This window comes from Zootoca vivipara, chromosome 3 (genome assembly GCF_965207765.1).
Source record: "Zootoca vivipara chromosome 3, rZooViv2.hap1.1, whole genome shotgun sequence".
Lineage (NCBI taxonomy): Eukaryota > Metazoa > Chordata > Lepidosauria > Squamata > Lacertidae > Zootoca > Zootoca vivipara.
Genome location: NC_142586.1, coordinates 78,227,288 through 78,371,466, shown reverse-complemented (window position 1 = coordinate 78,371,466; position 144,179 = coordinate 78,227,288). Strand labels below are relative to the sequence as shown.

General features: G+C 41.7%; 5 protein-coding genes and 1 long non-coding RNA gene across 8 annotated transcripts; 3 read left to right on the top strand and 3 right to left on the bottom strand.

Moving 5' to 3' along the window:
- Positions 1 to 46,001: 46,001 nt before the first annotated feature.
- Positions 46,002 to 52,993, bottom strand: SULT6B1 (sulfotransferase family 6B member 1). Its single transcript, XM_035110641.2, has 7 exons — positions 52,798 to 52,993; positions 50,935 to 51,047; positions 50,113 to 50,202; positions 49,457 to 49,583; positions 48,660 to 48,754; positions 47,285 to 47,441; positions 46,002 to 46,412 (listed from the first exon to the last, which is right to left on the bottom strand). The coding sequence occupies exons 1-7, from the start codon at positions 52,991 to 52,993 to the stop codon at positions 46,282 to 46,284; spliced, it is 909 nt and encodes a 302-aa protein (XP_034966532.1). The 3' UTR covers positions 46,002 to 46,281.
- A 1,643-nt stretch (positions 52,994 to 54,636) lies between these two features.
- Positions 54,637 to 58,963, top strand: CEBPZOS (CEBPZ opposite strand). The gene is made up of 5 exons (XM_035108301.3): positions 54,637 to 54,751; positions 56,682 to 56,807; positions 58,261 to 58,305; positions 58,496 to 58,580; positions 58,667 to 58,963. The coding sequence occupies exons 2-4, from the start codon at positions 56,702 to 56,704 to the stop codon at positions 58,576 to 58,578; spliced, it is 234 nt and encodes a 77-aa protein (XP_034964192.1). The 5' UTR covers positions 54,637 to 54,751; positions 56,682 to 56,701; the 3' UTR covers positions 58,579 to 58,580; positions 58,667 to 58,963.
- On the bottom strand, positions 58,428 to 76,045 carry CEBPZ (CCAAT enhancer binding protein zeta). The gene is made up of 16 exons (XM_035110521.3): positions 75,902 to 76,045; positions 73,597 to 75,134; positions 72,412 to 72,643; positions 72,063 to 72,228; positions 71,197 to 71,285; positions 69,870 to 69,923; positions 69,245 to 69,347; positions 69,083 to 69,151; positions 66,781 to 66,847; positions 65,291 to 65,391; positions 64,839 to 64,899; positions 62,861 to 63,048; positions 62,029 to 62,112; positions 60,969 to 61,030; positions 60,803 to 60,884; positions 58,428 to 58,767 (listed from the first exon to the last, which is right to left on the bottom strand). The coding sequence occupies exons 1-16, from the start codon at positions 76,016 to 76,018 to the stop codon at positions 58,628 to 58,630; spliced, it is 3,153 nt and encodes a 1,050-aa protein (XP_034966412.3). The 5' UTR covers positions 76,019 to 76,045; the 3' UTR covers positions 58,428 to 58,627.
- Positions 76,046 to 76,324: 279 nt separating this feature from the next.
- Positions 76,325 to 87,866, top strand: NDUFAF7 (NADH:ubiquinone oxidoreductase complex assembly factor 7). 2 transcript variants are annotated; one of them, XM_035108304.3, is made up of 10 exons: positions 76,325 to 76,419; positions 77,921 to 78,084; positions 79,666 to 79,746; positions 82,035 to 82,145; positions 83,263 to 83,470; positions 83,843 to 83,901; positions 85,232 to 85,345; positions 86,004 to 86,147; positions 86,532 to 86,705; positions 86,997 to 87,866. In XM_035108304.3, exons 1-10 carry the CDS (start codon positions 76,338 to 76,340, stop codon positions 87,210 to 87,212), a joined length of 1,353 nt encoding a protein of 450 aa, XP_034964195.2. In that variant the 5' UTR covers positions 76,325 to 76,337; the 3' UTR covers positions 87,213 to 87,866. The 2 variants fall into 2 exon arrangements, with proteins under 2 accessions (XP_034964195.2, XP_060128879.1); XM_060272896.2 differs by lacking the exon at positions 86,532 to 86,705.
- Positions 87,867 to 91,381: 3,515 nt separating this feature from the next.
- On the bottom strand, positions 91,382 to 141,024 carry PRKD3 (protein kinase D3). Of its 2 annotated transcripts, XM_088666509.1 has the most exons (19): positions 140,886 to 141,024; positions 140,531 to 140,785; positions 118,315 to 118,453; positions 117,677 to 117,808; positions 116,538 to 116,695; positions 114,937 to 115,126; positions 113,556 to 113,633; positions 110,523 to 110,706; positions 108,530 to 108,653; positions 104,738 to 104,815; positions 103,670 to 103,946; positions 102,002 to 102,054; positions 99,910 to 99,982; positions 98,250 to 98,356; positions 97,698 to 97,859; positions 96,319 to 96,417; positions 95,632 to 95,899; positions 93,650 to 93,735; positions 91,382 to 92,681 (listed from the first exon to the last, which is right to left on the bottom strand). In XM_088666509.1, exons 3-19 carry the CDS (start codon positions 118,427 to 118,429, stop codon positions 92,508 to 92,510), a joined length of 2,358 nt encoding a protein of 785 aa, XP_088522635.1. In that variant the 5' UTR covers positions 118,430 to 118,453; positions 140,531 to 140,785; positions 140,886 to 141,024; the 3' UTR covers positions 91,382 to 92,507. The 2 variants fall into 2 exon arrangements, with proteins under 2 accessions (XP_088522635.1, XP_034964194.1); XM_035108303.3 differs by having other exon boundaries at positions 140,531 to 140,976.
- LOC148686312 (uncharacterized) lies at positions 128,236 to 141,112 on the top strand. The gene is made up of 5 exons (XR_015949086.1): positions 128,236 to 128,343; positions 129,575 to 129,663; positions 130,853 to 131,000; positions 133,855 to 133,941; positions 140,976 to 141,112. It is a non-coding gene; the product is annotated as an uncharacterized LOC148686312 (long non-coding RNA).
- Positions 141,113 to 144,179: the final 3,067 nt, after the last annotated feature.

The following is a 144,179-nucleotide window of genomic DNA, read 5'->3' as shown; positions in this document are numbered from 1 at the left end:
TGGCTCTGGTCATCTCAGCATCTGGAGTAGTCAAATTTTGCCCACATCTCAATATCCATTCATCATTGTAACTTTTTGGACCTGACTTGAGCAGAATACATTAAAGCACTGCACTCTGGAAAGTGGTGGGACGATCACAACCCATCTCCTATAGGTGACAACAATGACCCCTGTGTGGGGCTTATTTGTTTGCTTTGATTTTCTTCAAGACTGCTCTGCTCTTGCATTTTGCATTGCCCTGCTTTTCAGGACAATGATTAATGGAGAAAGTAGAATTGTAGCACTTCTTGATTGATTATGCCTTTTCTCCCAATTCACTGTCCTCATCTATTACATGTGACATTTGTAAAAACAAACACAATGTTGGATTCATTGGTTTGCTACTTTAAAAAAAGCCCAGTGATGAGAAATCCATTCACCCTCTCCAAAAGATTTCTGTTCCTTGAGTTCCATCATCACAAAGGTGAATGAATATTTCCCAAAAAAACCCATTTCCTGCCGGAAAGGAGCATAGCAGCCATGCTAAATGATAGTTGCTAGGCACTATTGTTAAATATGGTTAAGGATTTCTCGCACCACTTATCTTTTTTCCCCCTCTGGGTCCATTCAATGCTATAATGAGGGTTTCACATGGTTTCATTTACTCATCTATACTGAAAACGTTTTGCCTATGGTCCCACCAGCCACCAATATGTAGTCCTTGGAAGGTTGAGCAGGAGGGAATGCAGCCTTCGGGCTGAAAAGGTTCCCCACCCCTGGCTTAAAGCAAACTTTGTATCACGGCTGATCATCCACATGCTTTATTTTAATGCAAGTTCTTCACTGAGTTTCTTAAGCCAACGTACCAGATTGATTTCGCTTCCTGCCAATTTCTTGGGCATGAACATAATTGGCTCTATCTTTTACTCTGAGAATTTGATTTATTTTTTATTTTTACACCCATTTTGTGTTGTTGTTGGATAGCACTCCCTTTTTCCATGATTTAAGTTCCTTCAGGCTAAAGTGGCACCTGCTGCTCTGCCTGCAACAGAGAGCGCAGATGTGACTTGTTACAGAAACCTGCCAATATCTGGCTGTGAACACGAGTCCCTAGTGGCAGTATTTAGTAGATCCATGAGTAATTTTAGGAGATGAGAACTTGAGTATTTGGCTGTTGTGAAAGATGCTGTAATGAATGTGTCTCCATGGAACCTCCCAAAATAACTGCATAGCACTATCTGGATGAAGAGATAGGGTGATCATGAGCCATTTATTGATCTCTGTGACCATAGCTATGGGAGGGCTGAGTTCAATGCTTAGCATATTCTTCATTTGCAGAAGGGTCCAAGTTTTTAGGTGGCTGGCGGAAAGTTCCCTTCCTGGGATATTGCAGAGCTTCTGCCAGTTCTTGGGTGTCAACAGCACTCTATCTGTCAGAGCAGGGTGATAATTTAGGATAAGGCCTAGCTTTGCATGTTCATATGACAGGAGAAGCTAATAAACAATGCTCAAGCCTGAAGCTGCTCCACAAATGTTGTCCAAGTCTTATTTTTCACATGTTAGGGCTTTTTTAAAATCCAGAATGGAACAGCAGAAGGAGGGCTTCCAAGCTCAAGATAAACAAGTGCATGGGCCTAAGCCAGCTTTTCCCAACCCACGAAAAACCTTAAAAGCCTGAGGAAACACCAACAACTTCACTTGGTGCTAAAATGGTGATGCCATTGGTCAGTGCTTAAGGAGAGGGCATGACACATGTGGGGGTGTCACCAGGGAGAAGGATATAGCGGTGTTGGCTTGATTTATCGATGCAAGTCGCATCTACGCTTTTGCTCAGGTGAAGGAAAGAAGGCTTTCCGATGCCTTGCATGTGTGCATGTGTTGAACGGATTGCCAAAATATGGAATGCCAGATCTATAGTGACTAGCAGGGGTTGAGATGAAAGGGCGTGGAGGACAAAGAAGCTTCCTCCCATCTTCTTAGTAGCTTCTCTTTGACTTTGGAAGCTTCAGCTGCTTAAAAGCTGAGTCACAGGGTGAGGTCAAGCAGTTCTGCTGAAACGCCTCACTCCTGCAGTTAACACACAGACCAGAGAGCAGCAGTCCGCTCTTGAGTTCAGTTGGGGCACACAGGTATCTTTCGCAATGGCACTTTGTTCAAAGGACATTAAAAGCACCTTTTGTACCAAGCAACATTTCCAGTCCATCCTTCAATTTCTCTTACATGAAAAACAAAAAAGTTCAAAAAGGAAAGGAAAATAATGAAAGACACCATCTTACAGGCACCACAGAATTTATCCACATTCTTTTTCACAATGTTTTCTGAGGCTGCTGTTTCTAAAGGTAAAGGGACCCCATACCGTTTGGTCCAGTCGCGAACGACTCTGGGGTTGTGGCACTCATCTCGCTTTACTGGCTGAGGGAGCTGGCGTACAGCTTCCAGGTCATGTGGCAAGCATGACTAAGCCGCTTCTGGCGAACCAGAGCAGTGCACGGAAACGCCGTTTACCTTCCCGCTGGAGCAGTACCTATTTATCTACTTGCACTTTGACATGCTTTCGAACTGCTGGGTGGGCAGGAGCTGGGACCGACAATGGGAGCTCACCCCGTCGCGGGGATTCGAACCACCAACCTTCTGACTGGCAAGCCCTAGGCTCTGTGGCTTAGACCACAGCGCCACCCACGTCCCTGCTGCTGTTTCTAAGGCTATCCCAAATGTATGTCTGTGTAACTGTAAGAATCCTTCCTTCCTTCCTTCCTTCCCTCACTCCGTTTCCTTCCCCTTCCTCTGTTGTTCCCCCCGTGTCACATTTAGAGTGAAAGCTTCCTGGAAGCAAAGATTGTCAACAAATACTGATATCGTCATTAAGATTCTAAAACAGTAAATTGTAGCTAATGCTAGATATGCCCACGGAAATTAATAGGCCTGACTAATTTAGGTACATGAATTTCAATGGATCTGCTCTGAGTTGAACTTAATTGGATACAACCCATTGCTATTGAGAATTCAGATAAACCTGGCAAAAGCTGCATCTGAGATAGGAGCAAAGCCCACTGGAAGACCTTAAGCTTTCTGAAGACCTGTTCAAACAAGACTGGCTGAATCTGAGGTGCTAGAGCAGACATCCCCAAACTTTGGCCCTCCAGATGTTTTGGACTACAATTCCCATCTCCCCCGACCACTGGTCCTGTTAGCTAGGGATCATGGGAGTTGTAGGCCAAAACATCTGGAGGGCCGCAGTTTGGGGATGCCTGTGTTAGAGTAAAGCAAAGTTCCTTTCAAAACCCCAATCTCTTTGCTCAGCAGTTTCATGCAGCTAAATCTGCCGGACAAAAGCAGGGTGCATGTCGGGTTGGACCATTGCTGGACTACAATGCCCATCAGCCCTGATCATTGGCCATGGTAGCTGGATCTGATGGGAGTTGGAGTAAAACAACTTCTGGAGGCCCACACATTCCCCACTCCTGATTTATATGGAAGCATGCTGGTTTCCATGTTGTCAAATTCAGTCCATTACAATGAGGTCATGACAAACTGGTGGAGACTTTGAAGTATTCTTGCTATTCTTGCATCAGGCATGAGAGGAGCTCTTAAGAAGTAAAGCACAGGTCGCCTTCCTTTTGAAGTAACAAGCTTCTTTTCCTCTCCACAGGAGAGTAGACAATTCTTCCCAAATCATACTTCCTGCTGTTGACTGGAAGGAAACCTACAGCCCTAATTGCTAGAGGCTGGTACACAAGTAGATATTATAATATTATCCATGATATTGAACCACGTCAGTTTTTAGTGCCTGTTGACTGTCTGCTTTTTACAGCTCTCAGTGACACTCACTGGTGATAGTTTAATTCCACAAACTTGAATTTAATAAGATTTCTTTATTTAAAATATTTAAATTAGAAAATGTCAAAGTGGTTTGCAACAATATTAAGATACATCAAGATACCTCCTTCAATCAGTAAGTACAGCAGCAATATTTCAGAGCCAACAATAGGTCTCCAGAGATCTCCTATAATCTGCTCTCTGGACTTTTTAACGGGTGATGTCAGAAATTGAACCCAGGAACGCATGCACACAACACATGTGCTTTACAATTAAGCTTACAGTGGTCTCTCCTCTGGTATCACGCTATTCGCAAGGCAAATAATGAAGAGCAAGGTCCTAGGGTTGTATAGCACTAAGCAAATAATTCCATCAATGTGAGGATTTCTCCTTATGCAAGAGAACATTTCCCCCCTCACGTGTGCCCCCTAAATTTGTTCTGAGGGTTCCCTCAACCCTCTGGAGCAGATCTGGGAATGGTGTGGGTTATGCAGGGGAAGAGGAGATGGGGGAGTCTTGTTGTGCTAACACTAATCCTGGCATTAGCCCCATTAATTAGTTGAATGATCCCTCCTTGCATTGATACCAGAGTTAGAAGAATAGAGTTGGAAGAATAGAGTTGGAAGATACCACAAGGGCCATCCAGTCCAACCCCCTGCCAAGCAGGAAACACCATCAAAGCATTCCTGGCATATGCCTGTCAGGCCTCTGCTTAAAGACCTCCAAAGAAGGAGACTCCACCACACTCCTTGGTAGCAAATTCCACTGCCGAACAGCTCTTACTGTCAGGAAGTTCTTCCAAATGTTTAGGTGGAATCTTCTTTCTTGTAGTGTGAATCCATTGCTCCGTGACCGCTTCTCTGGAGCAGCAGGAAACAATCTTTATCCCTCCTCTATATGACATCCTTTTATATATTTGAACATGGCTATCATATCACCCCTTAACCTTCTCTTCTCCAGGCTAAACATACCCAGCTCCCTAAGCCGTTCCTCATAAGGCATCGTTTCCAGGCCTTTGACCATTTTGTTTTCCCTCTTCTGGACACATTCCAGCTTTTCAGTATCCTTCTTGAACTGTGGTGCCCAGAACTGGACACAGTACTCCAGGTGAGGTCTGACCAGAGCAGAATACAATGGTACTATTACTTCCCTAGATCTAGATGCTATACTCCTATTGATGCAGCCCAGGATTGCATTGGCCTTTTTAGCTGCTGCATCACACTGTTGACTCATGTCAAGTTTGTGGTCTACCAAGACTCCTAGATGCTTTTCACATGTACTGCTCTTAAGCCAGGTGTCTCCCATCCTGTATTTGTGCCTCTCATATATATATTTTTGCCCAAGTGTAATACTTTACATTTCTCCTTGTTAAAATTCATCTTGTTTGCTTTGGCCCAGTTGTCTAATCTGTTAAGGTCATTTTGAAGTGTGATCCTGTCCTCTGGGGTATTAGCCACCCCTCCCAATTTGGTGTCATCTGCAAACTTGCTCAGGATGCCCTCAAGCCCATCATCCAAGTCATTGATAAATATATTGAATAACACTGGGCCCAAGACAGAACCCTGTGGCACCCCACTAGTCACTACTCTCCAGGATGAGGAGCAGCCTTTGGGTTCGGTAAGTCAGCCAGTTACAAATCCACTGAATGGTAGCATTGTCTAGCCCGCATTTTACCAGCTTCTTTACAAGAATATCATGGGGCACCTTGTCAAAGGCCTTGCTGAAATCAAGATAGGCTACATCCACAGCATTCCCTTCATCTACCAGGCTTGTAATTCTGTCCTGAAGAGGGACAGAATTACATCCCTGTCCTGAAGAGGGCTCTGCAGTCTAGACATGCACAATTCAGGGTAGCTCATAAGATTCATGCCCTAGCAGGAGTGCCAACTTGAATAAAATATTGTGGGTGCCCAGGTAAGCCCCGCCCCGCATAATCAAAAACATGATGGCCATCAACTTTGTGGGGACCCGGCCCCCTCAAATATTTTACTGTGGGGGCTGAAGCTCCCATGGCCCCTAGGAGTTGACTCCTGTGAGCCCTAGCCTCTGATTCAAGCCCTGGAGTCCTTGACCCCCAAATTGCAAACATTCAAAGTAGCTGATAAAGGGCTAAGAATGAAATCAGGAATAGTGAATAGATCAGCCTGCAGCTATTATTGCCAGTCATTCAACATTAATCACTCCCAGACTGAAGGATGTGACCTTGAAGCGCAGGATGCAGTTTGTGTCACAAGAAGAGAATAAGCAAAGAGGTTCTTCTTAACAGTATTTTGCAGGCAACTGCATTTTCTTTCTCTAGATTTGGACAAATTAGCCACTCCGAACATCTGCTTCAACATGTTTATTAAGGTGTGAAGGTGACTGCCAATTGTCTAGGAACAAAATACGTTGATCGCCCTTAATACTCTTAGTAAAACCAGCAACTTCCTGGATCAAAGTGAAGCAACTACTGCCTCGCTTTTATTCTGGCAGCATCCCTAGTAAACCACCCATGACCAAAATAAGAAAAAGTAATTTGCTATTACCATATAGATGCCTGGTCCAAAGATAGGATACACACAGTCTTTCAGAACCGTTCATTTACTTGGAGAATTAACACTCCAAAGCTTTTAGAATTATGCCAATCTATCCCACAACACCTACAAATAAAAATGTGCTACATTACAGAGGGTATGGGTGTGGGTGAGAGAGAGAGGCAGTATGTATATATGTAATGATCGTTTTGTAAAGCCTTAAAGTATTCAAACCTGCTCTTGAACTTTTCTTGGCAAAACCTTAATGTTTGATTTCATAATGGAGGCACCTTGTCGCTGGACAGATGTAGACTAATTTGCAGCAAATGTGCCCCCATTGGGGTCTGTCATCAGTGTGGTGTTCAAGGAACCATTATAGTTAATGAGTTGCTTCTAATTGCACCTCATTTCCCAAGTATCATATTGAAAATAGATCCCAGGGAGACAGAGTGCACGTCTTGGTCATTCATACACCACTTGGACTCTCGGGGAAACTAATAGGCTGCTGGGAGAATCAAGTACAAAGGATGTGATGTGACTATCAACGACAAAAGAGGAAAGAAGAGCACCTACCTCAAGCAAGAGCCTGTGGATTCCTACAGCTCAACTTGCTAAATGTTCTTGTGAGCAAAGAAGCATTTCGCTGCAGGAATTGTCTCCACATTTCCTTCAAAGTCTTCCTTGTGTATTTAGATTGAGGTCTCAGCCGCACCGTTTAAGGCACTTTTAATACCACTTTAACAGCCAAGGTTTCCCTCAAATGTGTGAGGGACTGGCAGAGCCAGGAGGGGGATGAGCCAGGAGGAAGTGCAGAATGGGAACAGGAAGGGCCAGTGGGTTGTGGACAGAGAGCAGCGGTAGGGACAGGGAGAGGCAGGTACGCCTTCATTCCCTGCCTATGCCCTCATTCCAGCAAGCTTATCCAGTCACAGAAAATGTGCAAGGAAATGAGAGGCTGAACAGGGGTTGAATGATGCCTCATAGGGGGAAGGACAACTCCTGGAGACACAACCCCCATCTCCTAGGTCTAGAAGGAGTGAGGAATGCAGGCAACAGAGGGGACAACAGCTGGTAAGGTGAAGTGAATGCCTAAGAGCACTACCCTTGTCTGGCCCCTTCAGTATTTAAGGCTGGGAAAGGGGATGTGCTGGGCCAGTTCAATTTTCCTAGAGTCAGGTGAGTAAAAGATAGGATTAGCAAAGCCAATAATAATTATATTTCAATAAAAGTGACACTAGTCACAGCTCAATTCCATAAAGGATTCTGTTCTTCGGAAGGTTTAAGGTCAATCCTTAGCTCTTTTGTAATTTTGTGTGTGTGTCTATCAAAACTTGTATTGAGAAAAATAGAACTTTTTTATTTAAAAAAAGTTAAACCCAACTGATGCCAGTGGGAGAGTTGAGCACATGCTTATCCCTCTTGCATTGAAATCAAAGGGTCCTTAAAGTGCTGACATCTGGCTAGATTGTGCCCAATTTTATTGTTGGATTTCCCCAGGAAAATTACTTACACTGCAAAACAAATATTAAATTTAAGCCATCTTTCAGATTTTGAGGAAATACAGCTACCGGTAACTATGCAACAGTCCTGTTTTTTAAGATCCTTTCTTCCTTTTTAAGGAACATTAAGAAAAACCACTTTTTCCGGAAGGTAGGTGGTCTAGAATAATTCTGAGTCATGAATCAGAAGAAAAATACACATGATACCAAGTTTTGTGGTATACCTGTAAGCATTAGATACAATTAAAAAGGCACCAAGCACAGCAGCTTGCCAAACATATTTTGGCATCCCCACTGTGCTAAATGCAATACACAAATTGATGAAAGACTCTTTTTCTTTTTCCTCAGTCCACCTCTCTTTGAAGAGAAATTGTCAGGGTGATTAAAGTGATGACACTCATCAATTTTTCAGATTGTCTCCTTGTGAGTTTATCGCAAAAAAAACCTCAATTGCACTATAATAGCCCCCTTAGCCTCTAGCTAAAAGCTAGTGAAAACAACTCTGAAACTGTACCCAAAGGCAAAATTGATACTAAATTGTGAGCTCTTATAGCTAAACTCTTGCCAGGGGCCTGTCCGTCTTCCATGATCAAGGAGGGGTACCTCGTGCTTACTGTGTGGGTAACTGGGAGAGAGCATGGCATGACAACTCTTTTTCCTGAGGCTGATTTCTTCGACAGTGTCAAAAGGAAACAAAGCAATCCTCCCTAGAGAGCCTCTCATTAGAAGCAAATCGGGTATTCCTGTCACACCGTTTTAAAACTACAGGGCTCCCCACCACCCAAGGAAAGGAGAACTGCACATTATTATTGAAGAGCAATTTCCACCAGCAAATTTGTGTATAAGTAATATGCCAACATGTATGATTCCAGTATGATTCTCGGGGCCAAACTATCACATGGTTTGGCTTTGGGGGACTGATATAAGAAACAGCTCACATGGGAGGGAGCTGGGTTGGGGACTAGAGCAAGGGAAGGCAGTTCTGTCCTGATAGGAATCCCCACCACAAAAGGAGGAAAAGTCCCATTGCTGCCACTATCTATCTGTTAAAGAAAAGCCAGTCATGTGACAAATGCCTCCTCTACTTTGGAACTTAGCATATGTAATGAGCTGTTTGGGAGATCGGGTCCTCCCTCAAAGAGGGCACGTGTTGCGGAGACCTGGAGACCGACCACCTGTGTTGTGGGTGGGTAAGATTGGTCACCCTCAACACCCAATTGGTAGGTCCCTCGTTGGGGTTCAATCTGGCCAATGGGACGGAGTCCAAACGGATCGGGGACCTATATATTCGCATGCACGTGACCCAGAGCTTCCTCTTTCGGAACACCCACCCACTTCTCCCTACTTTTAGGGCTTGTTGCGCTTGACCTTGCTATGCCGTCGTGTGTCGTCTGTCGTTGGGTCAGGGGCACGGCAGGAATTTTCCCCACTTGGCTGATTGGCTGGTGCCACTTCGGTTTCGTCTGCTGTGTAGCAAATCGTCACAACCTGTAAGGTTGAGGTTAGGCCAGGCATCCCCAAACTTTGGCCCTCCAGATGTTTTGAACTACAATTCCCATCATCCCTGACCACTGGTCCTGTTAGCTAGGGATCATGGGAGTTGTAGGCCAAAACATCTGGAGGGCCGCAGTTTGGGGATGCCTGGGTTAGGCTCTGGTTCAGTTGATAGGGATGGGGGAACGTTCTTGCCATCCCTATGTGAAGGGTATTCTGTTAAAGGAATCCAGGGACTCAATGGTTTGGTCAACCCTGAGAGGGGGTTGTGCCCGTGCCAGAGTCCAGGGGGACATCTGGGTGGTGGACGTAGCCTGTTCCCGGCTTTCCACCTATCCAGGTGTTCACCCTAGACTGACCTATGCTGGTGCCCTGGGTCAGCGCTACCTGTAAGGGTGCAGGGAGATAGGCAAACCAGAGCCAATGCAACCACTCACTTTCTGTAATCAATAAAGTTGTGGCCTAAATTCTGCCAAAAACCAAACCAAAATTTGAGCCAAGTTTGAATTTATTTAGGGGGGAGGTCTCTGGGTCTGAACACACAACAAGGGATGTACAAAGGCATTGATTTGCATCCCAACCTGTGCTTGTCTCTTGCAGCACCATTTCTGTTCCACTGCATTCCATAAAACCAGCGTTATTCATCTCACTGTCTGCTGTGGCAGAATTTTGCATTGTTCTGTATTGCTCATGTCAGTGCAAAGGAAATGTAATGCAAATGGAGAGAAAAACATCATAAATTAGGTATTGTTTGTGGACTAAAAACAACAACAACAACAACAACAACAATAACAGTGAATACCAGTTGTATTGAGTTCCATTCTGGACATGGGATGAATAAGTGAACATAGACAATTCCCACTCCCATTTCTGACAGAATTTTCTAGCATTCCTACTGGGAACAATACAAAATGCTTCGAGCACTTCGGAAATTGTTTGCTGTCGGTGTCTTAGACTGAGTTACTTAGGCAGCGGCACTTTCATTATCTCCCTTCACCTACCCATATTTTGGCCCTAGTTTTTTTTTAGGTTAGGTTGGCAATTTATTTACAGCTGTGTTATTTTCAGTGCCTTTGCCTTTTTGTCATTAAGTCCCGTGAGTAAAGTGAACACAGTCAAGGCACAAGCAGCATCCATACAGAGTGATATTACATATATCAGTGCAATAGTGTCTTTTAAAAAGCAACTAGAAAAATCACTTATTTTACTAATTTATGTATTTTATCCTTTCCTTTATCCTTCCTTCCCTTGCTCTCTACACAACATTGTTATATAGACAAATCTGATTGGCCACATAGTTTAGTGATCTGATTCACTGTTTTGTCCCTAATTGGCAAGGATCACCATTTGCAATTGATCCAGGAAGCATACGCCCTCAGTCTCATTTGACCATGTTTGTCCTCACTAAAGTCACCACAAAGAATCTGACTGGCTATGTGGGGTTGTGATGCCATGCATATGTATAATCCAGGAAGAAAAAAGTAGCAGGAAGCAGAAATAAAAAATGGGTCTGAAACACCAGCAGGCAGAGGTGAAACAATGATACCGAAAGCTATTGGGGGAAATTTCTACTCCTGCAACAGCTATTTGCTGCCTGAAAATTGCCATGGGAGAATATTTGGTGCAGCCCTCATTCTAATCTCAGTTTATGGCATTGTGCCTGGCAACAAGGGGGAGGCAAACTATATTGTTATAGGATTGAGGGTTAGTTGAGAGAATGCCCATGGATCCCAACTAAGCCTATGGTTGTAGTTAAGGGAACCTGCTGATCCTGCAATGACCATGAACTTCCAGGGGAGCTTCTGCACTAGACATTTAGTATGGAATTGCCATGCCTGGTTCATTTTTTACAAGGAATTCACCTTGTATCTAACCATTCTCTCCCTGTATTTTCTCCAGGCTTCTTCCATCTTTTCATCCATTGCATAAACTTTTTTTCGAAGTATGGAAGAGTTGGGGAAACTCTAGAAGTATAGGTGCCTTAAGCACCACTACTCTGTCTATTTAAAAGGATGAGAGTTTGTCATTGGCAGTGACCCATCGGGACAGTGAGCCTACAACAGCTCAGCACAGTCTTGTGGTGTGTGTGCATCATTTTATGAACCTCCTTATTTCCTTCAATCAATCTTTTAATTAGCACTAAAATGCGTTCCAAATATTTTTTTTCTTTTAATGAAGGGAATAGTGCTATAACACATTAATGCTGCAATGTTATTTTTTAAATCTTTATTGTACCACTATAATCAACATTGCAGTATTATGGTGCTATAGTGCTATGTGTCGGGCTACAGGGAATCCGATCCCTCCCACAATGGCAGCCAAGAAGCAGATAAACAATAAAAGTTCTTACCAAGTAATTTATTCAATATTCACATAGAGAGAGAAAGAAATGCAGTCTCCCCTAGATAATGCTGTTGCTCCAAGTAAAGTCCCACTCCATCTCTCCTATTCCACATCACCCCTGCATCAGCTAATCTGAACTTCTGCCTCTGAGCTTTCTGTTCTACTACTCTCAATGCTCGCCTGGTCCTCAGAGATGGGAGGTCAGGAATGCTTTTAAGAGACACTGTGTCACGGTCCGGTCGGCGGGCGTCAGGACCAGAGGCAAGATGGTGGTGTAGAAGCAGGAACAGGTGCAGGGCTGAGGGTCCAGCAGCAGGCAGTCGCAGGGTCAAGGAGCAAGGCAGAGGCGAAGGTCTGGGAGTCAAGGAGCAAGGCGTCGGCAAGGCGAAGGTTCAAGGAGCAAGGCGAAGGCTCAAGGAACAAGAAGCACGGCGAAGGTTCAAGGAACAAGAAGCAAGGCGAAGGTTCAATGAACAAGAAGCAAGGCGAAGGTTCAAGGAACAAAAAGCAAGGCGAAGGTACAAGGGTCGAGGATCAAGGCGTCGGCAAGGCAAGGGTCCACAGAGCAAGGATCAAGACGACGGCAAGGCAAGGGTCCACGGAGCAAGGATCAAGACGTCGGCAAGGCAAGGGTCCACGGAGCAAGGATCAAGACGTCGGCAAGGCAAGGGTCCGCGGAGCAAGGATAAAGACATCGGCAAGGCAACGGTCCACGGATCAAGACGTCAGCAAGGCAAGGGTCCAAGGAGCAAGAGGCCAGAGGCAACCAGGCAGCGATAGCGTTGCTGTGGCAAAGAGCTGAAGGGAAAAGCTGAGCTTTTAACCCTCCCAGCTCCTGCCACCAGGTGCAGTGAGATCTCAAGTGGCCTCACCTGGGTGACTACTCCTTGCCTCTCCAGCACAAGCTGAGGATTTCACCTGTGTGGCCACGCCTTGCTTCTCCAGCACAAGCTGAGGCAGGCCCCAGTCCTGCAAAGCACTACAGGCCCCAGAGCCTGACTCCTGCCCATACTCCTGACACACTGAGTCTGTTAGCTATCTCTCCCCTGGTGCTTCTTCTTCCTGCTGTTACTCTCACAATATTTCCTAGCTTCTCCCCTCTGCAGCCTCTGAACTATGACCTTCTGCAAACCAATGTTCTAAATCTATACTGTTCTCCTGCTCTCAGGTTCAGGAGAAGGGGGGCGGACCCCACCATTCCTCCTCAGTCCAGCCCCTGACACTATGCCTCTCTTTCCAATAGATAGATAGATAGATAGATGATAGATAGTGTCAGCTGTGTCCCATTGCTGAGGGGGAGAGCTTGGAGAGACAGGAGGAGGAAATTAGGCAGGAATGAGGAACAAGGGAGGAGCGGCCTAGTTGCAGTAGAAGCCTGAGCTCCGAGAACATGGAGAAGGAAGGGAGGAGTTCAAGGGGGAAGACACAGCCTGACAGTTTAAGCTCAGACTCGGAGGGAGGGCCACCGGAAATAGCCCGTCCCTTGACACGCAGACGAGCAAGAATTAGTGAGAGGCGTGAACAGGAAAGGAAGCGAAGGGGGCTTTAAATGTGGGAATAGGAAGGGGCAGAACTCAGACTCGGCAACAGCTAATTTGGAAGCAGATGCTGAGTGACTGAGCTCCAGAGTGATTTGTGTGTTTTGAGCAATAAATCTGAGTTAATTGCTGCCGGAGTTGTCTCGCTTCTGTGCGAGAGACCCAACCATTGCAGATAGATAGATAGATCGATCTGGAAAAGCATTTCAACAGTAATTAAATTATCATTTGGGGGGAACAGTAATAAAATGGTGTCCACTATATGTGCACTGAGGTTCAAAGCATCCCAATCAAAACAGGTGGTGTGGAAGGAGCATCATGTGGTGTACAGAAAGGAAAAGGGCAAAGCTGGAGGTTTGGAGAGTCAATTGTAATTCTAGTTATAGGTTACAGTAGAAGAGCAATGATTGAGTAGCACTTGGAGCCACCCACTTGGAAGCAACCCATGTTTGCTTCTGGAGACATTTACTTGGGTGAGTGTTGGTGAGAGAATAATTTACTGGCTAACACTCAGCTGGAGTTTGGTCTGATACAGCAGAGCAGTTCTTATGTTCTTGAACAGCTTGAGGAGTCTCTTAGCAGATCAAAATCATTGCGCATTGAAAAAGACAACATATTTGGGCTGGTAACTTTTATCTTTAAAAAGGTTCTGAGAGCAAATCTTTCAAATGGAGCTATGCAGAAGCTGGTAGATCTGACACATCAGATGTTCAGCATCTCTGCAAAACACAAAACTGTCTTCTATGGACTCTGTGGGACCCCTGGCTTATTAAGCAATGCATTCTGTTAGTCAGCATGCAGAGTTGCTATTAATAACAGGTAAGAGATGAAACTGAACAAATACACTGTGTAACAACATCATCATCTTGCCTTTATAATTAATGAACTATAATTAAAAAATACCCTGAAAAGAATGGAGCATAGCAAACCATTAAACAAAGTACTTAATCTGAATTAAGTGCTGGGTGGCTGCTTTGCTTAACAATATATTCGTTGCAAATTGTATGTCTTGTATTAATTTAAGTTTATTGTTTTAAAATAAAATAATGAACATACAGTTAGGGAGCAAGTACATTAAAAGGGCTCCAAAATGGGTTCTACTTTATACTGACCAGTTTCATGAGCCTACCTGACAAATCTGTAGAACATGCAATATTGTTATAAGATTGGGGGGGTTGGATGATACCTAGGGCTTCCTTCCAGGTCTGTGGTTCTGTATCTGTGATGTTAGAATCTACAAGAGGAGTGATATGCAATTGTTCAAACCATTCTGCTTGTACAGTAATAGAAGAATAAGCAGAATTCTGGGATCTGGAGCTAGATCAAAGGGCAGGCTAGCCAGGAAGCAGCCTAAATAACATGCTTCAAGCATGGAATTGGGAGAGGAATCTAAGGGCACCAAATATTGGATAAACTTTGTCCAAAATAAGTCATCCTTGATCTCCCTGGGTCTTGCAGAACTGGCACAGGAGGTAATTCCAATACAAGAAGAGTAATGTACTGTACATAGGTTTCCTAGAAGGATGAGCCTTGTGCTAGAGTTGCTGCAAACAGAATCCCTGATCTGGACCTGGTAATAGAGTAGAAAAGAATTTTATCTCCACCACAAGAATGAGTTTCAAAGCTGTACTGGAAACAGTCTTAAAATAGATACAAATAAACATTACAAAATACAAAATGAAACGTTGCTCTTAAACAAGAAAGCAACGTGGTCATCTCTTCTTTAACCCACTAAAACAGTTCAGTAACTTTCCTCTCTCTGGTCCCAGAGAGAGATCCTATGCAGGCATCTTGCCTGATCATCATGAAGCTTAGCCTGTCCTTTGACATGCTGGTAGCTGCTTCTCCCAGCAGGCTGAACTGGATTTCTTTCCTGCCTGCTCACCCTGAGGACACAGAGATGATGTGTTATCAGGTTTCATCTTCCTGCTGACAGAGAGACCGCTTGGGTTTCCAGCAATGGGTCATCATTTAGCCCAGGCATCCCCAAACTGCGGCCCTCCAGATGTTTTGGCCTACAATTCCCATGATCCTTAGCTAACAGGACCAGTGGTCGGGGAAGATGGGAATTGTAGTCCAAAACATCTGGAGGGCCGAAGTTTGGGGATGCCAGATTTAGCCTAAGCCCTCACACAGAAACATCCAACCTTTTCGTACTATATTTGCTATACAGTAGTTAAACCTCCTGCCGAGTGTAAACTTCCCTTTATAGCATCTCAAATACAATGCATTCAGACATTACATTTTATGCATATTAAACTTACATCTTAAACACCTAAGTCAGCACCATCTTTTCTAAAAAGAGAATGCAGTTAGGAAAGAATAGTCCAAATTAGTGTCAGAAAAGCAAACAGCCAAAATAATGCCTTTAAGGCTTCCCTAATGGCAATGGGTGATTTCCAGTGTTGCGGGGACAGATTTCCCCTTACTTTCCTCCTCCCTGCAAACACACACACACCGTCATGTGCGACTCCAATCAGCTCTAGAGGCTCCTCCAACCTTGAGAAGCAGATTTAGTGAGTGTGCAGGAGATTGTGAAGTAAGGAAGGGTTAGTCGATTCCTCTAACAGACAGGCACAGTTGCATATCACTCCTTTTATTCTTTGTTTTCATTGTGATGAAATAAACAGAGGTTGAGCTAACTTTTAATAGAAAGGGTTTTGTTTTGGTTTTTTTTAAAAAATGCTTTGATCTATGTTAAATTGAACATTTCCTGGGAGGATAGCTCGGTATTGCATTAGACTCTTAATCTCAGGGTTATGGGTTTGAGCCCTACATTGGGTAAGATTGCAAGGAGTTGGACTAGATCAGGGGTCAACAAACTAAGGCCCGCGTGCCAGTTAAGGCCCGAGGGGCTCTTTAATCCGGCCCAAGGACCCTGACCAAGAACCCTGCTGCCCGCCCAGTCAGTCCCCGTGCTAAACAGGTGCGGCGCGGCGACTGACTTCCACGACGGGCATGCAAGCAGCTTCGGATTGGCTCCAGGAAGCTCCCAAAGCCAATCCGAAGCCGCAGATGCCTCTGGGTGGGCGGCAACGCTGGCCAATCCAAAGCCGCACCGGGTTTCCTCAACACGTGGGCGGCGAGGCTTCGGATTGGCCAGCTTCAAGGCCATGGATGGAGAGGCTGGCAGGCTCATTGCAGGGCTTTGGCCGGAGCTTGGCACGCCTGCTGGCCCCACACCTGGCACCCGGGAAAGCTCTCCCAGAAACGAGAGGTGCCGCCAACCACCGCCGGAGGAAATAGGAAAGCAGGGGGAGGGGAGGGGCTGGGGAGAGAGAGATGCCCCCCTCTGTGCTGTGTGTGTGCACGCGTGCATGCATGTGTGCGCATGTGCCTGTGTGGTCCAGCTCACCAGAAGATTTGAGGGACAGTGAGCGGGCCCTGGTAGAAAAGTTTGCTTACCCCTGGACTAGATTACTCCCGTGGTCCCTTCCAACTCTATAATATAATACTATGATTCTCCGCACGTATACACTTGCACACACACAAAGTGTTCTAGGAGAACTTGCACAATACACAGTCCCAGCACCATGTTTGGGGCCTTTTCGCACTTCTGCTGCAGTGAATGTGCATAAGCCGCAGAGTGGCCACTTTAGCTTTTTCATCTCAGATGGTCACGATCCAAATGCAATCACTATGTTTTCCTCTTTTTTTGTTTCAAAACTTATGCAACATAGTAAACAACTACAAAAAGAACCTATGTCCACAAAAGGGTAATTTCGACGAGCCTCAATCACTATTGTAAAATCTTTTAATATCCAAAAATGGAGCTACACGAAATGATTTTTTTGCAGCCTGTACATTATTTATTTTGCCACAGGCGGGTTGTTGTTTTTTAAGTTCATTCAATTTAACAACAACAAAAAACATCTCAGCAGGAAGGTTATATTTTTGTTCTGCTGTTTGTTTCATCATAATGGAAAACCAAGAACACAAGGTCATCATGAAGCTTAGTAGACATCACTTGAGCTGTTTACTTCTTTTAACTGAAAAAAAAATGGTTTTGATATTAGGATATTCACAATAGATAACACCATGCTATTTACCTTCATGCTGAACATAATCAGTTGCTGATAATAATGTACTGATAATAATGTAAGGTATGATATTTCTATATACCTTTCTAAGGCCGCAGAATTTGCTTGAGTTTCATTCATTTCTTGCTTATTGTGCTGTATATATACAACAAATCATCAAAGAGACAGGCTACTGAGCTTCCTGATAAATGTTGCAACTGGAAATACCTGGCTTTTAAATTAGTTGCCAGTCCAGAACCATCCTGCATAAAGGACTCTCCTCTGAGCCGGTGGCTGTGCAAATAGATTTTATTTGGACAGACATCTTGTACGTCAAATGTCTACTTTTCTAAATAAACCTTACACTGTGCAACAGAATGGAGAGGTCTGCATTGTTTCGTGATGTAAATGGATGGAAATCAAATGAAGTCAGGTAAGATCACCACCAGGGCTAAATTTACCCCCATAGCCTACCATTCAGGGTAGAAATTGAATCATTCAGCTATTCAAGACTCTTCCTAGGGCCATCAGTCAGTATACAACAGATCTTGAAGAAACACAGGGGAAAGGAACAGATCAATACAAAAGTGCTTATCTCCTTTTTGGCTGCTCCTACACAAAGGGTGTAGGACAAAGGCATAGCTGTCAAGTTTTCCCTTTTCTCGCGAGGAAGCCTATTCAGCATAAGGGAATTTCCCTTTTAAAAAAGGGAGAACTTGACAGCTATGGACAAAGGGGACCTGGGTGGCACTGTGGTCTAAACCATAAAGCCTAGGGCTTGCCGATCAGAAGGTCGGCGGTTTGAATCCCCGCAACGGGGTGAGCTCCCAGTGTTTGGTCCCAGCTCCTGCTAACCTAGCTGTTTGAAAGGACATCAAAGTGCAAGTAGATAATCAGGTACCGCTCTGGCGGGAAGGTAAGCGGCATTTCCGTGGGCTGCTCTGGTTCACCAGAAGCGGCTTAGTCATGCTGGCCACATGACCTGGAAGCTGTACCCCGGCTCCCTCGGCCAGTAAAGCAAGATGAGCACCACAACCCCAGAGTTGTCCGTGACTGGACAGGGGGTCCCTTTACCTTTACACAAAGGGTGCAATGCAGCCTTTATGTTGCTGGCTAGCCCATATATCCAAATTATGGGCTATAGTAAGCCTAACCTTTGTAAGATCTGGCTAGGGTAACCCAGTCAGATGGGTGGTTTTTATTATTATTAGGTATGCAGTCTAAACCACTGAGCCTCTTGGGCTTGCCGATCAGAAGGTTGTTGTTGTTGTTGTTTAGTCGTTTAGTCGTGTCCGACTCTTCGTGACCCCATGGACCATAGCACGCCAGGCACTCCTGTCTTGCACTGCCTCCCGCAGTTTGGTCAAACTCATGTTCGTAGCTTCGAGAACACTGTCCAACCATCTTGTCCTCTGTCGTCCCCTTCTCCTAGTGCCCTCAATCTTTCCCAACATCAGGGTCTTTTCCAAGGATTCTTCTCTTCTCATGAGGTGGCCAAAGTATTGGAGCCTTAGCTTCACGATCTGTCCTTCCAGGACAGGGAAGGACTGGAAGGATCAGAAGGTTAGAGGTCTTAATCCCCGTGATGGGGTGAGCTTCCATTGCTCTATCCCAGCTCCTGCCAACTCAGCAGTTCAAAAGCACACCAGTGCAAGTAGATAAATAGATACTGCTGTGGCGGGAAGGTAAACGGTGTCTCTGTGCACTCTGGTTTCTGTCACGTTGTTCTGGTGCTCCAGAAGCGATTTAGTCATGCTGGCCACATGATGCAGAAAGCTATCTGTGGACAAATACCAGATCCCTTGGCCTGAAAGCGAGATGAGCGCCACAACCCCATAGTTGCCTTTGACTGGATTTAACCATCCAAGGGGCCTTTACCTTTTTTACCTATTATTATTATTATTATTATTATTATTATTATTATTATTATTTATTATTATTATTATTATTATTATTATTATTATTATTATTGGTTCCCTTCTATTATGAAATCTAGGCACTCAACTGCAAAAGGGAGTAGGCACACATTTAACCCTCTCTTGCAAAAATTAAAATGCAACTAAAAATTGGGGGGGGGGAAGCAGTTGAAATATTATTTAAGAGGTAGATCCTGCAAAATGTTATGTGGCAAGACTTGTTTCCAGTCATGGTGATGTCAGAAGCACTAGCCAATAGGTTCCCACAACCCTGTTTATTTAATAAAAGTGTAATCATTCTGTGTTGTGCTTTAAAAGTCCAAGCAGACAGGTCCTAATCTCAACACAGGGGGCAGAATGTAGGGAGCCGGCAGGCGCCTAAAGAAGCTGAATGGTGGGAGGGTAGAAGATAAAAGGAAGAACGTTTTCCTTCATGGAGTGTATAATTAAACTGTGGGATTCGGTATTACGTGATGGCAACCACTTAGAGGGGCTTAAAGGGTAAGGTTATCAATAGCTACTAGGCATGCAACTATGAATATCTATATGGTGCCTCCAGTATTGGTGTCAGTGTCTTGTGGGGGACGGGGAGAGACTATGGAGATTACATACTGCTTGGTGTACCATAGGCATAGGCCTGGTTGGCCACTTGGAGACAGAATACTGATCTAGTTGGGCTCCTTGTGAGTTCTTATGTGTTTACCAGAAAACACCCGATAGTGGTGGTGTGAATAAAGGCAAAGTGTAATTTCTCTACAGCAGCACTGCTTCCTGGACACTATCAACCCCACAGGGTAATGATGGCAGCAGCCCTGATGTGGAGGAAAGGAAACCTGTGGCCCAGGGGAGATTTGGACAATTATGCCGTCCTAATCATGACATCCCTTTTGACCATAGTACTGGTTGCCATTAGTCAGTAATGGGGAGAAAAATTGTCTGCTCATTCTAGGGGAAAGTCCCTTCATTCTTAGCATTATTACTAAGGGTCAAATGGTGGAGCAGATATCATTAAAATAAACAAGTAGTGCAGGGCCATAGCTGCCAAGTTTTCCCTTTTCTCGCGAGGAAGCCTATTCAGCATAAGGGAAAATCCCTTTAAAAAAGGGATAACTTGGCAGCTATGTTCAGGGCTGCGCCCTAGCATTCAGTATTAGTGGTAGAAATATATAATAAATAAATAAATTATTCTGAAGCTGAGGCTCCAATACTTTGGCCACCTCATGAGAAGAGAAGACTCCCTGGAAAAGACCATGATGTTGGAGGGCACAAGGAGAAGGGGACGACAGAGGACGAGATGGTTGGACAGTGTTCTCAAAGCTACCAACACGAGTCTGACCAAACTGCAGGAGGCAGTGGGAGACAGGAGTGCCTGGCGTGCTATGGTCCATGGGGTCACAAAGAGTCGGACACGACTAAACGACTAAACAACAACAACAACAACAACAACAACAAAGCACCTTAGAGACCAACTAAGTTTGTAAGTGTGCATGCACACAAAAAGCATATACCAAGAACAAACTTAGTTGGTCTCTAAGGTGCTACTGAACAATTTATTATTATTTTTATATATTTCGACTGCGTCAGACCAACACGGCTACCTACCTGAAGCTAGTATTAGTGGTAGTTATTGTGTTGGGCGAACTACCTTATGAATTCATGAAAAGTATTATATCAGTAAAATGGAAAATAACATAACATAAAAATGGTTTGGAGACTGTATGCATCCTCACACTAAGCCTTCCATGCTATTACCCTAGAGCAGATCATAGCTGAAATCCATGCGCTAGCCACAGGCATATGGGAAAGTCTACATTTAAAAAGAGAATTTCAAGGCAAGCTGTTTTACCGTAGGCACCTGATCCACTGCTGGATTATACTGCCACAGCTCACTGGGTCTTGGTCTTATGTTGCTTTCCATAATTTATATTTTTTAAAAAAAGAAAGAAAGAAGGCAAGACATTCCAGCCTTCTAAGCTATCTCCCCAACCACAGACGATCACCTCTGAGAATTGTTTGCATAGACAATGCTGCATGAATATATGTCTGTAAAAAGTTTGGGAGTTGTTGTTTTTTTAAGCGTGTAAGTAAACAATAAGAAGCAGACAGTATTAAGACTAAAAAGAGATAAAATGGGGAGGAAAGGGGAGACTGACACAGAATGAGAATCAGCTACTTGACTATGCTTCTGGAGAAAAACTGTCCTAGTAAACATAACCACTTGCTGTTACCTATTTGTATCTTATCACATCCATGTCAGGATTGCTTAATTTATTATATACACGAATGGCCATATTTGTATTAGACTGTGCTCTGCGCTATCAACTTTGTCGGTGAAATGCAGGCTATAGCGTTTCCCCATACATCAGCACCACCAAGAGCCATTAGACAGGAAATTTATATGTGGGGGAGGGGGGGAAATATACACACACATATTCAACAGTTTTGAAAACCAGAGCTAATAAATTATAGAGCAGAACAAAGACAGCTTGAGTTCATTTTTATTGGATTACCAGACGGAACAATGAACCTGTTTTTGTTTTTCCTAGGGGCATGATGGCAGGAATAATGCCACTGGGAGAATATGAATGGGGTACCAGAAGATGCTAGATTTATCAACACGTGCCGCTTGAGAGAGGGGGTCATGTGCATAAGTCACAAGGGGGGGGGAGGATGTGTTTCATTTCACACAGAATGATATACGAGCCAATCCTGCCATTCTAATGTATGTATAAGTGAAATCAATAGCTATCTGAGATGCCCTGAGGAAACAGGGTCGAGCCAAGTCCAACACCACTGAGGAAATGGCTTCATTAATGGAAGCTCAAGTATTTTTGCTCTTCATGCTGAATAGATCTCCCCTTGCCTCTGGTATCTCAACTGCTATTCTGGCTTCAAAACATAACTCAGATTACTCATTAAATTAACCATTGTGTAATAATGGGGAAGACTGTGGGGAGGTCTTTTTTGTGTTTGTTTTGCTCTGGTATTTTATAGCGACAAACTAACGCCTCTCACTAGACACAGAATTTTAACCATTCCGAAAAACTCCAGGGCATGGTTTGAGGACACATCCTGCAGCAGCCTTGCTGAAGCTTAGCAGGCCTGGATCCAGAAGTGGCTCAGAGTGGAGCCACTTCTTGGCAGGTGGGTTGCTGTTGTTTACTGGCGGGGGGGGGGGTGGGAAGAGGGCAGCAGCGAGGTTGGCATGATACAAATGCATTGACAAAGCCTATCTGGATCAGACCAATCTAGTCCCTCACCCTGTCTTCACAGTGGCCAACCAGATGCCCGTGGGAAGCTCACAAACAGAATCTGAGCACAGCAGCGTTCTTCCCACCTGCAATTGCCAGCAGCTGCTATTCAAAGGCATCCTGCCTCTAGCAGTGGAGGCAGACACCACCATTGTGATTGGTAGTCATCCGCACTGGGCTGAACTCCCTGTTGCCTTGCTCCTCTTGTTCCCTTCGCTCCCAGTAAGCAGCAGTGACCCATCGGCCAGGTAGCTAACATATCAGCTCCAGCCTCCGCCCTGCAAGGTGAGCAACTTTTGCCTGGATCTGGTCAGAGACCACATATACCTCCTTACGTTCTTTAGAGAGAGAGAAAAGGGATGTAATATAAATATATAAATATAAAAATGCAGATGCAGGTGTTACTATATAGGCATGTGATGCTTTACATGGGAGAATAACTTGTAAACAATTTTTACTTAAACAGCTACATAATATTTAAATTTCAGTGGCTATGAATTTTCCACACATCATCAACTTGCTTTACCTTGGCCTCTGACACCTGAGACGTGTGTGTTTTAGAACCTACCCTATTCTTACGATTGCAATTTGTTTTAACTGTTTCCAACACCACAGACATTGATCCATACATTTCTGTAGATCTCGCTAATGTGAACACTTTCGCGATCCCCATCTTGTGTGCTATGGCCCTTCCCTTTACTAAGGAATTGTTAGGTCAGAGTGAAAAAACGTAAACCAAATTATTTGGAAACATTAGCAAGCAGGATATTCCACTCCTGCCGGCTGCTACCTTTGGACCTTTTCTTCAGAATCCATGTGGATATTATAACTGGTATTCCTCGGTGACCCTCAAGCTTCCATGCTTCCATGCACATTGTGAAAAATGTGCTTCTTCCTTGCTGCTGTCTCATAACTTGGATGAAAATCTGCAATTTGACATAAATCTCTCAGTGAAATGCAAGCAGTCCCTGTGGACAGATAACCTTTACTTTTATTTACATCTGCCTAGTTTGACTTATGACAGAATTATGCCCCCCAAATAACATTTTAATAAGTGTTTACATGCTACCACTCCCCAAAGACTAAGCTGATAAAATTCTTCCTCGGAACTAATTATGCTTCAAGACAAGGTTACCCACTGTGGATTTTGCACAGAAAGCTTTGCTGCAGAAGTGGACTTTCCGACAAAGAAAGGGCTCCTCCATGTGGATAACATGACAGGTTTGCATAGGTGAAAAGGAACGTAGGTCAGGCTCCATTCATGGCCTTGAATCCTATAATGTGCTGGTGACATTGGGATGTCCTGGGGAGAAACCACATTTTGTTCCTTTATATCTTAAGGGGCACCTGTACACCATCATAACAAAAACATCCCTTTCGTGTGTGTGTGTTTTTCCTGTTCAGCTTCCTTTTCTTTTCTACTAAAGATCAGAAAATCCCACTCTGTTTTCCCTCAATGCACATTGTCTCCCAGGTGTAGATGGTTTATTGCACTGTTATACTGGCTTATTTGATTATTCTAGTTGTTTTCTAGATTGTGCTGTAGCTACTTCCTTCTGTATGGCCTGTTTCACCTTTCTAGGAATCAAATCTGTCGCTTTAACTCTTCCCTTTCCAAATATCATTGCCTTTTTCTTTTCCCCTTCTTTTCTGCAACCAGAGGCTATCATCCTTGGGAGTGCTCAGGGCTTTTTTTTTTACGGGGGAACTCACCAGAACTCAATTTCGGCACCTCTCAGGTGGGTTCTGGAACTTCTCAGGTGGGTGCCGTTGCTATTGTAGGAGAAAGAGGGGGGCATTCATAGTGAGTTCTGGCAACTCTTTTTCTAGACAAATAGCACTGGGAGTGCTACTGGTGTTGGAGGATATTTAACCCTTTCCCACACACAATGGTCCCTATGAGAATTGCCCCCCTCCACTCTTTGGAGCTTATTTGGCTACATAATGTTAGAGGCTTGAAAGCAGCAGCAGTGATTGCATGCTGCTAAATCAGAGCTACTCATAGTGGTGGTCCACAGACAAGTGCTGGTTTGAGAGTCATCAGCTGCCAGCCTGCAGCAACACCACCACAGCCCAAGTTGGGTGGGATGTTTCAGGGACCAGATATGGTACCAGTTCCTGGCACATTGGGCAGGGCGAAGATAGTTTGAGAAACACTGTGTGCTAAATTGTCCATGTCTGGAAGCACCTATGGGCTCAAATTGAGCATTATATTGTGCTTTGCTAACCTCTGCTCATTTTTTTCATTTCAAAAGTTGTCGCTGGGAAAGATATGGGGAATCTCTGGGGCCCATATCTTCCCCACTTCCCCACCACAAGTGAAACAGCAGCAAGGGGGGAGGGGGTGTTCAAGCTGGAAAAGTAGCCAGTGAGCTCCATTCAACATGTTTCCCACTACATGGCAACTGTAAATGTCACACATTGGGGAGGGGGTGTCCACAAAAGGAAGTACATATATGGCAAAGAATCAACATGTCACTCAACTTCCCCAGGAACCACTCTTTCCACCTTGCCCCAGTTTTGCACCTTTTCCTGTGCATATTGGGACTGTGCCGCCCTGCTGCTCTTTCCCACCATAACAAAATCTCTACATTAAGATTCTGGACTCGATCCTGGAAAAACACAGGACGGTGTTGCCTCGACACCCCCAGTCCAGCCCCATTAAATGACAGTAAACAAACCATGGTGACTGCACAATAAACACCTCATCTAGAGACAGCCGCTTTCCAAACAGACTTCCCTCGCTCCAAATCCAAAAGGCACAGAAAACCTAATTTGTTATTTGAGTCACAACTTTGGCTTGCAGTTATTTTTTATCCCATGTGGGAGACAAATTGGGGAGCAAAAGCAGGCTGAAGAGGATTGAATGTGACTTACCACTGGGAGGAACAGAAAACTGAGTAGGAGATGGAATGGAATGGAGGATCCTGGAGAGGGCATGGAACTAGAATTCTCCACAGAGTGATCTTTTGTTTCTCAGCCTATTTGTTTGTCCCAGTGTCAGAATTGGGTTTTGTGTGTGGGTCCCCTATCCTTCACCTATACTGATCCTACTCCCTCTTGGGGCTCATAGGGAGCCCAGCAGAACGGATTGCAATGTGTGTTTGGTCTTGATGTGTGCGCAGTGCCTACAACAACTTCTTCTGTCTCCAAATTTTCCCACAGGCCCAGAGGAGGCTGGCGATCCCTGCACTGTGATCACCTCAAAGGTGAGGGGCATTTCCCACCCCAGAATTGGTTGGTCCAGGTCAGTGAGTTGCAAAAATGTATACTGCCATCCAAATGCAGTGATTAATGTCAGGAGATGCTTTGAGACTCCCTTCAAAGGCGCTCTCTTTCCCCCCTTCTTTTTTTGCCTGTGCTTTAAAACCGTTCGGAATGACTAGCAGGGGCTTTCTACTTGGTTACCTTTATATCTGCGCTGCTCTACCTCAGGTAAGAAAGCAAACCATACTGTGGCACCACGGGGACAAACTGATTTATTGCGGTATGAGCTCTCATAGAAACAATCCACTTTATCAGATGCATGACAGCTCACTTTGTTATGCAGCTGGCGACTTGGGACGTTGCCTACAAAGGCTTGTACTGCAATAAACCGCTTAGTCTCTAAGGCGCCACAACGTGCCACGTCATTTTCACTGCCACAAACACCAGCTTATCCAGACAATATGCTCCTGGCATAACAAATGGCAAAGCAAACTCAGGGGTTGTGAGGCCAGGATCCAGGCACGGTTCCTCAAGGGTAGGGCATATGTGGTCACATGATATCATGCTCTGCCCCTCCAGCACCCAAACACCCAAAATGCAATGCGTTGCTACTGACAAAGTACAATTTTGCTCCCCAACTAGCTTATCGGTCCTGCTAGTGCTTGTACTGTGCAACACAACTTCCTTTCCCCCACACTCACACTACCACACACAACAAGGCTGTTTTTGTGAACCTTTGTCCTCCTTTAAGACTCTAGAAGCTGAGGGCCAAACCAGGCAGGGCATCGTCTACATAATTGTCCCCGGCCTGTAAGTTTTCATTCCCAAAATTAATTGCAGGGAGCTGAGAGCTGAGCTGGACAGGAAACCATAGCATAAGGCAGGGAGCTTCAACCCTTCAACGATCCCATTCAGAATTGGACCTTCCCCTCTGCTTGGTTCTCATAATGTGGGGAAAGCTCCCATTGGTACCAATGGGAGCTTTCTTCCCATTACAAATACCAAGCAAAGGGTGAGGGGTTTGATTCCAATCAGGCCCAAGGTGGGGTCAAGGAGCTGAAGCGAAAAGCAAAGGGTCTCCTCCTCCTCCTCTACACAGGCTATTTTTATTTTAAAATATCTTACACGCCAGAGCTAAAAGAATTTGGGACTAACATAACATCTAACCCAGCCCTGTGATTCCTGTGTTTTACCACTCAGTCAAGGGAGCTCTTGGCAAGCTTAATAAAACAAGCAAAGAAAACCTAACCAATGTGATGATGTGATGCCCTGCCACTTTATGAAGCAGGATCATGTACACACTACACTTATAAAGCACATGGCTTTGCCCAAAGGATCCTGGGAGCTGTAGTTTACCACCTTACAGAGCTATGATTCCCAACAGCCTTAACAAACCACAATTCCCAGGATTCTTTTGTAAAAGCCGTGTGTTTTAAGTATATGATGTGGATGTGGCCCGGAGTTGTTTTTCTCCCTAGGTTAAAAAAAACTTTTGAAAGAATGTGCATTCACGCCTTCCACTGCTGAAATCTCCGCTTTAAAAGTGTGTATGCATCCACTTCTCTTACATGCACACTCACATATGCATACACAAACACACACACCATTTGTTATGTGTGGATCGGATCATATTGCAAAAGTGTTTTTACTTCCAGACTTATCCTTTATTCCACAAAGGACAAAATGCAATTTGGAAATACTTTGACTGTTTTCATATTTGTGGAACCTTTGATCTTCTCTTGCGCTATTTTATGCTAAAGTCTTGTCATATAGCTTATGCAGAAGACAAAGCGGAGAGAGATGTGCAGTGCAAATGAGTCTTCAGGCCAACTCTAGTTTACCAGTCCCACTGTGACTTGATTGAATCAAGAGCTGCCTTAAGCCTCATGTGGGAAAACACCCATTGACATCATCTCAATAATGCCTAACACAGCCACCCGCCTGGAATTTTAACGAAGCAGAAACAATTTATGACGTCATTCCAGAAATAGGTATATTATTGAGATCAGCCTGAGACACAGTGGTGCCCAAGGGGAAAAATCCAAATATCAACTGTTGTATTCTCAGTTATAAATTGTTATTAACCAGCTTGCAATCTGATGCCCAAAATATGCTGCTTGAGCCAGCTCAATTTGCCTCATAGTAGGGATAACTCTGTGCATTATTTCTTCTTAAAAAAAAAAATAGCATATTCCTAATCCAGAAATACCATACATCTCCAACCAAATGGAGTCCAGTAAATTGGGAGTAAAAAGGTTGTGGAACATTGCCATCTAATGGAGATATGAATTTATTACATGTTAAAATACCACCTCCACCCAACGCAACTCAAAGCCTTTGCAGTTTAATCCCAAGATTGCTGTCTGGCTTTCTCCTTAACAGTAGTGTTTGCAAAGAGATTGTTGTCTGTTCTTTTATCAAGTGCTTTTGGTTGTTTCAATATTGTTTTCTGTGGCAGGGTTGGGTTGAGCTAAATTCTTATACAAGTGAGACCTCCAACAAAATGTTGCAGTGCGGGATGTTGTTGAGAATCCCAGGCACTCCATGACATTCCCCTGCCCCTAGTTTCTTTCTGCACACCTTGGGAGTCAGCCTTCCATAATCACAGAGCATGTCAGGCCTCATTAGAGTGGGTTTCTTTAGGAGGGAGGTCCCCCTTTTCGTTTGTTTTTTCCCTATTAATTTTTGTGCTTTTGCAAACCTTGAGGCTCCTCTGAGCCTGCAGATAACTCCCCTTTGTGAATTGGCACTCTTTGGGGTACATAAGCAAAGGCCCTTTGGGGTACATAGGCAATGGCCAGAACACTGGAAATAGAGAAAAATAGTTTTAATTTATGTTTTTGCTATGTGGGCTTTAGAATTCTCAAAAAAGCAGTGCCCCACTCTCTCGGTGTCCATACACCACTCAATTTTCCCATTAAAAATAAGTAACCACCATGCTGAAAACTTGCCAGAGATAGGTTTCCTCTTTTGAGCAGAGAGAGAAAGAGACACAGCTGGATTTCTGCCTTGCATCAGACATGACTGCTTCCAGCCTGGTATTTCAGCAGCCCACTCTTAAATATCTATCGTTTTGTGAAAAGGACAAGATCTTGTTGTGGAAGAAAGATGGGCAGCCAAATGGCATGGAAGTGCTGGGGCAACGGAAGCATATACGTGGAGCATCTCCTTGCTTCAGAGTAGAAATGCTGCTTTGTGTAACATCTTGTGTGAAGAAAAGCCCTAGAGAACTCAAAAGCTGGTCACAAGTTTGTGACATTTTGGTTGTCTTGAATAAAATCGGTGCTGTTTTTCTAGAAAAAGAGGTGCTGGAACTCACCATGAACACCTCCCTTGTTCTCTAAGAATGTCAATGGTGCCCACCTGAGAGGTGCCAGAACTGAGTTCCAGTTCTGGTTGAAAAAAGGCCTTGAATAAAAGTATTATCCAACCGTGGATTTTGACATATTTAACCTCTTGCAAAATAACCTGTACTTCTTATAGAAAGATACCTCACACTGTGTCCACCATTAGTTGTGCTCTCTCTAGTGATAGATCACAAAACAAACAAATACTAAGCAAAAGGAGCAAATCTGGCCAAAGTAGTAGACACTCCCTATTGGCTGGCTCTGAGATGTAGCCTTCAAGGAAACAGCTCTGAGCATGTGCCAAACAGATTACCGGGCTAACTGGTCTACCATTGCAACAGCCCTACTAATATTATATGCTACAGCTGGATTGACATCATGATAACAAGATGAGGAGGTGAACCTGCATAACTAGGGCTAGAGAGTCTGCTTATCCCATTTTGTTGGGATGAGAGGGACCTTCTGGCCATAGCATTTCTTTTGGATTGGGATTGCCTGAGTGGTGCAGGAGACACTCTTAAATAAAGGACAGGAAAGAGTATGGGCTATAAGATTTGTGGAGGTTCTGCTTCAAAAATTGCTTGACATTCCACTTTGTCTACTGAGTCACTGCCCTACTAAGTGGACTAGCCTCCATTGAAGATTTTGGTCTTGACCATTGTAGTAGTAGATTTTCTACTTGACCATTGACCTCAAAAACATGAGGGTAATTTGAGAAGAAAAATTAGATGTGAAGGAAAAGAAGACTATGACGAAAGAAAGAAAGAAAGAAAGAAAGAAAGAAAGAAAGAAAGAAAGAAAGAAAGAAAGAAAGAAAGAAAGAAAGAAATTGCCAAAGGGAGGAAAAATAGGGGTCTGCATTTGTGCCCAACTCCATACCTGCCTGCTGATTTCAGCGTTTGGCAGGCAGTGTGTGTGTGTGTGTGTGTGTGTGTGTGTGTGTGTGTGTGTGTTGGAAGACACTTTAGCTAAGAATCCTTGCCAAATCCAATCCAAATAATCAGGCTTTCCCAACAGCACTCCGATGAATCAAATGTCTTTAAAATATTTACAATGAAACAGCATGAAGGAGGAACAGAAGGCTAGGAGGGGAAATTGCACAAGGAGAGTCAGATAGAAACGAACCTCTTTCTTTGTGGAATGAGACTGAGTAATTGCCAACTGACAGTCTATGTCCTCGTAGGCTTTTTCCTACAACTTAATTATACCTGCAGTGTAAAAGCAGGAGTAGCAGGCATGTTGATAATTTTCACTGTGCTACCTATGGAATGATTGGGCAGCATGAGTTGCCCTCCCAGGTGGTAAGTGGAATCTTTTCAAGACACAGCTGATCGAAAAAGCGGGTAGGCTGTCATTTTTCCCCCTGTGCTTGGCTTTCAAAAAATGTTTTCATCCTACAAACAATTTGCCCTGTACTCCTATATCAAGGAACCACCAAAATCAAGGGTGAGGAAAGTGAGAGTCCCCATTCATCATTGGGCTGTGACTCTTCTCAGACCCAGCCAGAATAGCCAATGGTCAGGAAGGATTGCAGCACCTGTTTGAGCGAACAGTGAGCAAGTGCCAGGTGGAGTTGGGGGGGCAGCAGTAGCAAGCCGCCGGAGAATAGAGTTTTATTTTATTATTATTATTACTTAACATATTTTTATCCCGCCTTTCTCCCAAATTGGGATTTAAGACATCAATTATCAAATGCCGAATAATAAATCAGGTCCTCCCTCAAAGTGTTGCGGTGAGACCTGGAAACTGACACCCAAGCAGTCAAGTTAATCAGGAGTTTTGGGAAAGGTGCACTGGGCCTTGTGTACTAAAACAGGTTTTACGGGTGTGACCCATTACCTTGATGACTTTTTATTAATTTCTGCAGCCAATTCGGATGAATGCTTGCTATTAATGCAGGCTTTTACCGACCTAACTGAAGAGTTAGGTGTTCCCTTGATGGCTGATAAAACCGAAGGCCCAGTCATGAGGTTATCTTACCGTGGAATTCAGTTGGATCCTATGGTGCAGACTTCTGCTTTGCCTGAGATAACATTGGTGGCTTTGCGTGAATTTATTATGCAATTTTTTGCCACGGGAAAAGGTTACTTTGAGGCAGATTCAGTCCCTCTTAGGTAATTTGAATTTCGCCTGCAGGTTGGTAGCCCCTGGTTGCCCCTTTTGTGCACACTTGGCCAGGCTTACCGCAGGCCTGCGTTCACCCCATCATCGGGTGCGGTTGCCCCCTTTTAAGCTTTTAGAGCACAGCTTTTGACTAGCGATAGTTCAGAGTCGCCATCCACGCATCAGGTGTTGCAGTATCTGGCTCACCTGTGTTTTTTGGGTTGTGCTGTGAAGCCCATCCGAATTCAGTCTTCTGCCATTTCATTTTTTTTCTGTAAGTCCCTTTATTCCAGAGACCCTTGTGCAAAGTTTGTGGTGCGCAAGGCTCTTGAGGGCTGGGCCAGATTGCAGCCATCTAAGGCACCAGGTAGGAGGCCGATCACATTTGATATTTTATGTGCTATTTGACGATTGTGGTATGTGATATGATATTCTGTTGATGTATCTACTTTGTAAAAGTTTGTCATTTATGTGTTTTATTTGTATGGGCCTATGGCCGTAAATAAACATCTGAATCTGCGCTATGCACAGCAAGCTGCGGCTAATTTGCTGGTTTACTTATGAGGCGAGACTCTTTTCGGCAGCCTTTTCAATAGCATTTTTGGGTGCACTGCATGTGGGTGGAGTGGTGCTGGAGTCAGCAGGAGGAAGGGCTCCCAGGGGCTTGTTTTAGCAGGATGTTCAGCTGTCTGATGCTGAGCCCCTTAAGTCAGAGGTTGCCAACATGGTGGCTGTGGGCACCAGTACAACCACCAGTACCTGCTATGGCATCCATGAAATGTCTTGGTGTAGATCCCCTCAAAAATCTACTGTGCATCAGAGACAGGTCTACTCTGCTCGTTCAGTTCCTGTTTGCAATGACTTTGTCTTTCCTACACTGGACATGCTACCTCAGATGTCCACATTTCACTGGATAACAGGATTAAACAGCCACCTTCCCTTCTGTTCTGAACAGGAGATGTGCAAAGAGCTTCCCCTTTGTGAGAGAGCATGGTGGTGGCTGATATAGTTGCCTGCCCACAACTTTTAGTGCTTTTCTCTCTCTTCCTGCTCTTTTAGATGTGGCAGCCATTTTTGTTATGCTGCACAGGCCACTTTATCTGTTTTGTGTTATGCCACACACCGCATGGCAGCCATTTTGTGACTGGTGCCCACAACACTTGCCCACATTCTCCAAAAGGTTGCTGACCCCTGCCCTAAGCTAGCCTGCTCTCTCAGATGAAGTGGAAGACAATGTGTGCCCCAGCACCAGTGCTGACAAAGTATTCAACTGCTATTTGTGGCATAGCTGCCAAGTTATCCCTTTTTTTAAGGGAAATTCCATTATGCTGAATAGGCTTCCTCGCGAGAAAAGGGAAAACTTGGCAGCTATGATTTGTGGTTGTATACAAAAAAAGGAGCAAGGGCTCCATCTTCTCCTTTGCCTGGGGCAGGAAAATGTTTTGGTGCTAGCCCTGTATTGGCATGTTCACACACATTAAAAAGTTGGAATGTTACAGAGCTAGTGAGCGGTTTTCCACAGAGTTCTGCTGAAATGCTGTTGCTTCAGCTGTCCAATGTCTGCACTGTCCTTTTCACTCAGTGTTTCCCAGGCCCTACTCTCCCTATGGATATAACAGGATCTAATTTAAATCTGCATATCGCAGAAATTAAACCTCTAATTAGACCAGGCGTGCCTCTGATTGCTTAAGCAGAAAAGCCAGATAATTCACCATTTTTGGAATTAAAAGAAAATTAATGAGTAGCAGACATGGTAAATAAGTACAAAGCAGCATGAGGAAGATTAAAAATGCTCTGGAGTGTCTCACGGCAAATGGGTAAAAAATGCCTGCTGTGTTAACAATATCATCTCTCCATTAAAGGCTAGAACCCAAATAATTGCATGCAAAGAAAAGATACTGAATAACTTCAGAAAGGTTTGGTTCGAGCTATGACCCAGCAGGCCCCCATAATCATATTAATAAGACTTCTACAGCATGAGGAAACAGGTAACAAGCCAGAAATAGCTGTGACTCACCTAGCCAAGTTATATAAACTTCCTGAAGTCTTTATAAGGAGCATAAACAATGCTTTCAGAGGGGTAAATCACTCTTCCTAGTTTTACTTGGAGGAGATGCCTTGTTAAATTTTTGTTGCTGTGAATTGTTAGATTTACTATTCTTCAGGGGTTTAGGAATTTGTTTTCTCACCCAGCTCTATGCAAGTTAAGTCTCTGAGTTGGGATGGGCAGGATGAGAGAAAGTGTGGCTTTAACTCACATAAATGCCAGTGTATAGATTTGAACATGATGGTGATGATTACAGTGGGTGGTGCTGTGGTCTAAACGACTGTATCTCTTGGTCTTGCTGATCTTTCTTTTTCCCCCTGAGCTTTCTCCACAAAAACCCACTCTTTAGTGCTCAGTCGGCACAAACATCAGTTTGGGTTTTTGTCGGATTGCCATTTAGTCCAATTGAGCTTTAAAGAGTGGGATTTTGTGGGCAACGCTCTACAGTAAAAAGGGGGGGGGTGCTTGGACCTGGAGCTTTAAAGTATGGACCGTGCCTGGAAAGAACAGAGTGTATAAGGTCAGTGTGTATAAGCCCACAGTCAGATATGCAGGAGTCCCAGTCAAACAGCTTCAGAATTAAACATCCATGTTTAAGGAAGTTTTTAATGACTGGTGTTTTAATGTATTTTTAGTCTTTTGTTGGAAGCCACCCAGAGTGGCTGGAGAAACCCAGCCAAATGGGCGAGGTAGAAATAAAAAGTTGTTGTTGTTGTTGTTGTTGTTGTTGTTGTTGTTGTTGTGTGAACCTTAGTAACAACAATGCAGCACTTTTCCTAAGAGCTCAAAGTGGTTCCTTTCCATTTGTAAAAGGCCTTTTGATCCAGTGAAGGCTTCTGCTAATAGAAGGGGTTTCCGTGCTACTCAAAAAATCTGCACTAGTGGCTTAGACAATCTTCCAGAACAGGGTGGGAGGTACACAAGTGGACTGCAGGGGTGGAGAGGGGAAGTGGGAGGAAAATCAACCCTCTTTCATTACTGGAAGTCTCCACTAGATTCAAGACCCTTCTACAAATGGATAGAATCCCATTAGTGAAAGGGCACCGCTCGATGAAACCTATACAGATGAGAGCTGTCATCCCATGGTTTATTTTTTTATGTATTTCATAAAATTTATATAATGCTTGATTGTAGGGGGGAAAACCTCAAAGCAGTTTACAGAAAAGATAAAATTCTAGCACAATCACTAGCTTGGTTCTCTGCACTACCCCACCAAGGATCCTGTTAAGAGGCTCAGGTGTGTGGCTGAATGTGTGGTGAGATGATAGCTTGCATTGGCTCTCAACCCCTACCACAGCCCTGTAAGAATAAAATATCTGTGCACCCTTTTACTGATAGGAAGCAAGGCTGAGGCTAAGTAAGGGACAATAGCTTGCTTAAAGCTGCCAATGAAATGCATGGCTGATCTGTGGTTTAAGCCAGAGATTTACATGTATTCCAGGCCAGCCTGCCGAGAGTCACTTTACATAAGCGGGCAGTGTGATTCACCAAAATGTTAAAAATAACTCTGGGGAAAGTACTGCAGAAACATGCACCTTTCAAAATAAGTGAGAGACAGAGAGAGTTGTTTCTTGGAATGCATGTCCCTTCTTGCTGCTTGTATTGGCTGCTTCTTAATATGCAGGTAGTGAATGACAATCATTTGAAATGTCAGGTTTTTCTTTCTCCTCCTTGCTATGTCACATTGGTTCCAATGGTGGGTGTTTGTTTGTTTGTTTGTTTGTTTGTTTTTGTTTGTGTAAGATGGCTGGATGGATGAATCCCAAACCGGAATTAAGATTGCCGGAAGAAATATCAACAACCTCAGATATGCTGATGACACAACCTTGATGGCAGAAAGTGAGGAGGAATTAAAGAACCTTTTAATGAGGGTGAAAGAGGAGAGCACAAAATATGGTCTGAAGATCAACATCAAAAAAATGAAGATCATGGCCACTGGTCCCATCACCTCCTGGCAAATAGAAGGGGAAGAAATGGAGGCAGTGAGAGATTTTACTTTCTTGGGCTCCTTGATCACTGCAGATGGTGACAGCAGTCACGAAATTAAGAGATGCCTGCTTCTTGGGAGAAAAGCAATGACAAACCTAAACAGCATCTTAAAAAGCAGAGACATCACCTTGCCAACAAAGGTCCTATAGTTAAAGCTATGGTTTTCCCAGTAGTGATGTATGGAAGTGAGAGCTGGACCATAAAGAAGGCTGATCCCCGAAGAATTGATGCTTTTGAATTATGGTGCTGGAAGAGACTCTTGAGGGTCCCATGGACTGCTAGAAGATCAAACCTATCCATTCTGAAGGAAATCAGCCCTGAGTGCTCACTGGAAGGACAGATCGTGAAGCTGAGGCTCCAATACTTTGGCCACCTCATGAGAAGAGAAGATTCCCTGGAAAAGACCCTGATGTTGGGAAAGATTGAGGGCACAAGGAGAAGGGGACGACAGAGGATGAGATGGTTGGACAGTGTTCTCGAAGCTACCAACATGAGTCTGACCAAACTGCGGGAGGCAGTACAAGACAGGAGTGCCTGGTCCATGGGGTCACAAAGAGTCGGACACGACTAAATGACTAAACAACAAACAAAAAAAGACAGAAGTAGATTGGGAAGGGCAAATTTAAAGCCATTTTCAGGTTGGTAGAGAAGCTCTGTAATCAGTAAGACAATTCAGTGTGATGTGAAGCAAAAGGGTAATTAGGACATAAAGAGACATACCTAGATTTAAATTTTCCTGTTGATCACGCAGAAATGTCCTGACTCATGGAGCAGGAGGCACTCTCTGTGACTCAGAGAATGCACTCAAGAACGCATTAAAAATATATTACTATAAAAAATATACCAATTAATTCACACAAACAAAATGTATTGTTCTGGAAGGCGAAACCTGAGTCAAGCTCACAGCAGCTTGTGAGATATTTGAATAGCATTAACCCCACAGAACAAGAGGCATAATGAACTAAGGTAATATTTTACACAGAGTTAGGACCTGGCTAGACCAGTGGATTAGCATGCGTAAAGTTAAGTTGGAGGGTGTGACGGATTGGCCTGGTGGGCAAAAGAACTCCAGGGTGCAGAGAGTTAAACCCCAACCTCCTGGATAAATGACGCATTCCATTCCTGAGGGGCGGGACTGCCAGGAGTTTAAAAGGAATGGGAGGCAGTTAATTCGGGGGAGATGGTTGTGGGAGCGAGGGAGAGTGTGGGTAGGCGTAGGAGATCTTAAAGTGTTCAGAGGAGTTTAATTGAATTATATTATCTAGCCATTGTTAATTGGATCTAAGAATATGATCTAAGAGCCTGTACACATGAAACCATTACGCATTTAAAAGTCATCTAGTCTAAATAAAGCTTTCTTAAATGTTAGTGGATGTGCTTAGTTATTCCAGCTGGGTATCTAAACTCACAGAAGTGGTGGCTCAATAGAGGACAAAACTTACCTCGGGAATAGAGGTAACGGTTTGTGTCTTAGAGTTACACTGAGGAGGCTTAGGAGGATAACCTGGGGTGCTACAAAGTTGCCAGAGTGGAAAGGGCAAACTTTTGCAGTGGGGAATCAAACTGAGTGAGACCCTTTACTGTAGGCAGGAGGTTATTCCGTCAAACAGCCTAGAGTTTCTCATGATACCAGGCCACGTAAGCTGGAAGACTCTCTTTACTAATGAACCCAAGTAACAGGGGTTTATTTTAAGGCAGCAGGAGAAGTGGGGGGGTGGTTTCACCCCTGGATTCCTGTGTCACATTTTTAGTAATAGAGAGGGAGGACATTTCGTCACATATTAAGAAGGATCCCCAAAAGTTTAGTGACAACGCCGGGACTGGGTTTGTCGCATATTAATTGGTGGCAAAGTCATTGGGTTCGTCGCAGAGGGCATGGAGAAAGTGGTAGCTGAAAGAACAGAGTGTTCCAGTGGGAGCTGGAGCCTGAAAGATAGGAGGTACTAGGCTGTGCTATTTCTGCCGAGGAAGAAGGCCCATTTGCAGGTGTGGTTTGAATTCCAACCACATATGCAGGCAGACACAGCAGTTCTCACTGACAGCAACAATCAGCTGATTCATGCAGCCCTGATTTTAAAAAAAAACTGGTTAGTGCAGCTAATCCAAGTACTGTAGGACTTGCTGTCAGTGAGCCCTACTTGCAAAGAAGCAACCAGGAGTTCACTTTAAGCATCCGAATGTGCCTTTGTAGCATCATTCTGTGACATACCTGATGCATCTGTTCAACTTGACTTTTGACCTTTAGGGTGTATATTTTTAGGACCCATCTTATTTTTTCTAATTTTAACTTGTTTTTAATAATGTGTTCTAATTGCTGTAGTATATGTCTTCTAAGAGCTTTAACTGTATAGAGCAAGTGTGGCCATATTTGCGTGTTCAGACCCAGAAGCCTCCCCTCCCCCTAAATAAATTCACACATGACTCAAATTTTGGTTTGGTTTTTGGCAGAATTTAGGCCACAACTTTATTGATTACAGAAAGTGAGTGGTTGCATAGGCTCTGGTTCCACTAGCTCCCTGCACCCTTGCAGGTAGCTCTGACCCAGGGCACCAGCATAGGTCAGCCAAGGGTGAACACCTGGATATGCAGAAAGCCAGGAACAGGCTATGTCCACCACCCAGATGTCCCCCTGGACTCAGGCATGGGCACAACCCCCTCACGGGTTGACCAAACCATTTGAGTCCCTGGATTGCTTTAATGGAATACCCTTTACATAGGGATGGCGAAAGCATTCTCCCATCCTTATCACCTGAACCAGTGCCTATCCGCAACCTTACAAGTTGTGACGATATGCTACGCGGCAGGTGAAACCCAAATGGCACCAGCCAATCAGCCAAGTGGGGACAATTCCTGCCGTGCCCCTGTCCCAATGACAGACGACACATGATGGCAAAGCAAGGTCAAGCGCAACAAAGCCCTAAAAGTAGGGAGAAGTAGGCGGGTGTTCCGAATGCACACACTGAAAGAGGAAGCTCTGCATGGGTATAAATAGGTCCCTCGATCCATTTTGACTGCACCCCATTGGCCAGATTGAACCCACCATCGAGGGACCTGCCAATCGGGTGTTGTGACTGACCAATCTTACCCACCTACAACCAGGAGGTCAGTCTCCAGGTCTCACCTTTGAGGGAAGACCCAATTTATTTAATTTTTATTTATTACATTTATATACCACCTTTATCTTCCAAGGATCTTGTCAGAGACCAGGCTGAGGAGTACTGCTCTGATGAGGAATGGTGGGAGCCTCCCCCTCCCCCTGCTCCTGCAGTGACTACATGAGTGTATGAGCACTGTTCCGCAAGTATATATTTATCTGTATGACGGATGTGTTTATGAAATATGTCTATTTTCTATTGCTGTGCTGAAGAAGTTCTCACAAAGCAGTGGATTATATCCAGAAACACTGTACATCCTCGACAAGTTCGTTGACTACTTCAGCTACGTTGGCACTTCACATAACAAAGCAGTTTGCTTGTTGCGTGTAGAGACCCTCTATCCCAGGCCTAGAAATAAATTCAGACATGACTCATATTTTTGGTTTGGTTTTTGGCAGAATTAAGGCCACAACTTTATTGATTACAAATCAAGTGAGTGGTTGCATAGACTCTGGTTCAACTAGCTACCTAGGGTAGCACTGACTCAGAGCACACCTTGAGTCAGGAGCCAGGTACACACCTGGGATGGGTCCTGATTCCTCCACATGTGCCCTGATTCCTCCACATGTGCCCAGAACACTGAATTAGGGCAACCCCGCTTGGGGGAATACCAACCATCGGTCCTTGGATTCCCTTAAGAGGAATACCCGAATATATTATATATATATATATATATATATATATATATATATATATATATATATATATATATTGGTAAGGGATCATACCCCCCCCTATCAGCATGAACCAGAGCCTATCCGCCAACCTTACAAGTTGTGACGATTTGCTACGCGGCAGGAGAAACCCAAATGGCAACAGCCAATCAGCCAAGTGGGGGAAATTCCTGCAACAATGGCAGGCGGCACACAACGGCATAGCAAGGTCAAGTGCAACAAACACTAAAATTAGGGAGCAGTGGGCAGGTTTTCCGATGCACTTCAACCGGAGAAGGAGGATCTCTACGGTGAGTGCAGCGCTTAAATACTGGTCCATCTGACTCCTTGATTGGCAAGCCCTCAGCCCAATTGCGCCCCGTCAGATGGACCACCAATAATGTGTTGTGGCTGCTCTAATTGTCCCACCCCAACACCTAGACCCGGTCTGCTGGGACCCACCACAACACGTGCCCTCTCTTGCAGAGAGGAACCGATTTATATCTTGACAATTTGTGTACTACTTCAGCTACTTTGGAACTTTGTAATACAAAGCTTTTCAGCTTGTTTCTTATTGGATGACTTTCTGCTATTTGGTTCTATTCATGTCAACAGTGACTTTGAGACCTGATAGATGTTTGTTTTATGTGTATCACATTAGATATGCTTAGTTTCAAGTCTTGTTTTTGATATTACATCAGTTGTAAATACATTCTGTTCGGTTGAAATTTGGTCACATGTTGCCCAGTTTTCGTTTCACTTCAGTGCTTGCAACATAGGGGTTTGGTTTGTTACTTACCTGACCAGGATCCTGCAGCTGCCCAGGGGCAGTAGAGCAATATAGATTTGGAACAGTGGTTTGCAGAGAAGCATAGTTCTGAAGACAAAAGTTGAGAAGAACTGGGGGGTAAACAGCAAAGTGAAGAAGAACTGGAAGGGAGAGAGCTAACAGACTCTCTCTCGCTGGAAAGTGTCCAGACTATCAGTCCAAGGTCACATAGAGCAGATAAGGTGGCTACACAAAAAGCACAGCGGTTGCAAGATCAGGTGGAAGTGATGGGGTGACTAAGGGGGAAATGGGTGGAAACCTTAATTGGGAGCACCTTCATTCCAAGAATGGATGCTTTGTTCTTTTGCTGTGATCATTAAAAACTCTTTAAATGGTAACAGACTCTTTTCACTTTGTCCTGCTTATCTACAGCCAAAGTGGGGGAGGAAGCCAAGTCCCCAAAGCCTGACAAATTTCTGTAGAAATGACAACTAGTAAGCATCCTTTCTGCAAGTCATCAAAACCACAGGTTTTTAACTTTATTTTGTTATGCCAACCCTGCCTAAGCATGTCCAGAAGGTACCTTGAAAATGCATCCATATGTCTTCACCATCTGTACATAGAGCCAGGGTTTTTATTAGTTCAGTCTGAGAAAGCAGTTCTGTAGGCGACAGAATTTGATAGGTCAAGAGAAGAAGTGAAGATGAAGTCTGCCAGTCTGATCAGTTATGGGTGAAGCCAAAGACTCTGGAGCTTACTGAAGCCAGGTTACCAGTCAGAACAGGATTTTATGGTAAAACATCAGTAAAATTTTGGCTAGTTGGCAACTCTGAATTGATCATTGCAGGCATAGATCAATGGAGATTTACAGATCCATTTCGAATTGCAAACTACACTTTGAATATTTCTGTTCTCAAGCACTGCGAAATGTTCCACGTTCAAAAGCATAACCCTTTTCATGAAGTAGTTCCTGGTGTGTAAAAAGAATGGTGTATCTGCATGGATGTGCCTACACTGACATTACTTAATATTGGCAGACCCCCATTGCCTAAAAATTACCAGTTGCAGTGCTTAACAGTAATTATGTTCATCGCTTGGAAAATGGCCCCCATAAGTTAAACATTCTCTCTAAGCACTTTGATGGTGAGCTCAAATATTGGGTACCTGCTGTAACGTGCCTTCTTAAGCGTACTTATTCTCTCCCCTTCCCAAATGCAGATCCTGAGACTATTAGCAGCCATAAATAATTGCAAAGTAATTTAATTTTAGTGCTCCAAAATAGACTGCCACAGCTCTGCTACAATAAAGGTAGAATTGAATAAAGGTGGGGTTGAAATCATAGAGTTATTTGCATCATAAATTCATTGCAAGGTGCTGGTGTTCTCGCCAAAGCACCATCATTAAAGGGAACACAATGGCAGATAATTGCCCCAGTCGTATAATAGGTACAACTGTATTTCAAGGCCCCCCCTTCATTATATATCCATTTGGCTTCTGTTCTAATTGCCAAGCTGCCCTCGGAATTTATTTGATGTCATCTGCACCTTGTACTTTAATGTTCCTGCTATTGTAATCTAACATTAATTATATTTCCCATTAAAATATTGGAAAATGCTGCCATTTGAACCGTGTACATTTTGTAAATGAGAAAATGGATCTCAGCCACTCTGCTTGCTTTGATTCCATTTCATTTTATTAGCAGCCTGCATCATAATTCTCCTCGACTCTGAACTCATGGAGGTAACCATCTTTCTTAGAGGGAGAATTTACTGTGAGTCCCCTTCTTCAGAAACAACATCCCATTTGTCTGCAGCCAAATATATTGTTTATCTATTTCCCTGCTTCTTTGTTGTCATCATAAAGATCAAATCTAAAATTCAAGCTTAAACAGAAATCCGTTTGCTGACAATGGACACAACCTGCAAGGAATTTATCTCTGCGGTGTTTTTAAACTTCCCAAACTTTCTTCCCATGGGTAAATAATTTATTCTGCAATGTCAGCTTTTAGTGGGACTTTGAAGAAAGGCTTTCCAAGCCGTTTCCGAGCACAATTCAAAGTGTTGGTATTGACCTTTAAAGCCCTAAACGGCCTCGGACCAGTGTACCTGAAGGAGCATCTCCACCCCCATCGTTCTGCCCGGACACTGAGGTCCAGCGCCAAGGGTCTTCTGGCGGTTCCCTCGCTACAAGAAGCCAAGTTACAGGGAACCAGGCAGAGGGCCTTCTCGGTAGTGGCATCCACCCTGTGGAATGCCCTCCCACCAGAGGTCAAAGAGAATAACAATGACCAGACCTTTAGAAGGCATCTCAAGGCAGCCCTGTTTAGGGAAGCTTTTAATGTTTGATTTCTGTATTTTAATGTTTTGTTGGAAGCCGGCCAGATGGGCGGGGTATAAATTATTATTATTATTATTATTATTATTATTATTATTATTATTATTATTATTATTTTGCTTCAATCCTAACCCGGATGACCCCAATGACCTGTGAGTATGCCCTACTGAACTGAACAAGACTTACCTCTGGATAGGACTGAGCTGTAAATGTCCATAGAGATATGAGCACTACATCGTTGCATGACACCCCAACCTCCACAAAGCGTGTTCTCCTTCATGGAGAGCACGTGTTGCGGTGGGGGCAAACAAAACATCCCTCTGTTGCTGGGTGGGTTAGTTTGGATGGCCACGAATCTTATTAGGCATCTCTTGGTCATTGGGGAGAATTTGATGTTGCAATTTATGATTGACAGCCAAGGGGCCAGGGCCGGCTCTAGGTAGACCCCCGGTGGCGCAGGGCACCACGGCGCCAGCCCGTCAGGAGGGTGCCGCGAGCTGCGCCCGCCCACTGGCTGGCCGGTCCGCCGGTTCGACGTGCAGCTGCACCCACGGCAACCCCGCTGTGCCTGCCTGCCCGTCGCGCAGCAGCGCCTGTGGTAGCTGCGCTGTGCCCGCCCACCGCGCTGGGAAACGGGGCAGGGGGCGCCGGAGGGATCCGTCGCTCCACGGCGCCAGGGACACTTAAGACCTTGCTATGCTTGTCATGGGGGTCGCCTGCTTTGGGGCAGGGGCCTGGTATGAATTTTTCCATTTGGCTGATTGGCCAGTGCCATTTGGTTTTTTGCCTACTGCGTAGCAAAATCGTCACAACTTGTAAGGTTGTGGTTAGGCATTGGTTAAATTTGGTTAGTGGAGGGGGTAGGGTTGGCTGTGCCTGCCCCTCCAATGCTGCTGCTGCAAGGGTATTCCGTTAAAGGAATCCAGGGGCTTGCCATGCTCTTGTCCGAACCCCTGTCAAGGGGCTAGGGCCACGCAAGAGCCCCTGGGAGCATTTGGGGAGAGGTGAGGGCCTGGCACTCAGCTCTATTCTCTCCCCAAATATGTTTTCCTTTAATGACTTTCGCAGGGTTGCGGATGTCAGTTCTGTTCCTACTTCTAGGTGGGAACAGATAGTCGCAAACAATGCCTAAGCAACCACTCACATTCTGTAATCAATAAAGTTGTGGCCAAAAAATTATGCCAGAAACCTTAAACAAAAATTCTGGGTGAATTGTGTTTTATTTGAGGGTGGCTTGGGGACCTCGACATGCAAATGGTGTGAGATTCCAGGTGTTATAGGAATTCTAAGGTCTTATATATATAAAATAAATGTGCATAAATGTTCAAGGCAAACACATACTGTACATAAGTATATAAACCATGTGTCTGAAATAGTACGGGAGAACAATCCTGAAGCCATTTTGACTCTCCCAAATTGACCTGATATTTCTCTGTGAGGAGGAAGGAAATGGGAAAAGCTTTCCAATTGTCTTTGGACTGTAGGGGCTTATACCTCCCTGTAAATACAGTCTGCCAAGTATCTGTTAAGCTGAGCACACTATCAATATGCTTAAGAGATTCAGGAACTAGGTAAGTATTTACCATCTCAAAGGAAAGGCCAGGCTACCCAGAAAAGGCAATCAGATACAGCATTGCAGTATCAGGTATCCTGGCAGACAGGAAAGAAGCGACAGACTCAAATTTCTGCTGGGGACCACCTCTTTCTGTGATGTATGTATGATGTTATGGGGGGTGGTCTTGAGCCTACAGGGTAGGAAATTTCCAAAGTCTACATAAGAGCTTACACACCAATGTTCTGGGTTCCTCTCCTCCCTCCCTGCATGGGGTGAGCGGAGGACCCTGTTGCAACAGTTTAATAAAGATCATGCTTACTAGCTGCTTTGCTTCTCAATATTCTCTGGTTGGCCCGTTTTTTTCTCCTACCAATAGAGAACCTACATAAGGACTCTATACGGGCTCTTGGATACCCCATAAGAGGAAAAGGAGCAGTTTTTTCTTATAACACAGGGATTCCCGGCACTTACCCAGAGTTGTGTTTTTCTTTGGGAAGATCGAGGCACAACTAAGGCTAGTGTCTTTAAGAAATATGGTGTATTGACACATATTTACATCTGGAAGTCTGCAGTGGAAGGGGCACAGTAGGAATGAGCAAAGGGCAGATTAGGATCTACTGTTCAATCTCCGGGTGACATGCAGTAATCAGGAAGCGTTTATTAACTTCAATCTGTTCAACGATAGCAACAGTTATGTCCTGGCTAGTGGCATAAAGGAAGCTTGGGTGCGGAGTGAAGTCAGGAGTGTGTTTTCCTAGGTTGAGCACGATGCTCAGAGTTACCCTGACCCATTTTTATTTTTATTTCAGGCATATGGTGGCCCATTGAGCCACTATGCAATTGCTTGGCTCCAGTTGGTGGATCTTGGGGATCTAGTAAGAAAAAGACCAAAGTGGATTCCACAAGCCAGAAGACTGCTCACTGTTGCTTTAATAGGTGTGATCCTATTAGAGATTTCAGCCTTGGCACAGATTGAAAAAAGAATGGGGAAATTCCTTTGGAGCTCTATAGAGTGCTTTTGCAACATGCCAGCAAATGAATGTAACACAGCAGTAACAAACAAGAGTTTATTAATGAAGTTCATAGTCGAAGGAAATAAATGTCAACAGGAGGAAAAAAGAATCATCTTGATGTAATGAGTAAATTTCAAATTATTTCATCAGTGTTGGAATAATTTCGGCATCTGCTTCTGCTAATGTGCTCTGTCTGGAAGCCTATTGCAACATGCTGCTTTGCTATGAAAAGGGCTTAAAGCCATTATAAAGATCACTTCCTTAAAGATTTTAATGGAGTTCAATGATTCTTTTGTTATGGGGTTTATTATGTGAATCAAGATTGGCTTATCAAAAATATAATTTCCCCAAATTAGAAAACATAAAACTGAGGGCCGTATCCAACCCTGCAGCTCTCTGCTGACACAGAGCGGATTTTGGGGTGCATGGAGGGAGGAAAGTCCCATTGTGCCAGCAGAAACCCACTGACACAGCACTAGAGACAACCTAGTCTTCAACGGCCTTCTCATCCTTAAAGTTAGTTTGGAACAGAGCCTCAGCCATCTGTGATTCTGTTCATGTTATTACATCACAGAGTAACATGGCATGCAGCTTTTTCCATCACTACATCTTCACTCTAGGAAAAGCTTCACTTGCTGAATTTCTCTCAGCTGTTGAAGTCACAGGAGTCTGCTACCATGCCACAAACAACTTAGAAAGCCTAAATACCAGTAAGTGGAACAGAAAACATATGCGTGCTTGATCCCTACTATAGCACCTACTATTCAACTATGAAGAGTGAAAAGTCCCACTTTCTTTACAGGCTACAGCAGGCTTCCTCAAACTCGGCCCTCCAGATGATTTGAGACTACAATTCCCATCATCCCTGACCACTGGTCCTGCTAGCTAGGGATCATGGGAGTTGTAGGCCAAAAACATCTGGAGGGCCAAGTTTGAGGGAGCCTGGGCTACAGCAATGTGTTTCACCATATCATTGTGATGCCCCAAGGTGTAAAGGGAGGGATAATAATAATAATAATAATAATAATAATAATAATAATAATAATAATAATAATAATAATAATGGCCTTGTGTAGGATTTCCCACAGCCAACTAAAGTGTCCCAGCAGTCTGTTTGAAGCAGGGATGAGGAAGTTGGAGCCATCCACATGTTGGTGGACTCCATCAGCCCCAAGCAGCATGAGCATGGCCAAGGATGATGGGAACTGTACTTTAACACCATCTGGAGTTCCTCATGCCTGCTTTAAGAGGTCTGGGGAACAGTAAAAGATCCAGATGCAGTACCGATCGCCCCACGCCTCCATAGTTCCATGTGTCCATTGTCCACCTCTGCCTTCAGCTACAAATGCAGGTGGGTAAAAGAAACCTGCGCAGCAATGGAGCTAGACACACAATCACTGCATCTTTTGCTGCTCCTTCAGAGCTTTGAAAGAGACAGACAAGTTCCCCAGGTTAGCACCTAGCAATTGCATGCCCACGTCACCTTCCCCTACTTCTTAGAAACATAATAGTAGCAGCTTGCCAATACGGCCTGGGAGAAATAGGTTGCCCTGTGTTCTATTAAGCAGCATGAAAAGATCCAGCTTAATGAAAATGTATCTTAGAAGTTTGACACTAAAGTGTGACCATATCTGAAATTTGTCTCAAAGGAATGTGTGCTCTGCTTGCTTGTAGCTTTTCTTGAATATATGATAGCAAGCAAAACTGCCATGAGAATGAAGCACTTCATAAGAAGCAGTTTTCAGGTTTTGCAGTACACATCGTACTTCAGCTTTGCTCCCAGCTTCGTTCCTTCAAAACACTCCTTTATTTTAGTATCCACTTTCTGGCTCTGAGCTTCATCAAAAGTGTTCTTCCAGTCACCAACCACACCTGGAACGAAAGGAAAATGGAGGGAAGGAAAGAGACACTTAACAGACATCATATAAACATTGCTGGACAGAAATATGAAGATCACCCAGTAAAAATCTTTAGGTTTTGTTATGGTAACCGGGAACAAAATGGTACAATTTTTTACTCGGGTTGGCCAGTAGGAAGGACTCTGAATAGAGCCACAAAAGCTATGGTCCTCCTGTGTCAAATCTGTCGGTCTTCTCTGCAGTGCTTCTTGTTCTATAAGACTGTGACATTCATTTATTGAATCTCTTTTTAGATGTGTGTAGCTTACTATATACTAATACAGTGGGGAAGGGCCCTAGCTCAGTGGTAGAGCTCACATGGTGTCACTTTCGGCAGACAGGGTGGTGTATAAAAACAACAAAAACCATTTTCCATGTAGGAAGTCTCAGGTATCTCCAGGAAAGTCTTGACCTCAGGAGAGCCTCTGCCAGTCAGTAATGACTAGAGACAGCCAACATGGTGTTCTCCCAGTGTGTTGGACTACAACTTCTGTCATTGCCAACTACTGGCTATGGTTGATGGATGCTGTAATCCTATGTGCACTTATTTGAGGGTAGGCTCCATTGAAATATTAATTGTTCTGAGTACAGATTAGGGATAGCTAATGGAACACCCTCCTAATATTGTTGAACTACACCTCCCAGCAGCCCAAGCTGGCATAGCCAGTGATCAAGGAATGATATATACTGTGGCTCAAAACACCTAGAGAGCACGGCATTGGCTTCCCCCAGGTATATATCCATAGGACTGCATGGTTAATCAATTAAAAAATGGAAGACACTATGACTACTCATAAGTGACTGCTCTAAAGCAAGCTATAGCAAAAATAGAAGGCTATCACCAACCTTTCCGGAAGAGCAGTGGGCCAACCGCTCCATGTGTCTCTTGTGATTTGTCCCTCACTGCTTGGAAGGCAGTCCTGTTTGCAATATCCTGAATTTGCTCCGCAGTAGCAGTAAAACCAAAGAATTCAGCTATTTGCTTCACTCCAGCAACCAGGTCCTGAAAGCAATGTAGTGAGAACGTCAATACAGTGGTACCTCGGGTTACAAACGCTTCAGGTTACAAACTCCGCTAACCCATAAATAGTAACCTCAGGTTAAGAACTTTACTTCAGGATGAGAACAGAAATCGTGCTCCCGCGGCGCAGTGGCAGCAGGAGGCCCCATTAGCTAAAGTGGTGCTTCAGGTTAAGAACAGTTTCAGGTTAACAACGGACCTCCGGAATGAATTAAGTTCTTAACCAGAGGTACCACTGTACTGAAAGTTCTTTCTCCTGTGGTAAGCTACACCAAAACAATGTGGGATTCAGAATACATTGCCAGTATTCCAGCACAGTTATGGTTGCTTTGGGCTAATCTTGGTGATGCCACCAAACAGAAAGGTCCACACTAGCCATATAATCTTGCTGAAGGTACGGTAGATGAAAACTACAGGAGGCAAATGGGTACTGGATGTTCAACTCTCTACGAAAACTCATACCAATGACAAACTTAGTTGGTCTCTAAGGTATTACTGGAAGGATTTTGTTTGTTTGTTTCTCTTCCTATGACAAGCATCCAGAGGATGAGACTACCTTACTGTAATCAGTGTTCTTGCCACTAATATGAATGCTGGGGAACAAACTCTTAATGAAATGGATGTCACAACTGAGGCACATCCAAAAGGAAGTACGTCAACCACCTATAACAGAGTTTGCTCTTCCTGCTTTCTTTGGAAAGCCATACATTCCATTAGTCTGGTTAGCCATACTCATCTCTCAGCTTGGTAAACAGGTGTTGGCTGCTACTGTATTGCCAGCGATTCCTTGACTATTCAAATGAGTTACAGAAACAAGCCAGGAATTCCACTGTTGATGACATTAAGGGGCAGCATTGGCTGAGTTCTTCCACTCACATTCTTCTTTAGATGCCAAATCAAGGATGGAAGCAAGGATCACTGTCCTCTATCTCCAAGTGCCTATAAGTTCTAGCCATGGGGTGGGGTTATTCACTGGGACACTCTGCTCCTCAGATAATCAGAGACTCTCTGTCCTTTGTTATCACTTCAAATATTCCAGGCTCTTCCCTCACATTCAGGAAAAAGTTCAGGGAGCTGAAACATGGGTGAGCCCACCCTCAACCTATGACCCTGATCTAGTTAGATCTTGCAAAACCTATGCAAGTTGGGATAATGTCTTATTTTTAGACTACCCTTGCTGGTAGTTATGAATATGCTCACCTCTTTTAATTGTTCATATGTCAGAACCAGAACATTTTCATCATCTATATGTTTGTTCCACACAGCTGCATGGTCAAAATAGCATCCCCAGGCAACTGCAGGTCAGACCAAGACAACTCATCAGAACGATTTTATTACTAGTAAGAGACTGTTAAAATTTTAACAGTAGGCTATTTTTAAAACATTGCATACTGTTCACACAATATCTCTTTATACCCACAGGGATAACATACGATCACAAGAAAAGAGAGATTCATTCTTAAGAATGATCAACAAAGGTCTTTTAAATTTTGTCTCTGGTAATATGGGGCCAGCTCTTGGGGGAAAAACACACATGCACAGCCTCAGTTGGGTTTCGGCTATATATAGACAACAGGATGTTGAAGGTGACATGAATGACTGTGATGCAAACACTCATCCAATATTCATGTACAGCAAATAGTTTTTTTATGGTTTTATACTCCTGTTTGATTGGGAGTGACATTGAGACAAAAGAAATGTTTGTGTACACCAAGGACAATAATGCCTCTATCATTATTCCACCTCTCTCAACAACTATTGTCAGTTTTCAGCCCATGTTCACCAATCAAGGCACACAGATGCTTCCCCCTTTCAGATTGTATCTCCATTGCTAAAAAGCCATTCAAACTGCAAACCACAATTATTGTGGGCAAAGCCCAAGTCTTCCCCTGCTAGCACTACTACTATCAGCAAACTTGGTAGAGCTTTAATATAGGTCACATGCTTTCACAAGATGTTTAATTTCCCAAATCCATTCCAAAGTATTAATAGAGTACCTTGCCCATTCATAAAAAGTGAGAAAAATTCCTCCCAGGAGTTATAACTGGGAATGCTTGGAGCATTGTTGTGAAAATGGAAAAATGATACAGCCGTATCTTTAGGATTTCGAAATAGCAGCAGTACCTGAGGTGAGAAAACAGGACATAATTTTTAACTCCTCCTGTCATTAACAAAAACAATGCCACTTTGTGCTACCTAAACTACAACTTGAAGTAAGCTATTCTTTTGTAAGAGAAGGGCAGGCTGAAATAATAGTCAGAAAGAACTATGTTGTGAGTCCCTTCAAAAAGCACATTTTCAGGCACTCCAGTCTCTCTGGTTTCACAGCCCCTGAAGCATGAGCCCATTGTGATACATTATGTTTCTAGAAACATCTGGTATTATAAAAATTGTGTCTGGGTACAGGTAAACACCACAAGAAATTCATGACTGAGCTATGCACTTTACAGCATGTTTCCCCCTCTTTATTTGTGGCTGACTAAAGGAGTGACCCAAGACTTCCTTCCTATTTAACCTCTTGTCTTGTCTTGTCACCAGTATCCAGCACCTGAAATATCTTACAAGGTGACGAACTATTGGTTGCTTTACAGTTGTGAGTCACTTCTGCAGATGTTTCCTGACAAATTAAAGAAGCTGATGTTATACCACTTACCTTGGCTTTATTTTTGAAGATGGACTTGGGAAGAAGGTTGTAATGGAGGTGTGTAGCCACAATCCTGGGAGATGGGAACTGTATCATCCTCTTTTTTATATATATATAAAAAGGAACAGAAAAGTAGCATCAAATGCAGTGCTGGATTACGTATAAACAAGCTATAGCTTAGGGCCCCACTCTCTTGGCCCCCCCCCAAAAAAAAATTTAAAGGAAATAAACTGGATGTACATTTCCAAAATATAAGATAAAAAACAAATAAAATTAAACCTACATACCTTATAGCAAGTGTTTTGTGTTGCATATGGGCCTAAATTACCATATAGTATATATTCAAAAAAAAGCGACAAATTGTTGTTGACATATAAAGGGCCCCATTACCTTCAGTAGCTTAGGGCCTCATCAAACCTAAATGGAGCCCTGATCAAATGGATGACTCAGACATTCATGAAAATGATCGGCTCTGTTGACACATATTAATCAAAAGGCAGTTGGAATAACTGGGATTCCCAGAAAAAAACCAGCAAAATTTACAGATCACCATTGGCTGAGCCATGTTCCATAATGCCCCAGGTTCTTCACCACCACTACCTTGCTTCTTCGTAATCTCAGAATGACAACAAAATCAGGATCACTACTGAGCACTTGGTGAACTGCCAAACATGGCTGATGGTTTACTTCTAGCTTGGTGGGTCACCAGTTGGGCAGGTTTGCTTCAGAAGAGCTGCTTGCCTGTGTTCTCTTACTTCCTTTAAGTGTGAGTAACGCATGTGTGAGAGTGAAGTGTCTAATTTTGAAGGCTAGGCTTTGTGTCTTACTAACCTGATACTTTTCTGGATCCCCGCACTCAATGAAAGGTAGCTCTGTGTTCTCGTGCTTGGTTTTCAAAGTGGTAGAGATCAGATCATTCACAATCAGAATGAGCCAATTAATACCTGGAACAAACAAATAAGTGGAAAAGATTAAGTTGTAATGCTTAATGTGGACTTCAAGACATTTAACCACCCCAGGTTTATGGTCAAAGGATCCTCAGCCCTGGCACACCAGCTTAACTTTTACAGATTGTAGAGAAGTACCATTATAAGATGGAAGAGTTGACATTTCAGAATTGATGGGTGGCTATATTCCCAGAATGCTGTCTGGAGATTCAAAAGAAGTGCTGTCTGCCTTCAGAGGAAAGGCAGCCCTTTAATTCCAAGTGACAAGAAGACAAGTGACAATACATGCCAAGAGGTGCTTTCCTATGAAAGAAATTCATGCCTTTTTTCTTTATGGAAGGCGCATGGCCATATATTTGAGAAACTATAGCAGGAGTAGCAAATGTGATGCCCTTCAGATGTTGCTGGACTGCAACTCCCACCACCCCTGACCATTGGCTATGCTGACTGAGCCTGAGGGGAGCAGGGATCCAGTCACATCTGGAGGAAGCCATGGTCGCTACCCCTGCCTATAAGCTCAAGACCAACTTTATAACCATGATTGTGCTTGGTCGAGGTCTCACAAATAAATCATTCTGCAGTATTGTATTAAGCTTGTTATCATGACAGGTTGAAACTGTTTTTCAAATCAATAAATATTCAAATAGAAGTGTCCAGTTTTAATATTGTGCCTCCTCTAAAAAGAACGAACCTCTTAACAGTTTTTAACATTAAACTGGTTTGGGCTTTTACTCTACTACATGTTCATTTAAAAAAAATATCTTCTTTGTAATACAGCCACCTAAAATATTGAATAATCTACTACCCCTCCCAGAAAACAACACCACCAACTCTCAAGTTTTGCCTCACACTTGTGAAAACCATGCTTCCTGGTAAGCATCATTTGCTGTGGCATCCAAACCTGGTCAAACTATGGTGGAATCTATACACACATTTTAAAAAATGTTCTGAAAATGTATTTTTAAAGCATTTTTTTAAAAAATACATTGAATTTTCCATTTGGCTCACCATCCAGTGTCACAATGTATCTTGCCCTTAAAACACACTTAAAATGTTTTATTTGCAGCTGTATAACTGAGCCCTATGATTACTGCAAACCACAGTCAGCCTCCAGTTCTGATTTGGAAGCAAACTATGGATTGTGACAACCATTCAGATAAAGAAAGGAAGATTACTGTGAGCAACCAAGTGGGGGGGGGGAATCCGTGTGAACAAAAGGAAGGAGGAAATGGAGGAAAGAACACACAAACACATGGTTTGGTTGTGACATCTAAACAAGGACATTGTCTCTCTGGCTTTGTCCACTCCAAACTCAGTTTGATAGGGCCTTAAAAAATGCAAAGCATTTTTGTTGAAATGCCTTAAGGCTTTAATTGCATTTTCAATGGCTTGCACAAGTAGCAATAATGGAAGAGCAGGTGGTCTAGTTTTCAACAGCTTTCAGATGTATTGAAAACATAGCTGTCAAGTTCTCCCCTTTTTTAAGGGAAATTCCCTTATGCTGAATAGGCTTCCTTGCAAGAAAAGGGAAAACTTGACAGCTATGATTGAAAATAGTAAGCTTATTGGTGTGACCCACTCTGTAAACCAGTTAAAGGCAACTTCTGTGCTAGTGCACACTACCCTCAACAATGCTAGTTATGTTAATATCTTTCCTTATACAGTACTAAGAAAACCACCCATCAGTCTGCTTCATTGCTCATGACATCATTGCTGTATGTAGAAAATAATGGAAGGTTGTATTCACCACATTTGGGATAAGACACCAACACCACGTCATCTTTTCTGGCTTCGAAGTTCTCCAGAGCTTGGAATGTTTCTGCACTGCAGACAGAAGACGGGTAGAGCCTTCCTTGGTAGGTAAAGAGAAGCTCATGGATGCTAAGGCCTTTGGACTTTTCCAGAGCTTTCTCTATTTCCTCGGCAAAAGTTTTGTCACTCATCCTTGCCTACTTCGTTGTGAGCTACTGCTGGGTCGCTAGGACAGCAAAGGCCTTTAAAGAAGGCATTTTGAGGGCGGAGTAAACCTTATTTAGCTTTGGGCTTATCCTTTTGTGTTTTCTGCATTTTATGAGCAAGCCGACCATATCAGATCAGCTTCCTTGAGTCTATTCTCCTGAAATGAAAACCAGCCCACTTGTCCCACCTTGGGTACTGGAAATACTTTTCATCCTTTCAGGTAATCCCTGCTGAAAGCAAACAGCATGGGCATCTCTACAAAGCAAAAGGCATGCAAAAACTAACTCAACAGGTACTACCGAACAAGGTATTAAATTCAGAGTTACATAATAGTGCCAGGTGTCGAGTTTCTCACACCATGGTCACTAGGATCCCCATGTGTTCCACTTCACACAAAGGCAGTCGTCTATTTCAAGGGCTGTCCAGTTAAAGAAGAGAGAATGGAGGCCTTTCCAGGTCATGTGGCCAGCATGACTAAACCGCTTCTGGTGCAACAGAATACTGTTACAAGTGCCAGAGTGCATGGAAACGCCGTGTGTGTGTGTGTGTGTGTGTAAATCTTTTTTGGTGGTATTTTCACTTTTAGAATATAGGAAGCTGCTTTAGACCAAGTCATAACATTGGCCCATTTATCTCAGTATCTTCCTACGCTAACTGACCTTTCCCAGCTCTCCCAGAATATGTTGGGGATTGAAGCTGGGACTTTCTGCGTGCAAATCAAGTGCTCGCCAACAGAGCAGAGGGAGGATGGCCACACTTACGATCAGGGCCTTTGAAATGCTCTCAATTTTACCTTCCAATACTATAGAGCAAAAATTCTCTGTAGCTGTCTTTAATGCTTTAACTGTGCCATGTACCATGCAATTATTTTCTAATGGTTCGTTGGTTCCACCTCATGATACTTCTCTATTATATCCATTCTACTTGTTGACTGGAATTGTGTTATTTTGATGGGTACCTTGAAACGTAAAAGAAGATTTTAAAATAAAAGCAAACAAGCTCTCTTCTACATAATGTTTTAATCGGCCTCGATCTAGTTAGTTAGTTGCTGCTAACTTTAGCTGGGGGTTGCAAGTGACTTTACAGCCCAATTTTTCCTACACACGTGCAGAAGATCGCAGTAGCAGACCAACTGCTTGACACACAGAAGATCTCAGGTTCAATTCCTGGTATCTCTGGGAAGGGCTACGAATATGCTCTACGTGGGCCATAGCTGCCAAGTTTTCCCTTTTCTCACGAGGAAGCCTATTCAGCATAAGGGAATTTCCCTTAAAAAAGGGGGATAACTGGGCAGCTATGACGTGGGCCAAAAGTCTGACTCCGCATAAGGCAGCTGCCGACGTTCCTATGTTCGGCTGCGGCGACAAATTCTACACTCCAGATTGAAGCCGCTGGTAGCAAGGAAGGCTGTCCCTTCCTATGCGAATGGGCAAGACACAGCTGCGTTACACTGCCACCTACAGCCAGCACAGTGACACGACCAGTCCCAACAGGACCGTCAGAGGGAGCACAGCGCAAACTCTCCAGCACCGGCGAGAAGGAACGAAGGCTGAGCACATGCGCGAAAGGAAGATGCCGCGCGCCCATGCGCATGCGTGCCTCGGCACTTCCCCTCCGGAAGTGGATGTCGACTACGCGCGGGCGGACGCGGTGCTGGGAGCCGCCTCGGGCCGGGCGCCTTTGCGTTTGTTACTGGCGGTAAAGCGCCGCTCTCACATTTGGAGTGGAGCAGAGACGCCGAGGTACGGCTGCAGCCTTTGTGTCATAACCTGAGCAGCGAAAGTGACTCTTTCGTCCTCTAAGGGGAAGAAACAAAAAAAGGAGGAAACCCTTCTGTTCCTGGCTCGTCTGCTCTACGGGGGGGGGGGGGGTTTGAAGTCACGTGGCCAGCCGAGGGTAGGCCGATAGCAGTTTCATGGGGAGGAGGAGAGGTGCTTCTTGTCCGGCCTTCGGCTGCCTAGACTGGCCCATTGGCTGGGCGGCTGGTAGCCTCCCCTGCCTGCACAGAGGAGCTGGAGGAGCTCAGCTTTAAAAATCCAGTTGCTCAGGTGACTTATGTATGGGAAATTGCACAGGTTGTGCTTCTAGTTGACCCCCTGCAGTTCTGTCTAACTAACTATATATAGTTACAGGTAGGTAGCCGTGTTGGTCTGAGTCAAAACAAAATAAAAAAATTCCTTAGTAGCACCTTAAAGACCAACTTAAGTTTTTGCCTATACCAAAATAAAAAACTTAGTTGGTCTTTAAGGTGCTACTGAAGGAATTTAACTATACTGTATATACAAATTTATATAAAAATTGTGTGTGTGTGTGTGTGTGTGTAATTGCACAGGATAAAGTAAGATGTGAAAAGGGGGGGAATAAATAACACCCATATACAATACCAAACAAAACCCACAGAAAAAACGTTGCAAGATTTTTAAATGATATCATTTACAAGATCCTTAAATAATGCAGCCCTCTATGCAATTAGCAGTGCCTTCTAGGTAGTGGCACCCACGCTGTGGAACGTCCTCCCATCAGATATCAAGGAATTAAACAACTATTAGACTTTTAGGAGACATCTGAAGCAGCCCTGTTTAGGGAAGTTTTCAATGTTTGATGTTTTATCCTGTTTTTAATATTCTTTTGGGAGCCACCCAGAGTGGCTGGGGAAACCCAGCCAGATGCACAGGGTACAAATAATTTATTATTATTCTGCAACAAAACAGACATGTTTTCACCATTTGTGTCAAACTGCACATAGGATGGTATACCATTTGCAGCACATAAATTCATTCCGTGTGGGAAATCAAGGCTGCAGCCCTATCACCATTTACCAGGGAGTAAGCCCCATTTGAATTCATGGTTAGGATCACACTGCTAAGCTACCATCCCACTTAGCCCTCTGAAGTGTGGCTACAGTTTGTTTCCCTGTACACTGGGGTGGAAACGTGCTTAATTTGAGCTCTTGGCTCAAGCTGCAAAGCGTCTACCATGTTTCTCATATTATAAGACACGTCTTATATTTATTTTTTCCTCAAAACAACACACTATGGCTTATTTTCAAGTGATGTTTTATTTTGTTCCTCCTCCTCCTGCCGCGGCCAGCATTGCTGCTGCGCCTATCACTATGTCTTATTTTCGGGGTATGGCTTATATTCCTTGAATGCTTAAAAATCCTGCTATGGCTTATTTTATGGGTATGTCTTAAAATATGAGAAACAGGGTATTGAATATTGTATTTGTCTTCAAGTTGGATAAATTGAAAGTGTCATCTGTTCTGAATAACTGGTTCACCTATGCACACCATCCCTTTATTCTACAGTCAATCCATGATAAACATGTATGATAAACATGTATGTGGATCAACCATACATTACCTCATCAGTAGTGTCTGAGGTCATGTACGGAATCCTCAGCAGACATGAACCTTACTGTCAGAGGGTCGTTGTGGCTACTCTAGAGTAACTGCCGGAGTCCAGTTTGTCTTCAAAGAAGTTTATGGTGCTATTTATTTACAGCGTAGAGACAACTTAAAACATGACCTCTCATCCTGAATCAGAATCCGGCAATGGCGTACGTCTGTTCCTACGCCAGCAAAGTAGTCTGGGCACCCCACTGTGTTGCAGTGCTCTCCTTATTTCCTGTTTTAATGTCATTAATGAAATGTTTGTCCCCCTCTGTTACTAGAACTTGGAACTAGCTGTGCCATGAATCCCGAGCTTGCAAGGAAGATTTTCAAAGGAGTTATATTTGTGGAAATTATCGGAGTTACTAGTGCATATGCACTATATGCTAAAATGGATAATAATCAAGGTAACAAACTATATGTCTCATTATTTTTTCAAATAACTGTCAATCCACAGAGCATTTTGACAAGAGAATTTGCAGTCACAAGAATATTAGTGCTATTTACACATAAAAGTAGGGTGTACATTGAAATCTAGTTCATTTCTTAAGTGGAGGACTAAGCAGAGTAGCATACTGTATTTCCATTTGCAAAATTTAGAGAACACTAGGAATTTCAGAATTTGTATTATAATCAACATAATTACACACCCTTTCTGAACTCAGTCATTTACATTCATTCTGTCTACTGAGCAACTATATCCATTGCCTATTAGGATGTTTTCCTTGAAGGTGACATTCTCTAATGTTACTGCAAAACTCCTGATACAGCAGTTAAGCTGTTTGTTGGAACAGCTCTTCAGTTTTTGGAATTATTTAAACTACAGTACAGTGGGTCTCAGGATCTAGCCTGTTTAGGTTGTAAAGTAGCATACTACCAGTCACCAGCAGTTTTTCACAGGCATTGCCTCTGAACAGGAAACATCTATTTGCATAGGGGTCATGGGGCTGCACACACAAACCCTGCCTATGCCAGGTATGCACATTCAACACTTTTCTAGGTTCATTTGCACAGACACATGTACTTGCAATCAAGGAAGAATGTGTAGAAGCTTCCCTGCTTATCATGGATAGGCCTGGTGCTGATTCGGCAGTGCTGCTATGTGCAGGTCTTTGTTCCCAACCTAGATATTTCATGTTCAGGCATCCTATTTTCATTTCTGTGTACTGACTAACTTAAGAATAGGGCTCCTTTGGGTAGAGTTGTATGTTCATGTAACGGAAAAAAGCTTCCTCCACGCTTTATCTGCAGTGAGCATTACATTGGTATCTGGGTAGGAAATGCTCAGGATAGACAAGGAGAATTTGAGTTACTATTGTAATGGAACTCTGTGGCACACCTTTAAAAAAAACAACCACCGCCTGTTCTCCCTTAAACTGAGATAGACCATGACAAGTCCCAATATGCCACTCTTAAAGTGAAAGGTAGGGCACATTCTGGATATGAGAGCAGCCAAAGGGCAAGGCACTGCCCTCCCTGTGGATCTCATTACAAACAATGAGAACTTTATACATCCCCCTGTGATGTTTTAGACAGTGATGCAATGTGTTAAAAGATTAATTTGTGCTATCTTAGACTTCCTACCAGAGATTTCAAAGTATACATGAGCCTGATAGCCTTCCCTTTTTCAACTTTTGTGACCAATGTGACAAGTTCTGCAAGTCTTCAACTGGAAATATGGCCTGAGGAGGCTAAGCAACCAAGTTGCTGCATTACCTGTAACATTACCACAGGTATTTATGACCAAAAAAACCTAGGAAATGTAGCCACCATGTAATAAAATGTACACTACTTAATTTTTGTGACTGAAATCTTGTGCACTGTACTGTTGTTACAAACTTAACATTTTTATTTTCTCAGATTTCAGACAAAAAATGCATAGGAGATACCCATCTATCCTAGAAGGTACGTGATCATTAATGTTGGTGTAATTCTTCTTCCCCAGCACTAAAATAAGAAATAAAAAATTCCAGTGCAGATAAGGAAATCCTACTACAATTTTATCAGAAAGATATATTCAATCAAAATTAGATCTTCAAAAGTCAATCTTTATTCAGTTGTGCAAAAGATAAAAGACTCTCTTCTATTTTCATAGTTTATTACAAGTGTAATGAATACGCTGGTTTTCACGGAAAAAGGGAGAAAGATCATAAAGCATGGTTAATCAACAAAAGCTAAATGTAAGTAAAAATAATTTTTTAAATGTTTACATTAAATATCTTCATATTTATTTTTTTATCTTTTTACTTTTGTGTTTGTTTTTCAGCATTTTGTGTCTAAACTTCTTTTTCTGCTTGATGATGCTCTTCACATCCTTATTGTGAATCCACCTGTTACGTTCTTCCTCCCACCTGAGCTGTTTGACATCTAATGAAGGAAGACAGAGAGCACATAGATAAGTTCGGAGTGACTACATCCTGGGAAAATCTGGCATTAAGTTTTATGGATGCAAAGAATACTGCCTGAGTCAAAGAGATTCATGGCTGACAAACATTCTGCCATGTTTTATCCTAAAAAACACAAAATGCTTTATGTACAAATAAATACAAAGTTTCCCTCCTCACTTTCAACAGTTGCATCTTGTCTCAAACAGCTTACATTTTTCAAACTTAAATGTAATTTGGGCCAATAAGGAATGAATTCTATCAAGTTGAAGATTCAGTGCTAATCATCATATACTTTTCTACAAATGCAAACTTAAGGGTTTTTTTAACGTTATTAGCAAGAACCCAAAATCCAGCAACATATCGTATATTCTGGTGTATAAGACGACTGGGCGTGTAAGACGACCCCCCAACTTTTCCAGTTAAAATATAGAGTTTGGGATATACTCGCCGTATCACAAATACGACCCAGCGTATAAGACGACCCCCGACTTTTAAGAAGATTTTCCTGGGTTAAAAGGTAGTCTTATACGCAGGAATATACAGTACCATGTGGAACTGGAATTTCAATAAATGAATTGCCTTTGGTAAATTTCATCCATTGTACCATTGGCATATTAAGTTGATCATAGTCATTGTCTAATGCTTCCAAAGAAGCATGTTTTTGGGTATATTAAAGCACATGATGGAATCCTTGCATAAAAGGGATGGAGCAAAATATTTGTTTCACACACACACACACACCAAAATCTTAGGTACTGCATAACCAAGCAATTTATTTCAAATTCCATTTAACATACTTCGTATGAATGCCCACTTAAGATAGAATGCTGAAAAGTCTGTTCAAAAAGGTTACCTAGAATAGGCATTTAAGGAGGTTTGGTTACTGTGCTGCCAGCTCAATCAATACTTTGTGTGTTGGGCAACATAGCAGTTAGCAGCTCACTTCCATTTTTGGATGTTCCAATAATATCTTAAGTACCAATTGTTATCCACTTTGTCTACAAGTAACAAACTCAGCCCTACTGGATGTATAAATGCTTCATTAATCTGCTTGAAAATGCTGCATAAAACATTACAGTTATACCTCATGTTACGTCCGCTGTGGGTTGCGGCTTTTCAAGTTACGGACACACCGAACCCGGAAGTCCCAGAACGGGTTGCGACAGGGGTCCCTTTACCTTTTACAGGCATAATGAACCTGTTGTAATTTCTTAGGTGTAGAATGCTTTTCAGGTGTTTAAAAACGGTGTTTTAGACTACAGGACTAAAACAATAATAATCCCAGATGGGCGGGGTATAAATAATAAATTATTATTATTAATCTGCACAAAATTAAGTTCACAGTGGGAGGTAGTAATTGGGGAAAGGGGAATTGACAAAATTCTGGAGATGACCATGCTGCTCTCTTTTTGAGAAAGCTGCAAGAGAGCAGCTGGAGATATTACACAAAGGTCTAATTCTACTTTAGTATATAACTAACTGTTCAAAGTCCATCAAGAGTTAGTTCTCTCTTGTTCTGTAAGGTTCAAATGCCAGTTTCTAGACATTCTTTAAATAATGGAATACACTGGAATTGGGTTATCCATGTAATTTTTGGATATGGGAGGATATAAGTGGAATCTTAAGCCCTTTCCAGGAATCCAGAAGGATCCCGTGAGGCTCAAAGTGGGAAGGCTTTGCGTGCTCCAGATGCATCCCCTCCACCCCAACCACCTTCCCAAGTTGAACATGAAGGTCTGAAGAGGGATTCTAAATGCATTGGAGTGAATCAACTTCCTCTTGAGCAGGAATCCTTAAAAGGAACTTAGAAGCACCCTTCAGAACACACTTAGAAGCTCTTTTCAGACTTTCCTGCTCAACACAGGTGGGGACATGAAGTGTGCAGTGCACACAGGGGTGGCACTGGGGAAGAGAAGGTACAATTGGGAGAAATAGGATAGAAATCAAATAAATATGCTCCTCCCTTTGTTTCACGTGAGCATTTGGAAGGCCTGAGCATATGAAAAGTCACTTACTTGCATTATCTTTGTTAGCCATTGCATTCATCCCAATACTATCAAACTTGGACCCAATGTTTTCATCCAGCAAGGAACCAAACTGCAAAAGAAAGATGATGATTAGTACTTTGATAACCAGCAGACCAAACACATTTTTTAAAAAAGAAAAAATGGTGGCACCTACTTCTTCTGCAGTAGCAAGGATGCCAGTGTCTCTTAGTTTTCTTTTCTTCTTTTCTTTTGACCCTTTAAAACATTAATATGCAATTATTTATTCCACATGAAGAACATGGGTGGGGGGTTGGGTGGGGAATGGATTTGAGCAGGAAATGGGAAGAGACTCCCAGGAAGCACTTTTCAGCCTCTTCCATGCTATCTTCAACAAGGTGCTAAATTTCAAAACTCCATCCTTTTAAAAACATTTTCTCAATGTTTTATAAACAATGATCTCTAACTTTTTTGACAGCACTGTCCCTGTACCAAATAGTCTACCACTTACTATTCCTCTAGGTAAAGAAATGGATTTAAAGTACCTTAGCAGTTTTACATGCTAGCTCTTTAAGAGCTTGGGCAAATATCATCTAACCGTTGCATTGTTCAAATCAAGTTCTAAACCAGTTATCCTGTCATCTCTGATAAGACCAGGTGTACAACTGAAAGAAAACTATCCTGCTGAAAACGAATCCTTTCCATCTGGTTTTCTGTGTCTGATACGAAAATCAAATAATTATTTATTGACGAAGAATAAGTGCACTTTCTATACAGTATCACACTTTTTATCACAACCACATCTTGTCTCCCCCATAACAACTACACACTGCTCTGATTTTCTTAATACCTTGCCTCTCCTTCCTCAAACTGGACGTGCACATTTTCGGACACTAACCAAAACAGAATTTTAAACGTCAATGTGATTAGGTGAGTAAATTCTGTCTCTTGGATCATTTTCCTTTAATGGGTCTATTAATGACCAGTGCAGTCCTATAAAAATATATGCACAAGTAAATACCACTGAGTTCAGTGGGGTGTACTTCCAGTAAAGGGGATATAGGATTGAAGCTCAAGTGCCTTATATCTAGCCAGCACAGCTAATACAGACCCCTGGCCCTCTCAGAAACTCTTCACAATTCTGAGTGGAAAGACAGCAAACTAGTGACTTGAGTCACATTTCTAGTAGAGAGGCATTCTGACACCCAAGGCTGCCTTGTTTTTCTTTATCAAATATTAAGAGGACTTTATTTTACCTTTCATCAATCCAGCAAAATCCATTTCTTTTTTTCTTTTGCCTTTCTTATTGGCAGGCTTGACATGCTCCTCTTTATTGTCATCTATCAAAAAGGAAAGCTATTAAAACTTTTACTCGGACTACATCATAAAACGGATGATTTGTCAATATGAAAACACTTTCAGCTTTCATGAAGAGAAAGTAACTGCCTGCCTGAAACATTGTGGTTATCTCACTTCCTACATACAGACTCCACAAAACGGCTACTCCTAGTCAGCTCATGTTTCTACAGTGTGTTTCTGAATACTGTATTGAAAATGCAATAGGACGGCACAGTTTATTCAACCATGCTCATTGCACATAAGAATACTACAGCTTGGTCCAATTACTGTCATTTTAGTTTAGTCAACAGTGTTAATGTGACCAATGTTAACATGAAATTAGGCTCTAGAGCAGTGTTTCCTAAACTTGGATCTCCAGTTGTTTTTGGACTACAATTCCCATCATCCTTGACCACTGGCCTTACTAGCTAGGGATGATGGGAGCCATAGTCCAAAAACAGCTGGAGACTCAAGTTTGGGAAACACTGCTCTACAGGATGCAAGAGTAGATGCAACACTTATTTTTGATGATCCGTTATCAGCCTTGGCACATGCACCCTTCGTATCTGTCCACCACAACACCTAACTTATGTGGTCTTCTGCTCCAGCGAAATCACATAAATTATCTGATGGAACACTAAGGCAAACAAGTAGGTTTAAAAATAGCTAGCTACCTATGGCATTTAAAATCTGTGTTTTAAAAAAGCGAGCAATTTAATAATTTGGCAGTAAGTGCATTTGTGTTTTTACCTGGAGCTTTATCATCATCTGAGACATCCATAAAAGTCCCTCCATCTTCATCAAGATCTTCTCTAAAGTCTTCATCCATACTACCCAGAGACACTTCCTCATCATCAAGATCATCAAAATCCTCCTCCGAATCGTCCAATGCTGCCTTATCACTTTGGCTTTTCTTTTTTCCTTTGCTTTTTATATTACTAGAATTTGATTTAAAAATACAATTTTAAAAGCTTTTTAAAAATCCACCTATCTAACTTAACTTTCTCATAATGCTTAGGAAGATCACAAACAGCAAACAAGACAGAGTTTAGTCTATAAACAAAACACTCAAATTTTGTTAAACTAATGCACATACCATAACTAAACAGGTTTTGGTGGTTTCTATCCATAGAATAATCCCACTTCATCTCCTTTCCTTGTGTGCCCCAGAATAGATTTAGGTGGATTTTACAGGGGGTGGGTGGGTAAGTTCCATTAGGGAAGCAAATGACATTGTGCAAACAAAACAATACCACTGGATACAGCACAGAATGTTAGCAGCTTTACAAAATACTAGACCATTACTTGATCAATTCTCTCTTGACCTGTAAAACTGCCTGCTCTAGGAATAGCAAATTGCAAAGCTGGTTTATGGGGTTTTACTGGATGAATGCCCATAGAGTCACTCCAAAATTATCAGGCACATAACACGAGTATTTCCACAATAAATGAGTTCATAAAGTATTCTACAGATATTTTCACAATGCTAAATAACAAGGGAAATGTTAAATGAAATCTGCTATAAACTCCTTATATAATATACCAAGATCCTAGCATATCAGTATTCCACCCAAAAGCCTGCTTTATTGTAATACTAACATTTCAGAGTGTATGAAATTTAAGGCAGTGGGAACACCAACACACAATGAGCGTGTGAAAATCACTTTGCCGGCTTTCTGAGCCAGCAAGAGGGAAGTGCTGTGTGCTGCCAAACTGTTAAGCTAAGAGGGAGTGGAAACGTCGTAGGGGGAAGGAACCCAAAGTGATCCATCTGTGGAAAAACTAATCTCTGAAGCCGAATGTGGTTAAGCTTTTCTTCGAGATGCCTTCATTTAAGAGTAAACTATTTCAATCCGTGTTTACATATAAAGCAGCACACTGAATCGCCCAGAAGATATATCATGCCATTGGCTCTGCAATTCTAAACCCCATTGTTTTCAGTACTGCCTATTCCCACTTGGTGTGTATCGGGTTGCAGCTTTCATCACTCTAAACTACTACCTGATTGCAAGTAACAGATAGATTACACCAGCCTCCTAATACATGCCTACGGATGAAAAAGGAATATTAATGGGAGTGGAACCTACAAGATAAGTTAGCTCAGGCCCATTCAGCAGCAGGGTTTCCATCTCTCCTATATATATATAAAGATGTGTATTTGCCAGGTGGCAGAGTGAATGTAGCTATATTGATCCACAGCATACTTAATAGTATGGAGGATGAACCTGCAGCCCAACAGATGCATTTGGACTACAACTCCCATCATCCTCAACCAATGGCCATGCTAAGTACAATGACACCTGGCGGCCAAAAGTTACTGGGTAGGCCAGTGTAGAATATAAGGCAGAATACAAATCCTTTCCAAGGAAAAGGGAAGAAGGTGCCCTAATCTTCACAACTGTCTGCACCCCTAGGAGTCACAGCTCAGGTTCTCAAATCACCTCCTCCCCAAAACTAGATCATGACTAAGGAGATCAAGCGAGATGAAGTCTGGCTGTTCCTTTTACACAGAAATTGCATCAACTTCCTTGTAATTTGGTTGATTCATAATTACAGAAGAATGTAGCCATATTTCAGGAGGGAAGGGAGATTCTGAATACATTTGAGGCTGAATACATTTGAGAAGAGCCTTGTGACATAATGCACATACACAATACACTCAGTTTACTCAATTTGCTTTATCCAGTCAGAAACTCTATTTATTCCCTTTAAAAAAAAAAAAACTTACTCAGCAAAATTAAGGTCCTCATTGACAAGTGTATCAAAATAACTATCATGTTCAAATGAATCTGAAAGAAAGAAGGTGGCAAAATTAAAACATTTTGATTTGGTATTTAAGACAAATTGTTTCAAAGTGCAACTTGTTATAATTTGCAATGTGCCCTATATTCTTGCATGAAGCAACTGTCGCCTAACAACCCACCAAGACCAAATAGAGGAGCAGATACCAGATGAGCAACCAGGCAACACTGTAGTGTAAGCAGTTGTTTAGCTTGAGTTGGCTCATCTCTCCACCCACATCTTTGAACTGGAAATTCACATCAACTTGAGTTCCATCTGCTGACCAATCTTAGAAGAACTGCCAAAGGATTACTACCCATCTTCAAGGGAAGCCAAAGTCCTCTCCATCTCTTTGATTAACTATAGGCTGGTTGAGGTGAAAAATGGGACAAGTCTCACCTAAAGCTCTTTCAAACTCTTCATCATCCACATCTTCCACACTTTCATCATCTCTTGCAGGTTTCCTTTTCTCCTTCTCCAAGTCCAACTTTTTATAAAATCTGCGTATTAAAAAGAAAAAAGAAATGTTTTCACATTCATATAAAACATGGTTATTAAGACATCCTGATTTGATGAACTTATAAAATAAGGATATTTCGAGACGTTAAACTTGCCTAAGCATCAAGCAATTTCCTACTGTTTTAAAGTCAATACTTCCTATTGCAACAACCTTTCAGGGGCCAGGGGCCATTGGTGGGCAGGGCCAGAGGCAAAAGTGGGCAGAGCAATTCATGTAAATTTTATCTTTGTGCTTTAGGCTGGTTTCTACACAGACTCCCAAATCCCTCTCTATGTTCTATCCAGACAAGAAGCATTAGAATTCAAGGACACTTTCCAGCCCAACAAATACATTTGGGTTGCAAAGCAAGCCCAGTGCAGGGTGTGGCCTGGGGAACATTCTGAGGACCAGATGGAGAGGTCTAGAGGAACATGTATGGTCCCTAGGCCTGAAGTTTCCCACCCCTGTATTATAAAGACAATTGGGCTAGTACCACCCTGTAACAACAGGGTAGCAAGATGATTTATCAGAGTGTGGTGTCACAACATTCATTTGCTGGCAAAAAGAGCAAATTTGGTTCAGGGCTACTGTGGGGGCATTTCTTTCCAAACGCTAACAGAAAGTGACGCTACCACATGGCGCTTGTGGGAGGTTATATATCCTTCCCTCTCCTCCATGGTAAAACACTAGAATAAACATCTGATGCGCCATAATGTCATGAATGATAACATAAAATTGATCTGGTTTACGTTCAAACAGCTGTAATGACCTTCTCACATCTCCTACCTTACTTCGCATTTTTCCCATTTCAGCACAAAAAAGCCCATTCCTTCATACCCATTTTAACAAACAAGTCATTCCCAAAAGACGATAGAGATGGGGCTATCTATGCGCCAGACAGGCTTGGGTATAATCTGCTGTTTCCAGATTCTTATTCTGGTCATATAACACTAGATAAGCAGTTGTCTTATTTGCAAGCAGATGTAAGTACACTGCCTTCTCCAGGGCTGAAACAGAATCACCAGCAACCAACCAGTGCATCCCATAATAAATACAGGTGCTGCTGATGACCTGATGGAAGAACATGAGCCATAACAGCACAGTTATTCTGGGAAAATTCCCTGCTGTTTTGCTGAAATGTATGGAACATTCCAAGGAACTGTTGTCTAGAAATGGATGTGTTTTATTAAAAGCTTTTTTCCTCCATTTATCTTATCTAGTAAGTTGAAATATCCATTTTTCCCAGCCGTGATCCTATAAAAATGTATGGAAGTGATTTGCAGTAATACTTTCACAACAGTAGAAAGCATATCCAAGAATAAACCCTCCCCAAAGGAAACAAAATTAAGAGCAATGCACACATGGAAGTATCAATCAAAGATCTCAATACCTGTGGAAAAAGACTTCATCTACTGGGATTTTGCTTTCATCTTGGGCAAGGAATTCCTTGCTATTCACTGGAAATAAAATAATAGATAACTGATGGTTGTTTATCAAATTAACTTGCTATAAAGGTCATTCAAATGCCATGTCACACACATTTTTCCTAAGCAATGTCTTTAGGGCTGCTAGCTTCAAAACCGATCAAACCAGTGAGATCAACTAAATCTCTCTGTGCAAAATGAATACCCCTCCCTCACCCACCCAGTCTTTAAAAATTGGGGGGGGGGGGTAATCCAGAGCCCAAAAGTTCAGAATGTAAAATGAATTTAACTTTTAAATTAAAAAATAACCTAATATTAAACAGAATCAGAACAAGTAAATCTATTATATAATCCAAGCTAAGTTTAATTTTTCTTGCTTAGATCACTTAGGCAGAAGAAATGTAGTTATAGGATATCATGGGAACATGGATTACAAATGGAAATTTGAGAGGTCCCACAAAACCACTATTGTACATCACATCATTACTGGTGTTTACATAACATGGATATCCTTAGCAGTAATGTTAATGAGTTAAAGCCTTAACTGTTCATCTGGATCCTACTTCTGAGAGTCTAACAATGAACTCTGTATCCAATAACATCACTCCCCCTTCCTTCTTTTTTCTTAATGTGATGTCTCTCCTTCTGAACTAGCTATCATCTTGAGGATCACAAATTGGCTAAGTTGTAGGAAGCAGAGGAGGAATAAATGGACAGTTCTCCAAACAGAGAAAGTGGATTGGTATCGGGACATGGACTTTTAATTTGTTCATAAACAATCTAGAGTTAGAAGTTACCAGTGAGGGGCCAAGTTTGCCGATGATATTAAATTGTTCAGGGTCGTTAAAACAAAACAAACAAAAAAAGAGATTGTGAAGAGCTCCAAAAGGACCTCTCCAAACTGAGTGAATGGGTAGTAAAATGGCAGATGCAATTCAATGTAAGCAAGTGTAAAGTGATGCATGTCTGGGCAAATTTCACACATATACATTTACGACTTCTGAACTGACAGTGAGTGATGGCCACCAACCCAGAAGACTTTAAAAGAATGGACAAATTCATGGAGGAGAGGGCCAAAGAAGACTACCGGCTACGATGGCTGTGCTCTACCTCTGCAGCTAGCAGCAGTAATGCTTTTGAATTCTAGTTGCTGGAAACCACAGGAGGGGAGAGGGTTTGCGAGCTTCCCACCGGTATCTGGTTGGCCACTGAGAGAACAAGATGCTTGACTAGATTGACGACTGACCTGATCCAGCAGGCTCTTCTTATAAATATAAACAAATATAAATTTGTTTACATGTTTTTACGCTGAACTAACAGGAGATGTGGGGACGCAGGTGGCGCTGTGGGTTAAACCACAGAGCCTAGGGCTTGCTGATCAGAAGGTCGGAGGTTCGAATCCCTGCAACGGGGTGAGCTCCCATTGCTCAGTCCCAGCTCCTGCCAACCTAGCAGTTCGAAAGCACGTCAAAGTGCAAGTAGATAAATAGGGACCGCTACAGCGGGAAGGTAAACGGCGTTTCCGTGTTCTGCTCTGGTTCGCCAGAAGCAACTTTGTCATGCTGGCCACATGACCTGGTAGCTGTACGCCGGCTCCCTCGGCCAATAATGTGAGATGAACACGCAACCCCAGTCGGTCACGACTGGATCTAATGGTCAGGGGTCCCTTTACCTTTACCTTAACAGGAGATGTAGTGTTAAAAAAGCAGATTATAACCTTAATTTACCCAACTGCTTGCTGAAACAGCAAACCAGGTGTGAAAGAACATGGGGGGGTCACTTACTGCCTGCTTTCCCCCAAAATAGAATGGTTTGTGCTTGCACAAACCATAGTCTTTCTGACTCACTCTTATGATACACTTATGATAAAAGGAATAAGGTTTCTGGCATCTAACAGTGAAGAGTATTAGCTACATCAAATGAACACTTGTTATTTCTTGCATCCAAATGCTAAAAAAAATGTTACTGCCCTTCTGTTTGATGCCGTGGATCACAACATTTTGGGGGGGAATATGTTTGTCAATTCCCCTTCCAAGGCCTCCCTCATCTTCTACTGAGGATGGGGGACCCTCCACAACAGCATGAGGGCTGCAGGAAGGAGGAATTAGCAAAAATTGGCCCCGCTTCCATTCCTGAATGGAATGGCAATATTGGATAAAACCCATTGTGCAAATATCTTCCACTGAAAGTGATGGATCGTACAATGCATTGTATTTATGATCAGGGTACCACTGACTATAATCTTTAGAATGAAAGCTCTTTACTTACCCGCAAGATTTCGTACATCACTCATGGACTGTTTCGTCTTTGGCTGCATTACCACACTACTGGTGTTCTCTGCATTAGAAAGTCAAGAAATCACCCCAAAAATTAATTGTTATTAACCTTAACCTATCTGCTACACCTGACAAATGTTGTTAGGGTCCATACCTTTGCCCTTAGAAGCTTTGGGATTTCTGTACACAAAACGATCCAAGAATCTCATTAGAGTGAAGTCCTGCAGAGGATCACCTGTGTATTCAATGTAATTCCCCTGAAACAAAGTTAACATTCATAGTGTCAATTTGCATCAAGAAATACATGAATGGAATTGGCAGCAGAATCACATGTGTCTGGATTCAGCAAACAAATAAGTGATGTTACTCAGACGAAGGAAAAGATGAAATAGGTTGCCTCTCTGAAACCTGGATCACACACAATCCTTTCAGTGGAGGCAAGGCAGCAGTGGCTATTCCTGCTCTGCTACATAGGATTTCAGGTGTGCCACACAACAAGTGAAGAAAGGGATGGAAAATAGGACAGGTGGGAGACAGGCAGAAACAAGACTGCCTTGTCTCCTGATTTAAATATCTGTAGCAAGGTGGAACCCCTAGCCAATCTGGTTTTCTACAGGAAAAAAATATTTGTATCAAGAATAGTTCCCCTATTTACTTGTTGCCCCCATTTCTGTCTGGAAACTACTATTCACGTGCAATCCGAATCATTAAGTACATGTGACAGGACATCCAAGAGGACAACCTAAGTAGTGAAAAAAAGAGTAAGAAATTCAACTAACCTCTAGGATAGTTTTTGCAAAGAGGGCTACAGATGGATGAAAGTGTTCTGAAAGCTGGAAAAATAAAATCAATGTTGTAATATAAAATCTTACTCCAATACAAGTTTTTGGCACCATGTTAACAGATTAAATGGAAATCTTAACTTTCACTCCAGGTCCGTCCCCCCTTATTTATTTATTATTTTCTTGCTACAAAATTGTACACACGTAAATCATAAAACATGACATGACTAACAAAAAACAGGTCACTAGAGGGATAAAATACTAAACATATTGTTTTGCAGTACGTAATAATCAGCTGATTACTGTATACCAGTAGACTTCTGTCTATTACCGTTCCAACTGCTGTTAATAAACGTGTTCCTAATTCCTTACTTCTTGACTGGTCTGTAATGTAGCTGAAGTATATAAATTACCTAAGTAGCTTTGAAGCCAGATGACAAGAGTCCATGATTCTCCATGTGGCAGTTTCTGGAACTGACTTCTCCACATATTAGATGTAGCATTAAGTGCCACTTTTATCACATTAATCTACCTCATCAGACAGGCTCTGCACTACCCTGTTTCTCCGAAAATAAGACGTAGTCATAAAATAAGCCATAGCAGGATTTTTATGCATTCAAGGAATATAAGCCATACCCTGAAAATAAGACATAGTGATAGGCGCAGCAGCAATGCCAGCCGTGGCAGGAGGAGGAAAAAATAAGACATCCCCTGAAAATAAGCCATAGTGTGTTTTTTGGAGGAAAAATAAATATAAGACAGTGGCTTATTTTCAGAGAAACACGGTAGCTCCAGCAGCAGGTGCCAATATGGAAACTCCCCATGATACGTAGGCGATCTAAATGTTTTGCAGCACTATGTTACCATCCCCTATGTTGAGAAGTAACCTCTATTGGGAGGAGGAAGAGAGAGAGAGAGCTGTAGGCTTGAGATAGCCAACGTGATGACCTCCATATGTTGTTGCACTGCAACTCCCATAATTCCTGAGCAGCGTCTGTGCTGGATGAGGCTGGTGGAAGTTATCTTAGACCTATTCCAATGTAAAGTCATAAGAGAGATGCCAGCACTAATCTTTGAACAAGGCTCCCCTCCTCTTAAAACTTGTACAATAGGTTGATTCCACACTTGGTCATACTTAGAATGGGTCTGAGACTTAACTTACACAAATGATTTAAATGAGCCTACTCTAACTCTGGATCCAACCCAATGAAATGACTCCAAACCCACTGTTAAAGGGAAACTTCTGCAAAAATAAAATAAAGTTGTCTGGAATCCCTCCCACAAAAGCCATATTGAAATTCCTGGTGTTCATGAAAAATGGTACCTTCTTTAGTTCCCAAAAACTTGTTCTATCAGCTCCACAGTATGAAGGATTTCGATGTAATGGGTCATAGCTACCCAAATTCTTGCCACCTGAAAAAGAAGACATGTTTTGTATCATCAAAGACAAACAGATCTAGATACTTAAAAGGGGAACACCTAGTAACACCACAAAAGGTACAATAAAAATCTCTGTGCCCTGCTCCAATTTCATACAACCCAGTCTGCAAAATGCATGTTGGTTTAGATAGCAGAGTGGGAAGGTAAGCCAGTTTCTTTTAGTGCAATTGCAACATCTGGTGGGATTAGTTGAAAGAAGAATACTCTCATTATTACACAGAGCTGCCAGATGTCTAGAACAGATGAGAAACCAGAGTGAACAAGAAAGCATGAGTTCTGGACTTGGACATGAGAGGAGTCATGAGAGCCCAGCCAAAGTCTCATGGCTTCAGTTCCCATTCTGTAAAATGGAAATGACAACAGCCTAACTCAAAAGATGGGTGGAGAAGTGAATGAGACATGACATTTTAAAGCACTTTTTACTTACAGAAATATAACCAAGAGGAGGTGGGGGGACACCACTTAAGTAGCGGATGTCTCGTGAAAGATGTTAATACAGCAGCAGTAACAATGGCCCATAACCCTGGCAATGTCCTATGTACTGACACTGTTCCCAAACACTTTTAGCAGATGGCCTTCCTCTGGCTCTATTCAATCCCCCCCACATAAACAAGTTGGGATAAGGAAAGTTTCCTTTGGGTAACACCCTTCAGATTAAAGTTTGCAGAATTTAATACCTTCTAATAGGACCTGAAACATTCCACTCAACATCTACCAGATGAATCTCACTCACATTTTTTCAATTTTTACCTGCTAGATTTTGGTGATGTACCCATGAAGCTCCTGAAGCTGGGTCATAAAGTTTCACAGATTCTTCTATTTTTATTATTTTTGTTTCTTCATCAACATCTACAAGTTTTTCCTCCTCTTCTTCAGCTTCTTCAAGGTCATGAAAATGTTCCTCATCATCAGATTCCTAGGAAATGAATCAGTTTTAAGATGAAACCAGTGTGGTGATCATGCAAAACTCTGATAAGTTACGTTCCAGGGATAGCCTATAAAGCCAAAATTGTGGATTGAAAGCATTTTTTTTAACTGAAGTCAACAGCTAGTTGTACATAGGGAGGGTAAGAACAACTCCATAAAACAGATATCATACCACATGATCCTGCAGCTGTACTCGTAACCCTGGTTTTACTTTCAGAAGTTCGGACACAAGGTACAAAGCTCCACAGGTGAATGGTGGCATTTGACCACAGGTGACTTGAAGCAATCGCTTTATAAAAGCTTTCACCCGCCGCAGTACTATATCAGCCTTCAAAGATTTGTAGACAAGGTTGAGAAACATAGACTGTTTGGCACACAGTGCTAATCCTGGATCCAGCAGCTTCCTGCAAAAGCGAAATAATCATTATCAGCATTAACCTCTGCTCAAAAAATCACTCATTCTTCTGAATTTGAGGTACAGACCAACATATGACAGCTGCATCATTTACTACTACTGTCGACACAAAATTATTATTATTTTACTCACCCTAGTTTAAAGTGGAACACTGATTAATGAATAATATCCCATAATTAGTCACATTTGATTAGATATGTGAAGGCATGGGGGGCCAGAAAAATGGGGGGAGAACCCATTTTATTTTATTTTTCATTCTTTTTTCCCCTTTTGTTTTTGAAAATTGGGGTAAAAGTAGGCCTTCAGATCTCTACATTTGTTTTATTTAAACATTCACAGAGCAACCTAACACTCAGATCTACTGACAATCAGGTTAGGGCAGTGGATGGGACCTTTGCTGGTGAGTCCTCCACTATGCCAGCAGAAAGGTCCATTGACATACATCTACCATTTATTTCAACTGGAGAGGCAAAGTAAGGGTTTGTAAGAAGTACAGGGGCAAAAAGAAGTGTGTTCTACTGCCACCATGGGTGGTGCAAGCCAGCAAGCCTTTGGATTATCTGCCACTTCAATCCCCACCCCACTTAAGATTGTTCTGTAAACTGAGTTCAGAGGAAGGAAAACGAAAAACTGGTACAACAGGAGGCTCTTGGCTCAACCCTGCTTCAATAAAGGATAATCAATTGGAAAATACCAATAATAACAAAAAGAACCCTCCACATTACAGATGTCTACATTGGCATGAATTGTCAAGCAAAACAGTTTACCTGTCCAATGCCAAAAACAGACAGGCAACTACTGATATGCAAAGGGGGACAAAGCAGTTCTCTTGCCATCACAATATTCACAATTTAAATTAATATAAACAATAAAAAATGATCAGCAGTAAATATTCTACAAAACGCTACTTAATAGAAACATTAAAATGTATGTGATGCTTACTTGTATAGGGCTGTGTAATATCGGTCAGATATAGTCTGGTTAGAATCCATTACTTGAAACAGCAACATCAAGGCTTGGATGCTAGTGCTGAAGTTCGCAAGGTGCAAAACCTTAAACAAAGTATTCATCTGCTCCTTTATTTTTTCATCACTAGTCTGAGCATAAGGGTAAGCTCTGTTCACCCCTGTCAAGAGAGCGCTAAGCATTTTGGACTCAACATCTTTTTTCTTGATACAAGACCGAAAAAAGCAAAAGTAGAGTGTAATGAGTTTGTTAGCCAGCTCACTCTCCTCATGACTAAGAACTATCTGGTTCAAAAAGCAGATTGCATAGTATTGTGCTTTGGGGCTAATGTTTGATCGATAGAGAAGCCTCTCCACTTCATTACACACCACTCCTTTCATGTTGGGATGCTTATGAAGCAGAGTCTCTAGGAGATAAGATGCTTTGGTGGCTATTTTGTTTAGAGGATCTCCCAGTTTGTTTACTAACTGCACAAGAAAAGCTTTCTCTTCCTCTACCTTGTTACAGAGAAGTTCATGTGCAACAGCAAGAGCACGGGTTTTTGTTGCCACCAGGGGATCATGACTCAGTGATTCTAACACTTGCACAAATTCAGCCACCCAGTGCTTCAGGTGATGCTCAAAATACCACAAGATCAGGCGCCTGTCCCTCGAGTCTCTGTTGCCACTTGAGAGCTTCTCCAGAGAGCCAAAAGGATGTTGGGAGAAAGTGTACAGCTTACGATTGTCTGGTAGAAGATGCGTCATGAGAAGCTCTTTGAAAGTATCCAAGGCCATTAAACTCTGCCTTCTACTACCTTTCTTTTTGATCAGATTCACCAGGTTCTCTATAAACTGAAGTGAGTGGACAGTAGCATCTTGGATAAGAAGGGTCATGGCAGCCATTCTGTCAGCAAGAGTCCCTGAAGATACTACAGTTTTCATCCAAGCTGATGATGATCCTTTCCATAGATTAGCCTTACTCTTGCAGAGGTCTGCCTCTTGTTGGTAAAGCTTTTCAGCCAAGGCCTTATACTTGGATACAAGGGACTGATTTTGGGGTTCAGTAGAAAATTCATTTGTATACTCCAGATCATACCATTTGCCCCCTGGTTTTATAAGAAGTATCTGCCGCTCATGAAACTGAAAAGTGTCCACTTCCTTGTCTTTTTTTGTTCCAAGCAACAAAGCACCATTGGGAACTGACTGTTTCTTATTATCTTGGGCATTACTTGACTCTGTTTTTCCTTTACTTCCTTTCACTTGGTTTTCTTTTTTTGCTACTGTAGTTCTGTTTACTTCCTTTTGGTTGACTTTCTCTTTTTCTCGTAGTTTTTGTTCTCCTTCAACTGCTGCTCCCTCTTCTTCTTCTTCTTCATCTGCTACAACCAGGAATTTACTTGAATAGCTGCTCACACCCAGTGATTTTATAAATGCTTCCAATTCACCAACCTTCAGATCATCAATGGCACCTTTTTTTCCACCATCTACAATTTCTTCGGTCTCATTCAAAGCAGCGAGCATGATATAATCTTGCTGCAATAAAACAAAGTATTAAGTTGTCTCAGCAACGTGTTCATGGATAACGTGTTCATCATTTGACAGTGCATGCATTATAAAACATCCATATTGCAAACAGGCTTATAACATACGCAGACAACATTGCCCATTACTGCTTCTAAATTACTTTGCACACCTCTGAAATATCCACCAATGTAAGGACTATCCAGTATTAAGAAATGTTCCACCTGCTCTCAAACTGCTGGGTTTTTATTTTTTGTTTTACTAAAAACCATGTACAAAAATCAAGGGGGGGGGGATCAGTGGCTGCACATAAAAAAAATTAAGGACAACAGGTTAGTCGTGACATAAGAATTTGTGGCCGCACATTTCCGTTACAATATTATCTGTTGGTCCGCATGGGGCCAGAAGGCTCTTTGTATAAAACCCAGCGAGGGAGGAAGAGGAAATGTTTAAAAATGAAAACAAAAATTGTTCGCTGCCCACATACTACCGCTATGTGTGTAACCCCTCAAGCTACACTTGCAGTGGATCTGCCATTTATTTCCACCAGTTCGAAAAGACGGCAACACGTGAGAAGCCAACATTAAACAGATCACGTCTCCTTCCAGGGCGAATAATGCCCTTTTTGGAGAAACTCCGCCTGTTAAAGCACATCCTTTCCGAGGAAAAAGGAGCCAGGCTGACCCATGGCTCTCACCCCTTTCCCACCACGTGGAAGGAAAGATGCGCAGGGACCTCCCTGGATCCCTTTCCTGGCCGCCTCAGCGTCTCTTTCTTACTTTGGTGCCCCCGAGGCGCAGCACCTCCTCCAGAGTAAAGCCGCTTCCATCATCAACCTCTCCCTCGCCATCTCTCTCGTCAGACTTCTCGAGCTCCAACTCCGACAACGCGGCCATGTCCCTCGGCCAGACCACGCATGCGTCACCCTAGCTTCCGGGTAGTAGTGATGACGACACTCAGAAGGGGAAAGGTCCTGCTAGATACATATAAAGTAATATGAACGGCGTAGATTTAGGAAACAAACAGGAAAGGGGCAGAATGAAGATCGCACCGTTTGTCTATTCTATATTGTAATAATGAGCATCGTAGTACAGGCACCGGCCCTAAGGTGAACTTCTTTGGCGCTTCGCAAAATAATCATTTTATTTCGCTGCCAGGACAAGAAAGTCCGTAAGGTGAGGGAAGGTCGCGGCGCGAGCTGCAGACGGAGCGAGCATGGCGCTCGTGCAGCCGGGGAGAGCCTTTCTCCGGGGGATGCGCGTTGTCGCGCGGAGCGACCGTTTCCTCCGTCTCCATGGTAACGAGAACGATGCGTGGAGCGTACCTTAACAACACAACCTCACTTGATTTTACTCTGAAGCAAGCCCTGTTGACTTCGGTGGGACTTACTCCCGAGTAAATGCGCGGGGCTTGCAACCTAATAGCGTTCGCAGCCGTGCCTCGCTCGTACCCCACTTCCCAGACAGGTGGTGGGGTAGGAAATTTTTGCCTCGTAGGAGCGCCTCGTGTCAGTCCCCACAGACCCGCCTCCCTCCACAAAGACGCTCCCCCAAAAACCAGGCAGCTCCATGTATTGAGCCCTAGAATCACAGAATTGTAGAGTTTGAAGAGACCCTGAGGGTCGTGTTGGAGCAGAAACTATCCAGCTTTGCATGTAAGAAGCCGCCCAGTTAACACCTCAACTCCAGTTGCAAGTACTGTAGAAAGCAGTGGTAATAAATGCACATCATCCCCCCAAATATTTGCTCGGAGCAACTGCTTCTATATCACCTTCCCCCCCCCCCACTATACAAGAAAGGGGAAAGGGAGTCAATGCAAAGGGGTGGCGCTGCCCATCACCAGAAAAAGTCAGCGACTTCTGTTTCAGTGTATCTGATGAAGTGTGCATGCACATGAAAGCTCATACCAAAATAAAAACTTAGTTGGTCTTTAAGGTGCTACTGAAGGAATTTTTTTATTTTGTTCAGAAAAAGTCAATTAGTGGTAATAGCAAGGATGGAAAAGAACAGGCAGGAATCAGTAAATATGAGCAATCTGATTTCAGTGGAGCTTAAAAGTACCGTACTGTACTTCATTTTGGTTGGATCTTGCCTAATATGTTTGCCGCAGGTCATTTATTCACAAGCCTTTGAAGCACAGGAAGTTGCATTAAGTGACTTGAGTCACCCCTTTGTCTCAGTCAGGCAGTGTACAGTACTGTCCAAACTTTTTTCAAAGAGGGCCAGATTTGATGAAGTGAAGGGCTGTGAGGGCTGACCAGAGGGCCAACCAACAACCAAAGTTGTTGACCTTTTTTTAGGATTGAAGTTGTTGACCTTTTTTTAGGATTGAAGTTGTTGAGGTTTTTTTAGGATTTTACCCCACGAAATAAACTGCCACAGGGATTGGATTAAACCAGATTAGGCCCCCGAAATGGACTTTGGATATGCCTGGTCTACATTGACAAGCAGCTCTCCAGGGTTTCAGGCAGAAGTCTTTCCCTAGCCTACCTGCTGATGTCAGCAATTGCAGCTGGGACATTCTGCATCTTGACTGATAATTTTTTGGGTCGAAGTAATGCATTTAGAATTTAAATATTACTTTCTTAATAAAGCAATGTTCAGTTCCCCATGTTTTCCAGGGATCTTTAACAAGCTGATGGCCCCACACATACACCATTTTTTAAAAAATAAGTTTCCTCTAATCATCATTTAGTTGCTTTCTATGCTTCCTCAAACATAACTCATATTAGCCACTTCTAGAGATACTATTTATTCAGTGGATCACTTGTGAATGGCTAATCTTATGTTTTTACATAGGTCTTTCTACTGCATTGAAATGCCAGTGCTTTAGTTCAGAAAGTAAAGCAGAGGAAAACAGTCCAGTGACTCCAATGCTGAAGCATCTGATGATGAAAATAAAGTCAACTGGTCCCATTACAGTTGCTGAATATATGCGGGAAGTTTTGACTAATCCTGTGAAGGTATGAACAGTACCACTAAATGTGCATCATTCAAATTTCACTTTGGGACTTGAAGCTCCAGTTTATATTTGTCTATTATTCAGATGAAGCTTGTACCAATGATGCTGCACAAAGAGTAAGGGGAGGTAGAGGAGAAGGAATGCCAGCCCTGACCCTGACCTCAATTCAAACTAATGGGGGATTTTTTAATACAGTATATATAAAAAACAACATGGCCATGTTCAAATATATAAAAGGATGTCATATAGAGGAGGGAGAAAGGTTGTTTTCTGCTGCTCCAGTGAAGCGGACACAGAGCAGTGGATTCAAACTACAAGAAATAAGATTCCACCTAAACATTAGGAAGAACTTCCTGACAGTAAGAGCTGTTCGGCAGTGGAATTTGCCACCAAGGAGTGTGGTGGAGTCTCCTTCTTTGGAGGTCTTTAAGCAGAGGCTCGGCAGGCATATGTCAAGAATGCTTTGATGGTGTTTCCTGCTTGGCAGGGGGTTGGACTGGATGGCCCTTGTGGTCTCTTCCAGCTCTATGATTCTAACAATATATGCAGGGGGCAAAACAGTAAGTCAACCCCACACACTTCCCACTCTGGCAACCCAGCAGGGCTATGGAAGTGGTGGTCATTCCACCACTTTGGATCTTCCACACACCCCACTTAGGACTGCATTGCAAGGGGGTTTTGAAGGGTGAGGAACTGCAGGGCTAGGAGACAAGGTGGTAGTATGGCTAGAGAGAAGGTGAGACCTATACTGCGTACTAAGATTTTGGTTGTACATCGTTACTACCGAACTGTGTAGTATAGTTTCTTTGTGATCTGTTTTACATTGTCATTCAAATGATCTCATTTGTTTATGCTTAACTTTTTAGACATACAAAGACAACTTTTATACAGGTTGTCATGGTAGGAAACACCCATCACATTTTATCCAAGGTATGGCTGTTGTCCAAAAATTGCCCCTTAAGATAGTGTGCTGGAGCTTACTGGATAATCAGGATGGCTTTGATATCAGATGGCAGTGCCTCTGCCTTGCCCTTAGAATGCCACATTTTGAGGCCTGCAATAGATCAATGCCTATGGCACGATCCTAGTGGGGGCCTCTGCATCAGGCATGCCCTTCATCTACTAGAGAAGAGGCACACCCACTCCATCCTAACACCCTCTAGCCAGCAAATCTGGGGATAAGGATTGTTCTGTGGCTCATTCATTCCCTTCTGCCTACATCAGTGGCGCCTCCTAGTCTCTGGCCCTCAGTGAGTTTTTTCCTCACTCTTGCTTTCTTTCATCCTTGGCTCTTTCTCTTACCAGCTGTATGCCTCTCCCACCCATCCTTGCCTCAGGCCATGGCTTCTCAACCCCCTGTCCTTCAGCTAGTCTGCATTAGGGCTCTCTGTCTCTTCTACCTCCTCAGCCCTCCTCCCATATAGTTTCCTAGCTGAGTTTAAGAATGTTTAAGGATGGGTACAGTGTTTATATTTTAAGAGGCCTATTAGTTTCTTTCATTAAACAATTTCAGTGTTGTAGCTAACTAGCAAGTAAACATAATCAAGAGTTGGAAACTGATTGGGTCTTTCTTCTTCTATAGGGATACTATATGCATCGTGACATGCTAGGTGAAAAAGGAGATTTTGTTACTTCACCTGAAATAAGTCAGATCTTTGGAGAGGTACATTTTTTTAAAGTACATTTTATTTGATGAGATATGGTAATATTTTATGGTGCTGCTATTTAAGCCATTATCCTGTCAAGGTTTGCATACTAGTCTTCTTCCATACAGAGCAGTGTTACCATTCTGACTCTGAAGTATCAGAAAGCAATTTCCAAATGTTTGTTCAATTTACAAAAAAGTGCATTTTCTCAGTATTAAGCTTGCTACTTCTTTGTGTAGCATTTTTAATGAAGCTGTTGCAAAAAAGATGACAACTATTTCCTGCACTTCATACTTTGAGAAACTTCCTGCTGGTTATATGATTTACTATGGTAATATCTGAGAACAGTGGGAAATGTTATCACACCATACCCTCTGGCTTATGTATTTTAACAATTAAGATTATGTTAGTTTTTGTGACTGATATTGTCTAACTTGCAACGAATTTAAGATGTTGCTGCTCTTGAAACGAACTGTTACGTGTTTGGAGTGCTATATTAGATTTTTTAATGAATTGGCAATTTACTGTTGTAATGATATATTAATGCATATTCCTGCTATTGTATTGCTATTCTTGTGTTGTGAGCCACTGTGGACACAGCTATGCAGAAAAGCAACAGACAAGTAATAAATAAATATGTTGGAAAGTTTCCCCAAGATCTTAAAGTTCAGCTGGGTTCTTTCCAGTATATAATAAGGGAGACAATTTCTGCTTAAGCAATCTGATGTCATTGTTAGTGATGTAATAAATCCCACTAAGTTAAGAAAGAGATACTCCCAAGTAAGTATCTTTCATTAGGAATTTAGGCAGCAATTCTAGTCCCATTGAAGGAGTTGATTCTGAGTTAACACATATAGACTGCATTGTTAGTTAATTCTTTTGATATACAATAATCCAAGCCATCTGCCCAGTTGATTTGTCTGATTCTGAAGATGATAATAATAATAATAATAATAATAATAATAATAATAATAATAATAATAATAACAACAACAACAACAACAACAACAATTTATTTATACCCTGCCCATCTGGCTGGGTTTCCCCAGCCACTCTGAGCAGCTTCCAACAAAATGTTAAAATACAATAGTCCATCAGATATTAAAAGCTTCCCTAAACAGGGCTGCCTTCAGATGTCTCCTAAAAGTCTGGTAGTTGTTTTTTCCTGACATATGGTGGGAGGGTGTTCCAAAGGGCGGGCGCCACTACTGAGAAGGCCCTCTGCCTGGTTCCCTGTAACTTCACTTCTTGCAGTGAGGGAACCACCAGAAGGCTCTCGGCGCTAGACCTCAGTGTCTGGGCAGAACGATGGGGATGGAGACACTCCTTCAGGTATACTGGACTGAGGCCATTTACGGCTTTAAAGGTCAGCATCAACACTTGTGCTCAGAAACGTACTGGGAGCCAATGTAGGTCTTTCAAGACCGGTGTTATGTGGTCTCTGTGGCTGCTCCCAGTCATCAGTCTAGCTGCCGCTTTCTGGATTAATAATAATAATAATAATAATAATAAATAATTTATTTATTTATACCCCGCCCATCTTGCTGGGTTTCCCCAGCCACTCTGGGTTGCTTCCAACAGAAAAATAAAATACAGTAATCTATTAAACATTAAAAACCTCCCTAAACAGGGCTGCCTTTAGATGTCTTCTAAAAATCTGGTAGTTGTTGTTCTCTTGGACATCAGATGGGAGGGCATTCCACAGGGCGGGTGCCACTACCGAGAAGGCCCTCTGCCTAGTTCCCTGCAACTTGGCTTCTCGCAACAAGGGAACCGCCAGAAGGCCCTCGGTGCTGGACCTCAGTGTCCGGGCAGAACGATGGGGGTGGAGACGCTCCTTCAGTTATAGTTTCCGGGTCACCTTCAAAGGTAGCCCCACGTAGAGCGCATTGCAGTAGTCCAAGCAGGAGATAACTAGAGCATGCACCACTCTGGCGAGACAGTCTCAACCTGCGTACCAGATGGAGCTGATAAACAGCTGCCCTGGACACAGAATTGACCTGCGCCTCCATGGACAGCTGCGAGTCCAAAATGATTCCCAGGCTGTGCCCCCAGGAAGAGTTCTTCTAAGCACTGAACATGAAGATTCAGGAAAACATCAACTGCCATCCTGCATACAGTAAACATATGTATTTCAACAGTGTTTAAGCAATTTTACTGTGTGCAAAACTGCAGCCCTTTTACTATGGTTGTAAGCTTTTAAATTTCCATTTTTCCCTGAGATGAAATGCTTATGTGCCACTCAGTTTTCAACTGAAGTGTTCTATAGGATGAAAAAAATATTAATTCTAATTATTTTCTCTAGTTAATAGGTGTTTGGTTTGTTAGTGAATGGATGGCTGCTGGCAAGCCAAAAAAAATTCAACTGGTGGAATTGGGTCCAGGAAGAGGTAGTCTTACTAGTGATATTTTGCGGGTAAGTAAATACAACCTTTTCCTCCATGGTCCAGTGGGTTTGAAACCTGCCTTTTTTGTATATTTCAGGCTGAAATTCTTAAAATTCTTTGTTTCACCTGCTATTCTGCACTAGATAGCAAGTTTTAGGAAACCCTTGTTTGTTTCAAAGCTTTCTGTCTAGTGCAGAATAGCTGGTGACACATAAATAAATCTTGGTTTACGAGGCCTTGAACAAGTGTCACGGCCTAGAGTTCTCACCTTACCCCAGTCCTCCTTCTGTCATGTATCATCATTAACATGAGTGCATAACTATCATCACCATCATACTAGTCTGTATGAAGCCAAATATTTTTGTTGCATCCAGACTTGACCTTCGGTAGCTTGTTTTTCTAGTTTTTAAACCAACATTAAACCAGAGTTTCCCAGTTCTAATGCAATGGAAAACTATGGCTGAATACAAATCAGAATTGTTACTCTAAAGCCAGTGCATGACAGGAAGAATGAGGCAAAGAGTACTTGATCCCAATGCTATTTGATGACTTCATAAAGTTTGGTTTATCAGGCCTCAAAACAAGCCTTTGTGAGGCACAGCAGAGTTGTGGTTTTTAGAAATTCTGCCTATATCTCATTGATTTTCAACCGTTCTTTGGTCCCTAATTCCTACCAGTTTCTGTCTTATTGGCCTGCAAAACAAATTTATATCCCTGCCTTTCTGGTTTAACATCAGGAAATTCATTGTGATGCCAAGGTAGCTGATGTGCCACTTAACCCTAAGTGCTTGAGAAAAACCACTATCATTTTGAAAAATAAAGGGAGGAATCCAATGTTGCACAAGTAGAGTTTTTTTGCTTGCGTAACAGGACTTTACCGTTCTCTCCTCTTCTCAGCAGTCCCTCCCGTGCCCTCTTCCCAATCTTCTCAGGTGTCTCCCCCAGTTCTCCGGAGTGGATTTTGAGTGTGGGAGGGGAAAGAAGAATGCAAAGCCACATTGCATGAGTGGAAATCCATTCTGCTCACATACAGGCAACATTGGATACAACCTAATAACTATAAAACAGTCTTTTAAGCACAGCCTTGAAGAATTTTATAAAATCCCTACATGTTCTTTGTCTCTAACTAAACTTCTTCATTTACAGGTTTTTAATCAGCTGAGTTCTGTACTTAGTAAATGTGATATTTCTGTTCATTTGGTGGAAATCAGTCCAAAATTAAGTGAGATTCAAGCATCAGTACTCACAGAAGGAAAGACAGAATTAACAGAGAGTCCCACTACCTACATGCAAGGGATTACTAAAACCAGGCTGCCAATTTTCTGGTACCAAGACCTGAATGATGTGCCAGAAGGTAAGGTTTGGTGCTGTGTGTGTGTGTGTGTGTTTATTAAACTTTCATTAGTTCTTTTTTTAAAGCTTTGCAGTGGTGGGATGTCCAGAGGTTATATAACTGTAGATCTGCTTCTCCTTGGTATGTTTTAATGTGAGTTTGGATAGTTTGATTGCAAATTGTTTATAGTAAATCTGTTTTTGAAGGTTTCCATTTTTGTGGTGGTAAAACAATTTTCTAATGGTTCTTCATATTGTGCTTGAAATTTTAGTTTTGAATCTAGTGCAACAGATACCTCATACAACAGTTCCAAATGAAGACTTTGAATGCTATTTAAGTGGAAAATGTTAGTTTCAGATGTGGTAATTTGATTGACACTTTTTTTTCCTTTAGGCTTCAGTTTTTATTTAGCACATGAATTTTTTGACGCTCTTCCTATACACAAATTTCAGGTATGATAGCTCTTTATTGCGTGACTTGACTTTAAAAGTATTTACTATTTAGAAAGAGAACAAAACTACAATCCAGTGGAGGTAGAGAGCAAGTGTGTCTGTGTCTTGGAACTGACATGCTTTAATAAGTACATGAAATGACGGAAATGAATTTAACTTAACAACTTACCGGTATTTTGTACAATGAAGTGTATATATTATACAAAATAAGTAAAATCCTTTTAAGTTAAATTCATCCTGTTTATTTCAGAATTCTCAGCATTTTTTATATAGCAAAAGTTTTATATTTAGACACAGTGCATGTGTTCTAATTTTGGAAAGTGAGATCATAGGGAATAGTCATCAAGTACTTGCCCTGCACACAGACATGTGTAAGCAGTCTTGTAATAATACAAGATTCTGCTTTTAACTACATCTATTGATTTAAATAGGCAATGGCAGGATTTGTGCTTTTCTTATTCTACTAGTTATACACTTGTTTATCTATTCTACAAGGTTGGTATACAAATCATATAGATTTGTATAAATATTATCTTTTTTTACAAATTTAATAAATAATACTACTGGCCAGTATCAGTGGTGTATTGGAGGAGAAATGTAGGGGAGCACTGCTCCAAGACTTTTTTCAGAACAGAAGACACAACATGACATCTGCTAGAATGGCAAAGTTACTGGTGGATTTTTCTTGCTAGCAGGTGAATGTGGTGGTAAGGTCACTTTCAGTTTTCCTGGTGTTTCTAAAAAATTAGCATAGAAGTCAGAGAATGAAGGAAACAGTGAAGCTGAGGCTGGAGATTTCTTCCTCTCTTTTTCGTGAGCTTCCTGCTTCTTGCTTCCAGCTTAAATGCGTTCCTAATTAAAAGCTAACACTTGCATTTCAGCTGGCTCACAATATTTTGTTAACGCCCAGTGTGTTTTACAATCTATCCTATCATAAGCAAGTACCACAGAGTTTTGATAAGAGCTTATAGGAAACTATGCACCGGATTACTGCCATGCTGATTCTAATAAATTGGATATTAAACAGTACACAGCTGCTCTCAGATTTGCAGGTGTGTGTAATAATGGATCAACACAGTTGACTGGGTTTTTTGTTTCTACTGGTCAGAATACTAAGGAATACAGCAGGAACTTTTCCACAAAGGTACAAATTAGTGAAGCAAAATCTGTTCATGTTTGCTTTTAAAGAACTTCACTGAGAGGTATAATAAATGATTAATCAGCTTTTTTTTGTCAAGAGCATATCCTTGAATAAACTTACATGAAATGGTAAACAGTGTAGCTGACAATGTTCAATAAAATCCGTATCCAACTTATTTTAAATTAACAGAAAACAGAAAAGGGGTGGTGTGAGTTGTTGGTTGACATTGATCCAGACACTCCTGACAAACTGCGATTTGTCCTTGCGCCATCTGCTACTCCTGCTGCAAAAGCCTTCATACATGTAAGCTCGCTTATATAATCCTCTCCATCCAGCTAATACTGCCATTGTGTTACATATTTTGAGCTGCTCACTGTTTTCAAAATGTACTTACTGCAGTTATTATCACTGTTTCAAACATACTTATCTGGCGGTTTTTATTGATAACATCTTAGTATGCATTTGTTATGTGCAATAAAATTGTAAGGAAAGGCTACTTGCCATGTGAAACCAGACCAGTAAGTGTGATACATCTGTATTTCATTTTAGGAAAAAGAGGTGGACAAACAGATTAAGCTATAGATTCCTAAGGAAACTTTATAGAATCTTGTTTAGCAGCTTACCTGGTATTTATCAAAATAACCAGTAAGATCATTACTAAAATGCAACAAATATCACATCTAGTTTATTCCGACAAGGGGTTTTATTTCATAGCAAATGTACAAATGTAGGATCCAGATAGACACGTGACAAACCCCATCTTGCAGATTTCCTGCTATCATTTCCCTGCAGGGAATCCTGAGAATTACAGGTTTGATGTACGAGTCATGTCCTCCCATAAAACTCACAACCCAAAATTCTCTTGAGGGAAGTTGCAGGAAAGTGTCAGGACTTATAGCTGTAGGCATGTGTACATATACTGCTACATAACTGTTTGTTCAACCCCTGAATTCTCATTTAGGACAAAGAATCCAGAGTTCATGTGGAAGTGTGTCCTGATGCTGGTATCATCATCCAGAAGCTGGCCCATAATATTGATAAGAATGGGGGCAATGCACTGATTGTAGATTATGGCCACAATGGAACCAAAACAGACACATTCAGGGTAGGTTGATTTATACAGGTTCCTACAGGACAGTTTGCATGAACAGTCTGTTTTTTTCCAAAGCTAAAATTTCTTCTCTACTATCTGGGGCAGTTACTAAAGTAGCTTTGCGGTAAAAGGTGGAGTAGAAGTGCACCATTTTGTGGCATTTATCTATTGCCAATAATGTTATAGCCAGCAATAAGTGGTGAGGTTTTGGAAAGGGAGCCATTTGTATCTTAAGACAGCATACAATTCTTCAAAAATCATAATTCCTCACTTTAAAAACCCCCTTTTTATAATTGGAGGTCACCCTTCCTCTGTGCTCTATTTTTGTCTGCAACCCCAAAAAGCTGCAGGGTCTAAGTGAACCATTCCCCCCCTCCCATTTCTATTATTATTCAGGGATTCCGTGGACATGAACTTCACAATGTCTTAATATCTCCAGGAACGGCGGACCTCACAGCAGATGTTGACTTCAGTTACCTGCGAAAAATAGCACAGGAAAGAGTAGCAACCTTGGGTCCCATAAAGCAACATGATTTTTTGAAAAATATGGGCATTGATATCAGACTGCAGGTAGGGGCCACTTTCTGGCTAGTTTATAAATACTACTTACTTAACTGAATACACTTAGATTATCTGTAGCTGATTTAAGTCTCATTTTAATGGGAGACAGAACTTGTATTATTTATTTTGAAGGGTGGGATATAAATTTATCAAATGAACAAGTTAAAATTCAGAACATACAAATTTGGAAGGGCAGGAGATTGATGTAATTCTAGGATGGAAAGTAGCCAAGTTACAGGTAGCACAATTGGACAATTGTGCAGTTTAAAGAGGATTAAAATAATTCATTTTCCCATTTAGGTACTATTGAAAAGTGTCAATGATGCAGCCATTCAGACTCAGCTGCTTCGAAGTTATGAAATGCTAATGGACTTGGATAAAATGGGAGGACGTTTCCACTTTTTTGCCATGCTACCTCACTACAGATTTACAGCTTCAGATCAGCAAAGGAAGTCAAAAGACTCAACATCACCTTCAGCATGTGTTGCTGGCTTTGGTGAACTCTCATGGAAGTGAACCCCAAATGTGAATGTTTTAACAGAATGATGCAGGCTTCCCATTGTGAATCATGCAAATAGGGATATGTAGATAGGTCTCATAACAATCATGTTGCTTTTCTGTAGTAATGCCTGCACACAGGGATTTTGATACAGTTAGAGGAAGTACAGAGGATGCAGTAGTGGGGAAAAGACACATGATAGGGAAATAAAATTTATTTTCAAGCTTAGAGGATATTTACAAACAATGGGACATATAAAAATATAAAAAGTACTTGACAGTGTCTTTTTGAGGCTACAAGTTTTACATGAATATCTTCTAGCATCAATACAGAACTATTTCTTCAATGAATGCAACTTAACTGAAAAACAAAGATTAATGATAATGCAACACTGGGTACAAATTCATCTGGAGCAACAGATTTAATGCCAACCTTCAGTGACTTAAAGCTTTGATTTAATAATATTGGTAGGTATTCATAGGAAAGTTAGAGTGCAAGCTATGCAGTTTATTTATGGTTTGTGAAATGTGTGTAACAGCTGTTATAGAGTAGAAACATTCCAGTTATTTCTCATCTTTAACCACAACAGGGCTTTTATTCCTACCCTACTGGTCCAAAATTTTGCTGTCCTGAAACCTGAAATTAAATCAAGGGGCATACCTGACACTGTACATTCTTGACTTGCTTTGCTGCTGTTTAAATATGGCTCTCTGATGCTACAACCGATCTTAAGGCTGCAATCCTATATACACCTACCTGGAAGCAAACCCCACTGAACTCAAGGGGACTTATTTCTGAGTAGACATCTATAGGATAACAACTGAGTCAATCCGAAATAATATTGATCCTATTCTGTTGTTGCATACGTTTACAAAGAAACAATAAGACAAAACAGTGAAACATCTATGAACACTTCCAATGGATTAATAGTTATGCCACAACAAATTGTGCTTTGCTAGAACAGCTACTTTCAGTGTTCAATACCATGCTATAAATACAGAATAGTTCCAGCTGTATATTCAAAAAATTGAATAGTAGCTTCCAATAATTTTACAACATGATTGGACCATTTATGATAGGGGCTTCCAATCATTTCACTTATCCATGACATTTTTGTCTGCCTTTGAGACTTAGTCATTCTCATCTCTGCCGTGGATTCTCCCCACTGAGAACACTGCTTCCAACGGCTACTGTAGATAAGGTTAAGTAACTGATGACAATAAAATTACAATAACCTTTTCTATAGGTGAGAAACTTTTTCTAGAATTTTTCTAGATTTACTTTGAATACATTTGTAGCTTAACTACAAGGATAATCTGCTAAATTTCCTGGCTCATTATTATGGACTCTGTGGTTTGGAGAAGGCTTCATCCACATTAAACTTGTCTTTTGCATTTCCAAACAGCTGCATTATTTCAGAGGGTCTCCCCCACTTGTAGAATTTTATTCCCTGGAACAATTTCCAACTCAAGGTTGTAGAAATGAATGTTTTTCGAATCAACATGTTACTTGCAACCCACTGACCCAATTTACATGTTACTGCTTTGGCAAAGTTCCTGCCATCAAACAGATTCTTGGTTGTCCACTCACTTCGATGATAAAAGCATCAGTCATGTAGGTAACTCTACCTACATAATCAGTACTTTCATACATTAATTACCATGTAAAATTGGAGTTTGTAATGGGATAACAAAATAAGATACAAAAAGTTTCAGTCCAAGTATTCTGAATACAGAGCAAAGAAATGAAGAACTGCAGGTGCATAGCTGACTCTCAAAATCTGTTCAACAAATACCGGTATGCCTGAAATTAGGCCAGTGATTCATGTGGGTCACAGTAAATAAACATCAGTGAGTTAGTGAAACATTCTGTGCAATGCAGAAACATCCATGCAGCAGTCCATCATAAATCAATCCACATGATCCTAATCAAATTCTGGTTTGAAGCAGGCCATAGGTACACTACAACCCCCTTTTTAAAATGGTGGTGAACACATGGTCCTCCATATATTACTAGATTCCTACTCCCATTATCCTTGCCCATTAGACGTGGTGGCTGGGGCTAATGAAAGTTGGAGTCCAAAACACTGCTTTAAGGATTGTAGGATCTAAGTGAACTTACAAATGTATGTTCTCTATTCAGTGATAACATCATCCTGTGATGAGTTGCACATGCAAAATAGTCTTCATAAATCAAAATGCCACAGGCCGAATTTTCACATCACATTACCTCAGTATTTTTTAGATGAGGCCGCTCACATTCAGCTGAACATAAATCAAGGGAGACACAAATGGAAGAATAAACACCCATATTTCATATATCCCGCCATTCCAACTCGTATGCCTCATAAGACTCTGAATCTGTAACCCCCAATGGCATGCAGTCTTTGTTCTGCTTCACTCCTGCTAGACTGAAATAAGGAGTTTGTGAATTGCACTGTTCATCTAAAATTTGCACATTAGAGAAATGCTACCACTGAAATTGAGTATGTCTGTACGTTTGTCTGGCAACTGCAGCAAAGCAACAAAACATTACAAGCAACAATATTTGTTTCAAATTAAATAATTATACAAGGTTCTTCTAAAGCTTGCTCCATCTTAGTGTACTCCATTATTCGACACATTTCCCTCTACTTGCGGCATCTAATTGGAGATTGTATAGCATAGAAAATTCCATTATACTGAATGCTCACAGAGTATGCAGAATAAATTTAAGGTCAAGAGGAAGAGATGGAGAGGTGGCCAAATCCTTTTGCTGTTAGAGGATTTGGAAAATAAACTGGCCTATGAACAGCTTTTAAAGGTCATGATCAAATAAAGCTATATCCTAGAGATGGGGCCACACACTGTTGGAACTTCCTTTGAAGTTTTTCCTGCAGCTGCAACAGCTACAGCAACATGCCTTGGCCAGAGCAAGTGTTGCCATGAAAATTTCACACAACGCTTCAACTGCACATCTGGTTCTTGCTGACATTTATATACAACTTATTTCAATTGTAGACCACATTTTCCTGAAAATGTTAACTTCATAACTAGATCCAGGATAGTTAATTTGTTTGCCAGTCATCTATTATAAATAGAACAGTTGGTTGAGATTAAATAAAAAATTAAGCAAGGTTTTTATTTTAGATTTACTTTAGTGACGTTTGCACTGATTGTCCAGTAGCCTTTAATGTTCTGAGACTGCTTTAGGTTATCTTCATATGGCTTGTCCTTGAACTGCTGCTTCCATCATTTCTCCGGATCAAAAAATGTGGTTTAATTTAAGGGAATGTATGCACTGGACCTTTCTTATTGGGATAATATTTTTGAGATTCTTCTTCTGTGTTCCTCTCTTGCTCTTTACATAGTTGTAATTCACAGACATGCACAGGAATAACTTTTATGTCAAGTGTAAAGCCTAGTTCTGTAATGACACAGAATGCAGGGCAAGTGAAAGGAGGGCATGAAATGCTGGGAGAAAGCAAAGTGAAAAGAAGTCAGCTGATGACAGTTGAAGAAGAGAAGATGCTGAAGACCGACCTGAGGAAGGAGATGGACAGGAAATCAGAAAGAAGAAAAGCAGATGCAAAACAGAACTGACAGGCTGCTATTCAGGCAGCAATAATTAAGACTATGATGGAACAAACAGTGGCCAGGAAATGAATTCATATAATTGTGTTAACTTTTTTATCTATAAAGTACCACCCATTCATACTCCTTAATCTAGGAGTGCTTGCCAAATTGATTCTCATCTGTAATTGAGAACTGTGTGGATTAAATGTGTTTTGTAAGCAGACCTGCTAGCAGGAAGGGAAAGGAAGAAAGGAGTGACAGGTTTTAGCCCTTCAAGGCACTTTCCATCCTTTTCCTATCAGTAGATCTTTTAAGAAGAAGCCAACTGCATCAAGCAGAGTGCCTTACAAGTAACTTTGTGTGGGACGGGAAGGAGGGAGGGAGGCAAACTCTCTTTCCACCCTTAACTTCTGAGTGACAAACCCAGCAAGTGGGAGGCAAAAGGCCACAACCCCCTGATCACCAGCAGCTAAGAGTGATTTTGCTAGACTACAGGATTTAATAAAGGCAGAAGAAAAGCAAACAGCAGAAAGCAAAGAGCAATCTGGAAACATAAATGACCGCATCTTCTTCCATGACACCAGAGATCGTAAGGATATATTACACTGTGGATTCTAGTTACAGTACTTGAATTAATTGAAAATTAAGTAAAATTTTATTCCTTTCAAGAAATTAAAATATTCTTTTGGGCCAAACTGCAGCAGACAAATCTCTTCCAGACCAAAATGAATGACAGCACAACAACTGAAGATCTTAGTTGTGCAGTGGGTGCTAATTTTCTGGAGCCAAATATGTGGTATGTGAGAGGGAACAATACACACAGCAGGAGCTGCAGTTTATTCTATCTGGTGCAACAATTCCCACTGCAGAAGAAACCAAATGCTTTAAAAAGTTTATGTCTAGCACATGGAACTGTTGCGCCCAAAAAACAACCAGTGGAGCACTTTTTTCTTTGCAGCAGTATGCAAATCACATCTCTGGATCCTGGTCTATGGATAAATGAAGGCTGAAAGCCCTCCATAAGCCTCAAGGTCACACTAACATCTGCCACACAATGATAATTCACCATAATGCTTTACTGTTCTCCTAATGTAAGTGTAAAGGCGAAAACACACCTTGTCTGTATTAAGTGGGATTATGGAGTACTTTTAGTGCTCTGCACTTCCATACATCAAGGGGCTGCTCTAGTTAAGCAGGACCACATATCTGCCCTAAAATTATTGGCTCCCTTTACTTTTATTGCTTTTCAAACTCATACCTGCTAAATAAATATTCTACCAGTGTTTTGTATGGGGCTTAAAAATCAAGCACTGTTGTAGTTATTTGGTCATGGTATATATTTCAGGTTTCTCTACAGCTTCATAACAGATGTATCTAAATACCAGAAAATAGTATTCTATGGCTTAGTAGGTAGGAACTAGAAAACCATTAAAATTATTTTGTTACTGTGTAAACTACAAAAACCCTGGAAATTTCACATACTACATCAAGTCTCTGTGCACTTCATCGGCCAGTAACATCACTGCGATGTACCAGTAAGGCAATGTTACACAAATATTTCATGGCTTTTAACCCAGTGCTGGATCACATTCATAGTCATAGTAACTAGAGATGTGGAGCCTTTCGCAAATCATCTAGTCCACCCAAAAACTGATGGAAGATCTTTCACTGCTTTATAGACTGAAGAGCAAAGAGCAATACTCGCTCCATCAGAGTATCAGTAATGGTTTAAGTTAAGTGCCTTTCCCTGGTTAACAATTATGGGTCTTCCTCCATATCATCTGGATTGGGGGCCATAATGAAATGTTTGGGGTATACAAGATTGTGCTCATACGCATGTTCTTCCCAGCGAGCATCATCACTTTCATGGGTAATATAACGCTCTCCGATGCGAGTTTCAAACTCCCGAAGATCAAGCCAAGTTTGATAATCCTAAAAAGAAAAGTTTAGATTAGTTGTTTCTGAACACAGTGATTCATTTCTAAAAGCACAGTGTGTTACCCAACAATATTCAGTTCTGATGGTAGACAAGTTCCTCACTCTCACCACAGCCTCTGTATCAAACCAATGTAACACATTAATTTCATGCCAGTTAATCACATTACTTTCTAACCCTTGCAAGACCCCAGTATGCCTACCTTCATGCCTGCCTAACAGCAAAGTAAGCCGCAACATCTTTCACATTCAATGATACAAGTGCTGTCTGGGTCACAAAGAACAGGCAAGGGTCAAGATAATAGACCTCCACTGTAGCAATGCTCACCATCCTTACACTTAATTAGAGCCAAGCTTAGAGGGAGGTGCTTTTTGCAAAAAAATAAATAAATGCAGCTAATTATCAAGATATGGAAATGGGATGCTCACAGGAGATCCTCTCCAAGTACCTTTCCCTCAAGACAGTTTAAGTTGGGTTTTTACTCTCTATCTGGATTCCAAAATGGGGGTTCAGGAAAGCTTTTACAGAGGAAAACCAGTGGAAGGGTTTAACAACCCTTCTTTCTGTCAGCTGATTCTTCCTTTCAAGTACTGTCTCCATCACCAAGTCATATACTTTAGCTCAGCAAAAGTGGGTTTCAGACATCTAGTTAGAAACAACAACCAATGCTATAAAGTAATGGGTATCAGAGACATCACTCTAAATCCCAAAACTATGACTCTTAACATCTATTATTTCAAATAACCCAGTGCATAATGCTAAACCCAGACCAAATTAAACAAACTCTCATCATGCCCAAAAAAAGAGAGGAAGGAAAAATAGATAGCTCTACTCAAATTGAATCAAATAAACTTTCCAAGATTTCATTTATACAAGACCTGTCAACTACTTGAGTCAGATTATGATTCATGTAATTGAACTGGGTAACATATAACACAATAAAGCTGGTATGCATTAGCTATACCTGTAACCACGGGTGACTAAGTGATTTGTCAACACTGTAACGTTTTCTCATCTTCACTTGAAGCAGGTTGTTTATTAAATCGATAGCTGGAGGAGCAAGGAAGAGAAAAAAGTAATAAATATAAGTATTTTGTCTTTCCTGTCACCCACAATAATAATTCTGAAGGAAAAAATAGTAATTAAGAGACAAAGGAAAGTTTGTGAGTTTGTGAAACAGTACTACACACACAGTTTGTGTCATACGGGTGGAATTCATCTGAAGTCAACAATAAGACTTCTATTTGTTTTAGAAATTTTGAATTGTATCATACTGCTGAAAGATTACACACATCTAAATTGGGAGTAAGTACTTTTGAACAGACGGGTTAAACCACAGAGCCTAGGGCTTGCCGATCAGAAGGTCGGCAGTTCGAATCCCTACAACGGGGTGAGCTCCCGTTGCTCGGTCCCAGCTCCTGCCAACCTAGCAGTTCGAAAGCACGTCAAAGTGCAAGTAGATAAATAGGTACCGATCCAAACAGGAAGGTAAACGGTGTTTCCGTGCGCTGCTCTGGTTCGCCAGAAGCGGCTTTGTCATGCTGGCCACATGACCTGGAAGCTGTACGCCGGCTCCCTCAGCCAATAACACGAGATGAGCACCACAACCCCAGAGTCGGTCACGACTGGACCTAATGGTCAAGGGTCCCTTTATCTTTACCTTACTTTTGAACAGAGCAGCATTTACTTCTGAGTAACATGCATGGGATGCTAAGTTTGGATGCTTTCGGTACAAATTGACACCTACTATTGAAACAGTTTTTCAGAGTGTACATTTGCTGCAAAAGGTATGCAACAGACCTAAATAATAAGTTCCATATTGTCAATATCTACACACCAGTGCTGAAAACTAAACATGACATTAGCAAGCTTTAAGCACAAGTAAAGTTCTTTTTTTCTGGGAAACACCGACTATAGGCATGGGAGGAAGCAAGACAACTTTGGAAAGGGCTGTGTACCAAGAAGTGCATTGCTGAATAACACATTACACCAACTGAAAAACACTGATCTACAGGCATGTTTTCACATAGGGTTCCCAGGGTCCAGTATGATAATTGGTGGCTCTTTTCCTTTCTACAGCAGGCATTGGGAAAGCCCTAAATATAATGCCTGACAGGGCCATAGCTCTAGGATTTTCAGGAAAAATCTAACAACCTTCCAAACCAGGCCCTATAACATGAAGCAGAAGATTAAAGCCTTTTATTCATCTGTGCTGGAGACCCATCTGCAGTATAGTGGTTAGCATTCAACCAGGATCTGGAAGAGCCAGATTCACATCTGTTTTCCAGCTGTGCATCTCATTGGGTGACCTTGCTATCTGTCAGTCTCAAACCCTACAAGATTGTTGAAGGGATAAAAAGCAAGGTAGAGGCAGGTGCCTGTACACTATGTTGAGTTACTTGGAAAGAAAGGTGGAATACAAGTGCAATAAATGAATATTTTCTATTCACCCCCATCGTTCTGCCCTGACACTGAGGTCCAGCACCGAGGGCGTTCTGGCGGTTCCCTCATTGCGAGAAGCCAAGTTGCAGAGAACCAGGCAGAGGGCCTTCTTGGTAGTGGCGCCCGCCCTGTGGAACGCCCTCCCACCAGATGTCAAAGAGAAAAACAGCTACCAGATTTTTAGAAGACATCTGAAGCAGCCCTGTTTAGGGAGGCTTTTAATGTTTAATAAATTATTGTATTTTATTTTTCTGTTGGAAACCGCCCAGAGCGGCTGGGAAAACCCAGCCAGATAGGCGGGGTATGAATAATAAATTGTTGTTGTTGTTGTTGTTGTTGTTGTTGTTGTTGTTGTTGTTGTTACCGTAAAATGTTTTGCAATAACTCCTGAATAACAGCACTTTTTTCGTCCTAATTATCTTATAATTCCATGGTCCCATTCACACTAAATGCCATGCCTTATAGTCTAAAATACAGATTACTACCACATGGGAAATATTTTACCTTCACTAGATATTTCCTTCCAGGGATTTGGTGGGTACATAAATGCTGCATTTTGAATCTGGTCATTTATGTCTTCATCCTCATTAAATGGAAATGTACCACTAAGGCTCACGTAGACGATGACTCCCACTGACCACATATCCAGAGATCTATTGTAGCCCTTACTTCTAAGCACCTCTGGGGCGAGATAAGCTGGAGTTCCCACTACAGACCTCCGGAAAGACTTCTCACCAATAATACGTGCAAAACCAAAATCGCACAGCTTCACCTGTAAAAGAAATATCCCTTGATTAAATTACCTTGAACTGAACATCAGTATCAAAAATGCATTAACTGTTAATAGCCAACTCTTTAAAACAAAACAGATGGGGGTAGGGAGTTGTGCGCCAACATACAATTTTGCAAGAATTGCTCATTAGAAAAATGACACACTGATACCTGAAGTGTCCAACCAGGCCACTTGGTAAATCATAAGGAATGGTTCTAACTTTAGGGCTTGGTAACAATTCTCTCAGAGACCTACAAACACTGGTGTGGGGAGAATTGTTTTATGAGATGTATTCAAAGTACAAAAGATGTTGCTTTGTTCCCAAATGGCATAAAAATACAGAGTTAATGAACATTTTATCCTATATTTCCTCCTGCAGAATACACAACCATTAAAAAAAATACTTCATTCTTTCCCACCTGAGGAAATGGCTCTGCTGATGCTAATAGTACATTTTCAGGTTTTAAATCACAGTGCACTATATTCTTGAAGTGTAAATTCCTCAAAGCAACAAGTATCTAAGAAAATAAAAGGAAAAAAGTATTTTCAAAATCATTCACAGAGAAAGAGATGCAACATATTATGAGTCCAAGAACTGCCTAAAAGACAGGTGAAATTACATTCAGTTTAAGGATCACCAGGAGTCCTCCTCAGCCCCTCTTCTGAAAGATGTTAGGGCTAGGGAGGGGAAGAAAAGGCCCACCTTCACATGAGACTGAGGTTGGAGCCGATGCTGTCAAATCGTTAGTGGGGAAGGGCCATAGTTCAGTGGCAGATCATCTGCCTTGCATGTAGAAGGTCCCTGGTTCAATCCCCAACATTTCCAGGCATGACTAGGAAAGACTCTGCCTAAAACCCTACAGAGCCACTGCCAATCAATGTACACAGTACTGAGCTAGATGGACCAATGGTCTTGCTCCTGTATAAGGCAGCTTCCTAGGTTCCTAGTATGAAGGCCATTGCACTAGTGGAGATCTATTTCTCAATGCTGTCCACAAACCAGTGCTAGCTCACCAGCCCAACCTGCTGCCCACTCACCCACCACTGAGCCTAGGAGGCAGTGCTTTGCTTGAGAAGCCAAGCGCAACTCCAATCCATGGTGGACTGACAAGTTTCCCACCTCCCTGCCGTGGCAAACCATGGAAGTTGAACAGACATTTTCCTGGTCACATTACCCAGAGTGCCTGGTTCTGAAGAGGACCTTTGGTGCCAGGGCTGCTGCTACTTTAGGGTCAACAGAAAAAAATTAAGGGAGCAGCTGGGGAAGAGAACATGACTGGTACCACAAAGAAGGGGTCAGGCACTCTAGAGGCAGAGGGTTCAGCAGCTGGACCATGCCATGGAGTCGAAAGCAACAGGTTCACTTGTTGTGCAAGAGGCTGCCCTACCAGACATGTTGTGAAACTACCTTGAATTTTTCCATCCTCTACAACTTTTCCATCACATACAAGCTATTCATTTTGGAATTCCCCCCCCCCAAGTGACGAATTAGCAGAATATTGAATACACTTGAGTCACTATTTCACTGCTTGTTTGTGAAAGGTGCTTCTTTGTGAACAGCAATAAAAAGGAATCTCAATCTACCAAGATTCCTACTTGGTATGTAATAAATATTAGGAGATCCAGATCCAGAGCCCTACTTAGTCACTTTGTATATAATATTTTCCCAACATGTTATGAAAATGTAGTTTCCTGTTGTTTTATTTAAATTGTTTTAACAGTCTGTTTTAAATAGTTGTAACCTGCCCTGAATGTGTGACAACAGAACTGTACAAGCCATTATTGAGAGCAGACCCACCTGAGTGACCATGAATTTGGTGATTCTTTCTGGAAGCCGGCTTTTCTCACTGGAAAGAATCATCTCCAACATATCGCCATGAAGTTTTTCCATTACAACAAAAACCCTTTCTGGAGTTTCAAACATACATTCCAGGTTTACAATCCCAGGGTGGTGCAAATTCTAGGAAACATATTTAATATTGTCATGAAAAATGTACCACCATTATGTAACTGAAAATCAGAAAATATCTGCCTAGGTCCTGGCTATGCTTTATTGTTTAGAAAGCACTAGCACAGTCCCTAGCAATATTTGTAGATAGAAAACACAAGCTATGGCTCTTTTTACAGTTTTCCTGTGCAGCTCAGAAACTACTATAGCAGGAATATTAAAATATACAAAAGCAAGACTTCGCAGAGATTGAACCCAGCTATGTCAACAATGAGAAACGCTGTATGTTCACAACTCTGAAAACATGTAGATTCAAGCCTCTGATTGCTCACCTACTCACAGTATTTCAATAATAATTTTATTCCTATTATGTAACATAACAGATTCAAATAATCTTTGTACCTGCAAAATGGCCACTTCATTGCGCAGCTGACTTTCCTGTTTTGTGGGGAATCGCATTTTATCAATGACTTTAATTGCCACATCCCTTCCAGTCTTCCTATGTTTTCCTACATAAACACACACAGAGTACACACTTTAGTATCTGCAACCTAACAAGGAGAGTCAGAAACAAACTTTTTGCACAGAAGGTAGATATTCGTGATAAATATGTATTTAAATATTAAAAACAGAGAGGGAAATATATCTGTCATTTACAGATTTTCAACCAATACACATGAGAGGAGAGAGCTTGCCTCTTATCCCCATCTGACATGGTAGATTTCATGCTTGCATAGGGGCTCCGGCCAGATGATCTGTACACCACAATATTAAGAATGTACTGTACAGTTTGCATGAATAAGGCATCTGCATCTGTTGCACTTGAAGCATTCAGGTTCCTATGCAAATGTGAAGTCTACATGACACATGAGAAAGAGGATGGGGAAGTAGTATAACCCTAATCACAATCTCAGATGAAGCATGCAAAGTGCTGAAGCTTGTATCATAGCAAAGTGCTTCCCCCTGCTTAAGGCAATTACGGTATTGCTCTGCTGCCTAGATCTCTGTGGTTAAGATCTAATCTCACCTTAAGACCAAAATCCCTGCATGTCCAAGGTGAGAATAACACTTTCATTTTAGTGGGATGGGCTGCTTCTTCAGTCCTTAATTTGCATGGGGATATTTTTGGTACACCTTTTACTAATATGGGCATAGAGCCTAATTCAACAAAATCATTGTTTAGCTCCACTCTCAAAGTGCAGAAGTGAGAGGCAACAGAGTTTGCTTGAAACAAGTCAGAATTTCAAAAGTTGCTCCTTCAGGGACTCTTCATGTATTACAAACATTATAGCTTTGAATGTGCAAAGAAACTTGCTTATATTCACAGTTTTAACCACACTCACTTATAAAATAAAATTACTACTTATCTTCCACAGATGAGGAATTTAGGTTGAGTTAATAAAATGGCTCAGAATTACCGAGTGAGTTAATAAAAGGGTTAAGATCAGAATCCAGATTCTACCTACAGGACAACCCTAGCTTCTATCACATTGCACTTCAGCTGATATGGAATAAAACATACAAGAGCCTTGAAACTCATAGCATTAATGAGAAAAGCTGATCAGTTTATTTGAGATATGCACAAAATATACATAAGGGGCAGAAAGAATGCTAAAGAAATGCTACAAGGACACCACACTACTACTATTTTAGAGGCCTAGCTAGACCTCACCTGGAGTTCTTTATTCAGTACTGGTGATTCTGTAATTAGTCAGGGTACAATAACTGCTCTGGAAGATAGTTGCATGGAGCAAGCAGAAAGAGTACCTGCCTTAAAGATTTAAGTGTAAGTAAAAGGTACAAAAAATATAGGCTTATTTTCACTAGATTAAAAAGAAAGGCAACTCAACAGTAACATTCCATAACTTCTGCAAGGTAACAGAAGAACCAACTGAATGGGAATTAATGTTGTAAACCAGGCAAGCAATTGCGTAAGAGGCAGAAAGTGTCTCTCGGACTGGAACTATTGAATTACTTTCTCCTAAATTGAGAGAAGATCTAGCATGAAGCAAAACCAAATATCACAAGTCTGAACTTGCAGTGATTGTTTAGTCAAACTTACCTCCATACACAACACCAAACTGACCAGAGCCAAGCACCTCATCAGCAAAAATCTGGTATACGGAACTAATATCCTAGGGGAAGAGAGGGTGCAGGCAGGGGAAGGTAAATATTATGTTCAATTACTTCAGTGACAGAGGCAGACGCTAGAATGTTAAGAGCTACACTTCATGGATACAAAAAGGGAAAGTAAGTCTTTGTTTATAACCCAATTAAAAATTACTCCAAAAAAGGGGAGTATAAAGGTCCATTCCCACCTGTTAAAACCTGTTCATGATAGCATTGTTTACCACATATAGTAACTTGTGTGACAGAGATGGGAACAACATACAAAAATAACATTTACAAATTTATTTGTAATTTATTTGCAAATTTACAAACTGCAGTGCAATCTGTATTCCTTAAACTTTTCTCCAGCTGTGTAATGATAAAGCATACAAACCAGCCTTTCTGTCAGCATGAAGGTGTGCTCATATGCTAAGACCAGTCTACTGTATATGAAAATCCCATGAGAACCATAGATCTTTGTTTCTTTAGCATGGCCAATCAAGGACATTTGCCACATTGTAGATGTAATCTCTATATGCAAAAGAGGAGCTGCAACCAATGATGGATTCCTGACAACTGTACTTGCAGTAAGCACATTGTCACACATATTTGTAATATGGGCCCCAGATTTGGCATCACTACCTCATTTATGTCACTGGCACTGGGTAAAACTCATTTAGCCACCACCAGACCTGCTCTAAGGTGATCCACAGGAAAACATTCCAGAATTTCTGGACACATTCCAGAGAACATTCTGACCTCACACTAAGCAGTGCTTGACTAGAAGAACCTGTCTGCCTCGCAAACAAAAGTCAGCCTGGAGATGAGGGAGAAAGAAAACTGAGCACAAAGGTGGAAGCCATGCTGTTTTGATATGGGCACATGAAAGGTGGGGGACAGGACACGTACTAAAACTCTAGCCTAGCTAGAGACATTTCCCAAAGAGCTCTGAACAGGCACTGAACCAACATGTGTGAATGCCCAGAGATCACAAAGAAGAAACATAGGTCCTCTATCCTGCAAACTTGGCAGGCATATCACTAATATAATAAACAAAAGACTAAGGAAGCAGAGTACAAACCACACATCACCTAAACTACCAATAAAATAAAACATTTCAATTAGGTAAAGGTAAGGTAAAGGACCCCTGGACAGTTAACTCCAGTCAAAGGTGACTATGGGGCTGCTGCACTCATCTCGCTTCAGTCTGAGGGAGCCGGCATTTGTCCACAGGCAGCTTTCTGGGTCATGTGGCCAGCATGACTAAACCGCTTCTGGAGCAACGGAACACCGTGATGGAAGCCAGAGTGCATGGAAATGCAATTTATCAGTGGTTTTGACCACAGCGCCACCCGCATCCCAAAACATTTCAATTATCCTACCAATGTTCTACCAAAACTACAAATCCTATACATATTCATTTAGACGTTCTGTCAAATTCAATGAGGCTTGCTTTCAAGTAACTGGGCAAAGGACAGCAGCATTTGTTTTCCTACCTAGATTATGGGGTTTCCCTTCCCCCAGATAACCTACTATAAGAAGGCATTGAAGTATGGTTTTAGATCAGAACATGGATGCACATTTCATGCTTGGGAAACAAAGTCATTCCTCCTTTTGGGAAATAACTATCAAAAAGGCAGCCCCCAACAATAGTATTTTAAAAATAATAATAATAATAAGCCTTAATTCTCATCCAACAACTGATAACTGCTTTAAATTATAAGTTCAAAATTTGGCAGTAATATTTATTGTATTTGGTTCAATTCCTGCATATCAAGTGGGGGAAGGGATCAAACTTAAAAAGTATCCTTTACAAGGCTTCTCTTTTTGCATTGCTCACTACTAAAAAGGTTAAGAAACTTTACCATATATAGATTTTTTTTTCATACAAGTCATTGTATTAAATAAGCTAGGTTGCCTAATGGGAACAATGTGTTCTTCAGCTTTTCATTTGTCTTTATCTCCAATTATTTTGATATAAAATAGCCATCGGGGGACAACTGATAACAATCCAGCTACAATAGTATTTACATTTTGTGACTCACCACATTTTCTTGGATCTGGCAATTTGAAACAGAAATGCTGACAGATAATTCTTCTGCAATGAGAAAATATACATGTTCTTAATGTGGAAGCAGTATTACAATGAAAGACCAATGTCCTAGCAGCCAAACATTTATTGACATTCCAAGTAATATGTGAAATGTAGCCTTAGCACTCTGCATCACATTTCCAAACACCTCTTTGTGTTCCCCTAACAGACAGCTTTCAAAATCTCCCTTGCACTGAACTCTACCACAATTTTTTCCTCAGTTCTATTTTGTTCCTGGCCATCAACATTGCCCGTGTTCCTCCATCCTTCAAGACATTTGCTCTCTCTCCTTATGTCTCCATCTCAAAGGAACTAAGGAATTTGTAAGCACATACGTTTTTCTTATGTACAAGTCAAATAGGCTTACAGAAGGTATTGCTTGACTGTTACACAGGTCTGAACCTAAACACCAGTCTTTGGGGCATTAAGCATTGCCAGAATCTCCTTTAATTCAACAGTCAGGCAACCCAGTCCTGCTTTTCATCACAAGTTTTCCATTCTGTGCCTCTAGCTCAGAGCTGCAATGTGCCAGGACTCAGCCTTATTTTTAATACAAGGAAAATCATGAAAAATCCAGTCCAAGCTGTTCCACCCCACTACCCTTCTTTTTAGCCACCTGTCCCCCACCCTACACAAATGCACTGTTCTTGGCTATGAAGCATGCATGTTGTAATTCCACCTGTTCTTCCCTCAGGTCATGCCTTCCTTAGCCCACTGCCTACTCATTTCTCTTTCTCCCAGGATCCCAATCCTCCTCTTCACCGTCAACACCCATGTCACCACCCTCTCTCTTCCTGCCATCAGTTCACAGTTCCTCCTGCTCCTAGGACAACAGTTCTCTGCATGTTTTTTTTCTGTAAGCCAAATTGACTTCTCAGTTCCTCTACAGAAGCTGTGTTACACGTCAGCATTCTACAAGCAGGGTCCTACTTGCTCTATAGTTAGAATATAAATGGCATGACTTCAGGTGAGTTTAGTAAATGGCTACAACTCACACAGCAAGGGAAATAATTTTTGGAAAGGCTACACTAGCAGCATGAGGCCTGCTTTCAACACCGGGCTAGGAAGAGTTGCATTACTTACTCATATGGTGTTCCACACAGTTTCAGTTTTAAAATCAGGCCCTTAATTGTTACATATGTAGAATTAGCAAGACAGGAATCAACTCCAAGAGGCACAGCACTGACGTACAGTGGGACCTCGACTTACGAATTTAATCCATTCCGAATGCACACTCGTAGGTCGAAAACTTTATAAGTCGAGTTTCCCATAGGAAAAGCGGTTTCCCATAGGAATGCATTGGAAACGGAAAAATTCGTAAGTTGAGGAAACCACATCTAGCCGTGAACGTGTTTTCCTTTCGGATGTCGGAAAAATCGTAAGCGCGTGGCCACTTTTTCCGCTCGTAAGTCAAAAACGTCGGACGTCAAGTAGTTCGTAAGTCGAGGTGCCACTGTACTAACTAATGCTAAATATGCAGCAGTTGAAGGTCTAATTCAAATACAGAGCCAGCCCCATGACATGTTGCAGGCATAAGCAACCCATAAAATATTTTGTTGAACCAGGGCCCATAACTTCAAAGATCTCCATTAGGAAGAAGAGAGTGCTTCTCTGCTCTTACTGTGATCTTTCCCTTGTCCTGTAGCAGTGCAAATGCTAGCCTGAGGCGTGACTGGCATCAAAGCTTGACGAATAGCTTTCTCCCAGCTCTGTGCTACATCCAGTCCCACTCCAGTAGCAGCCAAAACAGGATTATGATGATTGCTGCCATTGTTCTCGCCAACAAAGTACACCATGGTGTCAGTGATTATTTCAAAGCAGTGTGGGTTGCTGCCTTGTACCACGTTTGAGAAGTCCCGTGGCGGAGTCACCTGAAGAATTTCAGAAAGCGGAATCTCCTAAAGGAAACAAAAGGTGTTAAATATGCAACAATAACAAAAATGTATGCTACTGAACTCAACTAGAAATATTTTGATAGCACTGAGTGGCCTTAGCTTTAGTCCCTCTTTAGGGCTGCTAATAAAGTTTTGTCTTTGCTCTGGACCCAACTGGCATTTTCCTCCCATGATACAGTTTAGAATTGCCTTTCATCTCTGGTGCTACATTGTCCATAGAATCAATCTTTCTATAGAAGCCTGATGACCCAGTTCATCATTACAGAATCACCATACCATATCCAAAGTGAGAAGACCTTTCACCATCCACTCAGCAAGCAGACATAATTGTTTATTTTCAATTTTACAGCCTGTCAGGTGCTTTGTAAGCCTTCTTACTCCCAGCTATGTCACAGGACAGGATCAATTTTGGCTCTCTCAATCCTTTGCCTCCTCCCATATATGCTATCCTTTTCTTCAGGAAGTATTCTACTTCTGTTACCCCAGTCCCTCAAACATTCACTAGTGTGGTTTCAAGGGGCATAAAATATCCATGCATTGCTGGGCACTGTAACACACAAATCAACAGATAAAGAACTGTACACAAGAGACACGGTGCAGTTTCATTAAAAGAACACCTCAATTTTAACATACCTATGATATTCAGGTTTCAACAGTTAATACACAAATAGAGTCTTGTGCAGATAAAAGGATGTAAATGAAGGATTTCAACTACAGATTAACATTAGGGGAACGACACTTTATATGGAAACTGACATAAGTAAGAAAAAAATGAGAATTGTATTATCACTTACCTTGTAATACTTTGTCCCAGATTCATTCTGAAATAGTGTAAGACATTTACTATCCAGCCTCCAGTAATGTCTTTTTCTCTGCAACAAATATGAGAGTGTTTCTCTTTAAGACACAGACATTGGTACCCTCTAGCAGAATCCATGTTAGCAATTTCAATGGCCTGTACTGATGATGACATTTAAAGGTACGATCAGCTATGCTTTTTCAAACAGTGCCTACTCTAAAGTTCAAGTCTGTGCAGCAATGCATAGGACCAAGATGTTTCTGAGTTCCTCCTGTGCCCCTCCTTTTTTTTCTGTGACTACATCCTATCCCAGGGGAGCAGCAGCAGGTATCACTGTCCCAGCACTTTGGGACAGTCCCCATCAGGCACAAGAGGGTAACTTTAGGACTCAAGAGATCTGAGCAGGAAAACGGTGGAAGGGGGAGGATAATACTGTGACTCCATTTTCTAGGTCCTCCTCAGAGGCTGCAACAGAGTTGGCTCAGGAAGCTTGTCTTGGATAAGGGAGACTCTACCACATCACTATGCCTGGAAGCGAAAGGAAAGTCCGATGCTGTAAAGAAAAATATTGCATAGGAACCTGGAATGTAAGAACCATGAGTGGAGGTAAGCTGGATGTGGTCAAAAATGAGATGACAAGAATAAATATCGACATCCTGGGCATCAGTGAACTAAAATGGAAGGGAATGGGCAAATTCAGTTCGGGTGACTATCATATCTACTACTGTGGGCAAGAATCCTGTAGCAGAAATGGAGTGGCCCTCATAGTCAACAAAAGAGTGGCAAAAGCTGTAATGGGATGCAATCTCAAAAATGACAGAATGATCTCGATACGAATCCAAGGCAGACCTTTTAACATCACAGTAATCCAAGTTTATGCACCAACTACCGGTGCTGAAGAAAGTGAAATTGACCAATTCTATGAAGACCTACAACAACTTCTAGAAATGACACCAAAGAAGGATGTTCTTCTCATTACAGGGGATTGGAATGCTAAAGTAGGGAATCAAGAGATAAAAGGAACAACTGGCAAGTTTGGCCTTGGAGTTCAAAATGAAGCAGGGCAAAGGCTAATAGAGTTCTGTCAAGAGAACAAGCTGGTCATCACAAACACTCTCTTCCAACAACACAAGAGACGACTCTACACATGGATATCACCAAATGGGCAGCATCGAAATCAGATTGATTATATTCTCTGCAGCCAAAGATGGAGAAGCTCTATACAGTCAGCAAAAACAAGACCTGGAGCTGACTGTAACTCAGATCATCAGCTTCTTATAGCAAAATTCCAGCTTAAACTGAAGAAAGTAGGAAAAACCACTGGGCCAGTAAGATACAATCTGAATCAAATCCCTTATGAATACACAGTGGAAGTGAGGAACAGGTTTAAGGATTTAGATTTGGTGGACAGAGTGCCTGAAGAACTATGGATGGAGGCTCGTAACATTATACAGGAGGCAGCAACGAAAACCATCCCAAGGAAAAGGAAATGCAAGAAAGCAAAATGGCTATCCAACGAGGCCTTACAAATAGCGGAGGAGAGGAGGCAAGCAAAATGCAAGGGAGATAGGGAAAGATACAGGAAACTGAATGCAGATTTCCAAAAAACAGCAAGGAGAGACAAGAGGGTCTTCTTAAATGAGCAATGCAAAGAAATAGAGGAAAACAATAGACTGGGGAAAACCAGAGATCTGTTCAAGAAAATTGGAGATATGAAAGGAACATTTCGTACAAAGATTACCATAATCAAGGACAAAAGTGGTAAGGACCTAACAGAAGCAGAAGACATCAAGAAGAGGTGGCAAGAATACACAGAGGAATTATACCAGAAAGATATGGAGGTCTCATACACCCCAGGTAGTGTGGTTGCTGACCTTGAGCCAGACATCTTGGAGAGTGAAGTCAAATGGGCCTTAGAAAGCATTGCTAATAACAAGGCCAGTGGAAGTGATGATATTCCAGCTGAACTATTTAAAATTTTAAAAGATGATGCTGTTAAGGTGCTACACCCAATATGCCAGCAAGTTTGGAAAACTCAGCAATGGCCAGAGGATTGGAGAAGATCAGTCTACATCCCAATTCCAAAGAAGGGCAGTGCCAAAGAATGCTCCAACTACCGCACAATTGGCTCATTTCACACGCTAGCAAGGTTATGCTTAAAATTCTACAAGGCAGGCTTAGGCAGTATGTGGACCGAGAACTCCCAGAAGTGCAAGCTGGATTTCGAAAGGGCAGAGGAACCAGAGACCAAATAGCAAACATGCGCTGGATTATGGAGAAAGCTAGAGAGTTCCAGAAAAACGTCTACTTCTGCTTCATTGACTATGCAAAAGCCTTTGACTGTGTCGACCACAGCAAACTATGGCAAGTTCTTAAAGAAATGGGAGTGCCTGATCACCTCATCTGTCTCCTGAGAAATCTCTATGTGGGACAAGAAGCTACAGTTAGAACTGGATATGGAACAACTGATTGGTTCAAAATTGGGAAAGGAGTACGACAAGGTTGTATATTGTCTCCCTGCTTATTTAACTTATATGCAGAATTCATCATGCGAAAGGCTGGACTAGATGAATCCCAAGCCGGAATTAAGATTGCCGGAAGAAATATCAACAACCTCAGATATGCAGATGACACAACCTTGATGGCAGAAAGCGAGGAGGAATTAAAGAACCTTTTAATGAGGGTGAAAGAGGAGAGCGCAAAATATGGTCTGAAGCTCAACATCAAAAAAACCAAGATCATGGCCACTGGTCCCATCACCTCCTGGCAAATAGAAGGGGAAGAAATGGAGGCAGTGAGAGATTTTACTTTCTTGGGCTCCTTGATCACTGCAGATGGTGACAGCAGTCACGAAATTAAAAGACGCCTGCTTCTTGGGAGAAAAGCAATGACAAACCTAGACAGCATCTTAAAAAGCAGAGACATCACTTTGCCGACAAAGGTCCGTATAGTTAAAGCTATGGTTTTCCCAGTAGTGATGTATGGAAGTGAGAGCTGGACCATAAAGAAGGCTGATCGCCGAAGAATTGATGCTTTTGAATTATGGTGCTGGAGGAGACTCTTGAGAGTCCCATGGACTGCAAGAAGATCAAACCTATCCATTCTTAAGGAAATCAGCCCTGAGTGCTCCCTGGAAGGACAGATCGTGAAGCTGAGGCTCCAATACTTTGGCCACCTCATGAGAAGAGAAGAATCCTTGGAAAAGACCCTGATGTTGGGAAAGATTGAGGGCACTAGGAGAAGGGGACGACAGAGGACAAGATGGTTGGACAGTGTTCTCGAAGCTACGAACATGAGTTTGACCAAACTGCGGGAGGCAGTGCAAGACAGGAGTGCCTGGCGTGCTATGGTCCATGGGGTCACGAAGAGTCGGACACGACTAAACGACTAAACAACAACAACAACAACCACATCACTGTGATCCTGAACCCAACATACAAACAAGGCTTCTGTTGGTTATAATGGCAGACAGAGCTCGGCCAGCACAGAGAGTTCCTTCTCTCGTAGCTGGTACTGAAGAAGCCCTGCTTGCATAAACAGAGCAGCATAGATTATTTCCTTTCTTGAGAGTTTTAAAGCAATTTTTAAAACTAAAATCAGAGGTGAGGAATCCGTGGTTCTCTAAATGTTGGACTACAATTCCCATAAACTTAGCTATTGGTCAAGCTAGCTTGCTTTGAAGGAGTTGGGAGCCCAACAGTATCTGGAGGGCCACAGTTTCCCCATCTCAGACTTAAAATAACTAAATGTAAATATCACACTGAAAAGTAGAGGTAAAATTACTGACCAGGTTGTCTCTGCTAGTGTAATGAACCATCCATCCTTCCTTCACCATTGTACTGCTCTTCCTCTTTGTGTGCTTGATTGATTGCACAACCCTCATTAATGGAATATTATTGCTTGTCGATGGGCTGTTGGAAAAAGAAAATGCATGTCTCTAATCATACATATTTCAGCACACCCTATAGCTGTGCTATAATTCAGGATAAACTTCAAGTAGAATATTCTTGCCTATTACTTGTATCTTAAACAAAAATCTTCTAAAGAAAAAGCATTATGTAGGGCACATCGTGATCATACAGATGACAAGAGAGTTGTTTTTAAAATCACTAACCCCACCACCACCCAGATTAGGCAAGACACGTTATTAAGGGGCTATGACATAGTTTTAAATAAGGAAGTCAAAGTCCTTTACAACATTATAGAAGATACCAAGGCAGACTTATTAACACTTGGGCAGCAGGTCACAGTAAAGCCCAAACCTGCCCTATGAACCAATACAAGAAAACAAGGGGTCCTAGGAGGATCTCTTTCATCAAACCAAGCCTGAATATAAACTCTGTCCTCTTTCCCCATACATACACCTCCAACAGCAACAGAGACAGTAACAAAGAGCAAAAATCTTATCCTAAATTAAGTCTTATCCTAAATTAAAACCATCTTCCTGTGCTCCTATTTTTCTTGAAGGGAGAGATAAGTACTATAGCAGCTACCCTAAATCGTGCCCAGTAGGAAAGGAACTCAGCTCTACTTCCGCTCTGAAATCTTCTCATGGGAAGAGAGGACAAGCACAGCATAAGAAAGATGGTACCAAGCAGGGCCCTGCATTCTGGTTGCCATGTACTGAATCCAGGCCCTGTCTATACATTGAGGGTGAGGAACCTTTCTCAGTCAGAGGGCTGCATTCCCTTCTAAGCAACCTTCTGGGAATCACATGCTGGTGGGAGGCGAGGCCACAAGCAAAAGAGGGGATGGTGAACATGAATTTTACTTTTGTATGGTAGACTAGTTTTTACACACATCCACCCACTCTTCTCTATCCTCCATGCAGGCAAGCAGGAAGCAACATCGGAATCTAAGGACATACGCCCTCCACACAAAAACACTCAAGGAGGGTGAAAGCAGTGCTGCAGAGGGGTGTGGCCTTGGGAGAGGAGCTGTGGCTGGGAAGAGTCTCAAGGACCAGATAGAGAGGCATGGAGGGCCACATCTGGCCCCCAGGCATGAGGTTCCCCACTCTGCTACAGAGGAAAATGATTTGAAGCGCACAGTAGACATGAATTGACCTTTAGGTAGATAAATAGTCTTGCAATCCTCCCTTTCATTCTCACTACATCCCAGTGAAATCTGTCTTTATTATTCCTATTTTACAGTATTTCTTTAAGGCCACCTAATGAGTCCATGGCTGAACACTATTCTAAGTCCATTGCTCTATTTCCATAAACTACACTGGATCTCCTCCAGTGAGCTGTAATTCAAATAATTTACTCTAGTAGAACATATACAAGTAAAAACACATGACCCTTTAGAGGTCACATCCAATGAGCCAAAAGTTGTTTCCTTTAACCTAACTTGCAACACATACAAGGAGCAAAATTGATTCCTTATGTAACCCCATTCAATCAATTGACTTGCATTAGGACTGGAATGAGTTTGGCCTAAGGTTAGGAGAATAAAGTAGCCCTATAAATCTAGGTCAGCATAACATTTTCCATCAACTAGTCAGTATAGCTAAGCATTCTTCAATAATGTAATTTATTTCCATGTTGATGCTCACAGGGGATTCTACTTCCAATAGGTTCAAGCCTACATACTTTCACATTTAATCAATTCTGTTAATTGCTGTTTTTCACTTATGCTGAAGAGTGAGAAAGCATCTCTTGTAAAACCAATAATAAATAATAAAAAGTGAACAGCAAAATTCATTCTCCTTTCAACAGAAAAATGTCTTTAATAGGGAGCTTCACAGACCTACAATGCAGTGCTTTGATTTTACAAACCTGATAGTTTTGACAGCCTCTTCATCTTTGTCCCCATCTAGATCTGCTGGATCCATAAAAAACATTTTGTCTTCTGGGGGAGAGGGTTCTTCTGTATCATCCAAGCTCCTACCTCCATCACTGTTCATTTCACTGCTGTCAACCTCCATTGGCATATCCATATCTTGACCTGGACTAGCCGGTTCTTATTCCATATAAAAACAAAAGGTTCCAAAATATTTTTATTCATTTCAGGTTGTTAGAAAATTCATTTACATCACAATTTTAGTCAGGAATGAATTAGGAATCTGTTGCAACCCTCAGTACATATGTAACAAAATCAAATATACACAATCAAACATAGCCAAAACAGGAGAAAATGTAAAAACAATTGGGCTATGTTTTTGTTTTACTAAGGCCACTTCATGCTATGTAGGTACTTCCTGACACAGGGCAATTCTCCATCAGTGGAAAGTTGGCATCATCATAGTTCTTCCACCTCCTGTGCCAGCCAGCTCCCTCTCCTCTGATGCAAGAACATCATGACTATGTCTTTCCAGGGAAGGGTGTGGACAGGATGGGAATCAGAGAACAGAACTCCCTTTACACCTGGTTCAATACTAATGCAAGTTAAATCCAACTTCCTGCTGCTTCAAACAGAGCAGGGCAGTCAAGGATAGGCAGCCACACACAGGGTTGATTTTTCTAGTATCCTTAGACAGGCACAGAGACAAAATTATGAAGGAATTTTACAGATATGCTCTCCAACATTTCTGCTTTAGAAAAGATTCTGCAAATTCTCCCCTGTACAAAGGAAATTAGGAGTTATGTAATGCTAGCAATTAAGAGAGAGGTGTCAAACATAAGGCTAGGAAGTCAATTCCATCAGAGTGCAAAGGGTATAATACATCAATGGCAGCTACAGTGAGGCTCCAGAATCAACTTCTGGCATTGGGTTGCCCAACTTTTGCAGGCTGTGGATAAATCTGAGAACCTGTGAAACTGTTTTGCGCACCACAACCACTCTTGCACACATTCAAACTTCCACCCTGCCATTTGTTAGGGTTAACCTTCCCTCCCAAAATAAAGATCATGCCTCACCCCCAACTATTAAGCTTGAAAAAAACCTTGTATCAGAGTCAATTTTAAAACCCTGATTTTTCAAGCCGGCCAGGGGAGTGTCACAGCTCAGCATACAAAGGTTAATCCAAACACCCACTCACTGTAATATGCTTGAAAATAGTCTTCTACTGACTACAGCAGAAGAATTATTTCAAGTTTTATTGCAACAGGGGTGAAGCAGTGGGATGCTGAAGGCACCAGTGAAAGCATATGCTGTCCAAACATCTTCTTCCCTCAATTTCAATATTTAATGGAGCGATCCCAATCCCCAGATCCCAAGGCTGGTAAGGTCCAGAACTGCACATAGGTAGGTTCCCCCCACAGACCTCTACCAAGGGGGCAGGCACTACCACTGCAGAAGCCCCTATTATGCCTGCAGAGGCGCAATAGGTTTATATTACCAACACAGTTTCCATTAACAACTAGGCCCTAAAGCAACTTATGCCCCAAAGCTTGGGATTCTGAAGGATCCAACAGAGGCTTGGATCCATTGGATCCAAGACCCTTCATTCTCCAAAGAGACCCTGGACTGGGCCTTAATATCATGAGACATTGGGGGGGTTAGACCAGTATGAGGGGTGGGAGAAGTTGGAGGAGTTAGCCCAGGTACCCTGAGGAGGGACCCGTAGAAAACCACACCCATCATTGAAACAAATTAGGCAGAGCAGGGAGAGAGAATAGAATGTGAAGGAAAACTGTGTAAAAGGAAAACACTGGGTAAGGTCTGCCCCTTCCTCACCTCCTGCCCTGGCCTGCATAGCCCAGCAAGACTTTGGAGGGAACAGTATATTCCCCACTGTGCATCCTCCACTTAACCCACACTGAATCCCACTTAGAACTGCGCAGATGCCCAACTGAAATTGATGGTTTGGTGGTCTTAGTTAGGACACATAAGTCACATCTAAAACATCTGCCTCACATACATATGAGATTGCTTACCCTATTCTGACCCCACGGGGTAGGGCTGGGGGAAATCAGGTAATATGCCCATTCACACTTCTTATCCCTTCTATCTGCATATGTGATGAATCTCAAAGATGCCAAGTAGAACTGTCTTCCCTTGGTTGGTGGATACCTTACCTACCTGGACAGCTAACTGTCACCACCCCCAACTGAATCTTCAGAGTTGTTTGTTTGTTTTTTAAAGGCAAGGTATTTAAATGATCTCCATCTCTCCCTTGAATGCCTTCTATGAATTGCCTGGGATGACCCATGCTGTTTTGCATGTCAGCTGAAAAAAATTACTAAGATTGCCTTGAATAGCAAATAGAAGTTTCCTTATATTTAAAACAGCTTTCTATTTCTTCAAGTGCTTTAAATAAATCTACTCTTGTAATTTGAATTCTGGGATTGGTTATGTTTTTGCATAGCTATGGGATCTGGTCTACTCACCTTGCCTAGCATTTCCCCACCCTCTATGCTTTTAAGGAGAGAAACTGAGAATTACATATTGGACTGCTGCCATAAGCAAGGCAGGAGTCTAGAAAAGCATTCCACGCTCTCAGAATACTATAAACACTTCAGGTCTAGATTTCATTATTGCCAGAACTAGTGATACCTAAAGGGGAAATGGTGGTGGTGCTGCCGAGCATAAATTACCCAGAGTATCTTGCTTGCAGCCTACCTTAGCACAATATCCTATGGCTCCTGAGACACTCTCCTAGGGACCACAAGACTGAATACTCTTCCAATGGAAAGTCACTATCAACTTTGCTGAGGAGGCCAAAGTTGTTAATATATTTCACTTCAACAAAGATAGGGGAGCACTTTCAGTCAACTCAAGTATGTAAGAACATTACAAAGTACCCAAATTTAAATATATAAGTACTTCTATCTCACCTTTTAAATATATTGCAAGTCACACTGAAAATTAATATAGAAATAATTTCATTACTCATCTTCTTTACTATTTCAGAACATGTTTGCTCTTACCTCCATTGAACACAACTTCTCCAAGACAATCTTTGGGTACTTTAGAAGCACAACGTTTGTGACAGTTAAATCTGCAGTCTAAAGCAAGAAAAAATGGTTTCTTTCAGTCACACATTTATGGAGAAACTCCTTTGAAATATCCCTTACATGACACTTACATTTTATTTATTTTCGGGGTGTATTTGGCCTAGCATTGTATCTAAGCACTCACCAAGTAGCCATGTGCAACAAGAAATTGCATGCAGGGGTATGAACCATCCCTCCTCTCTGCCTTCCACAGAAACCAAGTGGGCTGCCAGTGGAGAAAAACCAGTAGAAAAACGCCAACAAAGGAAAGGCAGCACAGAAAAGCAATGGGGTGTTGGCCCCAGCAGGTTCTTTTTGCAGGCTTATTTGCCACTGCTATGTTATTGAAAAGGATGTCCCCAGACTGTTTCTTTTAAATTGTACATAAAAGATTTATGTGTATTAATTTGCAAACTTCATTACTGAACTCTCTACCTTAAAATATCTCTACTGCTATGAAACTAAAAAACTAATCCCTACACAAACAACGTATTATTGAGTGCCACAAGTAACTAAGCACTTTACACAGAAAATATAAGACAAGGGTTCATACCAAGTAGTAAATATACTGAGGCATATGCCTGCGGGGGGAAAGAAAAAAGATGATCCATGATCTGGAGACACAGGCTATTGATGACATATAAACAACAAAACTATACTGCCATGTTGAATCACAGGTTACATTTGAGACTTAGGAAAATAAGTGAGTTTCTCAACTAAGTATAATAATACTATATCTTATACACTCTTTAAAGTTTTAGTAAGAGTATAAATTAAATGCAAACAGCTTTTTTAAAGTGGGCATGGCTTTATAAATACTTGCTTTGCCAATAGCCTACAACAGGGATCTGCAACTGGAGGTTAATCTGCTGGACCACACCCCAGCCTCCCATCTGGGTCCCTCACATCTCCATTGGAGGATTTTTTAAGAGGTTGGATGGCCATCTGTCAGGGATTCTTTAGCTGTGATCCAGCATTGCAGGGGGTTGGGTCCCTTCCAACTCTACAATTCTATGATGCTATGTATATCAATTGAAAAGTTCGTGGTCCTCTGTCTAATACTAAGAGAGTGAATGTGAGAATGAAGGAGTTTCTGTGCACTTGGGATATTCTATGTTCGTGAAAAACCGCAGTAGTTTTGCCTGGTTTTTTACTTCTCTTTAAAAAAAACTACAAAGAGGACTTAGTGGAGTAGTTCAAAGCTTGCATCCCTTCTTGCTGAAAGAATTTTAACTCAAGCTTTGGTTTTATGGCTAAGAATATGAAAAAGCTGTACGAATAACAATATTAACCTTGCAGCAGTGAAGACTCTTACCTTTACACTGCATTCCTTGACGAAAGAGACCCTTGAGCAATCGCTTGCAGTACTGACATATGGTGGGTCGAGTGTAAGAATGAACAGCAAAGGTATGTGGAACCTTCACCCTGCAGAGCACCATCTTTTCCATCCATATTGGACGCCCACTCCAGGAAGGAATCCTTTTACTGGGCTCTAGAAGGGGACGCTGAAAAGAAAAGCAGACATCAGGGCTTGAACTTGTGGTGCAGTCCTAATTCTCCTGATATTTTCTCTAGGCTCCTATCATTCCTAGTTCCCCAATCATTTCCAGGCCTCCTTCACCAATAAGCCTATAGCAAACTAAAAGGCAACTGGTTGGCCAATGTGAGAACAGGATGCTGGACTAGATGGGTCTTTGGTCTGATCCAGTAGGACTCCTCTTATGTTTCTACTTAAGCCTGGAAAAAGTATCCATAATAAGGAATCTAAATAACACAGAGGCCATATATTGCTACACCAACCTAGGTGTGAGCTGAAACCAAATAGTTGGCATTTACCAGTGATATTAAACAGCCCTCCTTAATACTTCAGAAGACATCCGCCATCACTTTTAATAAGCTCCATGCCTTGTTTTTGCTATGGCCACCAGCTGGTGTTTAATTCCTTAAATTGAGTGAGATGAGGGTTCAAGTCAGACTGAGGGCCTGATCTAACCTGATCTAGCCCTTACTGGATTGCAGACAGGGTGATTTTTAATTTAATGTAACATCTATATTTATGAATTAAGTCATCCACCTTTCAAGCAATAGGGCACTGCTGAACTATATATTCATCCTATTACATTCAGAATAGCAATAAATCAGGTTCTTAAATCCTACTTTTACCTAATATATATGTAATATTTCCATTGTTAACCTTTACCACCTAGTGTTAAGTGATTGATTTGGTTAAAAAAACACACAACACACAAAAGAGAAAAACCATATTAAATTTGCTGTACTTTGGAGGGGTAGAATAAGAAAGGGGAAGTTGTTAGTGATTATACCTTGCTTCACATTCTTCAAATGATTTATGGCAACATGCACCATGCTAAAAATGGAATTATGTCATGTATTGGTAAGTGTATGGCTTACAGGTTTAGCATCTTGTCACAATTACTTCACAAATCTGAACCATTAAACCATTTGTTCTTACATTTATATCCCACCTCTCTTCCATCATGAAACCCAAGGTGGCATAAATTTTGTTCCCAGGAAGACAGCCATCCAAGCACTGACCAGAGCCAGACCTACTGAGCTCCAGCAAGATGGTGTCCTCATACGACTTCAGACTATACGTTATTATTTTATTATGCTTTTATATTTTTTATATATATCCGTTTTGATATTTTGTAGAAGAGTGCTTTAGAAGCTTAGCAACAAACTTTCCAGGGCAAATCTCTGGAATTGAAAATCTACTCTAAAGCTATTTGAGCAGCTGAACCTCAACACAAATTAAATCAGAACACAGATAAGGAGCTCCAGGAGCCCCACATATTTAGGAATGCAGGATTTGGGGTTATGTGCCTTGACACATGACAGTAGCTTATGCAACTTGAATGGAATCCCACCTTAAGAGGAAAAAAATCATCTAAATACCTCTTCTGTGACTGTGACTGTATATTCAGCTTGCACTGATCTTGGGACTGAAAGTGCAGATCCTGGTAAAGATACATTAGATAAACGCCTCTTTCTTACACCACTGCAGTTGTTTGGGATCTTGAAGGCGCATCGCTTGTGGTAGTTTAATCCACACCCTAATAAAATTAGCATTAGGGAAGGGAGATAAACAACTTATTATGAATGATACCATTCGTTTAAATAGAATTGACAGTAATAAATTAGGAACATATTTTCAGAAAAGACAGATCAAGCCCAAACATGGTGAATTTGACTCTCAATATAATTTTAATAATCTCCTAGAACAACGGGGTGGTGGTGTAATTATCAGCAGATCTGTGTAATGCATGGAATTTTTTTGGCCTGAATACTTGCTTTTCTGACCCCGCTTCACCCTAGCTAAAGCCTGAAAACGGGGACTGTTATGCAATACATGTTGCTGCTGATCTTCCTCAGCTCTCTTTCCCCTGGCAGACTATCTAAACAATGTACTCCTGGCTCAGCTGGAACCACAGGAGTTGAGTAAAAGCCAATAAGCATGAAGTGTCGTGTTACTAATACCTGGACAACAGCCTGTTGACAGGAGAACTGAGGAAGGTACTGCAGCCAACTGAACAAGGGCCACATGAAAAGGTATGCCCATTCAGAACTTTATTTGCATGTTATAAAAAGCTGTGACAAGAAAAGGAAACATTTCTATAATCAACATGCCAGACCAAAACATTTGTACCAGCATGTTTGTCTGCAGCATTGGCATAATGCTACAGCTTCCAATGTTGCACTGACAGTGGCTTTGCATACCCTGAACCTAATATGACAGCCCTAAAACCCTTAGGATTGGGTTGTTTATATCTCTGTAGCACTGTCAAACAGAAATTTTGCTTGCCACAGAAGAAAGCCATTATCGGAGAGGAAGTGGTTGCTGACTTTGTAAGACTTTTAGAAAAACAAATTCAAATAATAACATGTCTTGCTGTTTGAGTTACCTACTATGTTTTATTTTTAAATATGACTGAAGTACAATACACAAAATCACTGAAAGTGTGTAATGTCATGGACAATAGATACATGGACATAGATACATGTCATACTTAAGATGCACTTATTGACAAACTTACCTTCACATTTCAACCCTTGTCGTACCAAGCCCCAAAGCATCTCTCCGCAATAGTCACAAAAAGTGGGAGCCTTGTAAGAATGCACATATAGCATATGAGGACGAATCTGGAAATCTTCGACTGTAGCCAAAGCTTTTAAAAAATACATTATAAAACGGAAGTGAGTCCCACTTGATTGCAGCAATATTTATAAGTATGATTGACTGAAAATATTTTTTTAAATAATGGTAGCCTCAGCAAACTGCCTTTGGTAGAAACTGATGACTATGCTCAACTCCTACAAAGCATGCATTGTAAGACATACAACTATATACATTTTTTTTAAAAAAACAACCTGCTTTTTAATAAAGGTTGCATGAAGAACTTTCTACACTATTTAGAACACAGTGATTGCTATTGTAGATCAGGTAACTGACAATTTACTAATTCCAAAAAATTCAGAAGATAATTAAGATTATCCAATTGTTACACACAAATTCAACCATTTTCATCTGCAGAAGCTGGTTCAGTAAGATGTCATTTCATCTAATTTATTCCAGGTAACCTTTAATATTTATAAAGCAGTCCACAAATTTCAACCATTGTGTAGCAATGGTAATTATGTAACAACAAGGGAACCACATTGAAAACCTATTTACCAGAGAGAACAACCTCAACGAGGTCACCTTCACGTATTTCTTCAGCTGATGTAATCCGCTGTAAAATATTTTCTGAGTTCAGGTCATGGCGGAACAGGAGAATTTTGTCATACATGCCAAAAAAACCACACTCTGGGAACTGCAACAACAAAAAAGCAGACTCCAAATTATAGCATGTCATAATTTGCTCAAATCTTCAACTATTGCTACTACAGGAAACCTGAATGCATGCATTCTTTAGAACACAGCAAACCTATTAATAACTTAATAACTTCTGAAAAATGGATGTGTTGATGAAGATAAGCTGAAAGTTAAAAGGTTTGCAATAGAGGCTGCCTAATGTTGAATGATATAAAGTTTCTGTGCTATTTTCTCATTGGCCTTGATAGAGTAGTTGGTGATGAACTACAACATACAAAAAATATACTTGCCTTGCTAATACTGTAAGATTTTAAAGCAGTGAGGTGAAATGTGTTTTCTCAATCTCAAACATACTCAAATCTAATTACAGGTTAGATGGGACACACGACCATGTTCAATATACGTAATGAAACCATAGAATAAACATGCATAATCTCTCCTCTTCAGATAGAAGACATAGCAAGTGAAACCTGGCACATACTACTATTGGTATGTGAACCAGGCAGAAGAAATACTGACTAGAGGATTCAGATAGATTTCTCTCCCTCCCCATTTCTTATTTATTTAGGGAAACAGCCAGAAGCCAGCTAAGTGTGTATGATTAATGTTCCAGTGTTCAGATCCATTCTATAAGGTGCATGAACTCCAGATAAGGTCGGAACCTTTCTACATTACAAAACATATACTTTCCTGACAACTTTCTGAACAATCTGTAAAATTAGTTTTATTTATTTAAGGAACTTTCTTCCCCCTCTTCTGCCAAAGATGACTCCCAGAGTGGCTTACAAATGGCACTGATAACAATCCCTGCCCTCAAATTTACAACCTAAGATACGTAATAAAAAAAAAGGAAAGTGGTTGGAATTTTTTTTGGGGGGGGGGAACCTCTTACTATAGAGGAACAACCAGCTAGAATGGGAAAAACTTGAGGAGAGGAGCCACCAAAAGAGCCTTTCAGCCTGATGGAATAGCTGCTGTTTCTGATAAAGAAAACTATAGGCAAGATGTTTTTGCATCATTTCTTCAAAGTGTCAACCAGATTTGATGAATGAATATTGTGTTTTGCATTGCACCATATTCTAGAGTAGGGTGGTCCCTTGAGGCTTTTTGGTGGTCCTCAGCAACATTTGGCAGAACACACCAGCCCTCACACTGCCTTCCCAAAGCCAGGTAAGCAAGATGCTGAGCTGTGGGAAGCATGCATGAGGGCTTAGACAGGGTCTTAAGAGTGCTCCCACCTCCTTCACAAAGCCTAATTGGTGCTTTCCCAGCTTTGGGGAGGAAGTACGGTAGAAGGGCTCTAGGACCCTGCCAGAGTCTTCTGCCTCCTTCCCAAAGCCCTGAACCTCACTTAGATAGCTTTAGGAAGGCAGCGCATGGGCGGGGGAGGGGCTTGCTTCCTCTGTGTGCAACAAGGCAGTGTTCCATGTTGTACTACCTTTGCAGCCCACTTGCTGTTCTAGAGGTTCCTCCCTTCAGCATGAGGGATGGGATCATTTCCATTTGATGGGGCATGAGATAGGACTACATTTCTCACCTCAACAGAATGTCCCCGTTATCACCACACCCTTGGTTGCTACCTAATTCCCTTGGCATCACGGTCTATTTATACTAACAAGAGCATTTAGGTTTTATGGTTACAAAATTGTTTCAACCAATAATCCTGTTTCTCCGAAAATAAGACACCGTCTTATATTTATTTTTCCTTAAAAAAACAAACTAAAAAAACCACTATAGCTTATTTTCAGGGGGTGACTTATTTTTTTCCCTCCTCCTTCTACCGTGGCCGGCATTGCTTCTGCGCCTATCACTATGTCTTATTTTCGGGGTATGGCTTATATTCCTTGAATGCTTAAAAGTCCTGCTTTGGCTTATTTTATGACTACGTCTTAAAATAGGGGAAACAGGGTACTTTTATAAATAAATCAGTACATCATCAAAGGTCAGCAACAAATGGAAAACATGGATTTCAATCCTCAAGAGAAGGAGAACATGCCAATATCAGTGAGAGACTTTTGAATAGTCATGATGTAAGGAATTTTAGTGGCAGAAAAAGCCAAGCTTCATGATGGTTCCCAAGCAGAGAACTGTTGAAGCTAGTGGGAGATGAAGAGAATTCCAGTTATCTATCCCCAGCCCCACCAGAGGAAGCTTCCTCCAAACTCCAGCCCCACAATAAGGTAGACCTGGAGAAATATGCCTCTTCTCCTCCCTAAACTACTTTTGGAGATGGGCTGTGCCCCAGCACATCCTTTAAATGCTTGGATGCATGCTGCTCAAAGGCCTTGTTGCTTTTGACAAAGAGAAACACTGCAAGGTGGAACAGTTTGTCGCAAATTTGTTCACTAGCTTAAGCTGGTGAGCCTTCTATTGTCCTTGAGGAGGTTATGAAAACCCAGCATTAATGAGCAATGTTCTATTTACTGATTAGAATCTCCCTGAACTACACCTACTTCTCTAAACCAAATGACTAATCACAAATCTCCTGCTCATGGAAAGTGTTTCTGCTTCATTTTTTGCAATCCACCTTTTCCCTCAACCCAGCCAGGATCCTTAAGAGAAGCTTTACAGGGGTGGGAAAGTCACATTCCATCAACACCCTTCAGCTGGCATTCCTCTGAATCCAAGCCATTGGGCTCAGGTAAACACAACTCAAATTAAAATTACATAGAAATATTATTTCTACAAAGCAGCCATAACTTTCACTTCCCATTTTGGAACAAACTATCTAATCTGTACAATTAAAATGTTACAACTATTAAGTTTTATTTGTAGTCATATTTTCACTGCTTCAGATGATCAAGAGCTGGAAAATTGGCAGGGGATATTGGACAGGATTGAGGAAGGCTCTTACTAAACAAGCCCCAATGCACAAGGATGGATTTACAGTCCCAAGTTTGTTAGTATACTACGGTATGAAGCCACACAGTTATTATGTTGGCTATGTTCAGAGACATCAGAAAATACTGAAAACACATGGTACCAATTAGAACAACTGCATTGCTATCCTATTAGAAGTGCTCCCTTGGATCTCTAAGAATGAAACAGATTACCAAGAAGAGTTGAGATTAATTGTACAACAACTTATGAAAACAAGGGGTACATATAAAAAAAATAACACCCAAGGATGTATCCATTAGCACCTGTGGTAAGATGTGAAAAGTTTTATTTGAGAGGTCAGTTTTATGCTTTGCACAATTGAGAAGTGAATAAAGTGTCAGCATTTGGTGAACTGGTAGTAGATGGGGAGACATAATCTGGACAGAAGCTTGCTCAAACCCAGAGAGATAGCTTCATTTCCCCCCTCCCCACTTACCCCCCCAACCCCATAATTTTGCTGTTTTCAAATGAATAATTAAGACCTTCCTATACAGCTCGAAAAGTTTGACATATAAGTGGTGAATCTCTACATTCTACATCCTAACTAGCAGTATGAAGGAAAAAGGTAGGTAAAAGTTAAAGGAGCTGCAGAAAAGAGATCTGGGAATTATAATATAAGAACCAAAATGAAACAGTTCTTCATTCTCTAAGGCTACCAGCTTGAAGTCTCTCTGTCCAGGATGCAATATAAATGATTGTTATGCTGATGCTCAACACCAGGCAGGCATAATTGTTTGTTCTCAGTTCCCTCATCATCATCATCATCATCATCATCAATTTATTACTTGCCTTCTAAACAACCATTTCAAGGTGATTTACAAATAACATAATGAAAAAGTTAAAAACACAAAAACTTCAAAAAAAGACTAAAACTCGATCAAAGTAGACACTCATGGTAAAGGACCATTTAACAAGCTGGAATAGCCATTCAGAACAAAAATGTCTTCAATTGTTTCCAGAAAGTGCAAGTAGTAGGTGCCCGTCATATTTCAACAAGAATAGAAACATCCAAAATAAAAAATCCTGCTCTGAGTTGCTGCTTTTATAAGTTAGACATGCATAGTCCCACCCATACAGAGCTTCATATGTGGGAGGAATGTCAGGTGACCCAAAATTATTGGAAGCAAATATAATTTCACATAGGATATTAAAACCTTCCAAGGATGTCATTCAATATAATAGAAGAAACAATACCAAATATTTCTATTGACTGCTGGTGGAAATGTTTGGGCCCAATTTTCTTCCATTCAAGTACAGGTAGCAAAATGTACTAATTTGGCAGAAATTGGTAAATTAACAGATGGAATTTAGGGAAGAACTGGGTCCCGGCTAACAATTAATTCATCTTGACAAATGGCTCTGTTTTATTTCTTACTGCAGTTTTCATTGTGGATATAAGGCTTGAATGATTTTTTTAAAAAAAACATATGCATTTTTTGTATAACAGTTCATTTCCTTCTTTTAAAAAAATGGCACCCAAGCATGACACAGCTGCAACCATGTTTTCATCCAACAGGCTGGTCAACTCAAATTCCAGCTTCTTGGCAGAGTTCATAAAACCAGAATCTTCTCTCATTTATACTTCTCTTCCCACTGCCCTAACTAGTTCCTCTTCTCAGAATGGCTCCCTGTATATACAACTCAACAACCAGTACTTTCCTATGAATCATGTTGCACCATCCATTAATGTTCACATAGCTGCCCAATCTGTGTTGAACAGAAAGAGTTCATATTTCTATGTCACCTTTCTTTGCCCACAGCAAAGGATACAAACCTTTTTAACTCACAGGGCAACTGAGGATAACCGGAATATTTCCTGGGTTTGGCTAACTGAACTCTGATTTCTCCATCTTTTACTCATCTATTTGCAAATTATGGAAAAGTATTCCTGAAATTTTACCACTTGACTTCTGGTTCTTGGTTGCTGTGTATATTTTGGGGTTTGAATGAGATCACTATTTATTTATTTAGGTAAGGAAAAGAAGAGTTACCTCATCTGCACTTTCTTTGGCCTTAACAAGTATGCATATTTTGGCTAAGAATATGCTTTACTCTCACACCAACTCACCACAGCTGCCTATAAGCAGAACTAGGAAAAGGGAGTTAGAAAAACAACACATATTGCTAATAGTTAAATAGGACATTCACCAGGCAATGTGAAATGCAACTGCTGTAAGTAATCAACAACTGTTTGAACTCCTTAGATCCCCAAATGCTGATCATTAACAAGACACCACTGACAAAGCCTGTTCTTCCAACCACCTCCAGCAGGTATATTGACATGTTTAGTTCTTCATTGTCAGATAACTGGAAAGTACCAAGTAATATCAGGAGGTTCATCATGGTATCTTCCAACTTTGAGGTCTTCCCCTAATACATATTTTATGCAGATCACCAGGACAAAATTTAATGTCTTAGAAAAGTCTGTTTTCTCTTGTGTTCAATATTAAAATATTTGACTTTTGCAAGACTGGAAGTTTGCATACATGCAAATGGAAAACGAAGGAAAACCACTATTAACACTTACCAGATCCCCCAGTTACATGTCAGTTATTTTCTGCATATGTACAAACACTAAATATGGCTTCAAGAAACTTCACTGCACTGATGAAGACATGGTCCTCTTGCAGAGCTAAACTCATTGTGGCATAAACTCTCTGGCCGCAATGCAAAAAATACTGTGAACTAGGGGAAGTGGGAAAGAAAAGGGGGGAAATGGTAAAAGAGTAACCTAAATAGGGTGGGAAGGAAAAAGGCAGAAAGTTAAAGGCAGGATGTAAACTCTATGGGCAGGGAAGGTGTACAGAATGCTGTGCAGAAGGCAGTTCCTAGTGTAATATTTGTAGTTTCTTACATTTGTTGCTTTATCGCCTCCTCATCAGCTCAAAAAAGAACTGATGCAAAGATATCTGTAGTGAATTCTACAACAGTAAACAAATGTGTATGGCTCTTGTGCAAATTCAACATTGATTTGCTTTCTTCTTCAGCATGCAATGTCATGTTCTCTGGTATCAACCCCGCACTAACTCAGAGGCATCACCTAGGAAGTAATCATCCCTCACTACAGAACTATCAAGACCAGACTCTTCAGACTCAGAAGATGACCTGTCCTGCACAATGCAGTCCTCACGGCTCCCATGCTGTAGGAGCCGGCAGCTGCAAAATCAGACAATATTCTTTTAAAATCTAGATACGGTAGCTCTTCAAAGGGGTCAGGATTAATAGCCAATCCAGACCAGCCAGTGTTCATATGCTGCCAAGATAGCAGCTCCCCTTGGGTGAGTTTCAGCCAGTACCTGCCACAGTGACCTGTCCAAGGTCCTGACACACCATACTTTCCCTCCTCTTGCCAATTGCGATCTGGTATAGCCTACCATCAACTTGACCATCAGACTTGTTACTGTTTTATGGGCATTACTGTGTCATTTTCTATAGGTGCTACTTCTTCCACCAGGCCTTCCCTGGGAGTCTTAGGCCAAGCTAGGACACAACAGTCAACTTAAGGACATAAGACAAGAGTTCAAATCAAAAGGCCCATCTTGCCCAGCATTCTGTTCTCACGTTGACAAAGCAACTATGAAAAGCTTGTAAGCAGGACATGAGCACAATTGAGTCTCCCTGCTTGTGATTTTCAGCAACTGGCATTCAGAGACATACTGCCCCCAACATTAAATTCTCATTAAATTTGTCTAAATTATTTTAATGCCATCCATGTTAATGGTCATCGCTACATATTGTGAAGCAAATTCCACAGATAAATCATGCACTGTGTAAAGAAGTACTTACTTTTCTCTGACTTTAATCTTCCAATATTTAGCTTCATTAGATGGATCCGGTTCTCTATCAACTTTCTCCTAATAATATTATACAATTTTATCATGTCCCCACCTTGTAACCTTTCCACATAGGGAGACTGTTCTAGCCCCATAATTATTTTGGCTGGCCTTTTCTGAACCATTTCCAGCTCTACAATATCTTTTTTTTGAGGTGTGGTAGCCAAAACTGTCAACAGTATACCAAGGGCAGTCACACAATAGATTTTAATGATGATATTATGATATTAGAAGTTTTATTTTTTTAACCATTTTCTTAATGTAATGTTTGATAAGTAGTTCAGCCAGCAATTCCACCCCCATCACTGAAAGGCACCCAAGTAGGATGTATTACAACACTGGGAGATTTAGTATCTCAAAAGTGAGATACTCAGTTCAAAACTGAACCCAATACAGTTAGATGTACACACACTATATTTAAAAACTTAGTTCTCTCAAAAGTTCAGAAGTTAACATAGAGGTCAGAAATCACAGTCTGCTTAAACTGAAATTCTACTGTTTCACACACACACTATCACCCATCTAAGCACCATCACTTCAGTGAGCAACCACTGAGTGCAAGAAATCAAAATACATATTGTATCATGTCCTCTTTGCCACCAAATATTGTTCAATCAAACAAAGATCACATCAGAACACACTGTGAGGGGCAGTGTTTGCTGCTGGAAGTATAGCTACCACACATTTTCCACAGGAAATATATATAATAGTCCAATGGCCAGGGTGGGTAAAATTGCCTCATACAACTGTCTCTGCTTAAAAGCAGTAAAATGGGCAAATGGCAAGGTGAGGTTTTGCTTCAAAGTTGCACAATACACTAATGACCAACTCTGGGTCATCAGAAACTGAACAGCAAAATACTAATTTTCTTTTGGTGCAAAAATATGATACTATTTTCATAAGCTCCAAACTCCTAAAAGTCTATGTACCAACGTTCTTCCACACCCCTCCTTAACAGGAAAACAAAAGTACAGTCCAAAATAAGCTACATGTTAACTAAAACAAGCCAATCTCTCTCTGTTCACAAGCCCATCCCAGTTAAATAATTTCATAATCAGTTTTTTTGATGCTAGTGCATTAGGTACAATGAATTTCAGTTAAATACATACAGATGAAAACCCTGAAAGCTGAATCATTTGTACAAAATAAGAAAGCCCCTCTGGAATAAGCGAAATCAAAGAGTATTAATTCCATACACCATTCATAATGGGGGCAAAGGGTTAAATTCATTCTCCTCCACGCCATGTTCCCAATCTGGATCAGCTTCACCTGTTTTTTTTAGTAAAGGAAAGCCAAGCATCCAAGAGCCAGCCATATGTTTAATGCAATGTCTAATTTGGTCCTAAGCCAGATCCATGCCAAAGCAGCAGTGTTGATTGCATGAAGTGCCTCCTGTAGAAAGCCTGACCACTTTCCCTTGCAGAGTAAATAAACCTGCTAGTCTGCCTAAGTTGAAGAGTTTCAGAAATAAGTGCCAAAAACTTCGGTTTAGAAAAGAGGGTAGCACTTGTCCATAGCTGATGCTCATTGAGCAGCTCTTTTCACAACCTAGAGCAGGCATCCCCAAACTGCGGCCCTCCAGATGTTTTCGCCTACAACTCCCATGATCCCTAGCTAACAGGACCAGTGGTCGGGAAGATGGGAATTGTAGTCCAAAACATCTGGAGGGCTGAAGTTTGGGGATGCCTGACCTAGAGCAACAGTACATGAGCAGTTCCCAACGTTGGACTGCACTAAATGCATGAAGATTAACAAGTTACAGTAAACCTAAGAAGGGAACATAATTCCTATAACATATAAGAAGCTGAAAGATCTCTAGAGCATCATAAAATATTACCTGCCTAAGGGTTATATCTAGGGATGGATAGAGTCATCCATCTCCAGTCCATGTCAGTTTTGTAGGTATTTATTCCCAAATCCTTTCTGCCTTATTTCTGTATAATCTACAAAAAAAATGCACAAAAATTATCTTTAAAATCATAGTTTGGAAGGTATTCTATCCCGGTGTATACATTGCTAAACATTTTATCCCAAAATATACATTTTGGTTAGTTTTCTAAGCAGAGAACTGCATTGCAAAATTTGGAGAATAACTGCATTCCAATTTGCACATTAGCCCAAGAGGTCAGTTCACTTTGAAATGCAGATCAAACAATCCTTAGTTATATTTGTTATTTTTCATGTTACATGTCTCCCAAGCATACCAGCAATAGCCTGTGCAGTATTCATTTCATGCAGTATGAAATTTTCCACAATTTAATACAGACACTGTATAAAAGGGATTAGCCTTACTCTCCGTGAACATGCCTATCAATGGCTACTAGTCATGCCTCCAGGACAGAAGCAGCACGGGTCTGAATAACAGCTACTGGACAACAAAGAAATAGCCTTCGCTCACTGAGTTGAGAAGCCTGTATGCGCTGAGAGTGCAGAATGGGTTCACATAACTGAAAGTGGATTCATATTTTCCCCATATTTCCCCCCTATGTTTAGAAAACTAGAACACCTTTTCCCAATATCTAGTTTTCTACATGCAGTCCATTTTTCTGCAGCAAGCAGAATTAAATTATGTGATACCTATAATGTCAACCAGTACAGTTCAGGAATGGTTTTACCGCCTCTGTGACAACTAGGTCAAGTTCACTTTGTGATCTCAGCTCTTCAGCTGAAACTGCACTCTCTGCTTTCACAATAGATTCTGTTTGTATTTCCTCCTGTCCAGTACCGTCTCTCCCGCCTCCAGTCTCTGGAATGCATCAGCCAGAGCTCTACTCTTTGTTCACCAGCTGTAATTCTCACTATAATGGCCCACAGGTGTTTCCTCAGAGCAAGAAGCTGGAGAATCAGCTTTTTAACTGGACTTTCAACTGAAACAGCAGAGCAGGTAGCTATGCTCCTTTCTGCTGGGGGCTGGACGAGATGCCCCTCTAGGTCTCTTCCAACTACAATGCTATGGATTCTACAGAAGCCTTGGGGAGAAAGCAGCTTCTAGTTTCAATAATTCCCACACCTTCTCAGTTAGGGAGTCACATCAAAAAATGATAGTGTTGGGCTGCTTTTTATTTTGAAGTAGGCATTTCGGCCAAAACGTATATGGAAGTTGAAGATGACTCCAGTGTCTGGGGAGGAGCCCAGGAGGATTTTATGCCATCAGATATGGCAGAAGACTTTCCAGGTGAGGTCACGGATCCTGTTTAAAGACACAAGCACACTAGCAATGCAATCTTACACTTGTCTGCTGAGAAGTAAGTCCCATTGAGTTTAATGGGGCAAACTTCCAGTTAAATGTGTATTAAGACTGCAACCTAAAGTTCTGAGAATAAATGATAGCTACCCCAACCAATTACCTACAACTCCATTTCAGACCGTTTTGTTGCAAGATATTATGTTATCTTGAAAACCATATATTTTGGCTTAGCTGATTTATAGACCATGGAGCACATTTCATAAAAGTGTTGTTTCTAAATACAACAAGTACCTTTTAATATCCTTTTTATATAGCCAAAAATTTATACTGGTGAAGCATTAATGAGTGTCACATAAAAACTGAAATTAGACTTGTCTGTGCTCTCGTGATCTATGAATTTAGTAAGCAATGCCTTCTACATTAGAATATAGAGAGAGAGAGAGAGAGAGAGAGAGAGAGAGAGAGAGAGAGAGAGGGTCCAAGTTTGTTAAAACGCGGCATTCTCCCAAACCGCTTGCCTGATCGCGGCCAAATTTGGCCACAACGTCACATGGGTATAGGCGAGTGTTTCCATGCTCATAGATTGGCCACATGTCACACCTGTGCCACGAAAACCAGGTAAAACCCACTGGTTTGGAACCCTGAACTCAGAGGGCCAGGGAACTTGGGAAATAGAAGGCAGAAGAGGTTGCAACACAGTACCCTCTAGCGGCGGCTAAACTAGTACTACACCTAGAAACCTTAGCCCTCTATCGAAGGCTACACTGATACTGCAGCTACTAGGCCAAATGGAGTCTCGCCTTTACAGACTAGGCCAAATGAAAGTGGGGACTCGCCTGGGTGTGGGTTGGAGGCAGGAGGGGACGGGATAGGTAATGGATCAGGACAGAGTGGGGGGAATCACAGGGATGAGCCACAGCAACGCGTGGCCTGGCAAGCTAGTTCTATATAAAAATCTATAAATTTCCTTTCTATATCTCATTTCTATACCTTCCTTATATCAGTTTATTTACTTGCTCTAACAATTTATTCTATCAGGAACCACTTGCCAAGTAAACTACAAATAGGGAGCCAATGTAGGCAAGCACAGCATCCCCAAAATCTCCTAACTTGAAATAAGGTGGAAGCAATTGTTTTATTGGATAAAAATATATAAACAATCATTATTCTCATAACTTGCATTCATACATGCTACTGATTTTCTTTTTGCTTCCTGAAGGTATACTACCTCAGACTCTCAGGAGTCCATGCCATCATTGAAACCAACTATAAGAAGCTTCTCAGACATCCCCATTTACCGGTAGTTCTGTACGTTTGTATATGCTATACACAGTTTGAGAGTGGGTGCTGCCATGAAACCACACTCAGCACAATTTGTTCAAAAGTACAATCTTCAGGGGAAACCAACTCTGCATGTTTGATTGATCACAGCAGCTAAAACAATAAGAGGAATGTGCTTTTTGCATTAAAAAATAAAATAGAAATCAGCAGTTGTAGTACAAAAAGTATTGAATGACAAATCACTGCAGGTTAAGCTAAATGCCTAATTCAGTTTTAAAAAGGAAACGATTCTTGCTTAAAATGCAAGCTCAAAACAAGCATGACACTTCTGCTAATTTATACTATGCTTTTTAAATTATTTCCGAACTACATACATTTAAAATCAGCTTTGTCTGCTTATGATTTTGGCAAAAATTATTTTAATTATAAGTATCTAGCAATTATAGATAGATACAAATACACACACAAATTGCTGAATGCTTGTTTAAGGGGAAAACTTAACATTCATGAGATGAGATGAAAAAGAGATAGGTCATGTCTGAAATGTATTCTTTGCAGATGGCACCGAAGACATTATGATCAAAAAGATAGACAACAATGGAAGGCAGCTTCAAAGACACAGCTAAATGGATAGGGAAGTTATACTCAGACATAAGCAGAAACAGCACACAGAAACAACTTTGATGCAGTGAGATAGATTTTAAAAAGAGTGATGCCTCTGTAGGAGAAGAGAAAGCACTTTAAAGTATCTGAAAACATTGCATTTAATGGAAATCTGAGAGGATGAGGCAATCATAAAGACAGCTGTTGTCATATTGATTCCAGAAAATACAAGATACCAAAAATGTATTTCTTCTGTTGCCCCATTTAAATAACTGAATTAAAATATGTTTCCCACTGATACTTCTTGATATATTTCCTAAAAAATGGTACAAATCTAACCACTAAATTGTGGTTCGTTTACAACTGGAGTATTATTTCATTTTTACAACCTGGCCCTGAATTTGGTTTGTCTCACTGAATACATTTTGCACGCTTTCTTCTTTTACCTACAGAGGGAATGTCTCTCAAATATTCCCATATGCAGTCTGCCAGCAAAAGCCTATGACATTTTGCAGTATTAACAGTGCAATCCTATCAATGGAACCTATTGCAGCTTAAGTATGGGGGCATAAGAACCTTTTCAGTGGTCAATTTTGTCTTTTCTTCCTTCCAGTGTTGTTCTTTTCTGCTTTACTCTGCCTTGGTCCAGCCCTACTCTCACAAAAGAAGCAAATATTAAACAAAGATGAAGAGACCAGGATTAATAGAACAAAGCAAAGTCTGACAGCTTCTGGGCAGACTAGGAGTTTTGTTTTCAGCAGGTAAAAATGTAATGCCTGTGTCTGGTTGTTGTTGTTGACATATGTCTCAAGAGACAATGGAGTGTGTTTCCGGGGGTGAAGTCAAATCACTATGTTGGAAGCACCAAAGTGACCTTCTCAGGGCACAAGCCTGGTTACTGTATATATGGAGGTCCTGGGCAGTCCAGATAACAAGACCCCGCTCTCAACCTTGCTGGTATGATTCAAATAAAAGCAGAGCAATACATTTGGCCAGAGGATGCCAGAAGGAGGCAAACAAATCTTATGGACTCCACTCCCGATTTGTGCAGAGTTTACTCCTTAGCCTTTTTTTTCTCTCCTGAAGACGTCCTGCAAGGCAGTGGAAGTTTAGGATCAGAGTTTTCCGTCTCCTAGATGGGCTACCTTCCAAGGTTGATGAGCCCCATCTGTACTTTGTAGGTAGAGTGTAAATATTTATATCCGAGAAATCAAACTGATTCACCATTTACACAGGAAAGCTTCCTGAAATTCAAAAGCCTAGTTCACATGTGATGCTAAAGCATACATGGACAAGTCTGGGCTTGTACGCTCACCCCTCAGCCAGGAGCAGGACTTCTCTCAAATTTACTTTCCATTTCAAAGAAACTTGGCTTAGCAATACAAATGACCCAGGAATTCTAGTTTAAAACAAAGGTTAGTTAAAACAAGGCAAGTTCATAAACCATGGTTTAAAGCTGACTTGTTTAATAACTTGCAAGTTTATTTTAAACCAGGATTACTAGCTCTTATGTAAGGCTAAGCCAAAATTCTTTAAAACAGAAAGAAAAGCTCTCTTCTTGGACATGTGGAAAGAGAAGAGGGATGAGTACACAAGCCCAATATGATAGAGATGTTTGTGTGGCAGAGGCTCACATTCAGGGGAAAACAGCATGGAATGGGTAAGGAAGCCATTCCTGTTAATAATGATCAAATACACTTCCCTACCAGAAGAAGTTAGAATGTGTAAAAGTTTACAATTCTCCATCTTTTAGAACTAAACTTTTAGTTCACACAGAATGCATCTGTTCACCACATGATAGCACACATTGGAAGGGTAAAATGAAGTTCTGAACTGATCTTCCTTTATGGCCATCAATTTTAAAACCAAATAAAATGCATTTCTATATTTCACATATGCACACCAAGAGCAGGAGAGAGAGAGAGAGAGAGAGAGAGAGAGAGAGAGAGAGAGAGAGAGAGAGAGACTCACTCAGAAGATTAGTCTAAGATTAAGGTGAGAGAAAAAGCAAAATTAGGAAGAGTCACATAGCACAGCAGCAGAAAAGAAGCTTACCGGTCTTAAAGACAGCATAATGAGAAATTGTTAATGGATATAGAAATAAGTTTATTAGAAGCAGGTTAACTTTTTGAGGAAGTTAATTAAAGATAAATAGCAGAAGCCAAAAAGCTGCTCTAACAATGCAGGGCTGAAGCTGAATCGTGAGGGAGAGGCTGGCTAGAAACCAGAAGAATGCAAAATCAGATGAGTGCTGGCAGTTCAAAGAAATTAGAGCACATATAAGATTGGGCGAAAAAGCAGATAATGGAGAAAAACACTTTAAGGGATGCCAGAAACAGAAATGAGAAGATGAGCTATTAAAGGAAACACTGTAGGAGCCATTAGTTAAGATAAGAGAAAAGCCAGAATGCAATGAAAAATGGAAGGCAAATCAGGGAAAGATGAGTAATGTAAAATGCTACAGAAATTCTTAGGAAAAACAAATAATACTTGTAATCTAACTTCATGATAATAACAATTATGGATTGGGAGGGTGGGATGGAGAATGAATAGCCAGCTAGCAGATAAAGGCTGACATCCAACAGTTCCTAGATTTGCACATAACACTAAGCCAAACCATAGCTTAGTGTCAGTTTGTGGGCTTCCAGAAAGGAGATTGTGGCCACTTTGCTCCTTCTCTGAACCTACTGGCAGAAGTATAGTTTAGTTTAGTATACTGTCTGAACCCCAGTTTGTCTCAGTCCAGACAAACCATGAGCTGGAACCAAGGTTTGTTTCTGGTTTACAGCTTGAATAATGGTCAGGGGTGCCGTGGGCAACACTGGCCTCTGTCCCTCTTTCCTTCCCTCTGTCCTCTGATGCCTTCTTGCATCTCTGCCTCCCAAAGGCTTGCACAGCTGTTCGTTGCAGCAACCCTGGCTACAAGCTCCCCAGGCGAATGGTGCCTCTGGGGCTGGCCAGGGGGTACTTCCCAGGCCCTTGTGGGGCAGTGTAAGGAGGCGTCTCTCTTTGGGGCAGAGGAGCAGCTCAGAGACCAAGGGTGGCAGCTGCAGCTGCTCAGAGGACTCCCAAGGAGAGGGGAGAAGAGAGGAGGCTGAGGGAACACTCAAAGGAGGGTGTTCAAAAAGGGGCGAGAGGCTGCCAGCTCTGCAGGCAAGGGGTGACGTAGCTGGGCTCCTGAGCCCCACAGGGATGCTACAGAAAGAATGTACCGGTAGCTGGTCAAGGGAGCCATGGACCCCAAAAGGTTGAAAACCTCTGCCCCTAGGGCAAAGCATGACATAGTTCACAGCACCAGAATCAGAACAAGGGTTGAAAAATACTTCAAAACAGATTTGATGGGCTGCAGGGGGGAGAGAGGAAGGAGAAGTCCAGTTGCAGAAGCCTGCTCACATGACACTCAACACCCAAAATGTTCACACACACACATTTTTAAGTCTCCCATTCTGAAATACCAGATTGCTATCATTAAAACCCCATTGTCTACCACAGTAACAAACAACAAGGGATTATTAATCACCCTGCACAAATTAGGGTACAGTATAATTAAAACTACAAACTGCAGTGCAAACTGGAACCTTCCTAATTTACATCTACAGCTTTCACCTTTCACAGATCAAAGACACAGTTGGGGAGGAACCTTTGTCATAAAGAACAAGTTTTGCATCCGAAAAGTCCCAAATTCTGTCCTGGCATCTCCAGGTAGGATAAGGAAAGATTCTGCAGAAGTTCAAGATGAGAGTCACAGCCTGCAAGTGGATGTAGACCATAGTGAGAAATAGATAGCAAAATTGTCTCACTTAGTATACAACAGCTTCCAATGTTCCAGAGAAACATCCATTCCATTTTATTTTGGTTACTCTACTTCCAAGGTAGACAGCATGCTGCCCCCTAGAAGCTGGACTCCAACCTCCCAACAGCCCTATCTAGAAAGGCTAATGGTCAATTATGGGAGCTGTAGTCCAACTACAGCTGTATGGCAACATGTTAGCTACTCCAGCGGCTACTTTATTCTGAGTGTATTTGAATTCAACAAACATTTATGTATTACATTGTTTTCCTGTGCCATGTTGATACTTCTTTTTCTCAAAGGTAGAGAAACCTGTAGGAAGCTTTGGTGAGTTACCACAGAGAACATTGGAATCTGGTTCAAAGTGCAGACAGGCAGGTGAAAGTAATAGGAAAATAGAAGAATGGAAAGAAGAGCAAGAGTAACCAGTGGAAGCAGACAATTGAACTGATATTGGATTGAAATATAGAAGCGAGGAGCCTTTTCAAAAAAAGTAAAAGCAACTGTTGCTACTCAGGCAAATGTACAAAACAAGGATCAGGTTGGAATTTAAGCACTAACTCTTCTGTAGTATTGCCATCAGAATGCCCCAACTTTGTTCTTGCTAGAACAAAAACAGCTGCAATTTAGAGTGCTCTGTTGCACACAAACACCTCAACACACATTACAGCAATATAAATAATGAAAAATGATGCTGAAATAATATTACTTTACTCCTAAAGGGAACATGGCCTGCAAGTTTTATTCTATGGAGTTCAAGGTAATTGAGCCACCATCGAGGCACATTCCTAATTATAAGTCAGACACTTGAAGTCCTACATTTTACAAAAAAAATGTTTCTACGGGATACACAATTCATTTGCATGAAGACCACTCTCATGTAGAAGTGGCAGGACTATCCCTGGAATCAACCACAGAGTATGTGTCTAAAAGCAACCACTATACAGTGGAACCTCGGTTTATGAACACCTCGGTTTATGAATTTTCGGTTTATGAACACCGTGGACCCATCTGGAACGGATTAATTCACTTTCCATTACTTTTAATGGGAAAGTTCGCTTCAGTTTATGAACGCTTCAGTTTATGAACAGACTTCCGGAACCAATTACACCCATGTTTCAGTTTATGAACGCTTCAGTTTAAGTACTTCACGGACCCGTCTGGAACGGATTAATCCACTTTCCATTACTTTCAATGGAAAAGTTCGTTTCAGTTTATGAACGGTTACTCCGCGGACCGTCTGGAACAGATTAATCCACTTTCCATTACTTTCAATGGGAAAGTTTGCTTCAGTTTATGAACGCTTCAGTTTATGAACAGACTTCCGGAACCAATTGTGTTCATAAACCGAGGTACCACTGTACATGAGTAGCTGTTTATGCATACAAATGCCTCTACAGACACTGGTGCTCAAAATGGTGACACCAGAGCTAACATGGCCATGTGTTGTTGGCAGTAGTGTAATCTCACTCCTCCTCCTTCAGTGCCTTCCATGGAAGTAAAATGTGAAGAGGAACTGCTTAGTCTAGTAAAAGGTAAAGGTAAAGGGACCCCTGACCATTAGGTCCAGTCGTGACCGACTCTGGGGTTGCGCACTCATCTCGCATTATTGGCCGAGGGAGCCGGCATATAGCTTCCAGGTCATGTGGCCAGCATGACAAAGCCGCTTCTGGCAAACCAGAGCAGCACATGGAAATGCCGTTTACCTTCCCGCTGTAGCGGTTCCTATTTATCTACTTACATTTTGACGTGCTTTCGAACTGCTAGGTTGGCAGGAGCTGGGACCAAGCAACGGGAGCTCACCCCGTCAAGGGCGTAGCCAGGATCAAAACTAGGGGGGGGCAAGCCATGATCATTCAGGGGCGGGGCCACAAAGTGGGAACGTGGGCGGGGCTACAGGGCCAGCTGGCCTGACGACATCGTGGTGGCGGCAGCGGCCACCTTGTGCTTCTGGGGCTGGCAACGGCGGCGGCTACCCTGCTTGGCTGGAGAGGACGGGAGGGTCGGGCAGGCAAGAGGGGGTGACAGGGTGGGCGAGGGCAAGGCAAGGCACGGCCGCAGTCACGACGGCTCCGAGGCGTTGCTGCATATCAGCATAATATTTCAACCATGTTGTGGGTTCAAGCCCCACCTTAGGAAAAAATTCCTGCATTGCAGGGGGTTGGACTAGATGACCCTTGTGGTCCCTTCCGACTACAATTCTATGATTCCATTGATATATTACCATAGCATATGCATCATTCTAGGTGCCTCTCCCCCCCCCCAATTACTGGTAAATACCGTATTTGAAAGAGTCACACACACACCCCCATTTTGATGGGCTTTCTATGTGGGGCTTATCTGCCCCCCCCCAGTATTTTATTAAGGATGGAAGAGGGAGGGAAGGAAGGAATAATAGAGAGAGGGATACCTCATATTTGTGGGTGCCTCTGGGTGATGCTGTGAAGCTGGAACTCTGCAGCAAGAGGATGGGAGGGTCGGGCAGGGGAGAGGGGGTGGCAGGGCAGGCGAGGGCGAGGCAAGACAGGGCCGCAGTCTCGATGGCTCCGAGGCGTTGCTGCATATCAGCATAATATTTCAACCATGTTGTGGGTTCAAGCCCCACATTGGGGAAAAATTCCTGCATTGCAGGGGGTTGGACTAGATGACCCTTGTGGTCCCTTCCGACTACAATTCCATGATTCTATTGATATATTACCATAGCATATGCATCATTCTGCTTTCTTGAATTGTCCTAGGCATAGCAGCCAACTCCTAGAGGCCTAGGTGCCTCCCCCCCCAAAAGAAATTACTGGTAAATACTGTATTTTAAAGAGTCCTCCCCCCCCCATGTTGATGGGCTTTCTATGTGGGGCTTATCTGCCCCCCCCCCAGTATTTTATTGAGGATGGAAGAGGGAGGAAAGGAAGGAAGAAATAGAGAGAGGGATAACTCACATTTGTGGGTGCCTCTGGGTGACGCTGTGATGCTAGAACTCTGCAGCAAGAGGAAGATACCGGTACAACTGTACAGGAGCCTTGTAAGCAGCTTTCTCTCTGCTTGATTTACAGCAGGCACGTCCAACAGGTAGATTGTGATCTACCAGTAGATCACTGGATGTCTGTGGTAGATCACTGCTAGATCACTGGCACCCCTAAAAAAAGCTCACCCAAATTTTTCCTCCTCCCTAAAAAAAGCTGAACTATGACCTGAAGCCCTAAACAAAAATGGGCCTCCCTCCCTCCTAAAAGAAGCTCAACAAGTTTGACCTAAACCCCCCAAAACAGGGCTTCCCTTCCTTAAAAAAACTCAACAGCTTTGACCTGAACCCCCCAAAAGGGGGTAGATCACTCCCAGTTTTTAACTCTGTGAGTAGATCAGAGTCTCTTGGGAGGTGGCCACCCCTGATTTACAGTATACAGATGCAGGAGGAGGGGCAGACTGGAACACCAATGCTTTTTATAAACATCACTGTGTCTATCAAAGCTACAGCCCCCCCCCTTCTTATTCACTTCCTTTTAGCCTTGCAGGGCCACCTTAGTCAAATTGAATCCTCTGCACCCTCATTAAATCGCCAATTAACAACTCCCACTGAATAACAATAGGGTGAATAGGGTGGACCTTGCCTGAAGGGATATTCTGCTCCATTGTCTTAACTGCTTAAGTACTGGTAGCCACTTTGCTTTATTTATTTGATGTGTTTTTGTTACAGCTGTGTTCCCGCCCCCAGCAAGTGGAGAGCTGCTCTTGCTAAAGCAAAGCCCTTTCCACTTCAGTTTTTGGAGGGGCAAAGTATTGGTTATGGTCTGTAAAATACAATAATTTTTTGCTTCTAGGGGGGGGCAGCTGCCCCCTCCTGCCCCCCCTGTCTACACCCATGCACCCCGTCACAGGGATTCGAACCGCCAACCTTCCGATCAGCAAGCCCTAGGCTCAGTGGTTTAACCACAGCGCCACCTGGGTCCCTGCTTAGTCTAGTAGAGAGGTTCAATTTGGGTCACAGAGAGTTGGGTTCAAACTGCACTCAGCCAGGAAGATCCCTAGGTGACCTTGAGCCAATCACACTCTCTCAACCAAATCTACTTCACAGTGTTGTTGTGAGGATAAAGGTGTGGAAACTTTTATCCTGAGATCTTGGGAGAAAGGGTGGGCTATAAGTATAATGCACACAAATGAATATTGAATTACATACATTTTTAAAAACGCAAGTATAGGGATGTTATCCCCAGGTCCTAAATTGCCAGAAAGTTGACAAAGCAATCAGCACCAAGGGGGAAGAGACCTCTGCCGGCAATAGAATAGCAAAGACATAGGAGCCTTTAACATTACAGAATTGCTATCAACTTCTTTTTGGAAGAGAAATGCTTTCAAGTTGGAGTCTTTATATTATACTTGCCTATAATCTGATTTTAGATCTTTGCACTGGGACTTATAGATGTGCCTCAAAGACCTAGCCAAGGATCAGATGCACTTTTAAAATCTGCTGGTGCTCTTGGAGTAATACTGCCACCTGTGCACCAGCTGCACAAGTACTTATGAAAAAGAAATCCACCACAAATAAGCATCCCTCCTCCCCATTTCCTGATCAGTAGTTTTCTGCCTGGATAGGACATGTGCTCACTCTGCATAATCAGAGCTTTCCTTCATATAAAGCTGTACTAAAGCCAATTGGACAGGACAAGACCAGAATCTGAAGTCCTAGTCATTTTACAGTACAATTGGCTCCCTATATAATGTACTGTACTTTTGAGCTTCTGTTGATTCAAGCAGATGTTGCCAAGAACAGACAGGAAGACAAACTTAAAAGACTTAAGCAAGAAAGAAAAACATGAGACAAATGTGAAGTCAGTAAAATAAGGAAGAGCAGATCAAGCAAGTGTTCGAAGATAGTGTACATGTGTGCACACACATAAACTATTCTAAAGGCAGAAATATGGATTAACCTGCAATGCAAATAAAATACAATAAAAACCAAGCATGCTGTCAAAGTTTGGGCATAAACTAAACAAAATGCTGATGCAAGCTTCTAAACTGACAAAAAAGAAACTATTGTCTAACTAAGAGAGAAAAGAGTTGAATTTCTATAAATCCAATGTCACTTTAAACTTTTAAAAACGGGGGCAGGGAGGAACAGGCACCTGCATATTAAATTTAACAAGTCTACACAACAGAAAGAATTCAGGAAAGCATAGAGTAACTAGAAAAATAAATAATCAATACACTATATCTATTACTCATGTTGCTTCATTCGTTTTCTAAAAGCTGGGCTTGATAATACATTTTTGATCAAAAAAGAAAGTATTGGCTGTACTCAATTGAGATCAATTACTAGGAATTCAACTCAGATTCTATTGGCAAGTAGTCAAACCCAATGCAAAAATCATATCCTAGTAAGCAACATCAGGTCCTTTTCACAGGACATGGAATTTTGGTTAATCAGCCACATACTGTGCAATAAGCAGGGCAGATTTACACTACATGGGAAGCAAATCCAAGCCTTCTACAGCTAGTATGTAGGGGGGTCAAAAGCATTCAAGAACAATGTAATGCATTTTCATTCCCCAGTTTTCCAGAATTCCAATGCCCAATTTATTCACGGTACTAGGAAACACACAAGCTGCAGTCTTTCTCATCTGTACAAAAAGCTAGCATAATTAATGCAGATATCTGAGTGTCAAGTTCATACGTGAGAAGCTCCCATTCAAATACCCACTTGCTATGAAGCATTTCTCTATGGTTTTTGGCAAGCCCCCACAGCCCTGTTGAGTTGATATATTCTCCCCAATGATTTTATTCAGGGGGAAATTGGGAGTGGACCTTGAATTTCTGCACCCATTTCTTTCTCCCTTCACCATGGGAGAATGTCAGATTTTATGATTTAGGAAATTAACTTCTCTCCACAGTGAGAGAAAGAGGGATAACCCAAAATTCATTCTTCTGCAGATAGAAGAGTGGGGGGAGAACCGAATAAGAAACATCTCAGAAATAGAAACAGGCCTTCTTGAGAGTCAGCTCCCAGCTAGATGTGAGGCTAACTTACCACTCTGAGCTCCTTAGAAGAAGGAAAGGATACAATATCAAATGTTCTAAACAAATCATACTGTGATGGTGCTATTAAATGTAAAAACTTGCTGCTAACACTCAAATTACAAAAGAGGTAATCATACCTTAATGATGAAAAACCTGACATTCATTAGTTCCCTCTGACAAATTATAATTTTACAAACAGTTCAATAAATAAACAATTACACTCTAGGTTCAGAGCAACATTGAACTCCCATGCAGACATTTCTGATTGTTTAAGCCCTATTCAGGAGTTTGCCTGAATATGCTTAGACCTTTCCTAAAGACATTCCTGCTCAGCACTGGAAGGTCTGAAGCGGAGGTGACAGACACAGGGAGGGTTGCATGCACATCCCCTCCCCACTTTAAGCCTGAAGATATCTACCCCAAGTCCCTGAGGGCAAAAAAATGGTGGGAATAATATAATCAAAATCAATAATGTTCTATGTTGTACTGTACCTTTTGATAAACTATGGAGCACACTAGGTCTTTGACAACAGAAAGGGAGAGATCTTGAGCATCAACTGTAACAGTCTCGCGAGTGAGACCAATCTGCAGCAGGAAGGAGATGCCATGCACAGAGCCCCTGGAGTTGGTGAGACTTTGTGTGCTGAAGCTGCCATTGGACAGTCGGCCTGAGAGTCCAGATTGTGGACTTGAAGATAAAGAAGGGGTAGGTGGAGCAGCAACATGGGACGCAGATGGGGAAAACTTCTGTAAGGATGGAGGAGAAGATTCGTTTGATGACATTTGACTTGATTTAAATCTGTCAAGACCTGTCTAATAGTCAAGAATATGTGTTTTCTTTCTTTACCCTGCAATGTTGCAAGTGTAATTTCACACTTCTCTTTCAAGGTTCAAGGAAACATCCTCATATCTAAGTCATCTTCATTTTTCTTTTCAGACTGTGCATGATGATGTTTAAGATTATTTTGGCAAGAAGCTATTTTAATGAAGGTCCTCTTTGCACAGCTTCACGTCAGCTGATCAAAAATGCTTTGCCTTTAGCACCACATCCAGATGTTGGGAGAGGCTTACATCATTATGAAATTGTTCTCTTCAGAAACAGAAATAGACATTGTTTTTTCACACAGCCTCTTCATTTCACTACTTCTGGGACAACCTTAGACTTTGCTTCAGCGGGAGGAGAAAAACCTGCGAAACAGCACACTTCGAAGTATTGCACTCAATGATTCAACTTACAAATTTGTGTCAATATTCTTGTTAGTTTTTTAAAAAATGTGGATAATGTCCTGGATCAAAAGTACGGTCTTCAATGAATTTGTTCAACTTTCAGACGTTATTGTTTCATTTAATAGAGATGAAAAGTAAGGTTCCACTCAATGGTCTCTGAGTCGTCATTTTTGGAAGATGTTTATCTTACGAAATGAAGGAACAAAATTTCTACGAATACAAGTAAAAGGAACAGAATTCTTGGGTTCACAGTGGTAGTCTGCAGCATTTTGAAGTGTTAAGTACTGCCTAGTAGAAAGGAAAAAAAGATACATTTCACACATGCTAGAAATGTTACATAACGCCACAATCAATCTACGGTACTTAAAGCAGAAATGATACTGGGAGGCCAAATGCATATGCCACAACCTATTTCTGCTTTAATTTCCTTAAGGCATAGATACTTGACTTTATTCTTCTATCTTTTAGGGAGCTGTCATGTATATTATATCAAGAACAAGATGTTGCACCTCCTCAACATAACTGCTACATCTAATCTAGCATGGCTCATAGCAACAGCAGAAAAATAATATTCAACACACTGATTGCAGAGCTGTTTGATAAAAATAATGCTGCTGTGAAGGGACACTGAAAACAGCTATATTCAAAAAGTCTTAACATCAGGGAGTGGGAGGTCCACAGTGAAGGTGTTTGGAATACAGTACAGATATATGGAATAGTTAAATATATGTAGAAAAGTTCAGTGAAATTATAAGTGTCTCTCAAACACAGTGCTAAATCCAGGGCTGAAAAGGAGTACCTTGTGCTTTCAGTCTAGTGCATGTGCAGTAAAGAGAAAGTGCAAGGAATAGTGCAGAAAAAGTAGGATGTTATCCCTCTCCTCCACATGCATTTCACCCATTTGTAGTTCAGATGTTAAGAGAATCATGAAGGATTGAAGATGCATGCCATATTCATGTGTGCTGTGAGCTACACTAGCACTGGAAGTCACACACAACATACCTACACTTCCTCTTTTTGTTCAGCTCCTTGTAGCTAACCATTGATAAAGTTCCCACAATGACTACTACTGAAGGGTCCAAAGGATTTGTTAAGCACCACTGCTTTACCCTACCATAGCTCAATGTTCCTGCACACTTAAGAAAAGTATGGTGGGTCTCTTCTAAAACAGTATGCAATTTCATGTTCATTTTTACTTTTAATTTTCAAAGTTAATTGGCAATGTTTTTGTTTAAACCTTTTTGAAGAAGTGCTAATATAATTTCTAACTAATGCATCAGAGGTATTTTCATTAGTAGCCATTTTATCTAAGACACAAAGGAAAACCAGGCATATATTAGTTTACAAGGTATTTGGCACAGCAGTATGCTCTCAGGAATAGCATCACTGAACAGAAGTCCGCTAGAAGAACAAGACTGCAGATATATCAAATCCTAAATGCTGATTCAATTGATACTATCTATATACAATGTTAGAACAAGCTTCTCTTTAGCGGATTAAGTGACAAAGCTACGTAGTGTTAGCAGAAGAGATTGTAAATTCTTAAATGTTTCACAAACTGATTATGAATTATTACATTTCAAGGCCTCTAAAAATGGCACATCCCTTTACAAAATATAACTACAAAAGTAGCTGCCAGAGAAACATATTTGTGCAACTGCCAGTGAAAACTCCAGCAAATCCAGAGGTGAAAATCTGAAATATCAGTGTTTTGTAAGTAACAAACTACTACTTGGTGTCACACTGTTCTAGAAAATATGACAAAGTCTACACAGTGAGTCTGGCCAACAGGAGAAAAACATGATTTTAGCAGTGGTAATCTGAACTGAATAAAACGTAAGGAGCCAGCTGGAGGGGTGGAGGCTGCAATAATCGAGGTGAGAATGGAGGAAGATATAGAGAGCTTTTTAGTGGTAAATGCAAAGAAGTGCCTGATGAATCTTACTGCAAATTCGGTTATGAGAACACTGTTAGGATTATGGAAGCCAGTGTCATTTCTCATTGGCATGGCAATATCAAGTTAATAAACGAAGAACAAAAGAAAGGAGGAATGCACTGTGCTATTTAAATTAACAATTTCAGAATGCTTCTTCAATTACCACAAATTGCTCCAGTTTAAGTACCATGGTTATTATTGCAGCAGTTTTAACTTTGGGAAAGGAACTCCAAGTGTAAGGACCAAATAAAAAATAGTTAAGCAAGAAAGGTAAGTGGTCAAATAAAGAGAAATTGTTAGAAATGGGGTCAAGAAAGAGTTTGCCTACACCATTCCAAGATTTACTTTTACACCTAAAGGGACTTTCAGTGCAGCTCTAAATCTTGTACCAGCTAATTTGGACTATGAGATGAAGAACCACAATGATCAGACTATACATTCAATTAAAAAATGGCTCTCTTCCACTTTCTAAATTGCAATAGCAACCAAAACTGACTCATTCACGACTAAAGGCATGATTAACTTAGGAAACATCATTTTGTAACCATTCCTAATAACTTCTTCAGAAAAAAATCAGCTAAATTTCAAAGAATCAGTTGCAAAGTTAGAAGCTAGCAAATCCTTATGTAATCACTCTAGTTCAGATCTTGATCTATTTGCCCTGCTATTTGCTTTTGCCTAAACTACTTTCAAAAGCCACAAGTAGGCTTCCATATTTTCTTTCTTCACACTCATCTGCTCGCAAACATGACATGCCCAGCCTTCCTTCAAACCTTGGTGCAGCCGAAATTGTCTTCGTAGTTGCAGCTCTGTGGCTGGGAGGAAAGATGGCTGTTGTTTGATTGCTATGCCTCAGTCACAAGGCAGACAAAGTGGCATGGGAGGCAGAGAGTGTCCTTAGCCACTATGAGGCCAAGGCACCTAGAGCAAGAAAGAGTGGCAAGGAGCCACACAAGACCAAACCACCAATGGCAGAAG

What these genes read in the sequence shown, in the direction of transcription:
- SULT6B1 (XM_035110641.2), bottom strand. Translation starts at nt 52,993, where the DNA reads ATGAGTGACAAAACTTTTGCCGAGGAAATAGAGAAAGCTCTGGAAAAG. An exon ending in ACTTTTTATGAATGGGCAAG is followed by an intron (nt 48,755 to 49,456) that starts GTACTCTATTAA and finishes TCTGACCTGCAG; the next exon opens with TTGCCTGGGGATGCTATTTT. An exon ending in CCCACTGCTCTTCCGGAAAG is followed by an intron (nt 46,413 to 47,284) that starts GTTGGTGATAGC and finishes CTTTCGTTCCAG; the next exon opens with GTGTGGTTGGTGACTGGAAG.
- CEBPZOS (XM_035108301.3), top strand. Translation starts at nt 56,702, where the DNA reads ATGAATCCCGAGCTTGCAAGGAAGATTTTCAAAGGAGTTATATTTGTG. An exon ending in TAAAATGGATAATAATCAAG is followed by an intron (nt 56,808 to 58,260) that starts GTAACAAACTAT and finishes TTATTTTCTCAG; the next exon opens with ATTTCAGACAAAAAATGCAT. An exon ending in ATACCCATCTATCCTAGAAG is followed by an intron (nt 58,306 to 58,495) that starts GTACGTGATCAT and finishes CTATTTTCATAG; the next exon opens with TTTATTACAAGTGTAATGAA.
- NDUFAF7 (XM_035108304.3), top strand. Translation starts at nt 76,338, where the DNA reads ATGGCGCTCGTGCAGCCGGGGAGAGCCTTTCTCCGGGGGATGCGCGTT. An exon ending in CCTGAATGATGTGCCAGAAG is followed by an intron (nt 83,471 to 83,842) that starts GTAAGGTTTGGT and finishes TTTTTCCTTTAG; the next exon opens with GCTTCAGTTTTTATTTAGCA. An exon ending in GCATTGATATCAGACTGCAG is followed by an intron (nt 86,706 to 86,996) that starts GTAGGGGCCACT and finishes TTTCCCATTTAG; the next exon opens with GTACTATTGAAAAGTGTCAA.
- CEBPZ (XM_035110521.3), bottom strand. Translation starts at nt 76,018, where the DNA reads ATGGCCGCGTTGTCGGAGTTGGAGCTCGAGAAGTCTGACGAGAGAGAT. An exon ending in TCCTTGCTACTGCAGAAGAA is followed by an intron (nt 60,885 to 60,968) that starts GTAGGTGCCACC and finishes TTTCTTTTGCAG; the next exon opens with TTTGGTTCCTTGCTGGATGA. An exon ending in GGCTAACAAAGATAATGCAA is followed by an intron (nt 58,768 to 60,802) that starts GTAAGTGACTTT and finishes TTCCTTCATTAG; the next exon opens with ATGTCAAACAGCTCAGGTGG.
- PRKD3 (XM_035108303.3), bottom strand. Translation starts at nt 140,821, where the DNA reads ATGTCATCAAACGAATCTTCTCCTCCATCCTTACAGAAGTTTTCCCCA. An exon ending in ACAAGGGTTGAAATGTGAAG is followed by an intron (nt 116,696 to 117,676) that starts GTAAGTTTGTCA and finishes TAATTTTATTAG; the next exon opens with GGTGTGGATTAAACTACCAC. An exon ending in CCAAATTCATGGTCACTCAG is followed by an intron (nt 96,418 to 97,697) that starts GTGGGTCTGCTC and finishes TTATTTTCTTAG; the next exon opens with ATACTTGTTGCTTTGAGGAA.